Source organism: Spermophilus citellus (assembly GCF_964194105.1).
Source record: "Spermophilus citellus genome assembly, chromosome: 7".
In the NCBI taxonomy this organism is placed as follows: domain Eukaryota; kingdom Metazoa; phylum Chordata; class Mammalia; order Rodentia; family Sciuridae; genus Spermophilus; species Spermophilus citellus.
The window spans coordinates 104,742,363-104,886,541 of NC_138188.1; the positions used below are offsets into that span (position 1 = coordinate 104,742,363).

The 144,179-nt window shown below is 39.5% G+C and overlaps 1 protein-coding gene across 1 annotated transcript; it reads right to left on the bottom strand.

Annotated features, from left to right (window-relative positions):
- Nucleotides 1-12,635: 12,635 nt before the first annotated feature.
- Nucleotides 12,636-82,637, bottom strand: GPR156 (G protein-coupled receptor 156; the record flags this gene model as incomplete). Its single annotated transcript, XM_081302225.1, has 9 exons — nucleotides 12,636-14,131; nucleotides 18,326-18,484; nucleotides 24,466-24,702; nucleotides 27,889-27,984; nucleotides 28,826-28,951; nucleotides 33,773-33,883; nucleotides 34,142-34,271; nucleotides 82,229-82,365; nucleotides 82,542-82,637. 9 exons carry the CDS (start codon nucleotides 82,635-82,637, stop codon nucleotides 12,800-12,802), a joined length of 2,424 nt encoding a protein of 807 aa, XP_081158351.1. The 3' UTR covers nucleotides 12,636-12,799.
- Nucleotides 82,638-144,179: the final 61,542 nt, after the last annotated feature.

Below are 144,179 nucleotides of genomic sequence, written 5' to 3' on the forward strand. Positions count from 1 at the left end.
AAATCTGAATTAAAGGAACGTCTAATCTAAATCTTGTTAGAATTGGGAACAGCAAAATCCTTTCTTGTGATTATCTACAACACTTGCTGCTAATGATTTGCAGCAAGTTGGTACACACAGAGATAAGTGCCAAGCAATAGAATTGGAATACAAAATTAACAGCTATGGGCAAGCTCTCTTGAGTTCAGCATACTTAAAAAATGATAAAAAATACTTTTGATTCTTTTTTGCTATGAAACAAACTGTCCCAAAATGTAGTGGCTTCAAACTACAGTATTTGGCTTAAAAATCTAAGATTTGGGTAGGGCTTGATGGAGACCATGTGTCTCTGCTCCACTAGATTTTATCTGAGGTGGCTTAGACTGAGGACTAGAATCATCTAGTGTAAAAGTTGGGATTTTTTTTTCCTGCAAAGCACCAAATAATAAATTATCTCAACTTTTATCTGGCTCTATGGTCTCTGTTATGATTCAATGCTGCCATTGTAGTACAAAAGCGGTCATAGAAAAATGGACATGATTTGTGTTCCAATACAACTGTATTTATAAAAAGAGGCAATTGGCTAGATTTGGACACAAGTCAAAATCTGCCAAGCCCCAGTATGGAAGTTTGCTCACTGATACATCTGGCAGTTGATGCCAGCTGTTGGTTGGGGTCTTGTCTGGGTCTTTTGATCAGAACACCTTTCCTTGTGGCCTTCATGGTGCCTGAGCTGCCTCACAACACAGAGCTGTTCTCCAAAACAAGTGTTCACAATGAGCCAGGCAGAAGCTTTTTTATAACTTCACCTGAAAAGTCATGTGACATCACTCCTACCACATTATTTGTTGAGGCCATCACACAGACATCCAGGTTGAAGGGAAGGAAATATATGTAAGATTAAGGTTTTCTTCTCTGTCAAAGTTAAATCTATAGTCTGAGTTTCCTAATATGTAACAAAATGTGTTTGCTCTCATCTAAAACCTAAATTTCACAGCGTCTAGTTAGGTGGGGATATTTCTCAGTTACAAAACCATATGGTTAAAAAGTACTCATTTTGAGCCTCCCAGCATATCTCCCTTTGTCCTTAGTGTTCCAATCCTAATGCCTATGGTGTACTAGGTGATCCAATGGTAACTACAGCTCTTCCCCTTGCCCTCCTATCAGAGCAAGTCAATGCTGCATTAGGGATAAAACCTGGGCAGGCTTCCCATCCACTGTCCATGCTTGCTAGATTTGTTTTGTAAGCTTCCTCAGAAGTAGTTTGTATTGCCAAGAAACTTTTGAGCATGCGATTGATTTCTTGCAACACCAGATATTTCTAACATATAGATTCCTCCTCCTCCTCCTCCTCCTCCTCTTCTTTCTTTCTTTCTTTCTTTCTTTCTTTCTTTCTTTCTTTCTTTCTTTCTTTCTTTCTTTCTTTTAATGGACAGAATGCCTTTATTTCTTTATTTTTATGAGGTGCACACAACCAAACCCAGTGTGCCTCACACATGCTAGGTAAGCACTCTGCCACTGAGCTACAGCCCCGATTCTAGATGCCACTTCTTGATGGGATAGTGACAAGATTCCCTCAAAGACACTACTAAAAGTCCTGAATTGTTTTTAACTGTTTTCCAGATTCTTGGAAGTTCTTCAGTCACCTCTTCACAGCTGCTAGAAAAGTGAGGAAAAGATCCTCTTCTTCACTGTTGTCTGCATCTCTAGTTGATGTGCGTCAGATTCAAGGGTCATCTTCCAAAAGTCACCCTTAAGGTTTTGCTTGGTGCCCAATCTGGAGCACCTAATGCAGGTGCAGTTGGTACAAAAGAAGAATAGGAACCTTTTCCTGCTTAACCATGAGACTGACTCCTCATTCTTAGTTCTTAAAGAAATAATTCTCAAGAGTGCTGCCCACTCTGACAAAGCCTTTGATGACATCTTCTTTCAACAGGTGTAGTTTTTTAGAAGACAACATGGAAGCAAGTCTACAGCCGTCTCCATTCACACAACAATGATAGCTACGCTGAGATAACATATCTACAGTCTCTTGGGGACAATGCCAGCACACAGACTTCAATATGTGATTGAATGTCAGGCTGGGTGGTGGTGCTGGTCCACACCTCTCACATTCAAGGGTGACTTCTCTCTGGGTTGTTGGGTGTTGGGCTTCCCACATTTGATTCAGGGACTTCCATGCAGGCAAAGAGTCAAGTAGGCACTGGACCTTGGGTTCCTTTATTGAGTAGTGAGAAGGTAAGTATTGGTGTATCTCAAAGATGGGGAGACATGGTAGAAAGCTTTCATGTTTCTGTTGCACTTGGCAACCAGAGGCTGAGCCATGGGCCCTCCTTCTCTCCTGTGCATCCTGGATAGGGGTCTCTATTTAAAGATACTCTCCCTCTTTCTGGCTTTTCTTTCCCCTCCTGAGAGCCAAATCCTCTCTATATGACTCATGTAGTCAGTGTAGAGATAATTCTTATGTCAGAAGCAGCAGCCATTCATTTGCGAGGAGAGCAATGACTATTCAGAAAACAGGTCTCCTCTCATCATGCAAATACCCCTAATTAAGAAATCCAGAGTCAGATTCTGTGTCATGGAAACATAATTTCCTTTGACTCAGAGAGTTTCAGGAATTGCTGCAGGCTATGAACCTTTCTTAGTTTCCTGGGTTAAACAGCATAATTCTTTGCCCTGAATTTTCTTGGACAGAAGCGAATTCAATCTAATATTTTTTATAGCTTAAAAATGACCTTTAATTTGAAGTAAAAGCAATATTGTCTTAGTACAGTTAGATTAAAAGTGTACAGAGCTAATAATACCAGCTAATATTTAATGAACATTTACCATGCATAGTATTAGTTTGTTAGAGAATTCATTTTGCCACAGAAAAGTAGTACAACTGGGTAGGTTAAACAAAAGAAATCTATTTCCTAACAATTCCGGAAGCTAGAGGTCCAAGATCGAGGTGTTGACAGGATTGGTTCCTTTTGAGGGCTGAGAGAGAGTCATTAAAACACCATGTGGGAATGAAGGCAGAAATCAAAGTGATGCTTCTATAAGGCAAGGAATACCAAAGACTGCCAGCAAACCACCAAAAACAGGAGAGATATGAAAGAGACTCTCTCTCAGCCCTCAATCTAATATTGATGAAGTATCTTCCAGGTGCCAGGCTGGCCCGAGTGACTCAAGAAATAGGAGGGAACAATCACTGAGTTCCTGCCTTCAAGGAGCTTGCAAAGGAGTCAAAGGAGTCAAAATCTTTAAAAGGTAAACTCTGCTGTGTGGATCCTGATAGAAAGGTGGAAACTGGATTTGGACACTGTTATTGGTTGAGTTGTGTCCCTCCAAAATTTATATGTGTAAGCTGCCTAGTACCTCAGAATGTGACTTTATTTGGAAAGAGAGTCTTTTTAAAATCTTTTTTCCCACATTTAAAAAAATATATATTTTTTTTAATTGTAGATGGACACAATACCTTTATTTTATTTATTTTTATGTGGTGCTAAAGCTTGAACCCAGTGCCTCACAGGTGCTAGGCAAGCGCTGTACCACTGAGTTACAACCCCACTCTCCCATATTTTTTTTATTGGTGCAATATAGTTGTACATAATGATGGGACTTGTTGTTACATATTCATACATGCACACAATATAACAATATAATTTGGCCCATATCACTCCTCAGAGATTGCCCCTCCTTTCCAGCCTCCCACCCCCGATTCCTTTGATTTTCATGAGATTCGCTTCCACCTTTCTTTTCCTTTTTCTTCTCTAGCTTCCTCTTATGAGAGAAAAATATGCCTCTGACCTTTTGAGTTTTATTATTTTGCTGAACATGATGGTCTCTAGTTCCTTCCATTTTCTTGCAAGTGACATAATTTTATTTTTTATTTTTCTTTATGGCTGAGGATATATATATATATATATATATAATCACATTTTCTTTGTTCAGTCATCCATTGATAGACACCTAGGCTGATCCATAGTTTGGCTATTGTGAATTGTGCTTCTATAAAAATGATTATGTCTGTATCACTGTAATATGAAGACTTTAATTCTTCAGGATGAATATCAGGGAGTGATATACCTGGGCCATATGGTGGTTCCATACCTAGTCTTTTGAGAAAACTCTGTATAATTTATAATTCCACCAAGAGTGTAAAGTGTTCCATTTTCTGTACATCCTCTCTAGCAGTTATTATTATTTGTATTCTTGATGACTGGCATTCAGACTGGTGTGAGATGAAATCTCATTGTAGTTTTGATTTGCACTTCCTTAGTTGCTAATGATATTGAACCTTTTTCATACATGTGTTGGCCATTTGTATTTCTTCTTTTGAGAAGTATCTGCTTAATTAATTTGCCCATTTATTAATTATTTGATTTTTTTGGTGTAAAGTCTTTGAGTTCTTTGTATATTCTCATGTTAATCCTCTGTTAGAAAGTAGCTAGCAGAGATTTTATCCCATTCTATAGATCCTCTCTTCACATTCTTAATTGTTTCCTTTTGATGTGCAGAAGTTTTTCAGTTTGATTCCATCCCATTTATTAGCTCTTGGCATTATTTCCTAGGTTTTAGGAATCATATTGAGAAAGTTGTTACCTCTGCCCCATATGCTATATGACCCTATGCTTTCTTTGAAAAGGCTTGTGTAGTCTCTTATCTAACTCCTAGGTCTTTGGTCCATTTTGAGTTGATTTATGTGCAGGGTGAGAGATAAAAGTCTAATTTCATTCTTCTACATACAGATAACCAGTATTTCCAGGACCATTTGTTAAAAAGGCTATCTTTGAGATACTTTATAGAAGCAGTTAAGTTAAAGGGAAGTCATTAGGATGGGCCATAATCCAATATGGCTAGTATCCTTATAAAAGGGGGGAATTAGACCTCACAACAGTGGCTTCTGACCCCAGGCCCGGGTCATTCTGGCCAAAGCATGGGGTGCTGCAGCTCTGGAGTGACCAGGGTGACTGCTGGAAAGAAGACATCTGGCTGCATTCCACTGGTATGGCTTCTTTTCCCGAGGGTAAAAATCTTTGCTTGTGACATCAGAAGAATGTGTGGATGAATCTGCGTCCTATTTCCAGTTTTTTTACTCTATTTTGTGGAAGGAGCTGTAGCAATAACAGCAAGGTTAACCAGGTCTTTCTCTTTCTTGGTACCTTCACCTCTCTGTAACTGCTCATGGCTAGACACCATCCAGAGAAATGTTCATTGTTGTTGTTTGAGGATGTTGGGGAAATTAGGTCTAAGATTTTAGGGAGTGCTGTGGTTTGAAATGTATCCCCTCTCAAATTCAGTTGTTTCCCATGTGATGGAATTAAGAGATGGGGTCTTTAAGAGATGATTAGGCTATGAGGGCTCCTTCCTTGTGAAGGTAATTAGGACCCTTATAATAGAGGCTTCACACAGTGTTTGGCTCACTTGCCCTTCTGCCTTCTGCCATGTGAGGACACAGCTGTCCTCCTCTCCAGAGGAAGCAGCTCTCACCAAACTACTGAACCTGCCTGCACCTTTATCTTGGATCTGTCAGTCTGGAGAACTGTGAGAAGTACATTTCTATTCTTTATAAATCATCCAGCCTGTTAGCTTAATTTCTTCCAGCAGTACATGTAAGCCCCTGTCACAGTGCCTGGCACATAGTGAGCTCTCAGCAAATGTTTGCTTCCCTCTTTTCTAAAGAGACAGAAGAGATTCTCTGAAATGCTAAACTATCTGAGAGAAGGTACTATCTGAGAGAAGATAGTGAGACAGGGGTGAAGGACAGGTAGTCAGTGTAGATTGTAAATAATCAGGTTGGAAAGATAAGGGCTGATTATCAAAGAAAAGGAAATGGGTTGCTAACATCTCCATCTCAACCAGTTGCTAACACTTGGGAATCCACTTCCCAGCATAAGCAATTGCCCCAGGGCTGCTCCTTCCTGCCCAGAGGCACACAAGCTGAGGAAAACAGAGAAGGTGGGGGATTTGTAAAAAAGCAAGACACATCCTCTTCTGTGGGCACCCAGTTCTAGGCCCCCTTCTCTCTGGAGAAATCTCTGTCCCTCTCTTAAATAAAACTTGTTTTGTATGCTTGCCTTGGCATTTCTCAGGTCTTTCATCTTCATCACTGGGGAACTAGGACTCAATCTTGATTTCTAACACCCATATGAATAACCCCAAATTCCTTTTTATCTGCTCACGATACTTGGTGCAAACAGAAAGGTGAGAGCAAAAAGAGAGTTGGCCCATCTTCAAAATGAAGCCAGAAATCTTGATTGAGGTCTATTAGGAATCAGGTATTGTATAAGATAGTGTGGAGATGCAGTGAGAAATTAAAAGTGGTTTTTGTCATCCACACTATGATAATCTATTTGGAAGGACAAGCTATGAGCATGTCAAGAGTTAAAAATAAAGGGGATGTATCTATCAGGGGGGACATATGCCTAATAAGTCAAATGAGGACAGCTAGAACTGATCAGAGGAAGGGGAGGCCATTTCAGGCTGGTGGTTTGAATAAGGAGAGAGGGGCTCTGTGAGCAAAAGTGTAGAGCCTGAACTGGACCAGGGTATGGTCTGGAAACAAATAGCACACCCATTCGGCAGGAGCTAGGAGAGTTGTAGTTAAGTGGAACACGATGGAGGGCAGAGCTCCATATGCAGGGTCCTCAAACCTCAAGCCAGTGAGGTTAGACCCTGCAGGAAGAGGGGAGCAAGGAAGGTTTTTTTCAGCAAAGTAGGCGTGTGAATTGAACGTGCATTCTGTGGCTTTACCCCAGTCTCAGCAGACCTGAGATTTGCACTCCTTCTAGCTCTTTCTAGTTGTCGTGGGGTCTCCTGAGTCTCTTGTTTAACATTTCTTTTTGTGCCAATGCTTGAGGAAAAAAACATTTTCAGCTTGGGTGACTGGCTATGGTATTTTTAAACAAGTAGCTTGTTTGTTTTCCGTGTAATGCGTATTCAGCATTGAACTTCCTGAAGTGGGTGGAAAGGACCAGGTAGCTTCAGAAAGCTGCTTTCCAACCTCCAGGATGCTGATTCAATGACTCAGCACAGAACGTTTTGCAATAGATCTCCAGAACCAGCCCAGCTGGCTTCTCCCAGGAAGAACTTGGTGTCCAAAGAGAACCTTAGCCTCAGCCCCTGCCCCACCAGGTAGAAGTTCATTCTCGGCTCTAAGAGCACACCTGCAGCACGTGTTCTGGAACCAGCACTGGGGAATCCCAAAAGAGCTTAGGAATCAAGTTAGATTTCAGTGCAAACACTGGCTCAGCCTCTAACCAATTGTGTTTCTTTCTTCTTTACCCAACCTCTCCCAATTAAAAGTTTCCTCATCTGTGAAACAAGAGACAATGACTCCTTTGTAGTGTGGTTATGAGCCTTAAATGAGACAAGTGTTAAGTGGCACACAGCAGGTATTCTATATTTGGATCTTTTTCTATTGCAAAATGCACAATGTTTCTACAAAGGAAGCTATTTGTGTCTCTTGGCTCTACCTTTAAAAAAAAATCAGATTTCCTCATTTTCCAACCACACTCCCTTTGGCCCTGCCCTGATATCTGAGTCCTACAGGTGGATGTGCTCCCCCACAGAAAGTGCACTTGACTGGGAAGAAGAGTTCAGGAGAAAAGTTCTGTTGCCTAAAAAGAGGGCTGAGCCAAATTGCCATCCTCACTTGGCTAGAGCTGTTCCCCCAGAAATAAGTTGAAGACAATGACAGGGAATTCAGGTGTAAAGCAAGAAAACATAAAGAAGATTTTGGAATATAAATTTGTGTTTTCCAAATACCTTTCTAAGACATTTTATCAGCTTTTTATTATTACTTTTTGTTTTAATTGTATTTAATATGTGTATAAAATTTAATATGTGTATATCAGCACATATTAACTGTACAAATTAGTGGATTTCATTGTGCTATTTCATATATGCAAATGATATGCTTTTATCCTATCTACACTACTACCCTTTCATGTGTCTCCTCTCCCCTCTCCCATCTGATTTTTATTAAACAAACACTTTAATAATGCTTGCTGTGTGTCAGGCACAGTTCAAGCTATTTTACACATTAACTCTTTCAGCCGTCATAGCAACCTTATAGGGTAGGTGTTATTTTTCCAGTTAACAGTTGGTGAAACTGGGTCATAAAAATGTTAAACAACTTAAAAACCATGTTTGACAACTTGCTGAGACCACACAGACATGTGGGGGACTTTGAGCCAGGCATTGCAGTGGGAATAGAAAATTATTGCCCAAAATTTAATAGAGAATGAAACCCATATAAAATTCCTGCTTGACCAAAAGAAAAAAAAGTTTCAGATATCACAGAGAATTTGAACTTTGGTGAGTTGGCAACTTGCTGTCCTTCATGTGAGTAGATGAGAGAGACAGTCATGTATGGCTTCCCATGTGGCCATTTGAGAGCTGCCTCAAGACTATTCTGGCTACTCTTCCTTTCTTCCTGGATTTATTTGTTTCAGCAAAAATCTACTGAGCATCAATCATGTATGAGGTACAGCAGTGGGTGTGGGGGACATCAGGATGATTACAACATGTTCCAGGCTCGGGGAGCTCACAGTCTAGTGGGGACTGAAATGAGATGCAGAAATGAGCCCATAGCCATATATGTACTAAAGAAGGGCCTCTGCAAGGGTATCTCTGCCTCTCTTTGCAGGAGTGAGCCTCATTCTTTCTCACCTCGCAAGTGAAACCAGCACATTTTTTATTTACAAGGAGAGGCCACTGCTGCGAACTGCCTACTGACCAAACCAAGTAGAATCCCTGTGTTCTTTGCCTGGCTTCCTCCATCCCCAAATCTCCCTCTTGTCTTGTTCCATTCTTTGGGATGGTCTCCCTTTCCTTCTTTTTTCTATCCTTTTGCTTTTCTCTTAAGAACTGACAGACCTCTTTCTAGGCCTCTCCCAAGCCCATGCATCTTGGGAAACCCTGACCCAGATTCGCCAAGCTTGCAACAGGTTATTTGCCTTGTGACACCAGCATTTCCTGTCCTCGGTGGCCTCAATAGTGAACTGAACACCCAAGGCATTCCTTTTCAAATGGAGTTTGGTTGGGGATACTAAGATCAGGAACATTTTAGAGAGGAAGATATCACAGTGGGTACCAGAGGTGAAGGAGAGCAAAGTCTGAAGAGAAGATGGTCAGCCTCCTGAACATCACTGGTGCAGCAGATCCCCCTTAAGGAAGCCCAAACACTGTTCCTGGGTAAGGTGTAGCAGCCAGAGGTAATGGGGAAACCGCTGAGGAAGGCAAGACTGAGGAAGGTGAAGATGTCCTCCAGCTAATACTGCTTGTTACCCAGGAACAAGCCTGTGAAAGTGGCATCTTTAGGAGAAGCCCTCCTGCTAGGAGATTTGGAGTACTACCACTTTCAGAAGCCAGCTGCTTCAGAGTCTGAATGTTTCATGCTCTGAACTCTTTGGAAGGCAGAGAACCTAGATAGCTCTGCTCCCTTTGATGCTCAGCTCTAGTCCCAGAACAGGGTCTTTTCCCTCCTTTGTTTCCTTGCTTTCCTTTGCTTCACCTGTTTGTCTACACAGAAATCCCCCCACTGAATATTTGCTGGGCTTATAGTTTGGACAAAGCTCTCTGATGGTTGCTCTAGAGGAGAGACAACATGAAGACGCATGAAGACAAGGCTTTCAGGAACTTGCAATTCATGGAGGAGACCCATCTAAATATAATGTAATAAATACAGACACCGAAGAACTTTCATGGAATGTGCATTGACTTTTCCTTTTACCACTTTCAAAATGATATATTTATTTAAAAACATGCTTCCTGCATCTGATTCTGTTTTTCTTCCTTTGTGAACTGTATTTAAAAGGGATAAGTTGATCCTTTAAGGAAAGAGGGCTTGGGACAGGCCAGGAGATTGGGAGAGACTTTGTTATGAACCCCAAGATTTTCAATCAGCAGAGAACATCTTCTGGGGTCAGAATGAGACCTGGCTCCATGGTACACTTAGGACCAACAGACAAGCCTGGATGACGGCAGCAGAGGCAATGTTTACATCCCCAGGATTCCTTCACATAATTTACTGCCCTTTCTTCAAGAGCATAACCAAGAGTGTGCCAAAAGTCATGGCACACTCATCCCTTTAAGAATTTCATCATGGATTAGCCGGTCTTGGGCAAAAGCTTTAGAAAGGGAGCTGGAAAGGAGAAGAGGTGGTGGTGGTATATTTTGGGGCAGGTAGGCATGGTGGTTGGTACACGGCTTTTGAACCAAATGACAAATAAGGAATATGTGGGGTGGACTCCCCGCCTTTTCAATCAGATCTAGCACAGCTTACAAAGTCATTCTAGATGAAATAGGTGATACAAGTCTGTATACAGTTGAATCCAAAATATGAACCCTTAAACATCCCTCTCATTTCACCAGGGGATCAGTCAATTTTATTAGGGGATACTCAGGAAAGACCAAAGAGAGACGTATGCTCCATTTAGGTCTTAAAGGAGAACTAATTCACAAGGTACACAAAGTGAGGAAAAAATTTCTAGATGGAAGAAAGATGGAGATGTAGAAAGGCTGTGACGGTGGGACTGAGGGTCTAGAAGCAGAGTAAGGGGCTAAAAAGATGGCCAGGCTGAGACCGCAGGTTCCACATTAACCCCCAATAGGCCTCGAGTGGCGGCATACTGGGAGGAGGGGAGCTGAAGGAGGTGAAGCCAGCCACAGGCCCCCCAGGAGTCTAGGGTCGCCAACATTTCCTCTATTGGGAGGGGTGGGGGGCACTTCTGGGAGAGGGAGCTACACAGGGATACCACACAGAACCTGTTACACTGGACGTTTGGCAGAAGTAGCACTCCGGAACCATGGGGACCTAGCAGCAATTCTGATGGCTTCTCCATTTCCTCTTCCTTGGGTGGCTGAGTCTTACTCAGGTCCCTCCTCCCTGGCCCAAGACTGCAATTTCAGAGGAGACTTGCCTTGGGAGTCATTCCTTTTTGTTTGTTTTTATTAAGGCACCACTTGACAGCACACAAACAACACACACAGAAACTACAAACCCACACACAGAATAAATTATGAAATCTGTATTTAAAAGTAGGCAATAAAAGAAGCTGTGCTACCAGGAGGGCCTACAGGAAGTCCAGCATCAGAGGGGTCATGAGGTATCTGCAGGCCACTAGAGTCTGATAAATCTGTGAGAAATTTAGTGCCCAACATTCCTTTCTGAGGCCCAAACTCCTTCATGAAAACCTGTGCACACCCACAGATGCCTGCGTGGGCGCGCGAGCAGGGGACAGCCTGTAAACATCAACCAGTTCAGCATCAAGCAAAGTGGACCCAGCTGTGTTCTCCCTGTGGCTTTGGTGGTGGATGAGCTCCTGGCACTTGTCCTTTACCAATTCTCTGAGTCCCTCAGAGGTGCAGGTGTGCCCTGCAGCAGGGAGGAAGTGGAGGCCTGCTTCCAGAGGGAGAGAGAGACCCAGTTTTGTTATCCTGGACTGTGGGGTGAGCCCATCTCAGCTTCTCACACCACCCTTGCTTGATTGTCTGACGAGCCTCACCTGCCACTCCCAGAAGACTGAGTAAAGGACGTGTCCCTAGGGAAATCCACCAACGTGGAGTCTCAGGAGCTGTGTGTCAGTTCTTCAACAGCGTGATACTGGGGAAATCATCTCATTTATCTAAGCCTCATAGTCCCCATTTGTAAAAATAAGAGTGTCTACTTCACGGGATGATCGTAGGAATTACTGAAATTTGAGTCAGACTCAAGTGAAATTTTCACAACCTGTTTTCTTTCTAGCCTTCTTGTCATCCATTTCTCTCTCTCTCCATCCCCATTTTGTTTCCAGGTTTATATATCTTTGATGGTCATGTAAACCCAATAAGACTAAAGTACCTCTCGACCAGCAGGGCCTCCCTATCCCAACAGAAATTGCATGTGCTTCCCAGCACGTCACTGCAGCACTGGGAGAGTCAGGGGGTGGGCTTCAGGATCAGAAGACACTCCTGGTCTCTGGTACTACTTTAGTCCAGGAAAGAGAACTGGGTCACCTGTGGGCACATGGAGACCGGACTGTCTTGGGGATGATGGTGGGTGAGATGCCATTGATGGTGGATGGAAAGGAAAAGGAACAGTGGGGCTAGGTGGGACCTCTGGGGTGCGTCTGATTAGAAGCTGGAATCCATGGGTGGTGATGTTTACAACCTTCAGTAGAAAGAAATCCACCCTCCAGGTTTGAAAGGACCAAAGATGTAGAAGATTCATCTGTTTTTTGTTTGTTTGTTTGTTGATACTGGGCATTGAACCCAGGGGTGCTCCATGATCAAGCCATATCCCTTTTTATTTTTATTTTGAGACAGGATCTTACTAAGTTGCTGAAGTCTTCACTAAGTTGCTCAGGCTGGGCCTGAACTCGCAATCCTCCTGCCTTAGCCTCCTAAATAGCTGGGATGCCTGGCATAGGAGATTTATTCTCCTGGAAGATGTGTTCATCAAAAGATCAGTTTGATGGGTCACAGTCTACAACTTAAATTTTGCAGAAATCTCTCCATTTTCCTGTCCATCCGGTCATCCACCTGGTGGTATATTAAGAATTTTGTAGAATGCAGGCTGACCTGGACAGAAAATTCCATGTGCTCATTTAGCTCTTTTTATTCAAGGAGTTGGTATCTTCTAGTCACTCAACTGGAGTCATTGACAGTCATGCTGTGAGGTAGTAGCAAGACAGGTAATATCTCTTTGTATGATCAAGAAGTTCTTAAGGTAACAGAGAGCACAGCTCAAACACAGAGCTGCTCAGGTCTGTTCCCCAAACCAGGATCTGGCTTTCCTCCTGTAGGCTCCAGCTGGTCTGACCTTTATATCCAGACCAACCCCTGCTGATGTTTATACCAGCGTGGGTTTCAAGTCATCTTTGAAGTTCACAATGGGCTTGGAGCGGGCCCACAGTTTTTCCCAGGAGACCAGCCCCCCAGCAGGTTCAGGATCAGTGTCTGATGTGCCACTGTCACTGGAGTCAGAAGAACTCTGGAAACAGATCTCACAGTAGGGTCGGTGACAGTGGCAGAAGAACTCATCTGAGCTGCTGGACTCAGTGTCAAGGTAGTTGCACTGAGAAGATAGGAAGGGACAGCCAGGGTAACCTGGGGGCCGAAGCCGCTGCTGCTCAGGCAGGTCTGGTGAGCGGGGAAGGCGTGGGGCAGTGGGACTCTGTGCCTGAGCAGAGGCAGAAGGCTGGTGAGGAAAGGCTGCTTGGCTCTCTTCAGCCCCCTGGGGCTCTGTCCGGTGTTTGCTGCCCTCCAGGGGCCCTGGCCTCCCTTGAGGATCTGGGAGTAGTAAAGGCTTCCTGGAAGAAAGCCTTAGTACCTTAGAATCAGCAGTTTGGAGGTACAGCCTGCGGTTGTCCCCACTCTGCACATTCAGCCCACTGTGTGCCCCATAAACAGTCCTGTCTGCCTGATGCCACACATAGGAGGGTACAGAGCCAGAAAAGTGTGAGCGGGTCCGCTGAGCTGCCCGCCTCCTCCTCACTATGTATGGGCTGAAGCCCAGCTCCCTGGAAAGGGGCATCTTTTGGGGACTGTGGGCAGCACTGCTTTTCCAGAGCTGCAGAGGACGAGATGGGGAGGCAGAGAGGGGAGCCTCAGGGCCCAGGTCCAGCTCTTGTAAGACTTCCTGAAGCTTTTCCCTGACTGCTGAACTGACCCCAGGTACTCTCTCTGGGGAAGCCTCTGAGCCCTGCCTTTGTCTCTGGAGACCAGAGGCCCCTCCACTTAGTATGACACTCTGGCTGGGGGCCTCAGGTCCCTGGTCTTCTCTTTCTAGATTTTGTCTTTGCTCAGCCTGTGGCTTCTGGCTACAACCCAAGTCTGGATGATCAGAAAAGTCTTTCAAGTCAGGCATTTTCTGGCCTGGGGAGGAGCTGGTGTCCCTTGCAGGTGTCCTGAGGCTCTGCATGTGTGGGGAGGGCGCTGAGGTGCACTGGGAGTCTTGGGTAGCTTTGCCCACATCATCCTGAGAGGCAGAGGGGCATTCTGAAGGTCCCTGAGCTGCCAGGTCATGAGCAGAGGCTGCAGCTGGGGCATCCTGGCCCTGGAAAGAGGTGGGTGGGACAGCCCACTCTGGGGTGTCATAGGTGCACTCAGCAGACATCAGCCGCACCAGCTTCTCTTTGGCATTGTTTACTTGTTCCTGCAGGCTTTCAATCACAGCATTTTTCTGTAAAATAAAAGCAAATCATCAACCAAAGATGATGCTACAGGTTCTACACTGCCTCCTACGATGGAAAAAGTGTGGCATCCGAAGACCTTGGTTTAAATCCCAGTTTTTCCAATGTACTGGTTCCAAGAAAGTGCCTCCACCAGGAGAAATGAATCAAAGCGAGCAAAGTGCCTAGCACAATAACTGACAGAAGGTGTTCAATCAAGGCTGCTGTGATTTATTGTTGCTATGATCTTCATCTCCCCTTCCATCCCCCAGGCTATGGCACTGTGAGGAGAGAGGAGCCCCATCTGTCTGTTGCTGGCTGCTGCAGCATCTTCTCACTCTTTCCCAGAACCAAGAGGCTCAGCTTACTCTGCAGGACACTGGTCTCAAGGGGTTTGGGATGGTCTCACTCTGGATTTCTCACAATTTTGTCAACCACAGATGAATCTGAAACACATCTCCTAGGGAGGTACAAATAGGGAAATAAGTAGTTTGCCTCTTGCTAAGCAGCTTGGAAAATGGGAAGAACAGGGAGAAGAGAGGAGATTCCTGAGCCAAATCTGACTGGATCCAGGAGGAGCTAATGGGAAGAATCTCGGGTTTGTGTCACGACCACCTTCCCAGGCTGGACCTCTGGGGGTGAGAGGCGAAAGCTACCATGTGGCAAGGTCAACCATCAATATCTCCTAAAGGAATATGTGCATCACAATTATTGCAGAAGCTTTAAACAAATAAATAAACAAACAAAAAAATGATTATTGGGCCTAAGTCTCTGGTACTCGATTCAGTAACTATAGAATGGAGGGCAGAAGATGAATGAAATTGGGGAAAGGAAGTTCTGCAACTGAGCTGCCTGCCCATTGCGTGAATGGTAGTGGATAAACAGGCTTTGCCCAGGAGTGCTGGCAGGTGACAGCTGCAGAGGTGTACCCATTCTGTCTGTAAATTTGTGGGGCAGGAAGGAGGAGGAGGATCAGCAGTGGGTGTACCGGGTGTGACTGCACTCTGGACATCTGCCTGTGGGGCAACAGGGGATTGTCTTTCCATGTTTGGAAAATTCTGATGCTCCAAGGCAGAGAAGTAGGGATGAGATCCTAATGAATGGTCTTAGGGCAGATGATACAGGGTCAAGGGTTTGGGGAAGGCAGTAACGGAAGTGCTGTGTTCTAGGAAGGGCTTGTCTGAAGGCCCAAATACTGCCTCTTTGTTGCTGTCTCTTTAGAGGCTAAAGCTGAGCATTTGGACATCCATTTATTCAAGTTCTAGAAATAAAGGGTATTCCCTTTTTTTAGGATAACTAACAAGTTTCTCATGGACCCAGCCTGTGGTCATTTCTTGAATTTACATGAAAGAGTTGCTTAGAAATGATCTTTTCAGGGTAGTAACTGAAATAAAATAGACAAATAACCTGGTAGCAACCCCCCAGGCAGACCCATTGCAACCCCCTGTGCATAAACAGGAAAGAGGTTTTTTTTTTTTTTTTGACAGATTTTGTACTCCCAGTTTCATTCTGGTTTAGTCTACTTCGTTACCATCAGGAGAGAAGCCAGGCCCAGTGAGTGACTCGTGAATCAGGCAGAAGGGACTTCAGCTGAGCACCTGCCTGACAGTTCTCTCTCCCTCCCGGCAGCTGGGAAGGTCTGGGCGTAGCTGGGTGAGTGTGGATGACTCAAGGCTCAGCAGGAGCAGAGCAAATGAGTAACAGGAGAACGTTCAGGCTCTTCCTGATGTCTGGGATGTGCCAGATTTCCCTGAGGATCTCCTGGGAGGCTGGGGTGGCTGCACAGGAGACCCCAACCCTCTCCCTCCTCCACCAACCCCTCCTCCTAAAGCTCACCCTGTACATTGTCCTGCTGTCACCTGCCAGCACTCCTGGGCTTCAGGAGGCCTTGACTGCCTCACGGAGTCAGGAAATAGTCATCGGTTGATGACCATCACTCCAGCGGGTGAAAGCTGAGCACTACCTTTTTGTGCCTTATGCGAAAACTTCTCCGAGTGTAGGAAAATAGTCTAAACCTTGAGTCGGGAAGAATACTCTCCTCCCAGTTAAGCAAACATCTGAAGCTGGCTGGCGACAGATTTAGAAACATCAGGGTAAACAGTATATTTCCCTTCTTCCAGAAAAGGAAATGGGACTCTTTTTTCCACCATGGCTGCATTCTAATTAGAGGCTATCATGACGACAAAATCTGACCTCCAGTGACAGCTGTTTTTAAATGAGTGTATTAATTATTACTTTTGGTGCACTGAGGGAGCAAAAGGCCAACAGGTGTTTTCTCATAGGGTGAAGGTCATAAGGAGCAACAGAATCAACCTTTCATATCTCTGGGTCTAGGAAGAAAAAGGTTAGGCAGGTATCCTCTGTGGCAGAGTATGGAGGGGAGGCTCCTCAGCCTCTGGGAAGATTCTCTCTGCTGCCTTCACACAGGCTGGGTGGTCAGTGACAGATGTTAACCCTAACAGCCAGGGGATCCCTGGCCATCGGAACAAGAGGATGCAGGAAGGAGAAGATGGACTGCCTAGATCATGGGAAAGAACGAGAAAGGCACGAGGGCTGGACAGAAAGCTGTGTAAGGAGAAAACTGCTGGAGTCAGGGCTTGTGCCCACGTTGTGCTTCCAGAGGTATTTGTACTTATTCATCATGCACTGCTAGCTTCCGGGAGGCCCATGTGAGACCCTCTCTCTCTCTCACTTGCCATGGGCCCAAGGCAGACTGCTGGTGCTCAGGCCTGTTCTTGGAAAGACATAGCAGGTGCTGGGGAGGCCAGCTTTTTACTGCCTATGCATCTGCATCCATTCCAGCCCTTCCTCCACGGACTCAAGGCAACCTTTTGGAAGAGCAGATTCAGTTACTGTGTGGGAAATGGCAGCACGGCAGAGGTACAAAAAGCACGTCACAAATTACCATAAGGCTAAAGAGTCAGTCCACGCGGCCATCCCAGCATTAGCTGATCATAAATGAAAACTATCCAGATTGTTCTAGCCAAGTTTCTGGCCTTCTGTTTAGCTGGAGGGGAAAAAAATGCTTCTTTGAAGAATTCACAGAGCATCAAAGGCAATGTCACTCCCTTTCCAGGTGGGGGAAGTCTAGTTTTGAAATAATGTCCTGAGTGTTTAATAAATAGTAAGTAAATGTACTGTGATGGACAGAAAAGGCCCAGGGCTAAGGGTATGATGTGGGAGACCAGAGGGGCAGGCTCTGTGGGTGCCTGGGCAGGTTCAGCCCTCCTTCTCTGGGGCTTCTTAGGTCTCCAACATACCATCCTCTCACCAGGACTGTTAATAACAAAGGGCAGTCCTATTACAAAAAGTACAGTTTGCCAAATAGCACCTATCCAGGTATAATCTATACAGAAAAAGACATGGATTGTAATTTAGCTAGTGTCAAAATACTGACTAATTCCCCTGGGCCCCATGCCTTCTTCCTGAGGAATGTAGTCCTCAAGCTTTTCCACGTGCTTGCCTCAAGCCCACACTGTGTTTGTCTGGGAGAGGGGCCAACTCTGGCTCAAGAATAGAAGAAAGAAGGGCTGGGGCTGTCCAACCCCCCTTGGTGCTGTAGTGATATTCAGAGGCCCTTGTTTCAGTGCCCTTTCATATCTGTAGACAGGTCGGGTTTTCTAGGGTCACGGGATGATTGAGTTCTCCCATTAGTACCTGGCAGGGACAGTGAGGGCCCTGTGGGATCTTGGCTATGAGGGTAATAGTCTATATAAAGAAAGAATGTATCACACTGATGCTGAGGTCCACTATAACTTGGGGCCTTTACAATGCTGTTCCCTCTCTGTGGAATGCTTTTCCTGTACTCTTTGCCTGGTCAGTTTGTACTTCTGTTTACTTTCAGTGATAGGTCTCTTTGTCCCCACCACCCATTATTCTGACTTACTACCCCAATTTTTCCTTCATAATTCTTACCACAATTCATGACTACACGTTCATTTAATCAATATCCATTTCCTCTACTAGACTGTAAGCTCCATGAGGGTAGGAACTGTGTTTTGTTCTTCAGAGCTTAGTACAATGCCCGACACTAAAAATGACTAAATATACACCTGTTCATTGCCTGTACAAAGTCACTGGGACAATGTAGAGGTTTTGCTTGCTGTTTGGGAAAGTGGGGGAATGTTGGCCATGAAAGCCCATGGGGCCCACCAGTGCATGACTGGAGTTCTTTACAGGAATCTGCCAGGCAGGATGCAGCTTACTTCTGTGAGGAGCCTCTCCATGGAGCTCTTCTCTCCTCTCAGGTGGCAGGTCTGTTCGTCACCAAATTGGGTATGCAAGCTTTTGCTGGGAGTACTGAAATATTTGGCCATGTGTCTGATTGTTTGGTTTTCCCCTTCAAATGCCTTCCATTGCTTCAGCTGTTAGAAAAAAAAAGAACACATGTTATTTATTTAATTACACACCCAGAGACACATTCCCTCACTTCTCAGAAACACCAAGGAATGACACTGTCACCGATACACATAGGCACAGACCATTCTCTCCTCAAAATGTCCTTTGCTCTGGAGGGCTTGTAGACAGGAGTGATAGAAAGTATAATGTTAAACCTATAATAACAGTTTAAAAATGCCCAAGGAAGAAGATGACAAGGAATGAATAACTTTAGCTCTTCTACTGATTGCCAAACTGATCAAAGAGAACCAGAGTTGATGTGTATACTCCTAGAACCATATTTTAAAGCCAGAGTTTAGGAGGTTAAGCTTTCTAAACAGTGTATGTTTCAAATGAAACTGTTTCTAGTTGTGTGTAGCTGCTGTTCATCAGTTTTTATTTGCTGAGTAATAATGTGCTTCCTGATGTTGGGAACCCAGTTCTTGTGAGTGGTCTTCTAATCCTAATAAATGAGCAAGGCTCCAATAGATAGGAACCCACAGAAGTCAACAAAAATGATGGACATTAGGTCTGACACATGGCCATATCTTTCCCTTGACAGATGAGGAAAGATTCCAGTAGGAGTGTGACTTGTCTAAGCTCACACAGGAAGTCAGTGGCAGACCCACAGCTGTAACCAGGTCAATAAGCCACACTGCCTATCCCTCCACAAGTGATGAAGAGAAGACTGTTAGCTGTGAGGTCCTAGGGGAAATTCTTTGGCAAGACTGACCTTGAGGAACAATCTGTAGAAGCATGGGCTGGTTCCCTTTAATAGGGATGGAGCTGGTGCACATTCACAAATAGGGGTTTGCTCTGGAGCTTCTGGGACATGTGCCTACCTGTGAAAGCCCATAATGTGGATTGATGGGGCACAGTAGTGGAGGCTTTTCTCTTTCCTTAAGGAATCCCCAAAACTAAGTGTCCTAGTGATGGACATTGAGGACTCTGGCATATTATTTTGAGGAATGCTGTTGAAGTGTCTATGGATAGCCTCAAAAGGAGACCTTGGATTTCCTCGGTCACTCAACAAACATTTACTAAACTCTTGAATGTGGAGCATAACCTAAATTCCATAAATCTCAGATAGGATCCTGGATTTCACTCCTAATTTCAGTACCACCTCCTCACCCAAGTCCTCTTGGTCCTGTGTTGACTCAGCACATGTCTTCATGGTATCAGGAGTTTGTGTGGCCTGGGAAAGGCCAGGAACCTCCCTCTCGGAGCCCTTCCCAAAGGGCCAAGTGAGGGGTTCACTGCTGCACTAAGAAGCTACAGGAGCCCATGTCCCTCTTTGGTCCTATGTGGATGGAGCAGACCTCCTAAAGTCATTCTCTAAACAATGCCCTGGCAGTGCCACAGGCTGTCTGTTCCTCTCAGCATCCCCCTTTCCTTGGTAGTACAGCTCTTCCCTTTGCCCCCAGTACTCTGAGCCTGAGCCCTTTCTGCAGGGCTGCCAAAATAGGTAAATATGGGCATCAGGGCACTTCTGGGCTTTGGGTTGGTGTCTCCCTAAGTGGGATGGGTGCAGCCAAGCTTAATTCCTCACTTGTGAAGGTCCTGGCAATTAAAACTTGACCCTTCAGGGTTTCTGGATTATAGCTGTAAATAATTCTCAGGTTGTAAAGCGCTTCCTTCAGGACAGGCCCATTCTTGTTTTCTCAGCCTCTAGGCTATGTGGGTGTGGGAGCTGAGTAATGGCCCCTCAAAAGATGCTCATTTGTCTCTGAATCCATGGAACCTGTGCATATGTTGCCTTACATGGCAAAATGAACTTTGTAAATGTGATTAAGGATTTGGGGATAGGGAGATTATCCTGGATTATCCAGGTTGGTTCAATGTAATCACAGGAGTCCTTTTAAGAGGGAGGCAGAGGGATTAGAGTTGGAGAAAGAGATGGAAACAGGGAGATGGGGTGGGCAGAGAGAGAGATCAGAAGATGCCACACTGCTGGCTCAGGAAGTAGAAGAAGGGACTTGAGCCAAAGAATGTGTGTGGCCCTCAGAAGCTGGAAAAGACAAGGAAACAGATCATCCCTAAGAGTCTCCAGAAGGAGTCAGACCTACTGACACCTTGATTTTAGTTAAATAAGATCCACTTCAGATTTCTGACCTCCAGAACTGTACGATAATACATTTGTGTTGTTCTAAGCTGCTAAGCCTGTGGTAATTTGTTGCAGCCTTAACAGGAAACTACTATGGGGGCGGGGTGTGTGTTAAATGTGTAGTCTCCAGCAGGTTACTGCGCAGCTTTCAGAAGCTCACCAAATACACCTCTCTCACTTCCTGCCACTCTCCTATTGTTACCATTTGTGGGGCAAAACCAGCGAAGACTTAGGGTATTCCAAACATACATACATTACATCCTCTGACTCACACCTCGGATCAGTGTTATCCCATCTGAAAGGTCACCTACTGTCCCTCCCCCATCTGCTCAGAGAACTCTTACTGTTCCTTCAAGACTGACTGCAAACACCTCATTTGTTGAGATGTCATCACTGAGTTCTCCTTCCCCAGCTCTGTGTAAAGCTTTCCTCAAGATTTTAATTCCTTTCGTGTTTGCTCCCCATTACCTTGGAGGTGGGGCCATGCATTTCACGCAGGTTTCCAGCAGCTAAGAAATGGGTTGGACGGATACAAGAATAAGAGAAAGAAGCTTCCCTTTAAGAAGCTCTCCAGTCTAACAGGGGTGCTGGGACACAGACATAACCATAAGGCAGAGTAGAAAGTCCTAAATATGCTCACGGAGGAGCAGGTGAAACGCTTTGGGGGTTAGAGGAGAACACAGTGTCCCGTCTCTGACCGACTGCCTCACACAGGAAATGGAGGGTGGGGGATGGTTCATGTTCGGGTCACAAAAGCAAAGGTTGGCTGATTGCTGGTGATGACCTCAGTGCTTGGCACAAACACTTAGGCATTTCCTGAGTGCCCTTGTAGAAGGCTGCTGGGTCCCCTCGCCTCCTTGTCATCCATTTCACCGGCTCTCTAGCGCCGCCTAGAGGCCACTGGGGGCATCTGTGCCTTCGCTTTCACAAGCCCCACCCATCCCAGCGGAGCCTGGAGGCTGTCAGCCAGGAGGACACACCACACTGCGACCCGACCGCCGCCCCGCCCTCGGTAGAGCTCCCCTCGCACACTTTTCCCAGTTTACTCAGCTGTCCTACTATCCTGGGGAAACACAGTCCAAACCTCAGAGGGGGAGTCGTTTTTCTACCAAAGGACAGGGAGGGAAATCAGTTTGAGGACAGTCATTTTTACATTTTGAAAAAGAATGTATCTCCTAAACCTCAAATACGACAGACTTAAATAAAAATATTTTTTTAGTCTCACATCATGGTCAGCTCAAGAGAAGAAAGTGAGAAAGAAAACAGAAGAGAGATACAGGGAAAAGAAGCTCAAGCCAGCTAGGAGGAAAGGGGGTAGTGAGGCAGAAGGAAAGAGAAAGGCGACGGCCGTCGGTCCATCCACACAGTTCCTGTGCCCCACGATCCCATCTCCACTCCCTCTTCAAAAAACCAAGGGCTCTTTGCTTAATTAAGACGTGGAAGTCAGACGTCTGCTGTTTGTCATCCTGCTTTATGTGTTCATGGTAGGGGGAGTGCACCTGGAGTCACTACTGTCCTAGGTGCTGAGGATTCAACCAGAGGAAGCTGAAGCCGCTTGGCTAAGGCTTAGGATGCTAGAGTGTGGTGGTGAGAGGGCGGGGGAGGAAAGATGTAGGTGAGAGCCGCATACCTGAGGTTGCTGGTTTGCACAGATGGGGGTCTTGTTGAGATCAGGAAGGTTTTCCTTTGATAGTTCCTGGATAATTACTTCTGCCCCCAAATTATGTTGTCCTCTTTCAAAGATTCCCATTACCTCTACATTGTATCCTCAGACCTGATCATTATATTTTCTTATCTGGTCTCTCACTTTTATGTGTCTTCTTGTTTTCTGTTTCCCTCATTTACTAATTCAATATTTTGCACTGTCCAATTGCTTATTCAGTGCTTTGGTTGGGATTTAAAATTTTAACACCATATTTTCATCCCTATTTAATATTTCATTACTTAAGACTATGTTCTTTGCATGATGGTTTGCTTTTGTTGAAGATGGGCAATATCCTTTGAATCCTATTGATGAGAAAAATAATATAGTTTCTAAAAACTTTAGTTCTACTTCAGAGAAAGGCACCTTCTACAAATCTTCAGCTTTTGTGGTTCTCTTTTTTAAAAAAATATTAAATTTTAAGTTGTAGACAGACACAATACCTCTATTTTATTATTTATTTTTATGTGGTGCTGAGGATTGAATGCAGTGCTTCACACATGCTAGGCAAATGTTCTACCAACTGAGCTACAACCCCATCCTTTTTGTGATTCTCTTTTTGTGAATTGCAGGTTTCCTTCATAGGTCCTTCCCCTTGAATTTCTTGTGTTACTTAGAAAGAACTATATTTTTCCAGTAAAATAAATATATTTTCCTGGTCTTTCCATAATGTTTACAATACAGCTGCCATGGCTTCAGGTATCACATATATTCAAAACAGGAAGAAGAGAAAAGGGGTATGTTAACCATGCTTATTGCTTTTTTTTTTTTTTTTTAGGAAAACAAAAGCTCTCTCAGAAGTCTCCCAGAAAGCCTCTAGTGTTCCAAACAGTATCACAGAAATACCTCTGCCTGTCTAGGAGCCTAGCAAACAAATATTTAGCTCTTCCAGCCTAAGAAGTGGAGATAAGCAAGGAAGAAAGGTGTTGGCAAAGAGGTTACCAATCAATAAAGTTGGCCACAGGGCCCAAGGGGAGGCTTCCAAAAAGGCCCCTCCTTGTTGCCTTTACCCCATGTTCCAGGGAGGAACAGTCTTTGCTTTTCAGAGCCCATTTCTGCTACATCCTGGACAATTAAGTATCTGCTCTCAATGGCGTCTTCAATCCAGTTCTTACAACATGAAGATTCAGCAAAAATTCCTCCAATTTCTGACATAGATGTAACACCCATCCTTGGATTCTCATCCTGTTAATTTTTTCTTATTTGTTGATTTTGTTGAATATTTTAATGAGAATTTGTGAACAGGAAGAACAGTAACTGGCTCATGCTTGTGTCATGTCATCATGCCCCAAAGTATACTCTTTTCTTAGATAAATACACTGAAATCTGCCATTAGCTGATGCTGCAATGATGGGTTAGCTCTCTCATGAGGAAGTAGTTCAGTCACCTGGAAGCTGCAGTAGAACCAGAATGGGGACCTGAGGGAAGAGAGGGATGAGGGAGGCCTCAGGAAAAGGAAAGGAGGACCAGGAGGGAAATAGCAAAGTGCCTGCTGCTGCGTTTGTGAGCTTGGATAGATGTGTTCAGGGTTGCTAGTGCACTGTGGCAACAATTACCATCACTTTCCTTTCTAGCCTCTGTATGCCTTCTCCTGTCCTCTGACCCCCTTTCTTCCTCTTTGCTGTCTGAATAATTCTGCTTCTTAATCCCTATAATATAAATCATATTTTGATTTTTCCCTGTTGTAAAACGAAGAGGAACATTCTAGATTTTCCTCTAATAAAAAGAAAGAAAAAGCATTTTAAATCACAAAGTTCCAAATTAAATTTTCCCAGTGAATCTGTACTCTCAAGTAGAAAGAAAGAATTTTTTTCTCCCTCCAGGACTATTAAAAAAAAAAAAACTAGTGTTATCAAGATGAAGGGGGAATTAGGAATGAGTGAATCAGAGTGGGTGTAAAAGCAGGAACCAGGCAACCACCAAGGAACAGACCATGCGATTGCTCAGTCTCCTCTGGCCTGCCCTTCTAGCTGACCAGAAGCACAGCTGTCCTCCCCCAGGTCAGTAAGGAAGGACAGAGGGGGCCCTTGCCTTCTTTTTGACTCTCCAACAAATGGCATGGAAAGGTATCAGCAGAAAACAAAATAAACAATCTGTCACGCCCAGAGAAAACTCTGAGTGACTAAGAGAACAGGCCCTGCAAAGTCCTCCCTAGAGCATACCTGAGGAATGAAGATGAAGCAGTTGATTGTGGTTGTGCAAACAAAGATGCCTCCAGATGTGAGTCCAAAGACGAGGTTGGGCCAGGAGTGCAAGTATCTGGTGACTACAAAGAGCAGCCCTGCAGCCAGTACCAGGAGGTTGACCCCAACCATGATTGTTAGGGACTGATTCACAGGAGGAGAGCTGACGTGGTCTGTCAGGCCAGCCAGGTAGGCACCATACAGCAAGAACAGTCCCTGGAGGAGGAGAGGGAAACCAGAGACACAGAGAAGTGGAATGACATGTTAAAGAGCAGTAGGGTTAGGATGTCCCCATTAATGTCACCATCTATAAAACTGGGTAAATAATAGCTACCTCAAAGGGTTGATATGAGAATTTGTTAAGAAAACACATAGGAAAAGCTTGTGGCATCCTTTCTACTCAGTAGGTGCTTAATAAATGTTATTTTCCTCTCTTTTACTGAGAATTAGTTTATCAGAGACCAGAAAGTCAGCCATTAGACAAGAATTTTCTGGGATAAGGCAAAGAACAGGCTTATGTGGGTGGATTGGGGCGCTGCAGAAGGGGTGATGGGCACTAGAAGGGCTGCTGGTGGTGAGGGCTACTGCATCCATTGTGTGGTTTTTGCACTGTATGAAGCTGAGGGGACACGTGGAAGCTGAAATCGACCAGTGGTTTGCTTCTCAAGTCCTATGCCACAGCAGGGCACTGCCCGGAGGGAGGGGCTTTTTTTCTTCTTCTAATTTTCCCAAAGACACCATCTGCTTGCCAAGCTCTGCACCTGCAAGATTGCATCTGCCTAGAAGAGATGGCGTTTTCTAACTTACACAAAAGATCTCTATAGGCTAGTGGTGGCTCTGTGCCAGGGGGGGTTTATGGGAGATGAAGGGTGGAAAGAGAAGAACAAAGGCGGGCTGGGACTTAGGCAGGACTGTGGGGCAGGAACAGGCAACAGATGCTCCCCCTATACTTTTTGCTGCTTTGTGACATTCCCTGTCTCCACCACAAGGAACTATTTTTTTCCCCTCTTTCCGTGAATATGAACTTGCTTTCAGAGTGCTCACTTATACTAAAGACAAAATAACTCACAGCATCTTAAACTGCTGCTTTTCCCAGAAGGAACTTTATATATACAGAAATCATAGCTTCAATCCATAATCCACAGCACATAGATTCAACATATGCTTGCCTTTTCTGACTATATATAAAGTATGATACTACGTATTTGGTGGAAATTAGTGCTCTACAGAAAAGGTCATGGTCCTAGCTTTCAGAGCAATCAGTATGGTAGAGACATTTAAAGGAAGCATCAAGATGTCCCTGTTTTTAACACAGATGTGAGGATGCCATAGGGGACAAGGTGGGGCTGGGAATATGGGGAGTCAAAAGGAGAAGAATGATAGTAAGGTTAGTTATCTGCAGGACACTCCCGTGACCCAGAAATCAATCATCTGGGCAACCCCACCTGCAGGGACAGCCCTATGATAATTTCTGGAGCACTGGCTATGCCAGGAGGGACAGGATCAGCATGGCAGAGAAGCCTTTGGAGCTCTAATGCCCAGCATGCCAAATGGGGCTGAAGGCTAAACGTGGCCACCCTGAGCTCTTCAATGACTAGGGGACACAAAAGTTAGGGGGCCAGTGGGGCCTGGCTTTGGGTTTACTGATACCAGTTAGGTGATATCTGTCAGCATTGGGTATCAGAGGTGAATGAAATTAATTCTGTGATGTGAAATATTCAAATACAGCCAGGCATGGTGGGGCACACCAGTAATCCCAGCGACTGGGGAGGCTGAGGCAGGAGGATCGCATATTCCAGGCAGCCTTGGCAATTTGACGAGACCCTGTCTCAAAACAAAAAATGAGTGCTTATGTAGCATGTGCAAAAGCCCTGAGTTCAAGCCCCATTACCAAAAAAGAAAAAAAATAGGAATAAATGTTCAAATATATATTTCTTTTTTAAATTTATTTTTAAATTATTTTTTCAAATATACATTTTTAATAAAACATTTAATTTGGTTAAAATTCTTGCTAAAAAGGAATTAGGCATGAATAAAGCATCTATACATCCATGTTTCCTGTTGAGTGTGTCAGAACTGATCCTTTAAGTCATTTGCCTTCACTGCTAAGGATGGAGTAGGGGTAGCTGACAGGCTTAGATGGGGGATCCTGGAACCTAATGTGGGGATTGGCTCCTCACTGATTGGCCTCTGGGAGTCTGGCTCAGTCAGTTTCCTGATGCTCAGCACTCTTTCCTCCTTTCCTTCTTTGTCCTACAGAACAATAGCACAGTGAAATTAAATGGAAATGAGAATATATAAAGGACAATGCAGAAAAAAAAGTCAAGGTGGGTCACATAGTGTTGCTATGGGGAAGTGCTGGGTTTCCCTGCTGGAGAGGGTAGACTCTGTTACAAGGGCTTGAGGAAGTAGTAGAGGGCCTGTGTTTCTCAGAACTGTTGGTGAACAGTGGAAGAACAAAAACAATAATATCATCTTCTTTTATCAAATATTTCTATCAGAGTAGTATATGCACACAGTTAAAAAGCAACATTTCCCTACCCTAGTCCACCATGCCAAGGCCTGTTCCTAGTGGTAGAATGGGTCAAGTTCACCTTTAAAAGCCACCTATTGCTATAAAAACTCCCCCTCCAGTCTCCCAGGCCTCCTTGCCTGGATAGTTAATAGCAGGCTCATGTCTGGTAAGGCTGCCCAGTTCATGGGAAGCAGGTCTGCCCTTGGCCCTCAAAATTGAAAAGCAACTAAGGGTCTAATCTGTTCTGAGGACTGTCCTTAACTGCCCTGTACAGGTTTCCTGTACCCTCTGGAAAGAGTTTCCAACATTTCCTCATCTAACAGAGACACGTGAGTCTCAGAATGGGAGATTGGGGCAGTATGGGAGATACTTTGAGGCAGCTAGATCCCTCAATGGACACTGTGGATGCTGCTGTCTTAGAGCCACACCTGCACCCAACCAGAGCAAGAAAGTCAGGTGGGTGAAAGGCAGTGGGAGACCAAGACACAGATGTGAAGAAAGACACAAGACACACAGTAGAAGCCATTAGGATAGCAAACTAAGTTGAGTGGAATGTCTCGTATTTTTCTTACAGGGGAGCTACGGAGAAAATGGGTCTTGTCCAATTAACTTAAAAACCAGACCACAAAATGAGAGAAACAGCGGATAAATTCCAGATGATGTAGAGAAGACTGAATGTGGAAATCCAAAGAGTTAAAAAAAGTGACTCCTGAAAAAACAGAGAAATAAAAGGCTCATGGCTTTGAGATGTTTGCACCAACAGAGATCTTCTCTGAGTTCAAACTCTCTATAGACATCATTAGTTAATGGACCTCATTAATCCCTGTAATCCCCTCTTCATATCCATTTTGTTGGTGACAGACTTTCATTGAGACATAGTTACCAACCTTGCATCCCAAAACGAGAGCAATCCAGACATCAGAGTACCGTGAAGCACAGAAGTGTGTGTTGGTGAAAGAGCAGGACACATCTCTCCCTGTCACCTAGGAGGGACACAGGGTCAGTACTGAGGGTACTCACATTTAGGTTTCAATGGAATCACCTACATTTTTCCATTTTACTTACTGAGGGGGAGTTATGTGCTCTGGGGGAGTCCATTCTCCAGGATGTTCACAAAGATCTGTTGTGTGATGCTGGTAATTGTGAGTACCCTCAGTGGAAGGAAAGATGATAAAGTTGGGTGGATACTAGGTGCTTGGTGGTAGCAGGGTTTACCCTTCAATCATATGCTTTGCTACCCAATTATTTAATATGCTGCCTCATTGATACTACAGATTATTTCACATCATGGACCTTTACTTGTAAATGTTGGATTCTTACATTAGGTCTTGCAATGTCATGATTCTGCTATATTTCTCAGCCTCTTATGAGGCTGGAGGAAAAGAGACTTAGAGTGGTTAAATAACTTCCCCAAAGTCACATGGCTGGTGAGCTTGGCAGAACTGGGATTTGAACCAGGGAAACTCCAAAGACTACCTCCAAAACCACCACGTCCTCTCAACAGTTAGGGGAAGGCAACTACCCCTTAGCTGAAAGTTCTCATAATGGGCAATGTGGAAGCAGAGATGACTGCCAGGCAGATTCCAGTGTGCTGACATCTCACAGATGCCAGGAGAAGGCATCAGGGGCAGGAGGCATAGTGGAAGTGACACTGAAGCCTATGGAAAAGGGGCAGGGCACTCATGGCAGCCCCAACCCTACACTCTCCTTCCTCTACTTGTTTCAACTATGGCCACACAATGAATGCTTCTGGGAAAATAACCCCTGTGACCACAGAGGACAGCCCAGTCAGGAATTAGAATCCCCGGAGTTTGGGTCCCTCACCGTCATGCTGACACCGAGGATCTGGAGGCACTGAATGGGATCAGTCAGCACCCATGTCATGAGCAGGATCACATCAGCCATCACCAGGGCTGCCACCAACCCCAGCAACTGCAGGTCTTTGATAATCTGCAAGAGTCAAGATTGAAATGTTCTCTGTTTGTTGGCTACCTGACACAGGGGCTAGAATGTCCTACATGCTCTGAGCAGTAAGCTCCAGGGACAGGCCTCTCAAGGAGCTTCAAATGCAGACATCAAACATGAAACAGGCATCAAACATTTGCAATGACTTTAGCATCGTTGTCAAAATTGTTACATCAAACATTTCCATTTGTTTAACTTTTTCACACCCTATTTCTTCTGACAAAGAATTCAAAGGGTCTTATAAAATAAATACACTGTTGTTTCTAGATATGTTTATAGAGCACAGAGAGATCTGGAGGTTTTTAATATTAAACTGTTAGTAACTATTAATTCAGGGTGGAATTGAGAGATGGTCGTGGATACAGGAGGAATTACTAACATTTTCTTCATATACATATGAATTATGTGACCTAATATGAAGAAAATGTTACTTTTGTGACCAAAAAAATAAAATTAAGAAAAAATACACATGCATTCTAACAGGATAAAATATTGAAAAATATGAGGGAACAGAGAAGTCTGATGAAGGCCTAGGTGGGAATTACAGGCAGCATCGGAGACCTAAGCTTATTATTATTATATTTTTTGTACCAGGGATTGAACCCACTGAGCAACATCTCCACCCCTTTTTATTTTTGTATTTTGAGGCAGGTTCTTGCTAAATTGCTGAGGGTCTTGCTGAATTACTGAGGCTGGCTTTGAACTCATGATTCTCTTGCCTCAGTCTCCCAAGCCACTGAGTGGATCTAAGCTTTTGATAGCCAATGAAAAGAAAGAGGCACAACCAGGTACATGATTTAAGGTGAGATAAAATAAGTCAGTTGGCTAATCAAACTGTTCAAATCAGCAATAAATAGAAACTCTCCAAAGCAACCAGTGTGTGTGTAGGGATTGGGGGAGGCCATTATGTGTAGAGGAACAAAGAAAAGGAAGATATCAGACTCCTCATTAGATATATAAAGCCAAGTGAGCAGAGAGTGGAGGGGCATCTTCAAGATGAAAGAGAAAAATAAAACCCTGGTCTAGAATCTGTACCCAGAAATACATTTTGCAGGATCTGGGGATGTAGCTCAATGGGGGAGAACTTGCCTAGCATACACAAGGCCCTGGGTCCAACTCCCAGAACTGGGGAAAAAGTATAAGTGTGTATGTGTGTGTGTGTGTGTGTGTATATATATATATATATATATATATATATATATATATATATATATATGCATGTATGTATGTTTCAGAAAAAAAGGCAAAATAAAGACTTCTTTAGATATACAAAAACTGAAAGAATTCAAAACTAGTACACACACACTAAAAGGAAAGGAAAATGAAAATGATTCCAGATGGTGGATCTATACAGGAAATTAAGACCACTGGAATGATAACTATGTGGAAAAATATATGATTCATATTTATAATTTATATACCTCAAAAGATAATTGATTGTATAAACAAAAGTAACAACAATTGTATGGGCCTTATAACATATATTAAAGTAAAAACAATGACACAAAGGTGAGGATGGGGAGTGGATGCATATTGTTGTAAGGTGCCTACACAACACACGAGTGCAAATTACATGCATATGTACAAACTCTTATAGAAGCCAAAGAGGAGGGAACAGTTCCCAACTCATTCTATAAGGTCAGCATTTCCTTGATATCAAAGCTAGAAAATGATACTACAAGAAAACAAACTGATGGGCAACATCCACTAAAAGCACAAGTATACAAACTATAAACAATATTTTTACAAAAATGAATACAAATAAACAAAAAGGATAATACATATTAGAAAAAAATAAATTGTTTTCTCAATTTCTAAAAAAAAAAAAAAAAGAGGATAATACATCACGACCAATTGGAGTTTCTCAGGAATGTAAGGTTGATTTAACATCCCAAATCATTTAGTATAACCTACCATCTGAACAATCTAAAAAAGAAAAACCATATGACAAAACCCAACATTAATTCTTGGTAAAAATTCTCAGAAAAATAAGAATAGAAAAGAATTTTTCAACTGGATAAACAGCATCTACAATGAAACATTGATGCTTAGTTTTGAAAAGCTGAATACATTCCCCATAAGAATAACTAAAGAATATCTGCCCTCACCACCTCTGTTCAAGAATGTACTGTTGTTTCTATCCAGTGCCAGCAGAGAAGAGATGTTTATTCACAGATAATTTAATCATCTATGTAGAAAATCTGATGGAATCCATAAAAAAGCTGCTGAGGGCCATTGCCAAGTAGGAATGACGCATCGAAATTTCCTTGCTAGCGTACCCCATGTTAAATGGATTTCGCTGTTGACATTGCATGTAAGGTGACCTTGCTCAAGGACCAAGGCGGATCCGGGTTTAGAGCTGATCAGGTTTGAGGAAGTATCCCGGTCCTTGGGTTTAGGGCGTTCCCGGTTTAAGACAATAGGGGTTTTAGGGAAGTTGGAGGTTGAAGATTATTGCTGCCGGGATTAGGGTGTTCCTGCTGCTTGTTCCCGTTGAGTTTTGGGGAGATTCAGAAAGTATATTGGAAAAAAGCCTCGTGGAGTAGGGGAATTGTGCGGAGGAGAACTGGGATTTCCCCAGAACGTGTGTGTAGAGGCCGGTGTGAGTTCAGGAATAAAGAATTGCTGTTTGAATCTACAAGGTGTGTGGTGGCTCGTGATCTTGTGCCCAGCCAAGACATTGGCAAAAAGCTGCTACAAATAATATGTAGTTTAGTGAAGTTGCAGCAAAATAAATTCTATTTGTATGCTATACCTTATAGCAAAATCCAATCTGAGGGCTGGGGCTGTACCTCAGTGGCAGAGCACTTGCCTAGCGTGTGTGAGGCACTGGGTTTGATCCTCAGCACCACATAAAACCGAACAAATAAAATAAAGGCATTTTGTCTATCTACAACTACAAAAAAATAAAAATAAAAATAAACAATCTGAAAGTAAAATTTAAAAAAACAACAACATGTATAATAGCATATGAATATGAATACTTAGGAATAAATATGTTAAAATATATGAAAGATTTATTTTGAAAAGTACAAAAAAATTGCAGAGTTGAAATGAAAGAAAGCCTAAATAAATGGAGAAATATACTGCATTCAGGGGTCAGAAGACCCAACACTGTTAAGCAATCAATTCTCTACAATTTGATCTATAGATTCAATATAAATCAAGATTCCCTTAGGATTTTTGTAGAGGTTGAAAAACTGATTAAAAAATTCATATGAAATTCAAAGAACCTAGAGTAACAAAAACAACATTGAAAGAGAAGAACACAGTTGGAGAGTAAACATTCCCTGCTTTTAAGATTTAATAGGAAGGGCTGGGGATGTGGCTCAAGCGGTAGCGCGCTCGCCTGGCATGCGTGCGGCCCGGGTTCGATTCTCAGCACCACATACAAAGATGTTGTGTCCGCCAATAAATAAAAAATAAATATTAAAATTCTCTCTCTCTCATTCTCTCTTTTAAAAAAAAGATTTAATAGGAAGCCACAGAAATAAAGGTACTGTTGTCAAGATAAAAAAAAAAACCCACATACAACAATGAGACAAAAGAAAGAGTCTAGTAACAGATTGATACATCTCTGAGCAACTGATTTTTGAGAGAAATGCAAAGGTAAATCAGTGAAGAAAAACAGCCTTTTCAACAAACTGTATAGGAACAATAGTATATTCATGTGCAAAAAGGTGAACTTTGATTAATATATCACACCACATTACAAAATTTACTCAAAATGGATCATAGTTCTAGATGTAAAAACTAAAACGCTAAAATTTCTAGAAGTAAACACAGGAAAAATAATCTTTTAGTCCTTTAAGTTAGGCAAACATTTCTTAATATGATATTGAAAACTGATCCATAAAGAACAAATAAGTAAATTGGAATTCATCAAAATTAGCAATGTCTTCTGTTTGAATGACAAAATAAAGGGCACAAAGTATGAGAAAATCTTTGCAAATCATAATTTTTCTTGCCTCAAAAAAAAAAAAACCCACAAAAAAACAAAACCTATTTTTGAAAAAGGAGTCAGTGTTCTGGAGGGATAGACGCATTTTCTGTCCTTTTGGGCAATCTTCTTCATCTGTGTGGTTACTCACAGCTGAGCTTTTGATAAATATTCATCATGATTTGATAATGTTTGAAAAAAAATCACATTCCAGAGAAGTAGACTCCAGCTGAATTATATATTAGGTCTGGAAAGAGCCTCTAGCCAAAGAGGCTGATGGTCAGGCTTTGAGGTCTGGTGCTTAGGGGAAAATGGAGGAATGTTGGTTAGATTGATGCTGGACACCAGGGACACGTAGGTGATCTACTTTAACATAGTTCTGGGGTTGCTTCTATCGGCTGCATGGGTATCGTCTTGCTTGCTCACAGCTCTAGTCACATCTTTCTCAGTACAAAGAACTGCCTTCTTCATTGAAAAGAACTGGGATCCAGGGAGAGCAATAGTTCTGCTCATTTGCTATAGCTTCTCTGTAATCATATCTTCCCTCCACTTCTAACTCACACCTGTGCCAAGAAATAGTCTCTCTGGGCATCTTGTTCTCCCTCACACCTGTGCCTGGAATCTCCATAGGGCCTGGAATGGGTGTGCATGAAGCAGAGCCCGTGTTTAAAGACCTATCTCCCAATAGTATTAGCTCACAGCCTTCCAGACCTGGGGCTTTTTGAAACCACCTGACTCAAAGATTTTAAGTGAGGAACAAGAACTTCAAATCATCCTAAGAGGGGCGAGGTCCACTGACCCTCACATGTGGGTCCACGTGGAGCTGCTGCCTGCAATCCAGTGTTGTGTATTTGCTATCAACTCACCACTCTCTTGTCCGGGACTCTCTGGGTAAACACCTTGTAGAGTCGCCAGCTCTTCCCCAGAACAGGGCCAAACACAAGGGAGGTCCCAATGCACAGCAGAGACAGTCTTATCTATAGGTGGAAGGGGACAGAAGCAAGAGTCAGGACAGGAATCTTCATCGGTCTCCATGCATTCTGATCTGCAAAGCTTCAGGTCCATAGAGGGCATCAAATAGAAGATGGACCTAAGTGGCTGAGTATGTCAGGGATCACCTGTGAAAGTGCCCATGCCAGGGATATGAGGAACTGCTACTCTCGGGAGCAGCTGATGGAAAAATTTATCCAAGCTTTAGCATTATATTCAAAACAAAATTTCAAAATGTCACCTACCTGAATGAGATTTTCCATTGAACTCCCTGCAAAAACATCTTGAATCCCAAAGAGATAAGCACTACTGTAAGTCAGACAACTGCCCAGTAAGGTCACAATGTTCAGATTGGGACTGGACATCTTCACAATCCTAGATGGAATTAGGAAGAAAGATACTTAAAACTATGATCCTTTGCACTGGGGTCAAAGATCTCCAAGATCCAAGCTTCCTCTCCAGCATAATCTTCAATGCAGCCCCAGAGTGAAGGCTCCTGCTGGGAAGAAACCACTTCACTGCTCTGTGAAAACTTATGGCTTATTCAAATTTATTTTCAAAGAGAACTAAATTCTGGCACTTCTTGCAAAGAAGGCTGACTACCTACACTCAGGAGGCAGCAGACAGGAGTTAGGATGGTATCCATGAAGTTTAGGGTTGCTAAGGGACTGCTGTATACAGCTGAGTGAATAAATAACTAGCAGGTAGATACCCAGAGAGACAGTTTGGAGCTTTTAGAAATGAGCTGTAAGGTAAATTTCTATATGAAAAGAGGTTTGGAATTTTTTGCATACACTCTGTACTTTAATTGATATGTAAATTTTTCTTTTTCTATCTGAGGAAGAAAGAAAAAGCAGGGAGGAAAAAGGCAAGAAATTAGGGCAGGATCTTTTCTCCAAGTAGTTTTAAATGAGGGTATAGAGCAGTTAGATGATTAGAGTGAGATGTGGACAATCAGGGTCTCAGTCTCTGAGCACCAGCAGAGATTCAGGCTGGGAAACCAGGCTTCCTGAATAGTGACTGAAAACAAATACAATTAACAAGTAACAAGAAGGAATGTAATTGTATTTAAGCATTTTAGTCTAAATAGTGTATACTATATAAATGCAATATTACAACTAAGAATCATTTGATAATCACTGGATATGTGTGTGTGTGTGTGTGTGTGTGTGTGTGTGTGTGTGTATGGTTTTTTTATGTGTGGTACTGGGGATTGAACCCAGGACTTTGCACATGCTGGGCAGGTACTAAGTTATATTCCCAGCTCTTTATATTTTGTTTTGAGATAGTGTCTTGCTAAATTGCCATGGCTGCCCTCAAATTTGTGATCCTTCTGTCTCGGCCTCTTGATTAGCAGGAATTGTAGGCATGTGCCACCACACCCCACTTTATACTTGTATTTTATATAATAACTGGGGAGGAAGGCATTCTTCCCTGTCTCCAAGTTACCTGATTGAATGGCTTAAAGGCCAGGACAAGGTAAAACTATCCACTTAAGGTAGCCTATTTTATTTATTTTTTATTCTGTTTTATAATTATTTACATATTTTAATTGTACAAATTAATGGGGTTGACAGTGACATTTCTACATATGCATACATCATGCCTTGATCATATCTAACCTCTCTATTACCCTCCTTTGTCCCATACCCCCTTTCTCTTTTTCTTCCTTAATAGACTTTCTTCTACTTTCAGGTTTTTGTTTTGTTTTGTTTTTTAAGTTTCCACATTAAGAGAAAACAGGTGACACTTGTCTTTTCGTGCCTGGCTTAGTTTTTTTTTTTTTTGTTTAACATGATGATCCCCAGTTCCATCCAGCAATCAAACAATGAAATAATTTCATTCTTCTTTATCATTGAATAATTTTCCATTACACACACGCACACACACACACACACACACACACACACACAAACACACACACACATACCCGGTATTTACTTTATTCATTCATGCATTAGCTGATTCCATAACGTGGCTACTGCGAATAGTGCTTCAGCAATAAACGTGGGCATGCAGGTATCACTTTAGTATGCTGACTTCATTTCCTTTGCGGGTATACCCAGGAGTGGGAAAGCTGGATCATATGGTAGTGTGCTATTGTTAGTTTTCTTCTTTTTTCTCTCTTTCTCTCTCTCTTTCCCTCCCTCCCTCCCTCCCTTCCTTCCTTTCTTTCTGAAACTCCATACTGTTTTCTACAGTAGCTATACTAATTTACATTTCCTTTACATTCCCACCAACAGTGTGTAAGGATTCCTTTTATTCCCCCTCATCCTCACCAAACATTTGTTAATTTTTTTTCATAACAGCCATTCAGTGCAGCCTATTTTGATGACAGTATTTAGGAAGCATTCAACAAGCAGTCTGGCATGTTGCATTTGCCAGTGTCATAATCACTACGTGCCACATGGCTGGTGTCTTAATACATCCCCATACACAAGAACACCGTACCATCACCCTGAAATTCAGCCTGGTCACCACAGGCCTATATATATATATTTGAGCTTAACTTTGTCTTATAGTAAAAATGTTGATTTTTTCTCTCTCTAAAAATGAGAACAACTTTCATGTATTCCCTTGTAAAATGGGGATAATAATAATGATAATACTTTCTGAGAGTTTTGAGGCACTACTGCAAAGTGCTTGGCACAGAGCTTGGCACACAGTAGGCAGGTCACCAACATTAGGGACCAGTATTATATTCTCACCATTGTCCATGTTTCAGTAACCTAGGAATCATCCTTTTCTTCTTCTGTTTATCACCTTTGCTCAATCACCAAGTTCTCTTCCTTCTTATGTCACAGTCTTTCTTCTCATCTCATTCCTGTTATCACATTTATCCAAGTCATGTGAGAGTCAAGAGATAAAGTCAGGTGTGACAGGTGGGGATGATGGCTCTAGGCCTCTGTTTCCTCTTCCATGAAATGAAGATAACACCATCTTTCATACCCCCCAGGTCATTGTGGGGCCCAAAAGAAGTATGAGCCAAAACTTAATTCTAAGGTGATATAAAAATATTAAGTTTTAGATTTTTGGTGTAACTTTTCACTTTCTGCAACAGCATTTTTTCCTGTTATAGCACATCCTGTACCTTACTTTCAGACTTATTTTCCTAAAATACCACCTTTATCACTTAGCAAGAATGACATGTGATTGGGGATTAGCTCAATGGTACTGCATTCTCCTAGTATGGATGAGGCCCTGGGTTTGACCCCCAATACTGCCCCCCCCCCAAAAACTGTGATATCTAAAAGAATTTTTTTTCATTCTTCTGTCATTTATCTTAAGTTTCCTCTATCCAAATTTAAGACCTAGCCTATCCTACCTAGACACATTCTCAGGTCTGCCTCCTCTGCCTCCATGTTTTCCAATTGTGGACTTACTGTAGAGTGATCTTCCCTAGTTTCTTTGTCTCTCTAAGACAGAAGGGGGAAGATGTGGTAAATGTTAGCTACATAAATAGGAATGATGCTAACCAGCACTTTCACAAAGCATTCTTTAAGAAAAGTACTACTTTAGAAAGACTCACGTTGACACTGACTTAGAGCAGAGGTCACTGATGCCATGGGGTTGGCCACTTGGAAGCTTGAGCAGTGATTTTAACCAGTGGGGGGACTCGTGCAAGACCAATACTCAAGATCATGTTCCCCTGTCCCCCACACCCCCTAGTTGCTCAAATGCTCCTGCACATAAGCCATGGATATCTGATGGTGACTTCCTTATCAAGCACCTGCCTGGATCTCACAGCCACACATCTGTTGCGTCTAGATCACTAATAGATAGGTTTCTCACTTTATTCTTCTCTGCCCCCAGTTTATCTGAATACCATAATTCTGTCTCCTTTGAGAGATTCAGTCCTGCATGGAATCTTGATTTAGAATTCTTCCCTTTTCTGATCTAGTTAAGAGGAACTCGATTTAGTTAGTTTTGATGAAATAGATATTACATAGTATTCATATCTCAGACACTGTTGCAAATTCATTGTTCAAATGACATGGTTTAGACTTACATACATATTCTTTCATATTTTTTTTCTGAGGAAATTGTACTAAAAACTTGCCTCAGAAAAGGAAAAAAGTGAATAGAAGATGATTTTCCTATTTTGTTTGGCCTAGTGAACACCTGTGAAGCCACTTAAAGGTGAATCATCTCTAATTCACCAGGATAATTATGTCTGGGAATGACTTTGCCATACTGATAGGAATTCAATCATCAATGTTATTTATATTTTTCAGTCACAAACATACAATTTCCACAAAGTCATAAGATGTAAACAGTATATACTTAATTGTAAATAGTGCCATCTACATTACTGTGTTCCATTGTTTAAGAGTTAAAAGCCTGAACTCGGTGACTGGCAGTCTGAAACAAGGTGGGATTATTTTTTTTTAAAAAAAAGATGTTATAGCTATCTCATCATCTTTTTCTTTTCATTTATTGTCTCAAAGCATAAGGCAAGAGCTTTCTTGATTTTTACACGTTTAAGTAAGATTTCTGTATATGTAGAGAAATACTTTTAGATGTCTATAGAAAAATATCTATGTCTTGCAGAACTTGCATAATCCTGAAGTATCATTTCAATAATCTTTAATGAATTCTGATGCTTAATTGGCATCCACCAGCTCATGGTATGAAGTTAAAAAAATCTTTATCAAATATTGGTTTCAGAATTTGAAGACATTATATAGGGAGTTATCGGGTTTAGAAACATGGCCTAAGATTGAGGCAGAAGGTATTTCTTGATGTGCTGACTATTAGAAAATTTTCCTAAGATGTCATAGGATGTGCTTTTTAAAATGCTACATGAATTGATGTAAGTGGTGTCACTGAGCTTTAACATATCCAAAACCAAATATGAATGTCTTTCCAAAAGGCTTTTTAGTGAAATAATTAAGATTTAAATTATGATTCTTTTTCAACCCCCTGTTTTTGATCTGTGTTACAATGGGATGCTAAATTCATCTCATATAGAACTCCAAACACTCTTATCATATCTGATGTGTTATCTGATGTGTTCCTGCAAATCTGATCTTTTTGCTGTTGTGCCTATTTCTAATGTCTGATTCATTGTGATACTAATTCAGATTCTTTGCACCTCAAACTAATATTAGTGTGACCTCTAGCCATTTATATTTAAACTCTGTATCATAAAAGCTGGCCTGCTCCCTTCTCTCCTGCCTGGGCCACCATCTTAGGAGGCCATCCCAGGAGATTTCATTAACCTTTCAACCTTCAGTCTTGTAAATTCTCTATTATAATGACTTCACTTTATTCCACTCCTGACACCCACCCGTGGGGTTATAGCCTGCATCTTATGATCATTGGAAATGGTTCCACTTAAGGAATTTTAAACATCAGTATGCGGCTCTTTGACTACAATCTGTCTAAAATTGACTCCCAGTTTTCTCTCTCAACCTTCTCCTCCCACATTCTTCCCCAGTCCAACAGGAGTTCCATTTTTCCATTTGCTTGGACCAAAAACCTTGGAGTCTTCCTTGACTCTTGCTCACTTCCCACATCCAATCTGTCATGATATCTTGTTGGCTCTATTTTCAAAATACACCCGGCACCTAACCTCTTCTCACCACCTCTGCTGCCACCACCTGATCAAAGTCTTACTTGCAATAGCCTCCTAACTGGTCTTCTTGCTTCTACCCTGAAACTTCCCCAAAGGCTATTTTCAGCATGCACAGCAACTTGAGTGACATACTGAAGGTAAATTGGATCATGCCACTTCTCTGCACAAAACTCCCAATAGCTTTTTATTTCCCAGAGGAAAAGTTAGTCTCTATCAGGGTCTCCAAAGCTTACTCAGTTGGTTCCTATTACCTCTCTAATTTTATTTTTTCTTTTAATTTTTTTAATGTTTATTTATTTTTTTTTTAGTTTTAGGTGGACACAATATCCTTATTTTATTTTTATGGGTGCTGAGGATCGAACCCAGTGCCTCACCCATGCCAGGCGAGCGCGCTACCACTTGAGCCACATCCCAAGCCCCTCTCTCAATTTTCAAAATCTTCCCTGTGCCTATTCCCCTCCAGCCACAGAGCCCTCCCTCCTTGCTGCTTTTTGAAAACAGCAGGTACTCACACACTTCAAGGCTTTGAGTGGTATTCTCCTGCCTGGATGTTTCCATCCATATATTTACCTGGTTCATCTCCTTTCTGCCTTCATATCTTATTACCTTCTCAACCAGAGCTATAATGGCATCACCATTTAAAAGTATATTCTTGCTCCAGAATCCAAATCCTTTTTATCCTCTCTATTCCCTTCTTCCCACACTATCACAGTACTTACTACCTTTTAATACAGTACCTAATTTATTTAATTGTTATTTCTCCCAAACCAAGAGTCCCAATTATAATTGCTCATGATGAACTTCCAGCATTAGACCCAGATATTCAAAGCACTCACTAAATACTTGATGAATGAATGAATGAAAGTCTCCTATCCTCTAGCCCTCTCATATGCTCTTTTTTTTTTTTTTTTTTTGGTACCATGCATTGAACTTAGGAGCACTCAACCACTGAGTCTCATCCTTAGTCCTATTTGTGTGTGTGTGTGTGTCTGTGTGTGTGTATTTTCTTTAGAGACAGGAGGATCTCACTGAGTTGCTTAGCATGTTTCTTTTGCTGAGGCTGGCTTTGAACTCTCCATCTTCCTGTCTCAGCCTTCCAAGCGGCTGGGATTATAGGCTACACCATAGCATCTGGTTTATATGCTTACTCTTAATAACCCTTCCTCATTGACAGCCAGCCTACAGACCTCCATTTCCTTGGTTCTTTTACTTCCTCCAAATCTATCTCTTCCTTTATCTATTCAGTTTTAAATCTCTAGTTGGTCACCTGGACTCTTCTTTCAATAATATCCTAACGAGCTCTTTTGCTGCATGTTAAGGCTCAGATATGTGATGTCCTCTAAAAAGTTCATGTGGCAATATCCAGAGGTAAAATGATTCAATTATGAGAGCTGTATCCTCGTCAGTGGCTATTTCATTTGATGGATTAATAATTTGAATGGATTAATAGATGATAACTGTAGCAGGTGGGGCATAGCAGAAGGAACAAGGTCACTGGGGGGTGTGGCCTTGGGGATTTTATTTTGTCTCTGACTCTTCTTTTTTTCTCCTACTTCTTCCTGGCTTCCAAGAACTGAGCAGCTTTTGATGTTCTGCTTCGTCTCAGGCCTAGAGCAATGGAATTGGCTGACCATGGACTAAACCTCTGAAACCAAGAGTCCAAACTAAACTTTTCCTCCTCAAAATTGTTCTTGTTAGGTATTTTGGTCAAAGTGGTGGAAAGCTGACTAATACATTGCATCTACCCAATAAAACTCAGATAAGAATTATGACCCATTATCTGATTTTACATCAAGACAGCTGAGGCTGCAGGAGAAAAATTGTACAACTTTGCAGATTACTGTCACCAAAATCAGTCACCTCTAACATCAATCATCCAAGTTTACTGTTCCACCTATCTTTTTACTTGTTCTCTGAAGTATTCCTCTACATTTGCTTTATGAGTGACTTACCTTATTGGAGTCAAAGAAATAAAAGCACTATCTGTATGGATGATGTCCTCAAGTCTAGGTTTGGGGCCATTCCCCATGTTCTTATAACCCACTGGTGTACATATGCATCAGTAAATTGTCATATTATATAATACCACCATTCTGTTTCCATTCTCAAAAGTCAGGCTGTTTCCAATTCATCTATATCTCAGTCTCTAGCACAGTCTTTGTAAAATGCTAAGTTTCTATAACTTTGTAGTATGAATGTATAAATTTATTAATGGATGTGGAAGGCCTATCTTTTCTTCCTTCCTAATCATATTTTTGTCCTTTTTGCTAATCTCACTTTTTTTGCTAATCTTCTTTTTAGATGAAGGATAGGAAATAGGCACGTGAGTCCAGTGGCTCTAAAGTGCCAGAAATCTCTGAGAGTCATGGTCTGGCTCATGCCTGTGGGTTAAGACAAGAGGAGCACATGTTGGATAACAACAGCAGTTCCAAGGAGATACCTGTGGTCTCAGAATGGCTGAGAACTAGCTGGCATTATTGAATACAAAAAGGCCAGAAATATTTTTGAGACTCTGACTGCTATAGACTTCCACAAACATTGAGTTTTAAGAAAACTGATATACCACTTAGAAAACGGATATACCCTTTTCTCTCCCTTTCCCTCCCAACTCATGTCTCTGTTTAATGTTACTCTTTTCTTCCTACTCTTCCTCCCTACTCTGTTCATAGTTGCTCTCATTATATCAAAGAAGACATTTGGTATTTGTTTTTTAGGGATATTGCATGGAAATGAAGGGAGACCCTCATTGCTATACAAAATTACATATAAGAGGTTGTGAGGGGAATGGGAAAATAAACAAGGAGAGAAATGAATTACAGTAGATGGGGTAGAGAGAGAAGATGGGAGGGGAGGGGAGGGGGGATAGTAGGGGATAGGAAAGGTAGCAGAATACAACAATTACTAATAGGGCATTATGTAAAATTGTGGATGTGTAACCGACGTGATTCTGCAATCTGCATTTGGGGTAAAATTGGGGGTTCATAACCCACTTCAATCTAATGTATGAAATATGATATGTCAAGAGCTTTGTAATGTTGTGAACAACCAATAAAATAAATAAATAAAGAAAGAAAGAAAGAAAGAAAGAAAGAAAGAAAGAAAGAAAGAAAGAAAGAAAGAAAACGGAGATACCCCAAATTCTCACTGGAAAAACTTGTTGTCTGGGTGAACCCCTCTTTGGCTTCCCTTGGGGCTAAAAGGAGTCTAAAAATGAAAGAGAGAAAGGATCCTAGAAGGATGCTTGTGAAGCTTTTTGCTCTCCCAGTCTCTGTTTCCAGGAAAGGGCAGTATCTGAGGGAGTATTTATCCATAAAGGCACGTGCACATATATGTTCTCCTGTTTCCAATGAGATCAGCCTGCTTCCAAGATCCATTTCTATTGGCCAGATTCTTCCTGGAGAATTCTCCTAGGAAATGCTTTTTATAATGTCTTTTACATCATGTGCCACGGGCTCTGCAGGCCCAGAGATATGATAACAGCCTTTGCTGAGCTGGTGATGGATGAGACCTCATCTTCATGACCACACAGATTTCCAACTCTTTGCTGACATCAGAAGTTAATAATAAGCACCTCTCTCTCAAGTGTCTGAAAAACCTGCTGATTCTGGAATGATTTGATGCTTGTAGCTAGGCTAGGAAGCATGACTTCTTTTTACGTACTTGAAGCTAGCAAATGATGATTTGATATGAGCTAAAATAGTCAGCACTGCCTCTAGGTGGGCTTGGCTTCTCTAAATCATGCTTACATAGTTTTGTTTTACATTGAGAGAGCAAGCTTCCTAACCAGCAGGTGGACAGATACCAAAGCTGGAGAGAACCTGGAAGAACAAAGACATCCTGCCCATAGGACAGCTAAATGATTAGCCACAACTGAACCTGATGAAATATATAAGGTCCCTTGGGGTTCCTCTCTTCTCAAGATATTCCAGAGAGCCAAGTTCTTCCCCTTATTGCTGATTTATTAATAAGCCAGTCATGCTGCATTTCTGCCTTTCTTCCTTAACTAGGACAATAGGTTGGCCTGGTTAGCAGAGATGCAGTAAACAGTCAATCAGTCAACCAATCATCCAAATAAAATATATAAGTGCAAAAGAAAACTTGCTAAATATTTTGCCCAAATTTCTCCTTTAATTACTTCAGTGTGCCCATGGTTTACTATTTATTATCTTGTTGATGATCATAATCTGTCAAGCATTAATTTGAAAAATCCTAAATATCAACTTGTCAAGATAGTAAGAGCTGGAGCCAGACATGGTGGTGCACACCTGTAATCCCAGAGGTTTGGGAAGCTGAGTCAGGAGAATCACAAGTTCAAAACCAAAACCTCAGCAACTTAGCAAGACCCTAAGCAACTTAGTGAAACCCTGTCTCAAAATAATATATAGAAAAAGAGTTGGGGATGTGGCTCAATTCCTAGTACAAAAAATTTTTAAAAAGATATTAAGAGCTGGAGATAGGAGGGAAAAGGAAATGTAACTCTGCCCTCAGCTCATTAACATACCACTCCTGGGGGTGGGGATGGGAGGATTAGATGAACTCTAGATAGGGCAAAGGGGAGGGAGAGGAAGAGAGGGGACATGGGGGTAGGAAAGATGGAATGAGATAGTCATTATTACCCTAAGTACATGTATGAAGACATGAATGGTGTGACTCTACTTTGTGTACAACCAGAGACATGAAAAATTGTGCTCTGTATGTGTAATATTAATTGCAATGCATTCTGCTGTCACATATAACAAATTAAAATTTAAAAAAATTAGATATACTTCATAAAATAAAGTTCCTTTCCACTCTTTGCTAAAAAAGAAAAGCTACCACCTCCTTGGTTTCTAGCCTTCTCACTGCAAAGACAATTTTTTTTCATTTTTCTTTTCCTCTTTTAAAATAAAATAAAATTTCAATGTAATATGAATGTTATTTTTTCAATATCCATTGGGTCATTTAATAAGATCTTTGTATTTGAATATATGGATATTAATACATGAACATACATATAAATTTACAGTGCACATATTTCAGAGTTCAGAGCTCTCTTGGACTATCAACAGTGCTAAGGAGAAAAACAAAAATACATTCTTCAACTCTTATTTTAAAAGCTGAAATGTGGAAATTTAGAAACAAGACCAAATGCCCATTACCTCATTATAACGACTCAAATTGAGGGGCAGTAGAGAAAAAGCATGTTGATAAGTTCATGATATAAGCTGGTGAGAAGAAGGAAATAAAAGCCCTGAAGTGTACCCTTGGAACGGAAGCTTGTATGACTTTACTGAGAAATATTATGGCCACATGCCACATGCCACATTGATTTTTTAAAAATTCATTTCCAAATGCATTTTTCTACATGTAATTGTGAAATATTTCAAATCCCAGGGGAGAAAACAATAGAAACACAAATTTTCCTCTTTTCTTTGAAAACCTTAGACCCTAGAGTTACAATCCAGGCATGTGCTGTAATTTATGAGGCAGTGATTTCAACTTTTCCCCCTTTGCTGTGGGAAAAGGCCTTGAGCAAGTCTTAGCAGGCGACTTGCAGCACTTCCCAAAAGGCACACCAGATGCCCTGATTTTAAGTAGGGCATAAAGCACCAGCACAACTGGCCACAGGAAACACCCAATCACAGGAGTCTGCTTCCGGACCAGAGTGTCATTAGCTCCCAGGTGACTCACAAGTCAATCTCTTGGAGGCAGGAGGGAAGATCCACCTGCCATATGGGGAAGCTTCCTCTCCCTCTCCTCCTCTTTCTCCTCCTCAACTTTGCATCAGAGAACATTGGGCCTTGGGGGATCTTGAAACCTGAGGGGAATCCTGAAGCCTTACGCTGCTGGAGTGCTTCCCCACTGGCCACAAGCCATGAATTCATAATTCTGTGACTGGGTCTGACACAGCTTTGTCCCCATCAGCACCTTCTGTATGACTCTGAACCTAGATGTAGCTTACAGAGTTTTTGTTAAACTGCATAAACTATTAGAATTTGAGGGGTCTTCCAGGTTCAAGGCTCAGAAGAGATAAAAGGAAGAGTGCTGCTAGGCAGGACCTGGCTCCTCCCCACCATTCCACCCCCACCAGGTGTGTAGGGCAGAATAGGAGACCTGGGAGTCTGAGGCTCACAACTTGAAAACCAGTGATCTGCCTCGACTCCCTCACTGTAAGATGAAGGGACTTGCATGTGGTTTTAGAGCCAGTCAGGGACCACACTGGGACAGCTGATCCAAATGTCCTGACTGCTTCCTCCAGGGTTCTTTTGCTTCCTCCTGGTAACTCCGGCCGCCTGGCATCCCTGTTCTCATACTAATGATTAATGAAGCTCTGCCAGGGGCCTTCCTGACCCAGATTTCTAACATGCTGTAGTAGTGTTAGTAGGCCAAGGGTTTTCACCTGCCTCCTCAACTGAGGCTCCACAAAGGCCCCCATTCAGCTGTTGGTGTCACCAAGAGGACATAGAGAAGGAGTCTTGGGTGACCTGGGTTCACAGAGCCTCTGTAAGTTTCTGTGAGGTTTTTGTCTGCCTCTTCATATTCTGTCTGCTAGCTTGGATCTTGGGCCTTGGCAGACTTTCCATTTTGCCTACTGGATTCACACACTGGCTAGAACTTCAGAATGAATTCTTACTGAATTTCGGGTTCTTGGTTTGTGTATTTGTCTGGTGTCTCTCAATGTTGTCCCCAGCAGTGACAGGAGTTGTATATTTATTAATGCTAGAATCGATGTAAAAGGAACAACTAATAGATAATGTGCGTGTGTGTGTGCAGGCAAGTGCGTCTTTCATGGATTAATTCTGAGGTAGCCTGGTGTAGTGGAAATCAGACTGACTAAATTTACTAGCTGTGCATGTTCAGTGATTTGCCTAACTACTCTGAGGTAGACTCTTCATCTGAAAATGGGGAAAATAGTATTTCTCCTGTGTGCTATCAAGGTTAGGAGATAATATATCTAAAGTGCAAAGCACAGAAAAGATACGTAATAGAAAGTAGCAACTATTAATCTTAAATTATGTTTACACATATAGGAACTAAGATCTGATTTTATGAGTTTGAAGTGCTAAAGTGTCCTGTGGCACCTTTGAATGATCAGAAATTACACTATAGTCAAAATCATCTGAGCATGTCATTTCTATTTCTACAAATAGAGGTAGAATAATATTAAAAAGAGTTGGCAACGTAATCTATTTAATGTATACTAGGGAGTTGCTAAATGCTCGCTCTACATAGGCTAATGCAATCTTCAAAGCATTCTGAGATAAAAAGCATCATACTTCTGTTTTTAAATATGGAAAAGGGTCAACAACGTTCAATAAAGTGATCAATCCACATGCCTTGTAAGTGAGGAGATGGGATTTGAGATGGGATCTTATTCCATAGCTGAGTTTTTATGCCACTTAACCTTCACTGTTCACACACTCGTAACTGGTCGTGAACACTGTTAAGGAAGAACCCTCATCCTCTTGTCTCTGTTTTCCTAACCAGGTTCACTGAAGCAACACTTCCTTCCTTTGTGCCCATGTGTGAAGCTTCTGTAGAAGTCTCACACATACCCCTATACAGCCCAGCATTTGCTTCCCTGAAAGCAAGGAGTGGCCAGTGGGACAGCCCTGGGCTATTCTCTTCCAAATGGTCTTTAGGGAAAGAATCTCCACATCTCTTTCCTCCTTTTGCTCCTCCAACAGGCAGTGGGCTCTCTCTCACTTCTTGGACCCTGTTTCAGTATTACATAAAGTAGTAGTTTCTCATTTAACTTTCACCAGAAATCCCTGTGCTTTCTTTTTCTCAAAAATCTTTTAATTTTGAAATTATTTAGGACACAAGAAGTTGCAAAAGCAGTACAGAGAGTTCATATGTACCCTTTACCCAGCTTTCCCCAGGAACATGTTACACAATCAGCATATGTAACCAAAACCAGGAAACTGACACTGGTGCAATATTCTTATCTGAACTATAGTCCCTATTTGAATTTCACAGGATTTACATGATGTGTGTGTGTGTGTGTGTGTGTGTGTGTGTGTGCGTGCACATGTGTAGTTCTATGTGTAGACTAATGTAACAATCATCAGGTCAGGATACTGAACTGTTCCATCACACACACACACACACACACACACAACCTTCATGTTACTCCTTATAGTCACACCCTTTCTTCTACCCTAATTCTGATAACCATTTACTTGTTCTCTCATAACTACAAATTTGTCTTTTGAGAATGTTATGTAAATGGCATGCAATGTGTAAAACTTTGAAATTGTCTTGTTTTACTTAACATAACACCCCTGAGATCTATCCAAGTTGCTGCAGGTATCAAGATGTTCCATTTTTATTGCTAGGTAGTCTTCCATTTAAAAAAAAAATTTTTTTTTAGTTGTTAATGGACCATTTACTTTATTTTATGTATATGCAGTGCTGAGAATCAAACCCAGTGCCTCACATATACTAGGCAAGCACTCTACCACTGAGCCACAACCCCAGCCCGGTAGTCTTCCATTTTAGGATACCCCACAATTTTATATCCATTCACCTGTTGAAGGACATTGGAGTTGCTCCCAGTTTTTCCCCCTAGCTTTACATTTATAATTGGCAAATAACTATTATATATTTACCGTGTACAATATGCTACTTCAATAAATGCATATATTTTGAGAAATTGAATCAAGTTAAATTAACATATCTATCACCTCACAAATTTTTTTGTTCTGAGCACATGGAAGATACACTTTTATAGCAATCTTAAAGCATAAAATACCTTATTATTAACTACACTCACCATGCTATACAATTGCTATCCGGAATTTAATCATCCTAGCTGAAACTTTATAACCTCTGCCCTGACCAGCATCTCTCCATCTCCAATCTTCACTTCAACCTTAGTTCTTGACAACCATAATTCTACTCTCTGCATCTGAGTTTCAATTTTTAAAGTTCCACATATAAGACAATGCAACATTTGTTTTTATTGTGTCTTGCTTATCTCACTCAGTATAATGTCCTCTATATTTATCCATTTTGTCCCAAATGATAGGAAGCTCTTTTTAAAGGCTGAATAATATTCCTTTGTACCCATATGCCACTTTTCGTTATGCAGACACTGATTCCGTATCTTAGCTATAATGAATAATGCTACAATGAAGACAAGAGTGAAGATCTCTCTCCCACATACTGATTTCATTTCCTTAGACTATATAACCAGAAGTGGGATTGCTGCATCATATGTAGCTCTCTTTTTGTTTTTCTGAGGCAACTCCGTATTATTTTCCCTGATGTGCTTACTTACATTTCCACCAACATTGTACAATCTCCACATCCTCACCAACACTTACTTTGCATCTTTTTGATAAAACCATTCTAACAGGTCTATCTCACTGTGGTTTAAATTCACATTTCCTTAATGATTAATGATGTACCCACTGTCTATTTTGTTGTTGTTGTTGTTTTCTTTAAAGGAATGTCTATTTGTGTCCCCTGTCCATTTTTAGAATTGACTTATTTGTTTTCTTGCTATTGAGTTGAGTTCTTTGTATGTTTTAGATATTTACCAAATATTTTCTCTCAGAGATTACCTCTAAGAAAACTCTGCTTTTTTTGTTTTCTTTGCTGTTTAGTTTGTTATTTAGATTCTGTTTTTATGTAATCTCATTTGTCCATTTTTTGCTTTTGTTGTGCTTTTGGGGTCATATCCAAAAAAAAAAAATCATTGCCCAGACCAATGTCATGGAACTTCCCTGTTTCTTCTAGAAGTTTCATAGTGTCTTATATTTAAGTCTTTTATATATATATATAATATTTATTCCTAAGTTTTAAGTGGACACAATATCTTTATTTTACATTTATGTGGTGCTGAGGATCGAACCCAGTGTCTCGTGCATGCTAGGCCAGCACTCTACCACTGAGCCAGAACCCCAGCCCATGTCTTTAATATATTTTGAGTTGATTTTTATATGGTATGAGATAAGGATCTTATTTTATTCTTCTGCATGTGAACATTCAGTTTTCCCAACACCATTTACTAAATACAATGTTCTTTCTTTTTTCTGTATTCTTGGCACCTTTGTTGAAAAATCAATTGATTATAAACAAATAGACCCTTTGTCTGTCTGACTAGTTTATATCTCGTTTTTTGTTGTTGTTGTTGTTGTTGTTGTTGTTGTTGTTGTTTTTGTACTGGGGATTGAACTCAGGGGCACTCGACCACTGAGCCACATCCCCAGCCCTATTTTGTATTTTATTAGAGACAGGGTCTCACTGAGTTGCTTAGGGCCTTGCTAAGTTGCTGAGGCTGGCCTTGAACTTGCAATCCTCCTGTCTCAGCTTCCTGAGCAACTGGGATTACAGGCCTGCTCCACAGCACCCAGCTATGTCTGTTTTTATGTCAGTATTATGCTGTTTTGATTATTAGAGCTTTGTGGTAGATTTTGCAGTCAGGTATTGTGATACTAATAGCTTGATTCATTTTTTTAATCAAGGTTGCTTTGGCTATTTTAGGGCTTTTTGTGTTTCATAGCAATTTTTAGATTGTTTTTTTATTTATACAAAAAGTAACACCATGGGCTGGGGTGGTGGCTCAGCAGTAGAGTGCTCGAATAACATGTGTGAGGCCCTGGGTTTGATCTCAGTACCACATAAAAATAAATAAATAAATAAATAAATAAATATACACACACACACACACATATTAAAGTAACACTATTGAAATATTAGTAGGGGTTACAATGAATTTATATATTGCTTTGGGTAACATGGGTACTTAAACAATATTTATCTTCCAGTCCATGAACGTGGGATAGCTTTCCATTTATTTGTGTCTTCTTCAATTTATTTTATCAGAAAGATATCTTTCATCTTTTTGGTTAAATGTATTTATTATTTATTTATTTGTTTATGGTACCAGGGATTGAACTCAGGGGCACTTAACCACTGTGTTACATCCCCAACTCTTTTAATTCATATATGTTTAAGACAGGGTCTCACTAAAGTTACTTAAGGCCTCAGTTAAATGCTGAGGCTGACCTGAACTTGTGATCCTCTTGCCTCAGCCTTCTGAATCACTGGAATTACAGGCATTCACCACTACCCCTGACTCCATTTATTTTTTGCTGCTATTGTAAATGGGATTTGTTAGTATTTCCAATTTAAAATATATGTATACACACACACACACACATATATATATATACACATATATATGTATATACATATATATGTGTGTGTGTGTATATATATTTGAGTTGTAGTGGACACAATATTTTTATTTTTATTTATTTATTTATTTTAATATGTTCTAAGGATCAAGTCCAGGGCCTCATGTGTGCAAGGCAAGTGCTCTACCACTAAGCTACAACTCCAGCCCCAGTATTTCCATTTTTTTTTTACTATTGCAAATAAACCTTTGTACATAGGCTTTGTGTGAACATAAAGTTTCTTTTCTCTAGGGTAACTATACAGGATTGTAATGGTTGAATCATATAGTAAGTGTTTAACTTTCTAAGAAAATATCAAATTATTTTCCATAGTAGTGTATGGCAATGTATGAGAGATTCAAGTTTCTCTGCATCATGCTAACATTTGGTATATTAGTCTATATGCTTTGGGTTCATATATGTCAGCCTTTAAGAATAGAATCATTGGACACCATTTGATGGTCAGCCCTGTATTTGTATGTAATCTAACTGGAGTGAATCCTGGAGGGAAGAAAGTGTGTTTTAATGTGCTGAATTCTTATCAAGTACCTTCTATATGCCAGACACTGTGGCAGGGGTTAGAATACAAACTATTGTATTTTACCTTGAGGACTCAAAATTTAGCACAGGAGAGGGGTAAGGGAATAAGTAAATATGATTATGAAATAATGCAGTAAATAAAATAGGCATGTGCAAAATGCCATGGAAATCATGCCTTGGGGGCTGGGGTTGTGGCTCAGTGCCGGCCTAGTACACAAGAGGCACTGGGTTCGATCCTCAGCACCACATAAAAATAAATAAAATAAAATACATAAAAGTATTGTGTCCAACTACAATTTTAAAAAATAAATAAATATTTTTTTTTAAAAAAAGAAATAATGCCTTGGAATAGTGGTTGTTAAATTCTAGCACCAGAATCAGTTGGAGAGTTTATTAAACTATATATTGATGGTCCTAATCCCACAGAGGTTTGGATTAAGCAGGGTCTAGGGTAGTCCCAAGAAATTTCACTTCTAATAAGTTCTCAGGTGATACTGCTGGTGCTGGCCCAGCACCCTCATTTTAAGAGATAGGAGTTTAGGGCTGGGGTTGTGGCTCAGTAGTAGAGTGCTTGCCTAGCATACGTGAGGCACTGGGTTCAATCCCTGGCACCACATAAAAATAAAACAAAATAAAGGTATTGTGTCCATCTACAACTAAAAAATATATTTAAAAAAAGAGATAGGAGTTTATTTTAAATAATGGATGGGACTTTGTCAGGTGATAAGTGAGAAAAAACAATATCAAATTAAATGGGTAGGGCTGGCGTTGTGACCCAGTGGTAGAGTGTGTGGCTTATGTGAGGTCCTGGGTTTAATCCCCAGAACCCCAGCACCACCAAAAACAAAATTAAAAAAAATGCAAATAGGTAGGTAGGATTCTAGAGCCAATAAAAATAGCTAGTAAGAAGAATGGTAAAATCAGCACATTCAATATGGCAGAAATTAAGAAAAGAAAAGGTTTCAGAAAGAAAGAATAGATGATATGGTTAACAATGTCAATGTGTTTTGAAGGCTAAAAAGAATGGAATATAAAAGAAATATGTTGGTTTAAGGACCTTGGCAAGGAGTCAGATCCAGTAATCTTTCAGTAGAGTAAGAAGAATTGGTTGAGAGTGAATTGGAGATTAGAAAGTGGGGGTGATTAGTGAAATCTATTCCTTTAAGAGATTTGACAATAAGATGAGGAGAATTGGGGCAGCAGCTTCAGAGAGAGGCACAAACAAGAGAAGAATTTCTTCTGGAAGTCTTCTCAAGTCTCAGGAGAAACACCAACAGTTTCCATCTGTCTTTATCTGTCTACCTCACTGGAAACATGCAAAACACAGAAAATTATTTGATCAACTCCTACCAATCTATGCTCAGGAGGCAATTTGAGTTTGGTAATCACTCTGTGGTCTTTCTCAACAAATTCAGAGTCACATAATTAGTTTATTCCACTGTCTTTTTGTACCCGAGCACTCCCAGAGCTCCACTGTGAGAGCAGAAGATCCAGCGTCATCTAGTGTCTTCCTTTTGTAGATTTTAAGAAATCCCTTTATGTTTTGTACTGTCTTCAAAATGCTTCTCCAGGACTGGGGTTGTAGCTCAGTGGTGAAGCGATTGCCTAGCATGTGTGAGGTACTGGGTTCAATCCTCAGCACCATATAAAAATAAACAAATAAAGTAAAGGTATTGGGCCCAGTTATCATTTAAAAAAAGAGAGAGAGAAAGTGTTTTTCAAAGTCTTTTTTTCTTCTTTTTCCTATTTTGTAACTAACCTACCATACTTTCTGCTTCTCTCTGGAGAGCTTTTTACATTTTTTGAGATGTTACTTTCCCTCAACAATAACTAGTATGACTGCCATGTTTTTATATTTCTGTGTTTTTTTAAATAATCAGTTACTTTTTCCCTACGTCTCCAATGAAGTCTCTTAAAATAGTTTCCATCTTCTTATGAACACCTGCCTTTCAATTTTCTCCTAGCAAATGATCATATGTTTTCAACTTTCTTAATGAGAATTGAATAATTGAATTACATTTTCTGGGTTTATGTATTTACTTGTGTCTTGATCACTTACATCAGTTGAATCAGTCATGATTACCTCATAAAAGCGACTCTTAGTCACTAGGCGAGAGCCACAGCCAGGACATTTTCTATAGCTTTAGAGGGTCCGAAACTTCCTGTTTAAGAAAGTTCATTCCATTACAATTTTTACAAATTCTTATTAAAAAGTTCACCTCTACTTCTTAATCTGATTAAGCATTTTATAATTTTCATGTAGGCTAACTTTCCCACTTTTGAATGCCTGACACAATTTCTAAGATTCCAAATCTCTAATATTACTATATAGATATCATCAGCTGGTCACTCTAGTCTATATCAATGACTCTCAAACAATAGAAAAACTTGGAGAGTTTTTAAAAAAACCTGATGCTTGTATCCTACACTTAGATGTCTTGATTTAACTGGTCTTGGTGAAACCTGGGCATCAGGGTTTTTAAGAGCTCCAAAGCAGAGAAATTAGAACCTCATACATTGTTGGCTGGACTGTAAAATGCTGCAGCTACTTTGAAAAAGAGTCCTAAACATACCTTAAAAACAGTCACCATGTAACCCAGCAATTCTACTTGTAAGTTTACATCCAAGATAAGTAAAAACTTACACATAAAACCTTGGACATGAATGTTCAAAGCATCATATTATTCAGGTTAGCAAAAAGTGGAAATAACCAAATAAATCCATTAAGTGATGACTGGATAAACAAAATGTGTAGCATCCATACAATGGTATATTATTCAGACATGAAAAGAAGTGAAGTTCTGTTTAATGCTACAACATGGATGCACCTAGCAAACACACTAAAATGATGCTAAGTGAAAGAAGCCAGACACAAAGGGTCTCATTTTGCATGGTTCTATTTATATGGAATGTCCAGAATAGGCAAACAGAGACAGATTAATGGTTGCCAGAGGCTGGGAGAAGGGAGGAATGAGGAGAGACTGCTAAAAGGCACAGAGTTTCTTTTGGGGGTGATGAAAATGTTCTGGAATTAGTAATGATGGCTACTCAACCCTGTAATCATACTAAAAAACCACTGAACTGCAGACCTTAAAGAAGTGACTTTGACAGTATATGAAAAATATCTCAAAAGGAAAAATAGTATCTCTATTCCTATGGTCATCTTCTGTGTCGGAGACATTCTTATTTATGGATATTTGAGCAAGATTCTCCATTGTCAATAACATTTCTATTTTACTATTCTTGTTGTATATTTCATACAAAATTAGGCCACCTCCTCCCTTTTACTCTGAGAGCCGAAAACTCAGCATAAAATTAATTCCATAGTGTGGCAGAATGAAATATCTGGCTTCAGTCACCTTTAGATATGAGGGAAATAAATTCCAGAGAAAGAAAACTAGAATAATAGGGTCTCTATTAAATGGGAACAGACCATTCTGCAACCTGGGAAGGAGAAGACCAATGACATTGTGATCGAAACCTATTATATTACAACGAGATTGTGATAGTGTGGATCTGAATGCCACCCAAAGGCTCATGTGATGAAGGCTTGGTTCCCAGTGCAGCAATGTTCAGAGGTGGGAGTTTTGGGAACTGACTGAATATCATAAGACTCTGAGTCTCATTAACAGATTAATCCACTGTTGAACTGATTATTGGAAGGTGGTGGGAACTGTAGGGTGGCCAGGGAAGTTGGAGGAAATAGGCTACTGGGGAGTGCTATGGAAGGACATATCTTGTTCCAGGTCTGTCTCTCTCTCTCTCTTCCCCCCCTCCATCCTGGCTACCTTGAGATGAGCAGCTCTGCTGTGCCACACCCTTCCACCACGATGCTCACTGAAGGCTCAGAAACAGTCAACTGTGGACTGAAACTGTGAGCCGAAATAGATCTTTCTCCTTGTACATTGTTTTTTTAAAATTTTTAAATTTTTATTTATTTATTTTTTTAGTTTTTGGCAGACACAACATCTTTGTATGTGGTGCTGAGGATCGAACCCGGGCCACACGCATGCCAGGTGCACATGCTACCGCTTGAGCCACATCCCCAACCCTGTACATTGTTTTTCTTAGATATTTTGTCACAGCAACAAACAGCCAACTAACACAAAAATCTCAAGTGTGGCAAAATGAAATCCTAGAAGATTTGAAAGAGAAGATAACATTTAGACATGCAAATTTAGGATATGAAAAATAAAGTACCAACCTGCAAAACACATAGTAATTTAAGGGTGATTATTATCTCCCAAGAGATGGTACAGGCAATGAAATACAGTTTTAGGGAAATGGTTCCATAATAGATTATTTGCCAAAAGAAGTTGCTATTCGTCAGAGATTGTTTTTTCTTTTTGGGGAGATGGGCCTAACCATGAAGGTAAATCAGAGGATTTACCTGCCTTCTCCCATGAAGGTGCTTGGTATCACTATCAAAGATAGAAAAATGGTCAGAATTGAGACTCAAATGGTGGCTAAGAATTTAGTCCAGAAGAGTTTAGATTCAGGAGACTGGGAAGGCCCATAAGCCAGACACTGAGAACCTGAAAGTAAGAACAAGCAGTGGTGGAATACGCAATGATGTCTAGGACCAAGAGACACTGTGAAGAAGAGAAATACAGAAAGAGCCAACAAAAGAGAAAACTATGAATGAGTCCATCAATCAGGGCCAGGAAAGACAGAAAATTCTCAGAGCTCCCAGTCAGTGAGAGATGGTGCCAGAAAGGCCCAAGCTGGCATGGGTATCTATGCCAAGGTCCAGGATTGTGGGCAGGCACTGGGCCACTAGAAAAGAGTGTGAACAGACTTGGAACAGGCACTGGCTGCTCCCCTTTAGCCTCTGCCTTGGGCATGTTGACCTAATTTTGTAAGAGATGAGGCCCAGGAAGATTTTGCATTTCATCCTAACATCCAAAGGGTCTTAGCTGCTTTGATTGCCATCCAGGCCGGTGTCACTGTCACCATGGGCTGGATTTCATCAGCTATCCATGTAGAGGGTATGCTCGGGTTGCAGAAAGTGGTAGTTACAGTCTCAAGTTTATAATGGGCTTGCTATAAAATAAATTTACTGAGTAAACCCAGACTACTGATTTTTTTGTGCCCTGAGCCAAGGTATGTATGCCCAGGTCTGGGGAGGGACTAAGCGGTAGTTGGAAGTTAAAAAGACCAGCTGCATAAAGGAGGACATGAAGGCGGTTTGTTCTTTGCAGTCCTAGGCTGGATGGCCATGACACTAATCCAATGTGAAAATTCTCAGGATTGGAAATAACCGTTCAGATGTTACAGAAACAATATTACCAATTTGTTTGCCGTTTCTCTTTCCTTTCTTCTGTTTTCTTTTTTTAATGTTCAAAGTAGATAAGGCTCAGATTTGTAGAAAACAAAATCCATGTTTTGAGAAAACTATACTTACAGATAAGCTTTTTTAATTTGCCAGTTCTTTTGTGCTGAGCCATGTTTTCCAACAAACAAAACACACTAATAAATCTATCAGGGGCAGAAAGGCAGAGGGGGACAGCTGCAGCCGCATCATCCAGTAGTGACAATGATTAATTCCTACATCTGCTCAGTCGAACAGAAACAAAGGTCACCATGCATAGATTAGCATCGTGATCACCACCCCCTCCCAGCACACGCAAATGCACACATACATGCAGAGAGAGAGAGAGAGAGAGAGAGAGAGAGAGAGAGAGAGAGAATCTTTCACCTTTCACTACTGACAATGGCAACATTCAAAATGCCTGAAAAACATTCACTATCTTGTCAAAAGGAAAAAATGGGAAACAAGAAAAGAAAAAAACAAGATCAAGATCTTTAACAAGATGGTGAGGGAAAAAAAGCATAGAGAAGGATTGGGCACTGATTAATGTCAGATTACTGTCCAATCTTGAGCAAAATTTGGATGCTCAGATATATTTATGAAAACAAAGGGAACAGGAAATTAAGGAATAAATCCTAACACAGCAATCTGATCAAAGGAAGAGAGGATATTGTGGTGAATACAAATATTTGGTATATTAATCTTCTCAAGCTGCCATAACAAAATACCATAGGCTGTGTGGCTTAAACAACAGAAATTTATTTTCTTGCAGTTTGGGAGCTAGAAGTCCAAGATCAAGGTATCGTCATGGTTGGCTTCTAGGGAGATCTCTCTTCTTACTGGGTCCTCAAAGGTCTCTTCACTGTGCATGCACAGGGAGGGAACTCTTAATGACGTCATTGAATCCAAAATACTCTGTCTTAAAATACAGTCACACTGGGGGTTATGTGAAAAAAGTCATTCAATATATGAATTTTGGGGAAATACTTTCTGTCTATAATATTTAGAATTATGTAAAGATGGTGTTTGGAAGTTGACTCTGTCCTGAAGACATGCCCCCCTCCTATTTACGACCCCTACAATTATAGCTCCCTGATAGTTTGCTTTTAAAAAGATAATCTTAAGCTAGAAAAAGTATTTTTTATTGGTTCTTTCTAGTTATACATGATAATAGAATTAATTCTGACATAATTATAAAAGCATGGAATATAATTTATTTTAATTCAGTCCTTAGTATGTCTCCTTCCCTTCTCCTCCACTCTCCCACTGTTCCCTTCCTTCTACTTTACTAATCTTTCTTTTTTTTAATATTTTATTTTTTAGTTGTAGATGGTGGTGCTGAGGATGGAACCCAGGGCCTTGCACGTGCTAGACGAGCGTTCTACCGCTGAGCCACAATCCCAGCCCGCCAATTTTTCTATTACAGTTTTTTTTTAAGTTAGTGTCTTGTGGATGTACATGATGGTGAGATTCACTGTGGTATGTTCATATATGTACATAGAAAAGTTAGGTGAGATTCATTCCACTATCTTTCCCTATCCCATCCCTCCCCCTCTTCCCTTCATTCCCCTTTGTATACTCCACTGATCCTTCTTCTATTTTTTTTATAAATAAATTAATTATTTTTTATCCCCCTTTATTTTGGATTAGCTTCCACACATCAGAGAAAACATTCCAATGAAAGTTATTTTTAAAAAACACACAAATTACAAATACCTCAATGAATTATTAAAAACATCTATGTGACTATAACCCATGTCAAAATAGAATATTAAAAATATCTCAAAATTCTACTTCATAATTATTACCCTTTCCCTTTTCTCTAAAGGCAAAATACTATATTGACTATAAAATACTTTATTGACTATAATTTAATTATGCCTGAACTTTTTAAATAAAAGGGAACCCTAAAGCCCATGCTGCTTTGTGATTAGTTCTTTTAACCTGACATTGTGAGATTCATTCATGTTGCTGGGTATCACTGTAGCATGTTCACTTTTACTGCTATATAGTATTCCACACAGGATTATACCACAGCTTATTTATTCCTTCTACTGATGGACATTTGAAAATTATAAATAAAACTATCATTAATATTTTATTCATATTTTAAACATAGTTCTGTTGGATATAATTTACGTGTAAATTGAAAGGTAAATGGATTCCTAGTTTCAGATTTGTTAAATTATTTTTCCAAATGTTTGTACCAGTTTATATTCTCACCAAGAGGAGATGAGTTTATAAGCTTCACATCTCTACCTAACTTATCGTTAATTCATTAGTATGTATCTCATTATAGTTTCATTTTAATTTGTAATTCTGCAGTTATACACACCCACCAGTCTACTTTCTGTCTCTATAAATGTCTATTCTAGGTATTTCATATAAACGCAATTATACAATATGTGGTCTTTCATGATTTTTTTCATATAACATGTTTTTAAGTTTCATCCAGGTTGTAGCATGAATCAGTAACTCATTTTTATGGTTGAATCCTACTTTATTGAGTAGTTTGTGTCATTTCATTTATCTACTCATCAGTTGATGGACATTTGTTTTTCTCCACTTTGGGGCTATTATGAATAATGCTATGAACATTAATTTATGAGTTTTTATGTGGACATGTTTTCATCTTCTTGGGTTCATACCTAAGAACTGGATTGCTGGGTTATATGGTAACCATGTGTTTAACATTTTGGGGAAATGCCAAAGTATTTCCACAGCAGCAGCACCATTTTCCATCCCCACTAGCACTATATGAGTATCCTTATTTCTCCACATCCTCACAAAAACATGTTTTTTTTTTTATTACAGGCATCCTAGTGGGTATAAAGTGGTATCTCATTACAAATACCTCAATGAATTATTAAAAAGAAAACATCTATGTGACTATAACCCATGTCAAAAGGGAACATTACAAATATCTCAAAATTCTACCTGGTAATGATCTGCATTTCCCTCGTGGGTAACAATGTGCCTATTGGCTATTTGAATATCTTTCTTGGAGATATTCCTATTCAGATTCTTTGCCTGTTGAAACATTGTTATTTTTTATTATTGAACTATAAATATTATTGATATATCTAGACACAAGTCCCTTATCAGATAAATGATTTAAAACTTTTTTCATTCTGTAGGTTTTCACTTTTTAAAAAAGTGAGAATATTCTATTTATTTTTTGCAGTGCTGGAGATCAGACCCAGACCTTGTACATGCGAGGCAAGTGCTCTACTGCTAAGCTATACCTCCAGCCTTTTTTTCAGTTTCTTGACGGTGTTTTACTTCTGAAGCAGAGAAGTTTTTCATTTTGATGATGCTGAATGAATCTACTTTTCTCTTGTTCCTGTGCTTTTGGTGTCATTTAATTGTGTTTTAATAAATACGAGTTCTTATTTTTTTATTATTATCAATGGTTCCATGAACAGGTCCTATAAAATTCACTTCTGTATTTATAGTGAAACTACTCATTATATCATTCAATATCCACAATACACAGTTGTAAGAAGTTTTTTCGGAAAATAGTTACTTTTAAAAGTCTGAATTTACTCATAAAATGTGTTTATCCTTTTGGATGTTTTCTTTTTGACTTGTCAGGAAACCCAAAGATAACTTTTTAAACTTTTATTGAAGAAAACTATATATAAAGAAAAAAATACATAAATATAAAATTCACTGCCTTTTAATAAACAAACACACCTGTGCAAGCAGCATGTAGGTCACGAAACATAACCTATACTCAAGTAGGTTTTCTCTTGTATTCTTTTGGTCACTATTCCTTCTTTTTCCCTTCCTTCCTGACCTTAGGACAAGTTCTATCTTGTCTTCTGACATCTTAAGTTAGGCTGGCCTATTTTTGTGTTTCAGGTAAATAGAATCATATTGGATATAATTATTGTGTCTGACTTTTGCTCAACATTATTTTTATGAGTCGTACGTAATGTGCCATATAGTTATAGACTGTTTATTAGTTCATTCTCATTGTTGAGCAGTACCTAATCATCGAGTGTATCATGAGCTATTTAGACATTAAGTTGGTGATGGGCATTTGAGTAGCATCCAGTTGGGTTTTGCTGTGGTTTGAATACGATCTGTCCCCACCTGAACTCATGCTGACATGTGGTCCCCAAAATAAAAGTGTTGAGAGGTAGTGTGGATCTTCAGAGGTGTTTTGGGTCATGCAAGTACCACCACAGGAAAGGATTAATGTCCATCTCATGTGAATGAGTTCAGTCTCATGGGGCTAGCTTAGTTGCCATGAGTATGTTGTTTAAAAGCAAGGCCACCTCACATATTTGGTCTCTTTTGTATGCATCCACTTCCACTTCGGTTTCTCTGCCATGTTGTGATGCAGCCAGGGGGCCTTCACCAGATACTAGCACCATGCTATTGGCTTTTACAGCTACTAGAACTGTGAGCCAAATAGGATTACTACAAACTACAACTGTGGACTCAAATAGGATTAGTACAAACACTGCTGCTAAGAATATTCCAGTACATGAATTTTGGTGAACATATGTATGCAATTTTGCTGGAATTTCTGGGACCTAGAGTATTAACATGTTTAATAGATACAACTAAACAGTTTTCCAAAGTGATTACATCTTGTAGTTAAGCACTATATACACTGTTTATATATAATTTGTCTTTACAATGTTTACTGCATATATAATGATGGTACCATATAGCTTAGATTTGTAGTAGACCATACCATTTGGGTTTACTCCAAGATGTTAACACAATGATGAAATCACCTCACCATACATTTCTTAGAACAGAATCCCTGTCATTAAATGGTGTGTGACTGTACTTCCACATCAATGCATAAGAATTTCCCATTGCTCCCCATTCTTCTCAACATTTGGTTATGTCTGTTTTTTTCTTTTTTGATTGTAGATATTCAATCTCAGGTTAGCTTTGGTTTGTATTTCTCTTATGACTGATGAAATCGAGCCCTTTATTGGCTATCTGGATGTATTTTTTTTTTGTGAAGTGCTGTATTTTTGTCCATTTTTTAAAAAAAACTTGGTTCTCTGAGTTTTTCTTATTGATTTATAGTAGTGTTTATTCTGGATAAAAATCCTTTGATGATACTTCCTTTGTGAATACATTCCCTATCTACAACTTGCCTTTTTCCTGTCTTAGGAGTGCTTTAACAAACAGAAGTACTCAATTTTAATGAAAAGCAAAATAACAATCTTTTCTGTCATGAAAAATACTCTGTGTTTTTTTTGGACGCGTCTTTCTGCTTCAAGTTTGTGAAGATATTCCCTTATATTGTTTCCCTGAAGCTTTACATTTCGCCTGGAAGGGATTCTGTTGAGGCAGCGTTCAGGATGCCCCCCCCCCCCCCCCCCCCCCCCCGTGGATGGCCAACTGACTCTGCACCACCTATTGAAAAGTTTTAAACTCAATTTCTTATGGGTGCTTTCTATTCTGTTCTAGCAGACTATTTTTCTCTCTTTACCCCAACAGCATACTTAACATGTCTTCGTTGCTAGTTTTATAATAAATCTTGATATCCAGAAAAGGAAATCCTTTCACTTTGTCCTTTCCAGGCTATTTTTGGCCTTTTGAATTTCCATATAAACTTGAGAATCAGCTTTTTGATTTTCACCAAAAAAGAAAAAAATGTGATTCTGTTGTGATTGCATTAAAAACTTTATATATCAATCTAGGAAGAAAATTTGTCTTTACAATATTGAGTCTTCTAACTGATCTGGATGTCAAAGTGCCCCACCCAGGCTTTGAAATGTTTGGGGTTCTCTCTTCTTAGGATGGTTAGCTGTTTACTGCCCCTCCCTTATTTCTCCTACATAGATAAGAATAACAGCTCTTGTGGCTATTGGTGGTCTGTTCTCAGATGGTTTTATTTTGAAGTTCACGGGAATATTCTGTCATCTAGTTTTCTTATAAGTGGATTTTGTTTTGTTTCTTACAGAGTTTTTTGTTTTCTCTGTACCTTCTCTGTATGTTTTCATGTGGAGATTCAGGAAGATTTAAGATTTATGATTATGCTGCCAGGCATGGTGGCACATGCCGGTAATCCCAGCAGCTTGGGAGGCTAGGACAGGAGGATCTCAAGTTCAAAGCCAGCCTTACCAAAATGGAGGCACTAAGCAAGTCAGTGAGACCTTGTCTCTAAATAAAGTACAAAATAGAGCTGGGTACGTGGCTCAGTGTTTGAGTGCCCTTGAGTTCAATCCCTGGTACCCATCCAAACAAAAATCTATAATGCCCCGGTCTCTGTCACCTTCCCTAAATTCTTTGTCACTTGTTTGTTCTAATAATTTATATGAACATACATTTGAATTCTCTGTACATTCAATAATATTATCTGCAAATAATAAGGTTGTTTCTTCCTTTCCAATCTTTACTCAGTAATACCTGATAGTCCCTTTATTTTTCTGGCTCCAGTTTTTACTCTGTGGCTCATGTTCTCTCCAAGTATATACAAGAAGTTCCATTGCCAGCAATTACTTCCAGAACCAGATTCCCAAGATGCTGGGATTACGGGCATGTGCCACCACACCTGGCAGCATAATCATAAATCTTTCTGAATCTCCTTAGGTAAATTAGGATGCTGCTCCTTGAGGTAGCCCCTACTGTGTGCTGCCAACCTGATGGCATCCCTATAGCAAATACAGAGCACAGAAAGAGTCCATGTGCACTCTCCTCTGTTAGGGAACCTTAGCCTAGGAAGGGGTGGAGCTGATGCTCACCTATTAGACATGAGCAGTAGGGAACCAAAGATGACTCCTCCAAACATTTCCAGGGTTTCTTGAGTTCCACTTATAGCCATTCAAGTACTTGAATTAAGGTACCTCGAGGAGATGACTTTATTTAAGGTTAAATAAAGATGTTAAAGTTCAATTCACAAAGTAGTACCTAGATTTCCTGTTAAATGGGAGTCAAGTTATGTCAGTCCTTAGCTCCAGACCCTATAATGGCTTCCCATAATACTCAGGGTAAAAGCCAAAATCCTTATATTGACCTATGAGAGCCCTGTGATCTGGCCACCTTTATTTTTCTGATGTCACCCTCTACCCTCTGCCTCACTTAATCTGCACCAGCCACATTGGCTTCCTTGTATTTCTTTGAACACTAGGTATGTTCCTACTTCAGGGTCTTTGAATTTTATGTGTCCTCTGCCTGGAATGGCCCTTATCTAATAACCTATTTATTATATGTTTCAGGTCTATTCTCAAATGTTACCTTCTCAGTAAGGTCTTCCCTGGTCAAACATCTAACTACTGCCCTGATTTTCCTCATTCACATTCCCCATTTTATTTTTCTTTTCTGCCTTGATCATTAACATCCCATATATTTTATTTATTGACTGCTAACTCTTTAGGAAAGCAAGGTCTATGATAGAAGTGAAATTATTTTTTTTCCTATTTTGTTCTTCAATATAACCCCAGCACCTAGAACAATATCTGGTACACTGTTGACCAATTCAATAAATGTTTGTTGAAACAACAGGTACACTTGTAAGAACCAGATTATGAGAAGGCCATCTTAAAGTACAGACCTCTGTGGTTTTGTATCAAGAGCAGACAGGTTCCAATGGTGTGACAAGATTAAAAGATAGTTGAAATAAGGGGCCACAACCAAGAGGGCTGGTAATCTGAAATTCTAGATGTCATACTTTGGGGTCCTGGAAGTAGAAACCACCAGAAGAAAGAAAACTGTTTAGAGCCACAGCCAAAGGGGCCCCAGCAAACTTCCAGCTGCCAGCAAACTTCCAGCTGCCAGCTGATGATTGGCTCACAGCGGCCCCAGCAACATCTAGCTGATTGTCTCCTCTGCGGTGATGTTCATTGGGCTGTTTCCCTGCCCTTCAGACTGCCAGCTGATGATTGTCTCACAGCAGCCCCAGCAACATCTAGCTGATTGGCTCCTCTGCGGTGATGTTCATTGGGCTGTTTCCCTGCCCTTTCAGACCATGGAGCTGCTCACTGGGGGACTTCTTTGGCTCCGCCCACGCGACCCAGCCAATCGGCCTCAAGAGCAGGAGGATTGTGGGAGGTGGTGAGGCTTGTGTGGGTGAGAGGCTTGTGGGAAGCCGGTGGTGGCAGTTGGGCTCTGAGGGTTTTTTCCTGAGGAGCTGTTTTGTTTGGTGTTGGTAGTTCTAAAAATAAAATTTGTTTCTTTTGACAAGTGGCTCCTGAATTGTGCCCAGCCAGACTGCGGCATTTGGTGGCTCGCACGGGGAGCGACTGAGGGTAAGTAAACTGCTCGCCCCTGAGGGCAGGGCGAGAGGATGGGTAGCCATTCTAAGTTTCCTCTTTTGTTTTGCTTCATTTTTGTTTTAAGTTGCCTGTCCCTGGAGATGAGTGAGACGGAAGAAAAACCGCTCACATCTGAGGAAAAACTATTTGCGTCTGAGGAACAGATAGGGAGAAAGGACGGATGCACATTTCAGGAGGATAGAAAGGCTGATATAATGAATTTTTGTTCCAATTTTATTTCATTCTGTCTTGGTTTTGTTTGGTGTTATCTTGTTGGGTTGTATTATAGTAGAAATACGGATCAGCAATTAGTAAAAAACAAACCGAAAGACTGTTAAGTAAATTGTTAGAGGAAGGAGGCATCCCAGTAAAATTAAGAGCAGTCAGGGCATACGTTGATACAATACAAAAATGTAGCCCATGGCTTTTTAAGGAGGAGTTGTTAAATATATCACAGTGGGACCATCATGGTGAAGATTTAAAAACAATAGAAAAGAACAACCCAGGGACTCTGCCAGTTGGCACATTGCCATTGTGGACGTTCGTATCTGGTTTGCTTAGTCCAAAGCCTTCAATTCAGACAAAGGTAGAGGAAGGAGAAGACATATTGATTCAAGTAAAAGAGAAGGTCTCTCAAATTAGTCAGAAAGGGGAAAAGATTCAAGTAAAAGAGAAGGTCTTTTGAGCTAGTGAGAGGAAGGAAGTTTAGAGCAGAAAAAGCCATCAGGGGAAAAGTTACAACAGGAGACTGCTAATAACACCTTTCTATCAGAGAGCGTAAGTGTCCAACCAACAGCACCACCTCTACAGGAGACTGCTACTAACAGCATTCTATCACCAGAGGGCATAAGTGTCCAATCAACAGCACCACCTCCATATGCTAGGAGGCTCCCAATCCCCGCAGTTGATAGTTGGGATCCTGAGACAGGATCTCAAGTATTAACATGCCCTGTATTTGAGGTAGGAGGGCAGCGAATTTACCAGGGTTTAAATTTCAAAACAGTGAAGGAGCTAAAAGAGGCTGTAACAACCTATGGTCCCCAAGCACCCTTCACTGTAAGCTTGGTCGAATCCATTAACAACTTGAACATGACACCAGCAGATTGAGCTAAAATGTGTAAAGCTGTGCTAAATGGAGGTCAATACCTGTTATGGAAGGTTGCCAATGAGGAATTTTGCAAGGAGATGGCTAGGCGAAATGCAGCAGCTGGTTATCCTCAGAGAAATCTAGATATGTTGTTAGGAAAGGGACCTTATGAGGATCAGCAGCAACAAATTGCATATGATCCTGGCGTATACTCACAAATTGCTGCAGAGGCGATTAGGGCATGGAAGACTTTACAAGGACATGAAGGTTTACAAGGTCAATTATCTAAGGTAATACAAGGAGCTAATGAACCTTACGCTGAATTTGTAGATAGGCTTATTCAAACAGCTACCAGAATATTTGGGAATACAGAACAAGCAATGCCACTAATAAAACAACTGGCTTATGACCAAGCGAATCGTTGGTGCAGAGATATCATTAGACCATGGAAACAGGAAGATTTAAACACATATATTAAATTATGTAGAGACATTAATGAACAAGAGCAAGTCATGGCAGCTGCAGTAAAACAGGCTTTAGATGCCAGAGACATTAATGAACAAGGGCAAATTGTGGCAGCTGCAGTAAAACAGGCTTTATATACCAGGCCAAGAACATGCTACAATTGTCAAAAAACAGGACATTTTAAAAGGAATTGCCCCATAGGAGGAGGGTTTAACAAAACTACGTATCAAAGGAGTAGAATACCGGGTATTTGCCCACGATGCCGTAGAGGGAGACATTGGGCTAATGAATGCTGTTCTCAAACCACCATAGAGGGTACTCCATTACATTGGGCTAATGAATGCCGTTCTCAAACCACCATAGAGGGTACTCCATTATCAAAAAATGAACAAGGACAAGGTGTTTATCCACAATATCGTGGACAAAGGCATCGGGCTCCGCTGCCAAAAAATGGACAGGGGGCCCAATGCTCCGGGGCCCCAAACCACAAATATACGGAGCACTGGAGGAACCCAGCAACCCCATCAGGGTAGTGACCAGGACACATTGTCCATCAGATCCCTCATCAGACAAACCAGAGGGAGCGCAGGGTTAGACATATGCACCTCCGCCAGATCAGTACTAACTCCAGAGATGGGAGTTCAAATCATTCCCACAGGGGTAAAAGGACCTCTTCCCAAAGGAACAGTAGGCTTATTATTGGGATGCAGCTCTTCTACTCTAAAAGGACTTTTGATAAGTCCTGGGGTAATTGATCCCGATTATGAAGGTGAAATAAAAATTATAGCCAGTTCTCCAAAGGGTATATCAATAATTTCACCAGGAGATAGAATAGCACAGTTACTAATAATACCAAGCCTACAAGATAAATTTTACAGTCATGCTGTAGAAAGAGGTTCCAAGGGATTAGGCTCCACAGGTGTAGATTGGGCTATGCTTTCTTTAAATTTAGATTCTTGCCCGATGCTAAAACTAAATATTCAGGGTCATGAGTTTAATGGGCTGCTGGACACAGGTGCTGACCTTAGCATCATATCTCTTCAAGAATGGCCAAAACATTGGGCATTACAACAAGCCACTCAAACGCTTCGAGGCCTAGGAGTGGCGACTAATCCCCATAGAAGTGGAATGGTATTACATTGGAAGGATCCCGAAGGATGTGAAGGAACTATATAGCCATATGTATTGGATTATCTTCCCGTAAATTTATGGGGACGAGATGTCTTAGATCAATTAGGTTTGACATTAACAAATAACATCAATCAAAATGCACCCACTATTATGGCTAGACAAGGTTTTAGGAAAGGAAAAAGATTAGAAAAACAAGAACAAGGTATAGCAGCACCAATACAAATAGATCAAGGAACAGACAGACATGGGTTGGATTTTTACAAAGGGCCACTGAGACAATAAAAATTACATGGAAATCAGAAAGACCAGTATGGGTTCCTCAGTGGCCCCTGACTAAAGAAAAGATACAAGTAGCCCATGATCTGGTCAAACAACAATTAGCGGAAGGACATTTACAACCTTCCGTATCTCCCCATAATACTCCCATTTTTGTCATCAAAAAGAAATCGGGGAAATGGAGATTATTGCAAGATTTAAGAGCCATTAATAATGAGATGGTTATTATGGGACCTGCTCAATCAGGGATTCCTCAATTGTATGCTTTGCCAAAAACCTGGTATGTTTTAGCTATAGATATTAAAGATTTTTTTTTTCAATTCCAATTCATCCTGAGGATAGTCCACGTTTTGCATTTACTATCCCTGCGCTGAATCATGAAGATCCTGATCAGAGATATGAATGGAAAGTACTCCCTCAAGGGATGGCTAACAGCCCAACTATGTGTCAAATTTATGTTAACAAAGCAATCCAGCCACTTAGAAATCAAAATCCTGAACTACAAATATTTCACTATATGGATGATGTATTGTTAGCACACAAAGATAAAAACACATTGCTGGAATGTTATGCCACACTTACAAACTTATTAAAAAATTATAATCTAGAGATAGCAATAGATAAAGTACAATTAAATTTTCCAATTAATTATTTAGGAGTTCTATTATCCTCAACCATGGTCCGTCCACCAAAAATTCAAATACAAGTAGATCAACTCAAATCACTTAACGACTTTCAAAAGTTATTAGGAGACATAAATTGGATGAGGCCTTATCTAGGCATACCAACAGGAGAGTTGGGACCTTTATTTGATATCCTAAAAGGTCCACCAGATCCAAATTCACCCTGCATGTTAACACCTGAAGCAAGAAAGGCATTAAAAATCATTGAAATATATATGGAAAATATGCATTTGAATAGAATTGATATAAGTTTGCCTTTATTATTTATTATAATACCAACAAAAAATATTCCTACAGGAGTATTTTGGCAAGAAGATCCATTATTGTGGATACATTTATCTTATTCTCCTAACACTATTCTTACTAGGTATCCTGAGGCTGTAGGACAATTAATACTCAAAGGAATAAAAACAGCAAAGGGAGTATTTGGAATTTCTCCCAATAAAATTATTACTCCATATACTATGAATCAAATTGATGAATTAGCTAATGAGTTAAATACTTGGGCAATAATCATGTGCAAATCTAATGTTTCATTTGATAACCACTTACCATCTAATCCTTTATTGTCTTTTTGGTCATTGCATCCTGTAATTTTTCCAAAAATGACAAGAAAAACACCTATCATGAATGCTCCAAATATATTCACTGATGGGTCAAATAATGGTACAGCAGCAATAGTTACACCTGATCAAACTTTTACATTTTTAGTACCCAAACAATCAGCTCAAAAGGTAGAGCTTAATGCAGTATTACAAGCTTTTGTGATGTTTAAAGATTCTGTATTTAATTTATTTTCTGATAGTCAGTATATAGTTAATGCTATAGTATCCCTTGAAGATGCTGGTAGGATTTCCCCTTCCTCTACTGTTTTCTCTTTGTTTTTCACTATACAAAGTTTAATCTGGGACAGAAAAGATCCATTCTTTATAGGACATATCAGGGCACATACAGGATTGCCTGGAGCCCTTAGTTTGGGCAATGATTTAGCAGATAAAACTACACATGACGTACATATTTTCTCTACACTAGAAGAAGCTATAAATTTTCATAAAAGGTTCCATGTCAATGCTAATACTTTACAAAAGCGTTTTAAAATAACTAAGGAACAAGCTAGACAAATAATAAAACAATGTCAAAATTGTGTGGCCTTTTTACCACAAGTTAATCTTGGAGTAAATCCTAGAGGATTGATACCTAACCATATTTGGCAGATGGACGTCACACATTTGCCAGAATTTGGAAAATCAAAATATTTGCATGTTACAGTTGATACTTCTTCTGGATTTTTGATGGGCTCCCTTCATGCCGGAGAAAAAACTAAAGATGTTATAGCTCATTGCTTACAAAATTTTGCCACTGTGGGCATTCCAAAACAGTTAAAAACAGATAATGCCCCTGGTTATACTTCTATCTCTTTTAAACAATTTTGCTCATCATTTGGCATTACTCATATAACAGGAATCCCATACAATCCACAGGGACAAGGCATAGTTGAAAGAGCTCATCAAACTATTAAAATGTACTTATTAAAGCAAAAAGACGGAATTGGGAAGGGGTATATATTCCCCAAAGATAAACTTAAAATAACCCTTTTTACTCTAAACTTTTTAAATTTGGATTCATCAGGACTTAGTGCTGCAGAAAGGCATATGTGTCCAAAAAAATGTACATAAGCCCAAGGTACTTTGGAAAGATATTCTAACAGAACAATGGAAAGGTCCTGACCCAGTAATTGTCTGGAGTCGGGGGTCTGTTTGTGTGTTTCCACAGGAAGAACAGCAGCCGATTTGGATTCCAGAGAGATTAACCAAGGTCCTGACCCAGTGATTGTCTGGAGTCGGGGACCTGATTGTGTGTTTCCACAGGAAGAACAGCATCCGATTTGGATTCCGGAGAGATTAACTAAAGTTCTGACCCAGTGATTGTCTGGAGTCGGGGGCCTGTTTGTGTGTTTCCACAGGGAGAACAGCAGCCGATTTGGATTCCAGAGAGATTAACTAAAGCGATTTCTACAGACCAAAAAGAAGATGATTTGGCTCAAATCCATAACAGCTGATATCCAAAACTCCAGTTTGGCTATTCTTACATCTGCAACAGAACCAGGATGCTTTTTTCAATATCTATTTTATTATTGCCCTTTCCCATATCATGAAGTTCTAAGTTTGTTTTTTGAGCTCATACAGACCTAGGTTAATGTTTTGCTGATCAGTTCTATTTTTTGACTATAGAGTTTTTAAACATTGCAATGGAGATATTTCACCTGTAAAAAGTTATAAGGCCTTTACTATTATGTTATGTGTTGTATGTATTATATTATGTGTGCACCCTTGTGTTTTGTGTTATATGTTTGAATGTACGTATGTCCATATATCATATATGATGAGCGCTCATGAAAAAATGGATCCAAATATTTTTTTTTATTCACTTGATTTAAATGGTTCAAATTAAATTGGGTAAATAAGTGTTAAGGATTGTTTTAATATGTAAACAAAAAAGGAGGTTAACAGATCTGTTTGTTTACTTTCACCTTTCCTTTTCATTATATTTAATAATTCTCACCTTTCCTTTTCATTATATTTAATAATTCTCTTCAAGATAATGTGAATTGTTAAGAAAATTGTTTTCTTTTAGTGCCTTCTGGAATGTTACATAATTTTTTCTTTAGCCATTATTGTCAGAATTCCTATCTTCATCCCAGTGCCAGTGAAGACAAAGATAAAACTAATCTACAGTTTCTGCAATAGCCATCACTGAACTGCTTGCAGAACTTGCCTAAACTATGTGTCACTTGTATGCATTGTGAACTCACTTGTATGCATTGTGAACTATCTGTTGGTGCAGCGACTTGTGGTAGTGTTGGGGTATTTTTGCTGATGATGTCATCGGTGGTACAATTTTTCCAACAAGAGCCATCAATTGGCTTGGTGTATCTTCCTCCCTTCTGCTTGTCATGACAAAGACCTCTCCACAGGTGTGGCTGTATACTGGACTGGTAGTCAATGACGGGTAAGATCCAATTACAATGGTACCAACCTAAGACAGGAGGCTGACGCCCTGAGGTCAGCTCATCCGAAGACGGGTAAGGACCATATGTAGTATTGGACAACCTAAGGCAGGCACGGTCCCTAAGCCACATGCTTGTTGTTTAAACAGAGAGGGGGAGATGTTGAGAGCCACAGCCAAAGGGGCCCCAGCAAACTTCCAGCTGCCAGAAAACTTCTAGCTGCCAGAAAAGTTCCAGCTGCCAGAAAACTTCCAGCTGCCAGAAAACTTCCAGCTGCCAGCTGATGATTGTCTCACAGCGGCCCCAGCAACATCTAGCTGATTGGCTCCTCTGTGGTGATGTTCATTGGGCTGTTTCCCTGCCCTTCAGACTGCAAAGCTGATGATTGGCTCACAGCAGCCCCAGCAACATCTAGCTGATTGGCTCCTCTGCGGTGATGTTCATTGGGCTGTTTCCCTGCCCTTTCAGACCATGGAGCTGCTCATTGGGGGACTTCTTTGGCTCCGCCCACGCGACCCAGCCAATCGGCCTCAAGAGCAGGAGGATTGTGGGAGGTGGTGAGGCTTGTGTGGGTGAGAGGCTTGTGGGAAGCCGGTGGTGGCAGTTGGGCTCTGAGGGTTTTTTCCTGAGGAGCTGTTTTGTTTGGTGTTTGTAGTTCTAAAAATAAAATTCGTTTCTTTTGACAAGTGGCTCCTGAATTGTGCCCAGCCAGACTGCGGCAGAAAACAGTGGAAATCAACTGCTTAACTATGGCATGATTTCATGTAGAATGATACTATGTTAAACAAGTTAAAGAATAAACACATCTGTCTTCTAAGATCTACCTTTATCATCATAGTCTATTATATTCTAGGTCAGTTAATTTGTTCATTCAAGAAATAAAGTGAAATCCAGGCACAATAGAGACACAAAGATGAATAAATTCAAGGCGCTTATTATCTGGTGAGGGAGATAAGAGCCCCCTCCTCCAAATTCAGTAAGTGCCTTCAGCTGTGATGGGGTAATTGTTGTGTCTATCTATGATGTTAGGTAGGTAACAGAGGGTGTGGACATTTCATCTAGAGCTGATATTCATCTAGGTCTGTCTGCAGGATGAACAAACAGCATCAGAGCCCTATATTGAAACCACTCATACACATTAACCCTGACTCTGCCTCATTCACTTCTGCCAACTCACCCACATTCCACCCCATCACCAGTACCCAAGAAAGACCTCCTTCCTGCTCACAGTGCTACATCTTTCCACCCCATTTCTGCTTTGCACCTCTTTCCCTGCACCATTCCTGCATACCAATGGCTTCTGACCTCATGATACGCCACCTGTTCTTAGATCCCTGCCCAATTCTCTGAAATTGATGAGTACATTTTTTTTTCCTTTTTTGACCCTAGCTACCATTTTGGAGAAAGCCTTGCAGAAGTTGCTTCTGGCTACTCTATCTCATCAAGGCCTTGACCCTGCAACACCATTCCCAAATTGAGCTATATGCCTGGTATTTATTCTAGAACTGTGTAGTTCCTCTTCTTCCATCTTGGTCAATAGCCATCAAACCAGGGATAATAGAGAAAATCCCAGAAATCCTTGTAGGGCACAATAGAATGCACATTTTCTCTTAGCTAAGATATATCAGTACTGCTCTCCTTTCTTCCCAGTCACATTTCTTTCAGCTCCAATTACTAAAATCACAAAGACGACAGACCTGAAACAACATGAAAAGAGCATAGCTCCTATCCCTGCAGGAAAGCACTTTTTTAAAAAATCCAAATGCATTTTGATTTGTTCATGTTTTTCTACCCAGGGGATGCATTTAAAACTCCCAGAAAGCTCTAAATAACATTTTAAACAGGATCCTGAGAACATAGGAATTGAGCTCAGTAAATATTTACTATTGAAATTGATAGATAAATCTCACTCAAATAATAATATAAGGCTTTCAGGAATGGAAAGAATAAAGATGAATCTAACTCTTTTGAAAAGCGAGGAGATCTTGAGAATTTTGATAATAAAGGGCAATTATGCAAAACCTAGGAAGCCAGAGAGATTTGAAAAGGGTACAATAATAACGTGCTTGAGAACCATGACTCATGCAGTATGTTGGATTTTCCAAAGGCAAACACAGCAGGGTACACAAGAGTGTGAAACTCATCTCTGCCTGATGCAATAAAAGGCCTGTGAGAGGATCCTGAGGAAGAGGTTGTGGTAGACAAGGAGACTGCAGGGTTGGACACATTTTAGCCATTCACCAGCATCTGGTTCTTTGTCTATCACCTCCAGCCAGGGTACAGACAGAGGTAGCAGATGCCTATGTGCAGAACTCCCAGTGTTGAGGCAACCTATCATGAGCCCTGAGCAGCTCTGCAAAGTCTAGTTGGTATGCCCAGAAGCTAGGCTACTTTTTCAGGATTGTGCTTGCAGGGCACAAATTTGAGGGATCAGGTAACATCTCCAGCAGACAAAAAAGCAGGCTTGTTATAACTCATTATAAAGTGGTAAATCCTTCAGGCTCAGGGCTCCTCTCCTTGAATGGCAGTCCACTGTGTGTGCTAGCATCCATCATGGATCCTCTATTGTCCTCCTGACACTTGAGGACCCGAGAACCAGCACAAACCCAACATGAAGCTCTGAATACTGCTTCTGTCATGAGAAATGAAGTACTTTGTCTCTGACCCAGAGATCTTGTGTCTTTTGCTAACACCATGAGAGTTACAGGTTAGTTTGCAAAACTAAAGTTCATATCCTACACAACTCTTTGTTAACCAGACTTCTTAATTTCCCAGATAGTAATATCCCAGATTTAAGGAATTTGAAAATTTTATCTCTAATTCTGAGATGTAACAATATGTCAGGAACAATGACCATCAACAATCATTATCACAAATGATAGTGAAATAAGGTTTCAGAATAAAAGACCTTACTGAACAAGTTTAGTTAATGCAGGACTTACATTGCCCTTACTCTGTGCATTTCAGAGGAGGCACCAGGAGAGCTTCCCATTGTTCTTGAAATATCTGCACAGTTAGGATGACCTAAGCTGGGCATGGTGGTGAAGTCCTGTAATCCCAGCGTCAGGAGGATCATGAGTTGGAGGCCAGCCTCAGCAATTCAGAAAGTCCCTAGGCAATTTAGCAAGACCCTGTCTCAAAATAAAAATAAAAATATCTAGGGATGTAGCTCAGGGGTAAAGCCCCCATGTTCAACCCCAGTATACATGCCCCCCTAACAAAAAAGGATGACAGTTAAGTCATTATGGTCCTAATTCACCTGCGTGAAGAATCTAGGGAAAGAAAACACTCTCTCATATCAACTGTTAATATCTAGCAAAGTTACTAGATGGGTTTCAGGATACCTGATGTTGTATACATTTTTTCCCTTGAAAACTTTCCCAGAAAAATAAGAACATTTTAAACACATTTTAGTAGCTTTATTGAAATATATCTAATATACAACAAATTATACATATTTAAAATGCATGATCTAATAAGTTTTAAGAAATTTATATACTTGTGATTAATCAAGTCATAAACGTATTTATGACCTTGAAAAGTTTACACATGACTCTTTGAAATCTCTCCTTCCAATCTCTTTGCCAACTTCACCTACCTGCAGGCAACTGCCGATCTGCTTTCTCTCACTGCATATTAATTTAGTTTAATTTAATAGTTTAATTTTCTAGAACTTTATGTACTTAGAATTACATAGTATGTTATTTTTTTTTTGCCTTGCTTCTTTCACTCAGAATTATTTTGAAATTCATCCATGTTATTCCAAGTATTAATAATTCATTCTTTTATTGCAGAGTAGCATTCTCAGCAATATACAGCAATTTGCTTATCCATTAAGCTATTGATAAATATTTGTGCTATTTCCAGTTTTTAGTTATAGCAAATATGAACTGTAAACATTGGAGTACAAGTCTTTGTACAGACATACCTTCATAACTCTTTAACTTTTTTATTTTAATTATTATTGGGCTGGGGATGTGGCTCAAGTGGTAGCGCGCTCGCCTGGCGTGCGTGCGGCCCGGGTTCAATCCTCAGCACCACATACAAACAAAGATGTTGTGTCCGCAGATAAAATAAAAAAAAAAATATTAAAATTCTCTCTCTCTCCCTCTCTCACTCTCTCTTTTAAAAAAAATTATTATTATTTTCATGTGGTGCTGCTGAGGAGTGAACCCATTGCCTTACACGTGCTAGGCAAGTGCTCTGCCACTGAGCTACAGCCCACATAGTCCATTTCTTTATGGTAGATGTTCGTTGATTTTAAAAGACTCTCAGACTGCTTTCCAAAGTGGTTACACCATCTTACATTCTTACCAGAAGTATATGCTAACAATATTATGGATATCAGTATTTTAACAGATACATGATTTGCAAATACTTTATTTCAGTCTGTGGCTTTCTTTTCATTCTCTTAAGATTCTTTGGAAAACATGATTTTGATATTTATTGTCTAATTTATTAATGTTTTATTTTATGGATCATACTTTTGGTGGTGTATCTAAGAAATCTTTGATTATTCTAGGGTCACAAAATCTGCCTCCTATATTTACCTTTGTAAGTTTTGCAGTTTTAAGATTCGTAGTTAAGTCTATGATCCATTTTGAATTAATTTCTGAACATAATGCAAAATGTAGATCAAAGTTCATTTGTGCATATGAAAATTCAATTGTTCCAACATAATTTGTTGAAGATTTTCCTTTTTTGCATTGATTGCCTTTGCACTTTGGCTGAAAATCAGTTGATATATACATGAGTTTATTTCTGTAGTCTATTCTTTTTTGTTAATGTATAAGTCTACCTTTGTCCAACACCAAACTGCTTCATTACTTTAGTTTTGTGTAAGTCTTGCAATCAAGTGGTCCTAGTCCTTTATTCTTTTTTTAAAGTGTTTTAATATTCTAGGTCCCTCATAAATTCATGTGAATTTGGGAATCAGTTTGTCAATTTGTACAAAGAGGGGAATGGGACTGTGATTGGGTTGAGTCCACACATCAATTAGGAGAGAAGTGATGTTTTAACAGTATGGAGGCTTCCAACCATGGACACATTATCTCAATTCACTTAGGTTTCCTTTAATTCTCTCATCAAAGTTCTAAAGTTCTTAGATTTGTCCCTAAATATTTCATATTTTAAATTCTATTATAAATGCATTGCCTTTAATTTCATTTTTCAGTGGTCTGTTCCTAGTATATAGAATTACAGTTGAGTTTTGTACATTGATCTTGTATCCCACAACTTTGCTAAAGTTATTGTTCATTGTGACAGTTGTTTTTTGTTGTTTGGTTGGTTGGTTTTGTTTTGTTGTAAGTAGATTCCATTGGATTTTGTGTGTATGAGCACCAGGGATTGAACCCTGGCACAAGTGAGCCATATCTCTAGCCCTTTTAATTTATTATTGTGAGACAGGATCTCTTTAAGTTACCCAGGGCCTTGCTAAGTTGCCGAGGCTAGCTTTGAACTTGCAAGCCTCCTGCCTCAGCCTCCCAAACCGCTGGGATTACAGGCAAGTGCCACCGCAACTAAATCCGCTGGATTTTTTTTAATGTAGATAATCAGGTCACCTGAGGATAAAGATATTTTGGTTCTTCCTTTATAAAAATAGGAGCCTTACTCTTCTAAATTAATAAAAAGAAATAAAATGTTTAATAGCAACATTGAAAGTGAACATCTTGTCTTTCTGATCTTAACAGGAAAGTAGTCATCTTTTACTATTAAAAATGATGATAGTTGGAGATTTTTCCATAGACGCACCTTATCTTTATGGGAGAGGTTTAAGAAACTCTCTCCTATTCCTAATTTGTTGAGATCTTATCAGAATTGATGCTGAAATTTGTCAAATGCTTTTTCTGCATGTATTGAGACAACTATATAGTTTTCTTTTTTAGGTGGTAAATATGGTAAAATTATATTGATCAATATTTGGGTGGTAGACAAAATTTGGATTCCTGGAATAAAACTTCATTTGGTCATAATGCATTATCTTTTTAATATTTATCTATATTTAATTTGTTAGAATTTTGACTCTTTGTTCGCAAGGAATATCACCTGTGAGTTTTTTCCCCTCCTCATTCTTCTTTTAATGTTATTGTTAGATTTTAATATCAGCATATTGCTATCCTCATGGAATGAGGTAGGAAGTAGGAAGTTCTTCCTCATTTTCATTTTTTTAAAAGGGTGGGAGTCTAGCTCCTCCAGAGATTTTTCTGTTATTGCTTTTTAATTTAATTCCATATTATTATTTTTACAGGCACACATTAGCTGTGTGCCTCTGGCTTAGGGTCTCACACAGAATGCAGTCATAATCGCAGCCATGGCTGAACTCCTCTTAAGACTTGACTAGGGGAAAATCTGCTCCACACTTATTCACATTGCTGTTAGCAGGTTTTAGAAGCTCTATTTCCAAGTTCACTGATATGGATATTGGCAATCCGAGGTACTCACAGGCTACAGCCTGGAAACTTCAGTTCCTTGTTATGTGGCCCTCTCCACAGGCAGCTTACCATATGGCTGTGAGCAAGTGGAGGTATGAGAGAGATCCAAGGTGGAAGCCACAATCTTTTGTAACCTACTACTAGAAGTGACATCCCTTAATAAGCAAATCAGTAAATCCAGTACAAAATCTCCACTCAAAGAGATTGTTGTTCATAATATTACCTTATTACCCTTCTAATATCTGTAGAATCTATAGTGATGTCACTTCTCCCATTCCTTATTTGGGAAATTATATCTCCCTCTCTCCTCCTTCTCTCTGTTTCTTTCTCTGATTAGTTTGGCTAGAGGTGGTTGATGTTTTTGGTCTTCACAAAGATTCAACTTTTGGTTTCACTGATTTTTTTTCATGTTGTATTCCATTTCATCAATTTCCACTAATCTTTATCATTTCCTTTCTTCTATTCAGTTTAGGACTTATTTGCTCTAATTATTTTTTCTTTTTCTATGATGGAAGGTAAGGTCATTGACATGAGGCCTTTCTTCTTTCTATACTTCAGAATTTAGTGCTATAAATCTTCCCTATAGTACCCCTTTTAAAGTCACGCGACAAATTTTGATATATTGCCTTTTCATTTTCATTCAGTCCAGAATACTTCCTAATTTCCTTTTTGTTTTTTTCTTTGACCATGAGTTTTTTTTAAGTGTTCTACTTAGCTTCTGAATATTTTAAAATTTTCCGGAGATTCTTCTGTTATTGCTTTTTAATTTAATTCCATTGTATTCAGAGAACATACTTCGTATGACTTGAATCCTTTTCAATTTAGTGAAACATTTTTTATGGCCCAGAATATGCTCTATCTTGGTAAATGTTCCATGTGTACTTGAAAAGAAATTTATAGTCTGCTGTTGTTGGGTGAAGGCTTGCATAAATGCCAATTAGGTCAAGTTGATTGATAGGATTGTTCAAGTTTCTTATATTTTTACTGATTTTCTGTTGTAGATTACATTTTTAAATTTTTATCAAAAAATGCAGGATCTGCAACTGAATTTAAATATTATTGCATTATTTTTTTTGTCAAAAGGGTTTTTTCCTCTAGCATAGGCATGCCTGAGAAAGTCCACACGTACATACACACTACACACACACATAAATTTAGAGACCACAGAACTTAAATGACATTGAACATTGAACTGTGATGCTGCACCTTTGAACAAATTTTGTAGCTCAGTAAAGTACTTTTGAAAATGAGTTCTTTTATATTTCCTGTCTGACCTTGTAAGTTCCTTAATTACAAAATGTATTCTTATTCACAGTGACTCCTATTATTTTATTCTTTATGCCAAATCATGCTTCCACTGCAAAGAAAACAGGCAGCAAAATTTTAATAAAATGAAAGAAATATAGATATTTTTATGTTAATGCTATTTATAGCTGCTTTCTGTTTTAACAGGATATACAAATGCTTGACAAGCTTTGCATTCTGCAAAACTGTGTATAAAAATAATGGGTTAGAAGAAAAATATGATGGGGCTCTAATGCTTGACACACATTTAACTTTCTAGTGAGTATTAGTAAAATAATAAATATCCCAATTAAAATATTAGCACTCAGTAAATATCCACAACTATTTACAGCCAGAATGATAGCTGATTTTCTTTATATATATATATATATATATATATATATATATATATATATATTCTTTAATTGTAGATGGACACAATATCTTTTTTTATTTATTTATGTGGTGCTGAGAATCAATCCCAATGCCTCACATGTGCCAGGCAAGTACTCTACCACTGAGCTACAACCCCTGCCTTCAATCTCTCCCCTATCTTCTATAGCCTTCAATCTCAAGTATAGGTCCTAGAACATTTTTTTTTTTAAAGAGGTGGTTTCCAATTCAATTATTTTATTTATTTATTTATTTATTTATTTAAAGAGAGAGTGAGAGAGGGGAGAGAGAGAATTTTTAATATTTATTTTTCAGTTCTCGGTGGACACAACATCTTTGTTGGTATGTGGTGCTGAGGGTCGAACCCGGGCCGCAGCATGCCAGGCGAGCGCGCTACCGCTTGAGCCACATCCCCAGCCCCGGTCCTAGAACATTTATTGCCAATAGATAATATTGTCATTAAAATTAAAAATATGCTCTGATACGTGCTTTCTTCAACATTCAGTTGCAGTTTTTAAATATAAGGCAAATGTCTCTTCTGCTTATTCATCTATACAACTTCATGTGCAGCAAAGATTCAGTTTCTGAAGTCATTAAGCCACCTATTACTTGCACAACAGGAAGGCACTGACATGGTATTCTCAGTGTAGGTCTTCCTCTTTTACTGTGAGAGAGCTTGCCCCTGAGTGCTTTAAACTACCGGTTTGCTGGAAGAAAAATGATAGGTGGAATGATGATATCTTTTTCTTATTTGTCAGTCAGGTTTAAATTTCATTAATGAAATGTGCTGTAGTTCAAGAGACTGTTCCTCTATTGTTCTAACCTTGAAATTAATGATTTTCCTAGTCACTTTCTTGGTATCACTCAATATTAGGATTTAAATATCCTTATTTTCAAGATTGCTGAACACTGTTTACTTAGTACCTATTATGTTCCAGAATCTGTTCTAATTGCTGGAGGAAAAGTGGTGAGTATGATAGATAAGATCCCTGTATTCACAGGCTTTACATTCTAGAAAGGGATACTGACAAAACAGACAATTCAATCAACACAGTAATATCAGATAGTTACATAAAATAAAACATGGTGATGGTATTTGGAATGAGATGGGCTGGGTGGCCATTGGGTAGAGAGGCTCCTTTAGATAAGATGGTGTTATGGTTTGGATGTGAGATATCCCCCAAAAGCTCATGTGTGAGATAATGCAAGAAGGTTCAGAGAAGAAATGATTGGGTTACGAGAGCCTTAATTCAGACAGCGATGGGATTAAGTGAGTGGTAACTGAAGGCTGGTGGGGTGTGGCTGGAGGAGGTGGGGCACCAGGGGTGTAGATTTGAGGTATATGTTTGTATCTGGTGAATGGAGTCTCTCCCTGCTTCCTGATCATCATGTGAGCGGGTTCCCTCTGACACACTCTTCTGCCATGAGGTTCTGCCACACTCTTTCCCCATGATGTTCTGCCCCACTCATCCCCAAGGAATGGAGCCGGTCTTCTATGGACTCAGAGCCCTGTGATAAACTTTTCTCCCCTAAAATTGTTCTGGTCAGATATTTCAGTCACAGAAGCGAAAAAGCTGACTACAACAGCTGGTCAGAGAAGTTTTCTTTGAAGAGGTGACACTAGAGCCAAGACCTATAAGATGAGGAGGCATGGGCCACAGGAAGATCTGGAGAAGACTGTCAGACAGAGGGAACAATAAAGGGACAGAAAGGACAAAGGCCTTGAGATGGGAGTAACCTTAGTGTGTCTGAGAAACAGAATGAAAAGTGGCTGGGGCAGCTTGGGGGTGTACTCCAGTTTGAGTGCCACATGTCACATTCTAAGGCTGACCCAGCCAATCAGGTCAATGTTGCTTAGCAATTCCCTGTCTGTGGTGCCTAAAATGGCAAGTGGCACCCCAAAATGCTTGCTAGATAAATACAACCGACAGATCCTCATCTAAGTGCCAAATCTATCATAGGCAATGGAGTACAATACACTTGATCACTACCAGGTGTGAGACTCGAGTGGGACTGGATGAGTTTGGCCTCTGGGGAGGGGTTGAATTCTGATTATAGGCTCCAACCAGAAGTCAGCTGGATGGCAGGGAGAGAGGGCTGAAGCTGGGCTTCTCCAGAAGCAGACTGGAACAGTGGGGCCAGATGAAGGTGTAAGTGTTGAGGTGGGAGAGATGGGGTGGGCCCCAAAGGAAGGATTAAAGAGCTTAGTAAAGGCAAGAGTCTGTGTGTTCTTTCAGACAAGTCTCCAATTGCTCCTTTTGCCAGGCTTGGGAACCAGAGATGCTTACCCTGATGCACCAGTGATGTCTCAGCCCACCAGAACTGTCTAGCAGAATAGCCAGGTGGTAAAACTCCACTGTTCTATGAAAACCTTAACCCAGATTGATTCCATTGTGAAGTCTATACACTTTTATATTGTTTTGCACATTTTATCTACGGGGTCTCTGTTTTTCATACAAATACCTCATTTTCTTAGAAGGACTGTCCCTCCTATATGGAGAGAGATTTTTCATTCTCTTCTTTGGATACTCACTGTATAACTGGTACAATACTGGGCGGAGCTTTCTCTGCTCAGGAGGGAATTGTACTACCAGGTACAGTAGTATTTCAGAGGGAACTTCTCATGTGACTCACACAGTGGGAGACAAGCTTTGCTGATACTGGCTGGATGCTTGTAGTGCCAATATGATGTTAGCACTCTAGGTTTCACAGTTTGGGCCATAAGCGATGAACAAAGGCCCGGGGCTGCTTACCTGTTCTTCCTGCAGCGAATTGTGAAGGCAAGGAAGAAGAGTATCAAAAGTAGTCCACAGCTGAGAAAAGTCCAAATAACACCCAAGAGGGCAGGAGACAATGAAGGGACCGTCTTACTGCTATGCTGGGAAGAGGTCTGAAGACAGAGGAAAGAGAAGCTGTTAGGAATGAAGGATCTTCTGCAGATCAGCACCAACGCTGGGAAATACATGTTCTTGCTTAGGCATTTCTCCTCTCTCCTTCCTCCCCCACCTCACTGCCAACAACAACAATAATGTGAGCACCCCTGATGCCCCTTGACTGCTCACTTACAATTGTTGTCCTGCAGAGATCATGAAGGGGTCTCTGATCCAGCTCCTGGCCAGGAAAACTGTCACAAAATTCAGAGCAGTTTATTTCAGGCTCCATGTCACCACATGCCCTCTTGGTGTGTACTTATTCACAGTCTTAGTCATCCACTGGTAAGGGAGGCAGACCTTTGAAACACAAAAGCAACTCCAGTCTTTTCTTCAGAAGCCCCATTTTGGAGCTGGCTTCTGGCTGAAATCCGGAATAAATAACAAATTCAGATGGAAGCAAAGGCTTACTTCATTAGGCTCCTTCATCAGACATACTCCAACATCAGACATCCTTCAATGGGTCCCCTGCTGCTAGAGTGTACTATGTGTGCCAAAAGTGGACATTTTGGTAACCGTTAGGTCACAAAAAGTGATGATTCTGGCTCACCACCAGAGGGCGGTCACTGTTCCAAATACTCTCACGCTGGGCCTTGAAGAAAGGAAAGCAACTGTGTTAACAAGCACAAACACAAATTTTTAAAATATTTTTTATTTTATCATATGCAATTATATTTTACTGTATAATTATGTACTTATATACTACAAAGGTTAAAGATATACAGTACTTTGGTATAATTTTAAACCATTATTATAAATAATACTTTAAAAACAAAGATAAAGCACATCTAGCAATTTCTAGGTAAAAAGTTCTGCAGTCTGTCTTCAGATTCCTTTCATGGCCCATTACTGTAAAAACTTTACATTAGATGTGTAAGACACATTGTTTTTCCTTCCCTCCTAGGAAACCTCCTGCTCTTCTAAGATTTTCCCATGTAACTTCTGGTTTAATCTCTGTCTGATTCTCGGTGGTACTGGGCTTGGTGCCTATGCTGTCTCCATACATGATCTGTCACTCTACCTCTTGTTCTCTCAGAGTGTGGAAGAACATTCTATGTCCAGTGAATGGGGGTTTTTGAGAGGTCTTGTTTGCTTGTTTTTGTTTGTTTGTTCATTGGTGCCAGGAATTGAATCTAGTAGTTAAGCACTATTGGGTCATATCCCCAGCCCTTTTTATTTTTTATTTTAAGACAGAGTTTCACCAAGTTGCTTAGGGCCTTGCTAAATTACTGAGGCTGGCCTTGAACCTGCAATCCTCCTGCCTTGGCTTCCTGAGCCACGGGATTATAGGTATGTGCTACCATGCCCAGTTTGTTTGCTTGTTTTTAAAAATATATACTGATAGAGTTTAGGTTGGCTACTCGGGTAATAATAGGAAGAAGAACTTAGAAGTAGAAATTCCTTCTAAATGAATGGCCGAGGATGGTATCATATTTCTCAGAAGATGCCTTCAATATAAATAGTGTGATCTAAAAAGAAGCTCAACCTTGAACAGCAAAGGCAGAAAGGCCAAAAGGCCAAAAGGCCAAAATGCCAAAAGGCTCAAATAAATCTTTCAGTAGAAAAGCAATCTTTTCTACTAATTTTTAAAGCAACCTATTCCTTAATAGAGAAAATAGATTTGAAATTTGACTGAAGCAATTCAGAGGATGCCACTTCTGCTTTGTGTTTTTGAAACAGCATAGCACCATATTCTTTGTGGAGGAAAATGGGATAAAAATATTAACAACTATTATTTCTATGTCACTGAGCATAGGACCCATGTTTAAGCCAGAATAATAGTGACAGGTGTAGAATGCCATCTTAGATTCTGTGTGCTTAGGCATGAACAATATGGCACCAGGTGCTGCCCATCCATTGGCCTCTAATATGTTCCTGAATTATTTACCAGGTTCATTATAATGACATCCCAGGAGAATGAAAATCCACTATCTCTCGTCAAGACATTTAAGTTCTTGTGCAGCCTGGAGAGATTACTAAATGCAAAATTAACAATAAAATATAAAAATCTTACTCTTTGTATTCTAATTTAGTTATGACTTTAATTGCTAAAAGGGCACTCTTTTTCTTTTTTTATTTTTTATAGTCAGACATCCCCTATTAAGCCTTCTAGCAGAGAACAATATCACAAACCACAGGGGGGATTACACATTACATTACAAATTAGAAGATATATTTTTTCTATACTGCCATTTTAATTATACTGGCAAATTAAGTACACTTATCTATGAATCATTATTAAATCCATGCATATTGTATCCTTATATGGAAGAAGTATGTGTTTGTGTATAAGTATTCCTGTATATATAAAACCTCACTTTGTTCTCACTACAGCAGTGTTGTGTGGCATAAACAACACCATTCCTCATTTTCAAATAAGTAAATTGAGCAGAGAAGTGGAGAACCTTATTCCAAACCTACAGAGGCAGACTTGTATCTAGTAGTTTGCAATCCAAGGTCAATGTCTTCCCAGCGCACACTGTACACAGGGCAGACACTATAGACTGACCTGGGTTTCTCCAGCTTTAGTTCCCAAGCTGTACTTCTGTGGTGCCCTGGAGTGTGACACACCATGGTGCATCTATACCAGTGACTCTCAACTAGGGCAATTTTGTACCTCCAGGGGACATCTGGCAGTATCTGTAGACATCTGTGGTTGTCAAAATTGGGAGGAGAGTGCTACTGACATCCAGTGGGCAGAGGCCAAGGATGCTGCTAAACATTCATAGAATGGTCCAAACAACAAAGAATTATCCAGCCCTAGATGCTAACTGTACTAAGGCTGAGAAATCCTGATTGACATTGTGACTCTCAGAAGAGATAATAATCTTGAGCCAAAATCGTCTTTGAGAAACTTTGAGAACATGATGGGGTTGTCTATCTGGACATTAAGTTCTGAGAGATGCAATTCTTATTTGGGATAAATTTATGAGTAATTTTTTTTAGAAAAATGAAAAAGAAGGTTTACTGCTTTGCTAGCCAAGGAGAAACACAGAAGACTCCTGTCCTGGAGGCTGTGATTCTGCCCATCAGCAGGAACAGGGGGCTTTTAAGAGGGGATTCAAGGCTACATTGCACATGTTCTCTGTTGGAGTTGTAATTCACCTGTTAATTCGGGACATAGTCATTTCTGAGATCTTCTGGTACCATACCCAATGTCTTGATTACTTTGTTCCTATGATGGGTGTATACTCAAGGATACATAAATCTGACTAAAATGGGGAGGAAAGGTAATCCTATTTCCCCTGAGATTAGGGAGGGGGAGAGATTAAGGAGAGCAGGGAGAGAAGAAAAGAAAGAAACATCCATTTAAAAATAAGTTGTAGTGGCAGAGCAGCAAGGGTTATATATATTCAAAGCATAAAGTAGACCACTGTTATATTCTCCCACTATCAATTTCTACATTCCATTTCTATGGAAAAATTGGCAATGACATCTCCAAGCTGCCTCCTGCTGAAAGAAGGTGAAGTTTGGGGAAGTAATCCAAAGTCCTTGTTCTCTATCAGATGTGGTGTGGACAGTTAAGGGTATTCAGCATCAGAGAAGTCCAGAGGTCCACAGAAGCAGATGTCAGGCAACTTTGCAAAGCATACATAGGGCAAGGATCATGCTAAGACAATAATAAACAAGATAGCAAAGCATTACTTTTTTGTAACTAATTGGCACAAAAGCAATTAGCATTTCAGCCAGTCTCTGAAAACCATGAAACAGTAACTCATAATCATATCAGTGGGAAACAGATCAAGTTTATCAATGTAGGAGGTTAGGAATATTTGTAGGTCTATGAGATCAGGCTCAAATTAACTCAGGACAAACTTGCAACCTTAGAGTCCTTTATGATCATTATTATTGTGCACTCCCACACAAGAACCCTTCCTCTATAGCCTCCAGCTTTACTTACTTTAAGTAGGGCTGACACAAATGTACATTTAAGTTACATTTAAAAAAAAAAAAAAACATTGTTTTTCCTTTTAAATGTCCATGTAGGACTATGCTTAAACTGTAGTCTCCTGCCAGATATTTAGGACCACACTGATCAAAACTGACCCTGTTCCTATCTACTTGTAAGAGTCAGCCAAGATTCCTCAAAGATCACTTTTAGGGACATATGTAAAGCCTCTAAGCTCTTTTAGCTTTCCTCTACCAGTGGCGCCATCTGCCAGGATAGGTCAGGATCTGCCTGACCATACTTGGCTTCTCTTGGAAATATCAGGGACATTTCCTTCTCCAATGACCCTCCTCTTTGCATAATGTGCACTGGTTGGCTTCCTGATCTTTAGGGTCCTCTATAAATATGTTCCTAATGTCTCCTTGGACAGATTAAATTCATTAGAATAGAATTTTGAAACGTGAGGCCCCCTTCAGCCTATGGGTATCCAGTGAAGGAACTTTATATACAATGATATTAGGCTCTCTCCTGTATGGGGCAGACATACCATTCCAAATTTGAACACACAGAAGTCTACATACAAGGAGCTGGTGAAATAGTGAAAGGCTCAGTCATTAAAAAGAGAGAGTAAATGGCTTCACAAAGTGTGTGTGATTGGGAAAGTGTGTGGGGAATAATCAGAGTCAAAGTTAGGGAGTAAAGGTGAGACATCAGACCATAAGATAGATACAGAATCCAAGGCTCAAGGAGAAAGATCTGCCAGCTTCCTTGTAAAGCAACCTTCCCCCTACTTCTCTACACAAAAAGCCTCTAGGGTGAACATTCTACAGACAGTAGCAGATCCAAGCCCATAGATAGTAGTACTTGCAATTATTTCATGGAAATTATAGATTCTTTCCCAGTGATTAGGATTAGAAAAGTAGATGCTGCATCATCTACACTGTTCCAAATGCAAGATGGTAGTTTACAAGTTCACAGCTCTCAACAGCCCCATATCTTTCCACAAAATCCCCTCAATTCTTCTACACATTACTTCTGACCATTGAAAAATGAATCATACTACCACTATCTTTAACGAGTTGTTTTGCCGTTGGTAGGACTTCTGCTTATGAAGAATTAACTGCTAAATGAATTGCTTTCCTCCTATAAACAACTTCAAAACTAGACAAAACATATGAAACAACTCTTTTCAGGCACTGGACAATAGAGATGATAGGACTATGGTTTCCAACTAATGCTGCCTGAAGTCAGTTTCTGGGCTATAGCACATGGAGGGAAAACCAAACGAAAGTAGTAAAGTCTTGTTGATTTAAGAATAGATTGGAGTTTGGGAATGCTGGGGTGACTAGAATTTGGCAGGCAGTGTAATAGATAAGAGGAAGTTGAGTTCTTTGATTATTCTCAGGCTTTTAAAATGCATTATTAGGGCAGATCCAAATGGCCTCTAAGGTTTTAACCCTGCTGGGTTAATTTAGTTCTACTACAAAGGCATGACTTTTTGAGGATTCTTCTAAACTACTATACATTATGGTGTCTCTCTATTCTGGCTCCTAGGTATATGGAGGATTCTCAGTTCCAGGGATTGCTCAGCTACTGCCCACCAGTGGTGATTTCTTTACCTTTATGTAGTTTTCCTCAGTCATGCTGAAACCAATATTCAGAAAAAAAAGTGAGGCTTCCCTGCAGATTTCCAAAGTGCTCCCTCTATCTCTAAAATACAAAATATGGCTGGGAATGTGGCTCAGTGGTTGAGTGCTCCTGAGTTCAATCCCCAGTACCAAAATAAAAATAAAAAATAAAAAAATGATGATCAAATTTTTTCACAATGGATTAAGAGTATAAAACTATATAGACTCTAAGTTCAACAAGCCCCAAGCAGAATAAACTAAACAAACAAACAAAGCTATGCTGAGGGCCATTGCCAAGTAGGAATGATGCATCGAAATTTCCTTGCCAGCGTACCCCATGTTAAATGGACTTGCCTTGGAAATTCGCTGTGACATTGCATGTGTGTTTGAGAAAGGTGACCCTGCTCAAGGACGAGGGTGGATCCAGGTTTAGGGTGTATCCTGCAGGTTTTAGGAATTATCCCAGTTTAGGATAATTTGGGTTTAAGGCGTTCCCGGTTTAAGACTTGGGTTTAGGGAAGTTCCAGGTTTAAGGTGTACCCTGCAGGGGGAATAGGGCGTATCCTGCTGCCTCAGGCACGCCCAATCCTTGAGTTCCCGTTGAGTTCTCGTGAGATTCAGAAAGTATTGGAAAAGAAAGCCTCGTAGAGTAGGTGAATTGGGCGGCAGTAGAACTTGGATTTCCCCAGAACGTGTGTAGAGGCCGGTGTGAGTTTGGGAATAAAGAATTGCTCTTTGAATCTACAAGGTGTATGGTGGCTTGTGATTCTGTGCCCAGCCAAGACATTGGCATTTGGTGGTCCGTACGCGGAACGTCTAAAGCTTGGAGGTAAGTGAAATTGCTCGCCCCTGAGGGAAGGCGAGAGAATGGGTGACCATTTCAAAAAACAATGTGTTCTTGTTTTGATTTATTTTGTTTTTATTTCAAGCTGCCTATCCCTAGAAATTTTTCAGGCAAACTGGGAAAAATGGTTGGCTCAAGGTTTGAAGTTTGTCAGCCCCAAGGAAGAGAAAATTGGTACAGCGAATTTTTATTCCGTTTTTGTTTCACTCAGTTGAGGTTTTGTTTTGTGTTATCTTATTGGGTTGCGTTATCTTTATAGTAGATTAGAAATTAGTAAAAAACAAACCGAAAAGGTGTTAAGTAAACTGTTAGAGGTTCAGACCATGGAGAAAGACATTTTAGATCAAGCAAAAGAGAAGGTCTCTCGAGCTAGTCAGACAGAGGAAGAAAATTTAAAGGAAAAGGGGTTATTAGGAAAAAGGCCACAACAAGAGGCTGTTACTAACTCCGTTTTATTACCAGAGGGTGTAATTCAACCAACAGCCCCACAGATGGAGACAGCTGAGTGGCCCTCAAACCCCGTAGTCGATAAGTGGGACCCTGAGACAGGACCTCAAAGATTAGCATGCCCTGTACTTGAACAGGTAGAAGGGCAGCGAATTCACCGTGCTTTACATGTTAAAACAGTGAAGCAGTTAAAGGAGGCTGTAACAACCTATGGTCCTCAAGCTCCCTTCACGGTAAGCATGGTCGAGTCCATTACTAATTTGGACATGACGCCAGCAGATTGGGCTAGCATGTGAAAATCTGTGCTCAATGGAGGACATTATTTGTTATGGAAGGTTGCCAATGAGGAATTTTGCACGGAGACAGCTAGGCGAAATGCAGCAGCCGGTTACCCTCAAAGAAATCTAGATATGTTGTTAGGAAAAGGACCTTATGAGGGTTAACGGCAACAAATTGAATATGTTCCTGCTATATATGCACAAATTGCTGCAGACGCAGTTAGGGCATGGAAGACTTTACAAGGACATGGAGATTTACAAGGTCAGCTATCTAAGGTAACACAGAGAGCTAATGAACCTTACACTGACTTTGTAGATAGGCTTATTCAAACAGCTGCCAAAATTTTGGGGGATACAGATCAAGCAATGCCATTAATAAAACAACTGGCTTATGACCAAGCAAATAGTTGCTGCAGAGAGGTTATTAGACCGTGGTGACATGAAGATTTAAACACATATATTAAATTATGTAGAGATATTAATGAACAAGGGCAAGTCTTAGCAGCAGTAAAATAGGCTTTAGATGCCAGGCCAAAAACATGCTATAATTGTGAACAAACAGGACATTTTAAAAGGAGTTGCCCCGTAGGAGGGGGGTTTAACAAAACTAGAAATCAAAGGAATAGAATACCGGGTATTTGCCCACGATGCCGTTCTCAAACCACCATAGAAGGTACTCCCTTATCAAAAAACGGACAAGGATCAGGTATTTACCCACGATATCATGGAGAAAGGCATCAGGCTTCATTGCCAAAAAACGGACTGGGGGGCCCAATGCTCCGGGGCCCACAACCATAAATATACGGGGCAGTGGAGGAACCCAGCAACACCATCCGGGTGGTGCCCAGGACACATTGTCCATTAAATCCCTCATCAGACAAACCCAAGGGAGCGCAGGGTTGGACATCTGCGCCTCTGCCAGAGCAGTACTAACTCCAGAGATGGGAGTTCAAATCATTCCTACAGGAGTAAAAGGACCTCTTCCCCAAGGAACAGTAGGCTTATTATTGGGACGTAGTTCATCTACATTAAAAGGACTTATGATAAGTCCTGGGGTAATTGATCCCGATTATGTAGGTGAAATAAAAATTATAGCTAGTTCTCCAAGAGGTATATCAGTAATTTCACCTGGAGATAGAATAGCACAGTTGTTAATAATACCCAGCCTACATAATAAGTTCTCTAGTCGTAATGTAGAAAGAGGTTCTAAGGGATTAGGCTCCACAGGTGTAGATTGGGCTATGTTGTCTTTAAATTTAGATTCTTGCCCAATGCTAAAACTAAATATTCAGGGTCATGAGTTTAATGGGCTGCTGGACACAGGTGCTGACCTTAGCATCATATCTCTTCAAGAATGGCCAAAACATTGGCCATTACAACAAGCACTCAAATGCTTCGAGGCCTAGGAGTGGCAACAAATCCCCATAGAAGTGCTATGGTATTAGATTGGAAGGATCCTGAAGGATATGAAGGAACTATACAGCCATATGTATTAGATCATCTTTCCATAAATTTATGGGGATGAGATGTCCTAGATCAACTAGGTTTGATGTTAACAAATAACATCAATCCTAATGCGCCCACTACTAGGGCTAGACAAGGTGTTAGGAAAGAAAAAAGATTAGGAAAACAAGAACAAGGTATAGCAGCACCAATTCAATTAGATCAAGGAACAGACAGACATGGGTCATATGTTCAGAAAGGGCCAATGAGACAATCAAAATTACATGGAAATCAGAAAGACCAGTGTGGGTTCCTCAGTGGCCCCTGACTAAAGAAAAGATACAAGTAGCCCATGATCTGGTCAAACAACAATTAGCGGAAGGACATTTACGACCTTCCGTATCTCCCCATAATACTCCCATTTTTGTCATCAAAAAGAAATCGGGGAAATGGAGATTATTGCAAGATTTAAGAGCCATTAATAATGAGATGGTTATTATGGGACCTGCTCAATCAGGGATTCCTCAATTGTCTGCTTTACCAAAAACCTGGCATGTTTTAGCTATAAATATTAAAGATTATTTTTTTTTCGATTCCAATTCATCCAGAGGATAGTCCACGTTTTGCATTTACTATCCCTGCATTAAATCATGAAGGTCCTGATCAAAGATATGAATGGAAAGTATTCCCTCAAGGGATGGCTAACAGTCCAACTATGTGTCAAATCTATGTTAATAAAGCAATCCAGCCACTTAGAAATCAAAATCCTGAACTACAAATATTTCACTATATGGATGATGTATTATTAGCACATAAAGATAAAAACACATTGCTGGAATGTTATGCCACACTTACAAACCAGTTAAAAAATTATAATCTAGAGATAGCAATAGATAAAGTACAATTAAATTTTCCAATTAATTATTTAGGAGTTCTATTATCCTCAACCATGGTCCGTCCACCAAAAATTCAAATACGAGTAGATCAATTCAAATCACTTAACGACTTTCAAAAGTTACTGGGAGACATAAATTGGATAAGGCCTTATCTAGGCATACCAACAGGAGAGTTGGGACCTTTATTTGATATTCTAAAAGGTCCATCAGATCCAAATTCACCCCGAATGTTAACTCCTAAAGCTAGAAAGGCATTAAAAATTATTGAAACATATATGGAAAATATGCATCTAGATAGAATTGATATAAGTTTGCCTTTATTATTTATTGTAATACCAACAAAAAATATTCCTACAGGAGTATTTTGGCAAGAAGGTCCATTATTGTGGATACATTTATCTTATTCTCCTAACACTATTCTTACTAGGTATCCTGAGGCTGTAGGACAATTAATACTCAAAGGAATAAAAACAGCAAAGGGAGTATTTGGAATTTCTCCCAATAAAATTATTACTCCATATACTATGGATCAAATTGATGAGTTAGCTAATGAGTTAAATACTTGGGCAATAATCATGTGTAAATCTAATGTTTCATTTGATAATCATTTACCATCGAATCCTTTGTTGTCTTTTTGGTCTAAGCATCCTATAGTTTTTCCTAAAATGACAAGAAAAACACCTATCATGAATGCTCCAAATATATTCACTGATGGGTCAAATAATGGTACAGCAGCAGTAGTTACCCCTGATCAAACTTTTACATTTTTAGTACCCAAACAATCAGCTCAAAAGGTAGAGCTTAATGCAATTTACTTTGGGAAGAAATGGACATATTGATAGACTCTTCCACTTTGAACTGCCTGCAGAACTTGCCTGGACTATATATCAGTTGTATGCATTGTGAACTATCATTTGGTACAGCGAATTGTGGTAGTGGTGGCATATCTTTCCTGATGGTGTCACCAGTGATGCAATTTCCTTGCCAACGCACCCCATGTTAATTGTGGTAATGCTGGCATATCTTTGCTGATGGTGTCACCAGTGACACAATTTTTCAAAAGGAGCCGTCAATTGGCTTGGTGTCGTGGCATTTCTGTATCCTCCTCCCTTCTACTAGTGATGGTCTAAAATTTGGGGGCCAACAGAGGTGAGGCAAAGAACCTCACCCCCCCACTGGCACCAAGGCTAAATTTGGGGGCCAACAGAGGTGAGGCAAGAACCTCACCCCCCCACTGGTGCATAGGCCTATCCACAAATATGGCTGAAGGCTGGACCGGTAGTCAGTGACGGGTTGATCTGATTGCAGTGGTATCAACCTAAGACAGGAGGCTGACGCCTAGAGGTCAGTTTTCCCATGACAGGTAAGAACCATATGTTGAATTGGACAACCTACCAGGCATGGTCCTTAAGCCATATTGCTTGTTGTTTAATTAATCAGAAGGGGGGAGATGCTGAGGGCCATTGCCAAGTAGGAATGACGCATCGAAATTTCCTTGCCAGCGTACCCCATGTTAAATGGACTTGCCTTGGAAATTCGCTGTGACATTGCATGTGTGTTTGAGAAAGGTGACCCTGCTCAAGGACGAGGGTGGATCCAGGTTTAGGGTGTATGCTGCAGGTTTTAGGAATTATCCCAGTTTAGGATAATTTGGGTTTAAGGCGTTCCCGGTTTAAGACTTGGGTTTAGGGAAGTTCCAAGTTTAAGGTGTACCCTGCGGGGGGGGGGGGGGAATAGGGCGTATCCTGCTGCCTCAGGCACGCCGGATCATTGAGTTCTCGTGAGACTCAGAAAGTATTGGAAAAGAAAGCCTCGTAGAGTAGGTGAATTGGGCGGCAGTAGAACTTGGATTTCCCCAGAACGTGTGTAGAGGCCGGTGTGAGTTCGGGAATAAAGAATTGCTGTTTGAATCTACAAGGTGTGTGGTGGCTCGTGATTCTGTGCCCAGCCAAGACATTGGCAAAGCCAAAAACAGAAAAACAAGGCATATCATAATAAAATTGCTAAAAATCAGTGATGAAGATAAAATTTTTAGGAGTGCCCAGATTATGTACAGAGGAACACTGTTAAGGCTTACAACAGATTTTTTCATGAAAAACTATGCAAACCAGAAAGGAATGGAATGATCTTTAAAGTGCTGCTGTACCTCCAAAAGGCTATCCATAATACAATACCCACTGAAAATGTCTTTCAGAAATGAAGGTAAAATTCAGAAATGATTATTAAGTAAATGTTTAGATATTTTTAATAGAGCATCATAATTCTGTAATTAGATAAAGTTTGTACAATAAAAAGTTAAAAATTCAATCTCCCAATTATTAACTGAGTTAACTTTATAATACACTTGATTCTTCCAAACATATTTGATTGATGGGGAACAAAAGAAGACAAAATGTGGGCATTTTCAGACAATATCTGAGAGTCACAAACTACAAAAAAATGATAGAGGAAAATTTTCAGGCAGAAGTAAAATGATAACAGATGCAAATATGAATGAATGCAAAAGAATTAAGAGTTCTGGAAATGGTAAATGTTAAGTAAATGTAAAACAACTGTTTTTGCTCTTTTATAAAACTATGCTCATAAGCACGTACCTATTGGGAAAATATACATATATTGAATTTCCTTTACATCCCTATCATTTATATCCTTTCACTGGTTTATAGTCTCATTGTCAGTTGAGTTTGAGCCTGCATTACTAACAATAAAACTGAATCCTGACAGAGTTCTGGTGTAGAAAGTGATGAGATGAATGTATAAGGGAATCATGTATGTATATTAATGCAGAACTCCATGGTAACACATTCACTCTATTGCCACTAGTATTCACCCAATGAATTTTTTAAAGCACCAACAGAATCCATTCCTGGCAACTGGAATGTAGTGTTGAACAAAATTAAGACTGTTACTTTTCTAGAATTTGTGTTACAATGTGGGATTCAATCATCCATGGGCACAATATATAAATAAATGAAATAATTTGTTTAAAGGTATTGAGACAATGAAGGAAAAGAAAGGAAAGAGCATTTGAGAATTCTAGAGGACATACAAAAGGATATTAAGTGAGGTTTTCATATTTGACCTCAAAAATTAAAATATTATAGGCTGATTCTATAAGGAAAATTGTTATCGCCTTCCACAACAATCTGTCTTGCTATTGCAGGGAACAAGAACAGCAATGATAACAAAGAGTAGGGCTGGGGATGTGGCTCAGTGGTAAAGAGCTTGCCTAGCATGCGTGAGGCCCTGGTTCAATCTCCAACACCACCCCAAATAAAAAAAAAAAAAAGCAACCGTACTCAGAGTCAAATGACAATTATTGACTAAGTCAACCAAATTTGGGGAGGATTTGGTTTTTTTCCTTTCTTCAGCAATTTCTGATAGCCTTTCTTCATGGAGTATTTAGGGTTCTCTCTTTATATCCAGTTTCACCTTCAACAAAGCCTTCCCTTGTGCATCCTCACCTGAAATTTCCCTCTTTAACCCATCTCATATCAAATATGATATTCATATTTCAGTGATCCCAAAGAGTTCTCCTTCATTGTCTTAGTGTGCAATTATGTTTAGAATTTCTAAAATTCTTAGATATCCTCAAAACTCAGCAAAGTATAGGGAAGAGAATAATAAGCACTCAAAATTAATCATTAATACCCTGGCAGGCATTCCAGGCCACCCACTCCCACTTACTGCCCTGTCTCCATCCCTGAAAAAGATCATTCTTTTGATTTTTAAAAAAAAAAAATTTAAAAATATTTTTTATTTGTCAATGGATATTTATTTATTTATATGCAGTGCTGAGGATTGAACCCAGGGCCTCACACATGCCAGGCAAGCACTTTTGCTCCAGACCCTCATTCGTTTTTTAAATATAAATGATTTGTGATTTTTTAAAAAAGAAAAATACCTTAATTTTTTTAAAAAATGAGATATCTATACAGTGCTATGATTTCTAAGATATGTTGTTAATAAAATGACACAAAAAAGTAAGATGCAGCAAAATGTTCATAGTATGCTACCTGTTGTGTAAAAGAGGAGATGTGATACACACAAGCCATCAACTTGTTTTCAAAAATAAATAATGGAAGGATAAGAGCATTGCCCCTAAGAGGAGTAAAATAACAAGAGGGAGGCCACACAGGGAGGCAAAATAGACTTCTCAATGTTTGTAGTTTTGACTCTGAAGTTAACAAAATATTTTACATAATTTAAAGACAAAATTAAATCAAAAAGGAGAGAAGCAGTTCTTAAAGTAAAAATGAGAAATTAATTAGCCTATTTGTATATAAAGTTGATAGCATAAACACATAGAGAAGAATTATTTTAAGAAATAGTAATTTTATCAAATGTTCTATGAGCAAAAAAATATCCACAGAGAAGTCTTAAACTACATTTAGTAGGTATTTTCTGCTGTTTTATGTACATACACACATATATACACATATATGTATCTATTAGAGAAAAGCAAAGAAATAATTATGTTGATGTCATTGGAAAACAATACTTCAAAGTAAGAGAAAATTGTTATACATAAAAAATTATTTGAGGTGGGCTGGGGTTGTGGCTCAGTTGCAGAGCATTCGTCTAACACATGTGAGGCACTGGGATCTATCCTCAGCACCACATAAAAATAAACAAAATAAAGTTATTGTGTTCATCTACAACTAAAAAATAAGTTGAGTAAAAGCCTTTAAAACTTTTATTTAAATATTAAGTATCAATATGAACTTAAGATTTATATTTCTCTAAGATATTAATATTTCTCAATCTGTTCACTGAATCTTGAAAGTAATGACAACCCAGAAACAATGAACATTCCAACTTGCCCAGATTGTGTTCTTTTTTTTAATATTTATTTTTTTAGTTGTAGTTGGACATAATACCTTTATTTTACTTATTCATTTTTATGTGGTGCTGAGGATCGAACGAACCCAGGGTCCTGCACATTCGAGGCTAGCGCTCTACCACTGAGCCATAACCCCAGCCCCCAGATTGTGTTCTTTAAGACCACTTTTCACGAAAAAAAAATCAATTTTCAAAAGAGCCACTTTGAGTTATGAGCAGATATACACAAGATGAGCCTGGAGTATTTTGTCACTAGGGAAAAAAAAGCCATCAGAAACTGCAGAATCACATCAAAAGGATACAGGAGTCCATTTAATTGGTCCCCAATGGCCAACAATAGGATAGTTTGAGCATCAAAAAAACATTACTGCAAGGCACTGAAACATACATACATAGTAAGCACTCACTAAATGCTTATTTTGAATTTAGCATTGTAGGAATTAATAGGATATTGTTAAGAGTGGAGGCTACAGTATTAACTTAGTGATTCCTTCATGAGAACTCATGGTATAAATTTTTCTTCCTCTCAAATACACAGGTATCCAAATACATTTTTATGTTAGGAATAGTATTATATTTTCCCTCCCCAACCCCCTGCTCAGAATAAAATATGTGGCTCACTTATAAAAGCTGCACAATCTTAGGTATCTCGGACTCATTTTATTATCCTATGACTATTTTTTCTTTTGTCCTGATTTACTTACCTCTCGTTCATCCCACTTCTCTCTTTTTCTTTTGGAGATTGAATCCAGGGCCTTGCACATGCTAGGCAAGTGCTCTATCATGGAGCTATACCCCTGGCCCTTTTCATTTCATTTTGAGACAGAGTTGCCCAGGCTGGTCTTTTTTTTTTTTTTTTTTTTTTTAGAGAGAGAGAGAATTTTTTTTTAACATTTATTTTTTAATTCTCGGCGGACACAACATCTTTGTTTGTATGTGGTGCTGAGGATCCAACCGGGCTGCACGCATGCCAGGCGAGCACGCCACCACTTGAGCCACATCAGGCTAGTCTTGAACTTGCAATCGCATGCCAGGCGAGCATGCCACATCAGCCCCCCAGGCTGGTCTTGAACTTGCAATCCTTCAGCCTCTTTCTTTGGGGTAGCTGGGATTATAGACAGGAGTTACCATGCTCAGCTACACTGAATGTTTAATATTTAAAACAGAAGAAGGGGCAATTGGAGTAATAGGGATTTTTATGCCCAGTGGGAACAAATAGATATATTATTTGATTTTTTTTTGGTACTGGGGTTGAACCCAGGGGTGCTTAACCACTTAGCCACATCCCCAACCCTTTTTGAGACAGGGTCTCACTGAGTTGCTTAGGGCCTTACTAAGTTGCTGAGCCTGGCTTTGAACTCAAGATCCTCTTGCCTCAGGCTCCTAAGCTGCTGGAATCACAGGCATGTACCACGGCGCCCAGCTGGATATATTATTTGAAATCTCTCAATCTTAGGTTACTCTTAAGAGAGGTAATACAGACCTCCATGCAAATTTATGCCAAAATGCATACATTCAAACCAACAATGATGGTATTACACTAGATGTTCAATAAATTTTCTCTGGCACCAGTAATTTTTAAGATTGTAGTTATTAGCACATATTGATTATAAATTAAAGAATTCCCTAGGACATGCATATATCCTGCTTGGATCTTATCCACACTCCCTCTACCCTCACCTGCCCTCCTTTGTCTCCATCTCCCCATAACCCCCTTCCCCTACTCAAACAATTCTTCTTCTATTTTCAGGTCATTTCCCTCATCCAATTTCTTCATATAAGAGAAAAGATACCATACTTGGCTTATTTTGTTTAACATGATGTAGTCCCATTCCATCCATTTTCCTGAAAATGACATGATTTCATTTTTTTTATCATGAAGAATACTCCACTGTGTATATAAATCATATTTTCTTTATAGATTCATCTGTTGATAGGCACTGGATGATTCCAAGTCTTACCTATTGTGAATAGTTCTGCAGTAAACATGGATAGGCATGCAGCATGCGCTGACTTCATTTCTATTTCAGATATGTACACACAAATGGTGTGGCTGGATCATATGGTAGTTCTATTTTTGGCATTTCAGGGGCCCCAGGGCCAATTCACCCCCACCCCACTCCCATTCTATATTCTAGAATCACCTAACATAATAAGAACTACTATCATATAGTAGTTCTATTTCTGTTCTTAATATTTGAGGAACCTCCATACTGTTTTCCATAGTGGTTGTACTAACTTACATTCCACCATCAGTGTATAAGGGTCCCTTTTTCTCCAAATTCTTATTCCGGCACCAATATATTCTGAAATATTAGCACTTAATTCACTATGTTAGTGTAGGCAGCAATTACATGGATAACTATAAATAGTGGGAAATGTAAAAATGCATTTTAATTGCATTTTAATGCATTGTGTTATATTTCGGTAGTAGATTTATAAAAATCCTAAATATTGGTCAATCATACTAATAGTAAATTTCATTTCTGTTCCCTGAGCATACATATTGCTTCTCATGGGGACAGCCAGTAAGTGTGAGTAGGGTAGAGGGGGTTTAAACTTCCCCCCAAAATCTGCCACAGAATCTGCCACACAGATTCTCAACACAGAACATAGCCCACAGTTGCAAACGCTTTCTAAGAAGAAATGAGCATGAAATGAAGATGGGAAAGTCTTGCATATATAAGAACAAAAAGTTTGTTCAGGGAAAGTAAATGAAGAAGCACATAATGTTGGAGCTAGAGGTGATTTTGGACATCACAAAGAGATTTTGGATATCACAAAGTCCAATCTCTTCATTTTGCTGGTGAAGAAACTGAGTCCCACAGAGGTTAAGAGAGAGGCTCAGAGTCACATGATTGCAGGAACAGAGTCCAGATCTTCAAAGTTCAGTGTTCTTTTTACACTATTTTAAAGGACCTTTAAAGGAGAAGATGCATGTTTGGGATAGCAGGGTTTAGAGGTCTGGACTTGGGGAAGGGAAGATGGAAACTCTGTGTGTGTGTGTGTGTGTGTGTGTGTGTGTGTGTGTGTGGTGTGTGTGTGTGTTTAGAGGGTAGCTGGGTCAGGGTGGTAACCAGAAGGAAGGAAAGTGGGTCTAGGACCAATGGGGGCCACTGAAGCAGGCAGGTGAGAGGGGTAACAATTCTAGGACTGTGTTTAGAAGTTTGTGGAGCAGGCCCAAGGGAGAAGATACACAGTGGACAATAAAACAAAATTTCTTAGGAGCATATAAATGTTGTAACTTGTATGTTTCCCCCAACAATATAAAGTGAACTGAATTAATCTGTTCCTCAAAAACTCAAATTTAACCAGTCACACCTGCAATGGCAGCTCCTTGGGAGGCCGAGAAAGGAGGATGGCAAGCTCGTGGTCAGCATGGGAAACTCAGTGAGACCCTGTATCAAAATAAAATAAAAAGGGCTGGAGGTGTAGCTCAGTGGTAGAGAACCCCAGGGTTCAATCTCCAGTACCACAAAACCAAGACAACAAAACAAAAACAAACAAAACCCCACCTCAGATTGCCTCGTCAAAGAGGGTAACGGGCTGGGGCTGTAGCTCAGTGGCAGAGTGCTTGCCTCGTACTTGTGAGGCACTGGGTTTGATCCCCAGCACCATGTACAAATAAATAAACAAAATAAAGACACTGTGTCCATATATAACTAAAAAATTATTTAAAAAAAAAGAAAGAGGGAAACATAACAGTTCTACACATGCTTTCCTGATGTCTGAATAGTTATCCCAAGGGGCTAGGGGTATAGCTCAGTCGGTAGAGTGTTTGCCTCATATGAACCAGAACCCTGGAACAGGGTTTGTACAGGGAATTCTGACTCATCTCTGAGGAAAAAGCAGGGAAGGTGAGATGGCTACTCCCAACACACACCCTTCTGAGGGATTTTACAAGCTGCAGGGAGTCACTGTGTGGCCCCAGGCAGGGGCGGGTGAGGGGAGTGGACCTGATTCACTCTTTCAGTCTGCTGTGGTCTCAGAGAAAGCTTGGGGACTCTGGGGCTTTGGATGAATTCTGGACCTCCACACCATCCTCCTTCCCAGCTCACAGCCATCTTGCCACAATCTGGAGGATGTTTTTGCTCCACACTGTAGAATGCTATACTCAACCTTTTAGTTTCACTCCACTTGTAACTTTTCTTTTGCTAAATCTTGATTTATCCCTTTGCTCTACAGTTATTTAACTCTTCTGGTCAGAATTAAAGTGATCCAGTTGGTTATAGATTGGGTTTCCACAGGACCTAGGAAAGTGTTGTAATAGCAGGTTTTCTATAAATAGTTGGTCAACTGAATGCAGGGCACACCTTGGGGGCCCCAGGGCCAATTTACCCCCCAACTCCAGTTCTTTACTTCATATATTCTTTAATCACCTAACATAATAAGAGACACATTAGTAGACAAAGCCTAGGATAAATTTAAGTCTCCATGGTTTTCTAACTGTGGTACCTTAGGTAAGTCACTTCCATAAGTCTTAGTTGTCTGCTCATTAAAACAGGGATAACACTCTCTATACCTTATAGGTTTTGTTGATGATTAAATCATATGATATAAAGGATGCATATAAAAATAACTGATACATATTGAATTGTCAATAAATAGTGGCTTCTCTCATTCCCACAATTTACAGGGCTCATTTACACAGGAGATTTGGAACACATAACCAAAGTTATTCCTAACATAATATCAAGTTCTGAATAATTAATGTTTCTTCTAACATAAAGTACAACCATCTTTATGTTGCATTTAAAATCAGGTTTTGTAAGAATAACAAGTCATAGATTATTCATTAATCCAAAAAACATTGATTGATAACTGTTAACTGGTAGTAATAGAGTTAACAGCCAAGATTATAGCCAGCAACAAGCTGGCATGGTCTTGCTCTAGCACCTGGCATGAGGCCTCATGCATAGTAGGTGATAAATATGTTTTGTTGACATGACCCAGATGTTAAGTAAAAATTATATATTATAAAGTTCTAGGAACAATCCTCAAGACTAACTGAATGCTACTCTAACCTAGGAGAAGAAGGAAAGTTGACTCATGAGGGTAAAGTGAGGGCTGGAACATTTCCCTGTCTACTTGTGGGTACATCTCCTGCTTTCAGAGACTTGCCCTGATGCATTTTTCTGACTCTCTGATAGAAACTGGCACAACCACATAAACTGGGCCATGAGTCCCTACTGCCTTATATTTGCATCCCAGGGACTTGTTAATATCCTACATTATTCCAGGATGCTAGGTTTGAGAATTGAAAAAAAAAAAAAAAAAGAAAAGAAAAGCAGCACCATAGACAAACCACCACTAACTTTTCAGAGTTACCTAAAAGCACTTAGGTACTATTATGCAAATTGTACATGCACGATTTCCATAAAAACCAGTCACAAATGTCAATTAGTGCTCATTAATATGCAATAAAATTCTCATTTGAAAACTATTAAGAGCCAAGAATGAATTCCACTTGGCTGCCCTCTTTTAATGAGAACTGCTGTGAAGTACCCTATGCTATTTCTCATCAGCCCAACAAATCAAGTGTCCTAACAAATCAAGCTACAGGCAACAGTAGGACCAGAGAGAAGGATCACTTGAAGGTTTCAAAGGCTAGTTATGGACAGCTCAAGTTTTCCACTACTGTAGCTGAGATCCTACTCTGCTGGGTGCACAGAACATAGGAGAGTGAATTCATTAAGGTACTTTGTGAATTGAGCTGGGTGATACTGAGCACTCAATTATGTTTATGATGGTGCCACAGAGCTGGAAAAAAAATAAGACCTCATTCCTAAAGGTCTGTCTGTTCATGAGACTGAATGTGCTACCCCACCTTGAGAGCTGGGAACCAAGCCCTTAGAATTACTGGTGTTCACCCCTGAATAGTCTTCTGGTCAGAATTTTTATGAGTGAACTCACATGCTGGGTCTCTAAATTCCAGTTTCAGCAGGACATTGGATTTCTCTAAACTGTTGTTCAGCGTTGCTGTGCAACCCAAGACGCCTGCGTGACAGTGGTTTGGGCCCTTTGAAGAGAAAGAGGTGGAATATATAGACTATCAACATTAGACTAGTCATTTTGAGGCACTTCCTTTACAAAGTGTTCTAGCCTGGACGCAGGGTGGAGAACAGAATTTCCTAAGTAGTCTAATGCAGTGATTATCAAACTTCAGTGCACATTAAAATCAGCTAAAGAACTACTTTAAAAATACTTATTGTTGGTCCCCACTTTCAGAGTTTGTGTCCAGTGGGTCTGGACTGGAGCCTGAGAATTTACATTTCTAACAAATCCTGGAGGGCTGCAGCTGCTGCTGGTCTGGAAACCATACCATGAGAAACTCAGTCCAGCATAAGAAATAGAGAGATTTCATTGAAGTTTGAATCACAAAGACCCTTGGAATAATATTTGGCTGTTACTCCAGGCTACTTTGATGAGGGTCATGCACACATATGTAGATTAAGTGAGCTGAATAATTCTCTAGAAATTAAATTCAAGGAAGTACTGTTGTGAAATTAGATATTTAGAACAGCACTTAATTCTCCTATTCTTGAAGCCATGAGTCTTAATTTTTTTTGGTCAAAAGATACTGATGAAATGTACGGACTCTCTCCTGAAAAAGTCTACAAAACACAACATTGCACATACAAGATGAGTAAGGATCACAGGCCATCCACCAATCCCATCACCCCAAGTAAAGAGCCTCATTTCAAACTACAATTCAGCTGAAACCAGGGATAAAATATTTTTTAATTAACATTTTCTTTATAGTATTCTCATAAATGTGAATATTTCTTTGTGGCTACCCACAAATAAAGCATGATGCACTGAGATGACAAAGGCTGTGACTAACTTTCACCAATCAAAACAATTTAGCAATGATTTGGAATATGTTTATAATTTAGTCTCTCAATATGTCTTTTAATTGAAGTAATCTATTTATACTTAAGATAATTATGTGTTTAAAATCTATTATATGACTATTTGTGTTATTAGTGCAATCCATTCTATTTTCCTGCCTTGTAATTTTTTACCATTCAGTTTTCCATTGATTAGCTTTTAAAAATACGAGGTATAAATGACATAAACTGCACACATTTAAAGTGTTAATTTTATAAGTTTTGACACATACACACACCTTTGTGAAATCATTCTTTCCTTCAAAACAATGACCAGGTACTAATTCTCCAATAATATTCTTTATTTTTTAAAAGTTATTTTGGCTATTCTTGGTACTAAACATTTTCATATCAATTTTTCAGGTAATCAATTCCTATAATAAGGCAATTTGGAATTCTCCTGGGACTGCATTGAATCTATAGATTAAAATTTACTTGAGGTTTTTGACCCATGAACGAGATATATCTGCTCAATTACTTAGGTCTTCTTTAATATTTCTCAGAATTTTTTTTGCTTTTAATGTATAGGTTTTGTACATTTTTGTTATATTTATCTCTGTTTTGTATATTTTACTTTCAATGTTATCCTTTTTTTTTTACTTCAATACAAAATTGTTCAACATTTGCAATCAAGACATACAACTGATGTATGATATTGATACTGTATTTTGAAACCAAGTTAAATTCACATAATTAGCTCTAGTAACTCTTTTGTAGATTTGGTTCAATATTCTATAAAGTCAGGTCTATATTGGAAAAATAAAAGCAGTTTTATTACTTCCTTTCCCGACACCTTCCATTTCTTTTTCTTAATCTTATTGTGGTAACTAGGATCTCCAGGACTATGTTGAACAGAAGTGTAGGAGTGAATATCCATGTCTTATTCCTGATGTTAGGGAGGAAAGTATTGAGTCTTTTACCATTAAATATGAGGTTGGGTACAGATTATGCACAGATTTCCTAGTTCATTGAGACTTTGTGTCTAATAGATCAGCCTTTCACATTCTCTAATACTCCTTGAATGAACTTTAGTAGTTTGTGTCTTTCAAGAAAATTTTCCATTTCCTCAAAGTAGATGAAATTATTGGAATAAATAATAATTATTTATTTATAAATAAATAATTCCAATAAATAATTATTGTAATAAAGCATTTATGATGTTCTCTTATCCTTAAATATCTATAGAATTTGTAGTAATGTCACTTCTCTCATTCCTGATATTGGCAAATTATATATGCTCTCTTTTTTCCTGATCAGTCTATCGGTTTATCAATTTTATTGATTTGTTCCAATGAGCCAGAATTTGCCCTCCTTGATTTTCTCTATTTCATAAATCTATTTTATTTATTTTTGCTCTGACATTTATTATTATCTTTCTTCTTCTTACTTTGAATCTCACAGCATTTAATTACTTAAAATGAAAGCTGAACATATTAAAGACTTTTCTGTAATCTTGTAAATTTCCACCTAAGTACTGCTTTTAATATACAATTTTTCACTTTCACTCAGTCCAAACTGATTTCTCATTTCCCTTTTGATTTCTTCTTTGATGCATGAGTTAATGTGAAGGATGTAATTACCAAATATTTGAGGAATTCTGTTATTGATTCAATTCCATTGTGGTTAAGAACATATGTTGCATGACTTGAATCTTTTTAAATTTATCAAGTCTTGTTTGATGGTCCATAATATGGTCTACCTTGTTAAATGTTCCATGTGTTCTTGAAAGGAATGTATGTTTTCCTGTTGTTGTGCGAAGTGTCCTATAAAGATCAACAAAGTCTGGTTGATTCATTGTTATCTTATATATCCTTAATTAAGTTGGTATTGTTATCTTATATATCCTTAATTATTTCTGTCTTCTTTTTATCAATTACTGAGAGGAAACTAATAAAATTCTGGGCTATGCTTACAGATTTTTCTATTCTTGAAGTTCTATCAATGTCTACTTTGCATATTTTGAGGTTTTGTTATTAGAAGCATAAATGTTTAATATTATTACATCTTCCTGATGAAATAACTTTTTTATTTTTTTAAAGTGATTTTACCTGGTAATATTCTTTGCTCTGCAATATACTTTATCTGGTGCTAATACTGCTACCTCAAAGAACTCAAAGTATTCTTGAGCTTTGTCCTAAGAATCTGCATTGGGAACAACTTGGTCCTCTCAAATTATTTTTCTTTTTTGATTCGTTAGACAGGATAAGAGCACTGCTTAATCAGGGTTCAGTATTTCCCACTTCTAAGGAAGGGCCTTTTCTAGCTGGTGGAAACAGGTGTTATTCCTAGTACTGTGTGAGCAAGAGTATTGCTCCTTTTAATCCTTCTGTGTGGTCCTTTCTCTATCCCGAGGTGATTTTTCTCACAAGCATATGCCGATCAGTAGCCAGTTTTAAACTTGAGTTGTGTCCTGTGAAAATCTCTGGAATTTTATTTGTTGTTTTCTTTTCTCCATTACTCTGTCCTGTTAATTCTAGTGGCCCTGGTCTCTCTAGACTTGAAGCTCTGTTTTCTCAGCTCAGAGAATCTGAGTTCTCCCTCTTGTATCATCTTCTGGAAATTGTATTTTGGTATGCCTATTTTTGTTGTGTTTTGTTTCACTGAAAATCATAAACCGTGTATGAAAAATATAGAGGGCCCAGACCATTTTCTTTTCTCCAAGAATATGGAGAACACTTCTGCTACAGTATCAAAATCAAAACCGATTACCTTAATCTAAGCAGTGACTGTGCTGATTGGGAATTGGATTTCAGTGTTGAATAAAACTAGGTCTATTTTTGTTTTCCCCTAACTACTTAGGCATAATCCTTCAGGATACTTTTCAGGCCCCTCCATTCTGGAAGGTCCTACACTCCAATTTTTATCTTCCCAGCACAATAAGACTTCAAGTAGCTCTGATTAGCTTTCATCTTTTTAGCACCTGTTTAGATTTTTATCTCTTTGTCTGTGCTACTTATAAATTAGTAACTTAAAAGAAAAAATGCTCTGACTACTATGCCTCTGTTCTTCCCATGATCATGATTCTTGTGTCATAGCTCATTTGGTATCCTTGAGTTCCAATTATTTATTTTCTCCCCAGCCCTACCAAACTGGAGAATATTCTGCTCAGTTTCTCCAACTCTTAGCAGTTGCTTATTGTTTGGATTCTTAGATTCTCCTCACATGCTACTTAATAAATCATAAATATCTCAAGGGGAAAAGCAGTCTAGAATGTGGTGCACTCAATGTGTTTCTCTTCTTTCTGAGTTCTGAGCACTCAAATCCTAATTGCCTTAGTATGTCTTCCATACCTTAAAATAAATGCTTTAAATCCAGCTTTTCTATGTGTTCTCTATGGAAGCAAGTCCGCTACCAACTAGTCCATTACTGCTAGAAGCAGATGTCCAATGTCCTGAAGTATCTTTAATCTTATTTTTTTATTGACAAGTTCAATTTTTTAAAAATATACTTAATCTACAAACACAAATGGCAGTGCAAACAGTACAAGATGCGACTATCCTTACTTTTAACTACAAGATCAATTAAGATACATTATAGAATCCCTAAGTTATGAAAGACAAATCTATTATAGGAACTAGTTTTATTGTCTTTATTAGTACATACATGAAAATTGAAAGTTCATAACAAAGTATATATTAACAAAGGGTGATGCTTACTCCGCAACGTGTGCAAATTAAACTCTTATGCTTAGAATTCAATTGCAATAACTTCTATTCTGTGTTTCTCTTACATTCTCTTACTTTTGAAAGCTACTAAGCAAAAGCTGCAGCATGCAGAAGTCAATAGCAAACTATTTGCTAAGAGAACTTGATAATTTCTTTCCTCTACTTAGCTAATATTTGCATTCTAAACAAGACTCACCCTGGTGTTTTGGATATGTAATAGAGACCACAGATTTCCATAAAGTATCTACTAGCTCAGAGACCCACTCATCACACCACAGTCTTCACTAAGGATTTTAAAATTATCTACTTGTGGCTATTTGTCCATTAATTGTACCTCTCTTGATCGTACTCACCAATTTCCCTTAATGCTTCTCTGATATTTCCTCCAGCTCTGGTGTGGTGGGTGAGTCCCATTCCTCATTAGTCTGGGGGACTAAAGTTTTACAGCCCAACAAGAGCAAAACTAAAAATGAAAGCCAAGGACTCCTGGGACACTCATTCCTACTACCAAGTTGTTTAAAATCATTTGTTTAAAAGCTTCACATCTGTTGCTTGGCACTGATCCTTAAGCTCCAAGACCCCTACCATCTTAACTAATTATCCTCATGTCAAATAATCAGTTACAGCTGATTAACTATATGCTTATAAAACTTCACAAATCCCAGATCCTCAAAATGGAGGGAGTACACTGAGACGGGAATCAAATGACCTTCCTCAATCCAACTGTTAAAAAAAAAAGGGCATGACAAAAACCACCTACCAGACACAGCTCTATGAGAAAATTCTGTAACCGAGCCCGTTCTCTCTGAAAGCACATCCCTCCCCAACACGCTACTCCTCAGATGCGGTTGCCACAGATGAAGACCATGTATAATTCCACAGCATGGAATAAATGAGCAAGGGGAGTTGTAAACAGTCTGGCCAACCAAAAGCAAGGGAGACACAATGCAAGCAAGATACTGCAGGCCCCATCCCCACTGGGCTGATATAATCCACACTTGGCACAGAGGAGCTCTCTCTGCAGGCCCTCCTGCCTATGCACACTGGCCCTCCCACAGGAAGGTGGCAGGAGAAGGGGAGAAAGACCAAATGAGGGAGGGAAACTACGGCTGTAGAGGAGACCCATGGTGAAGATTAAAATTTGTGTATTCCCTTTGGCCCAGAAATGCCAGTTTGGGAATCTCTCCCATGAAATAAAAACCAAAGCGTATAGTGGGTAGAGATGTTGCTCAGTGGTAGAGTGCTTGCCTAGCATGCATAAAGCCCTGGGTTCAATCCTTAGCACTTCAAAACAACAACAAAACCCCAAAGTTCATGAATAAATGGAGAATGTTTATTGTGGAATAATTTGCTCTGCTAAAAAACAAAGCAAGGGCTGGGGATGTGGCTCAAGCGGTAGCACGCTTGCCTGGCATGTGTGGGGCGCTGGGTTCAATCCTCAGCACCACATAAAAATAAAATACAGATGTTGTGTCCACCGAAAACTAAAAAAAAAAAATAAATATTAAAAAAAGTTCTCTCTCTCTCTCTAAAACAAAAAAAAAAAAAAAAACAAAGCAAGGGGAAAACATGAATATTTATCAATGGGGAAATAATGGGAAAAACCATGAAACTTTCTACAATGAAATACTAGGTAACTGTTAAAAACAATAAATTGGATCCTTTATTATTATCTAGAATAATGTACATAATCTAATAAATAACACATAATAAATTATGACTGCAGTGATTGGGAACTGGATTTCAATACTGTATAAAACTAGGTCTATTTTTGTTTTCCCCTAACTACTTAGGTATAATCCTTCAGGATATTTTTCAGGCCCCTCCATCCTGGTAGGTCCCACACTCCAATTTTTATCTTCCTAGCACAATAAAACAACAGATTAACTAGTAGTATGGCTGGGGATGTGGCTCAAGCGGTAGCGCGCTCGCCTGGCATGCGTGCGGCCCGGGTTCGATCCTCAGCACCACATACAAACAAAGATGTTGTGTCCGCCGAGAACTAAAAAATAAATATTAAAAAAATTCTCTTTCTGTGTCTCTCTTAAAAAAATAAAAATCATTTAAAAAAAACTAGTAGTACATAATCCCATTCACACAAAAAATAGAAAATAGTTCTACATTTGCTTGTTTGAATATAGAAAGGAATTGACAGTGAACTTCTGACAGTGGTTTTCTCAGAAACATAGGGGTGGGGAAAGAAAGTAAAGATTTAGAAAATTTTTCTTATATACTGCTTTCTTAAGACTTAAATGGGTGGGCATTACATAAATGATTTAAAAATGCAGTTAAAAGTTTAAAAGGACTTTTTGAGACTTTATAATTGCAAGTAATGCCAGGCCCTAGAGTTCAGTGCAGTGTGTGGTTCTCTGGCATTTGGTTTTAATTGATCCTGGTGGACAAAGACAACAACTTCTGGTCCTGGAGAGAGGGCTCACCTGTGTCACTCAACAGAAGCCAATTAAAGCAAAAAATCGACAGTGCCCTTGGAAAAAGCCAGTGGTTATGAAATGAAAACCACATCTACTTCTCCAAAGCCTCAGCCACAGAGCTTCCCAGAGGGCTGACTGAGCCGGAGAGCAGCCAGCAAAGGCGTCGACGAGAATAGCACAGGCTTTTGTTTGAGAAAAATCCCACTACTCCCAACTATTGACAGCCTTTGTTGGCTCCTATTCCATACTTCAGAGGCAAGGAGCACAAAGATGGCCTGGCCTCCCCAGGAATAAATATAAAACTGTGGGAGAGCTGCTGCTGGCCAGGTTTGAAGTGGTCTGTGTTAGCACTTTGGCAGAAGATACTTTGAGCACCACTGGAAGCCACCTGTGGGCTTTCCAACTGTCACCCACAGAATGGCATTGGCCAAGGCAATGGCCACGGGGGTGTGATACTTTGTTCAGTTTTAACAATTTGGTTTCATACTAAGAGACACTTTCAAATCTTCCGGGGGGACCACAGACATGGAACATTCAAAAATAAAGAAAAATATGCAAAAGTTAGCAGTCTTGAAGACTTAACTTTTAAATTATTCACTCACCTTCCCATATCTTTTTTTTTCCTATGATGCTACTCTCCCTCACCCAGACCTCTCATTCTATTTCTCTACTTAACCTCTTAATAAGTTTTCCTTAGTTATCATTAAAAAATCCATGCTTATTATAGCAAATATGGAAAATACAGATAAGCTGAAAAGAAAAATGATCATGTATAATCTCACTACTAATATTTTGGAATAATTTACCCTTTTAAGTAACCTGCATGTGTGTGTGTGTGTGTGTGTGTGTGTGTGTGTGTGTGTTTGCAAGTATAGATGAATGTCTCACATATGTAACTAATATTATGAAGAAATATAAGAGAATGGAAGAGTGAAAGAGGGGTCTGGATGGAGCACTGCTGCTGGGACCTGAACTGCTGTGATATGGTCACGTGCTTTTGTGCACGGAGCCTGTATTAATATTCCTCAGAATGACTGTGACAGCAGCCTTTGTGTCTCCTCCCCTCCTTTCTCCTCACAGCTGCTTTGGAAGTCAGCAATATTTGCATGTGAAGAGTCCCATGCGTGATTATTTGATCTTCTTTCATTCCAGTTTCTCACTTGCAGATAATTGTGTATCTGCAACCCCACTCTTCTCTTCCTTTTCCTATCTCCTGCTATTAGCTTTTCCTCTCTCTCTCTTTATTGTGATCTTCTGGGTTTATCCTACAGCATCTAAAAAGCATCTGGCAGCCATCACAGACTCAAGCACAATCACAGGACCATCAAAATGTCTGTTCAGAAAAGGCACACAGCAAGGCTTGCACCCTGTTCATCAGCTCAGAGGAAATACCACAATTAAAGTGGCCCTAACAATGAGAGATGCCACCTCATAAAGAGAATAAGGAATAGTCAAGATCAGGGCCAAGAAAACTTTTGTTGACCTGGGGTTTTGCCAGACTAGCACTTCCAGGTCCTTAGCACACCTTCAGCCCAGACCACACTGTCAGGGCCTTTGCATTTCCCTAGTTAAGATTCTCTGCCTTCTCTCTCAAGATCTTCCCAATGACTCTTGCAAAATCAAGATTAGTACTGGAAGTGCCCACTGATGGTCTGATATTCCAGCAGGGACAGATGGCAGTGGGAAGGCTCAGAGCATACTTACCTGGGTGTTCCCAAAGGAACACTGGAATCCATACTGCCCACAGTAGCAAGAGAGCAATTCCAACCAGCAAGACTCTGGGGGAGTTGTGAAGCTTCTCTTTGAGGCTTTCCCATGCCATTTTCTCTCCTGGACACCAAAATTCCCTTCTCCCCATCAGAACCCCAGAGCTTTCTAGCTAATCTATATCCAGTCATATCTGCAGGTTCTGCATCTGTGGATTCAACCAACTATAGATTGAAAATACAGAAGAAAGAAAAGCTCTGCTGAATAGATGAGTTTTCTTGTCATGCTTCCTGAAACAACACAGTATAACAAGCATTTATATAATGTTTGCATTGTATTAGATATTATAAGTAATCTAGAGATGATTCAAAGTATATGAGAGGATATGTGTATGTTATAAGCAAATACTACACAATTTTATGTGAGAGATTTAAGCATCTGCAGATTCAGGGACCTGTAGGGGTTGCTGGGATCAATCCCCCAGGGATACTGAATGACAGACTTATAGGCAAAGCTCCTCACTACAGCACTTAAGACTGACTTCCCCAAGACCATTACTTGTGAAATTATCTCTTCCTAGTCATAGGCATCAGGTATAAATAAATGATAGATTTAACACCCTTCTACTTATTTTCTGGGGTTAAAAATAAACATCCTGGCCAGATGTGGTGGAATATGCCTGTAATCCCAGCTGCTCAGGAGGCTGAGGCAGGAGGATTGCAAGTTCAAGGCCAGCCTCAGCAACTTAGCAAGACCCTAAGCAAATTAGCAAGATTCTGTCTCAAAATAAAAAATAAAAAAAGATGTGGCCCAGTGGTTGAGCACCTCTGGGTTCAATCCCTGGTACCAAAATAAATAAATAAATAAATAAATAAATAAATAAATAAATAAACACTCTGGTTTATGAAAAAATGTGAGTCCTTTTGAATACGAACTGGCAGCCTCAAGGGAGAACACACATGGAAGGTGACTGTCTATCAAAGTGCATGACCTCAACCCTCTACTGCCAGTTGCCTCTCTAATCCCAGCCCAGTGGCTAGGCAAAGCGGGTCTGGGTTTGGTAGATACTCTCTGCCAACCTCCTTGTTAAATATTCTGCTGCCTGGCAACTCACATCTGAAGTATACTGACACAGATTTGGGTTCAATTGATAATGCTGTACTCAGACTTCAATTTTCCTCACTGAGGCAAAGAGGTCGTGATGGACACTGGAGGGTGCAACATGCAGCTAATGGATTCTGTGTGACTCAGCATTCTGAGTATGTTTGTTGCAGGGCAGGAAGGTGGTTAATGAGATCACCAACCTGGTCAGTCTGGTCAGTCCTGGAGCTATACTGAATGAATATAAACTTGTCCTGCTTGCCTCACATAGACTAGACTGCACAGAGTCTCTAGACTGGACTGCACATAGTAAAATATTCTGGAAGTGCCTTGGATACAAACATACCTCAAGGCCTTGCCTAGGCTGGATGTACTTCCTAAGAAGGGCTCAAGATCTGACACAATCTCTGGTCAAAATTTATATGGCTCCCTAGGACAAGCAGATCTGTACTTCTGAGCCATCCATAAGGTGGCCTTTGGCTCTCTGGCTTTCTCTCTTACTATAACCTTGCTTTGACCTTCCCCTTACCCCCTTCCCACCATATTCAAACCACAATGGCACTTTGGTCCTAATTCAAACTTCTGCTGAAGTTATGCTGTTCCTCTGGAAATGTTCTTCCACACCACAACTACCACAGAGGCACACTTCCTTCAGAACCCAGGTCAAATTCAGCTTCTTCCAGGGAGGAAAATGTCTACTCCTGGAGCCGTTCTCCACCTGGAAATCCTGGCCAGCCTCCACCCAGCCCCAGTCTCTCGTGGCAGGATGTAATAACTTAATTACAGCACTTTGCATAGTTGTTTTGTATAGGCTTTTCCACGTCAATGTCAAAGGAACTGTGCCTTTTACAAGGCTGACTCCTCCATTCTTTCCTTTGGATGAAGGCATTCCACCATAATTAATTCTTCCTTATTTGAACAAGTTCTTTTCACTATCCCCTCTGGATTTGCACCTTTGAGGGTACTACATTAACAGATCCTTCTTTTGTCAAGCCATTTTTAATATTACATTGCTTGATCTAGACACGATTAATGCTCATTTTTTTTTCCGGGTGCTCATTCTCCCCTATCCCCAGAAAGCAAGGTGCTTTGCAATGTGGGGTTTTCAATAACATGGATGTTCTCAGGCTGTATCATCTGTCTCTGAGAACCTCACGTTTATGACAAGCGTCTCAGAAAAACGCCTTGAGAAATCTACATGTAAACCAATGCCCCATGGAAACACATAAATATTTTATCAGGCTCTGAATAAGACTCTTGCTTATAAATGTTTAAACACTGGGTAGCATAATGCTCAGAGGCTGATTAGAGCCAACTTGTAGTGGGATGGGGAAGCTGATAGAGGAGGGGAATGCTACAACAGTGGCAGGAGGCATTATGTCTCTCCTAAGGACCTAGGAACATTTCATGTGCACCTGAAAGCTCCTGCAATTTGCATAGGCTCTCATTTTCCAATTGCTATTCCCTGGAATAGAGGTCAGGCAGCTCCCAGTGGGGCTGAATAGGGAGGTTACTGGTCGGGCTGCCAGCAGGCTGCCACATCAGTCACAGACCCCGTCAACTTGCCATACTTCTATCAGCACCGGTGGCACAAGGAAGATTTTCAAATAAAGTATTTAGCATTCAAATTGAAGGATGTTCATGGCAGTTTTATTCAAAATCGGCCCAAACAGTAAACAACCCAAGTGTCCATCAGTAAGAGCACAAAGAACCACATGGTAGATACTCAGACAATGAGTAGTACCTTGGTATAAGAAAAGAAAAAAAAAAACTACTAAAATACTCAACAACATAGATGGATCTTACAAATATTATGCAGAGCCAAAAGAAGCCAGACACAAGAGTGCATGCATGTAATTGCACATGTACCAAGTTTAGGAAGCCACAAAATTCTATTTAAAGAAATCAGAACAAAGATTTCATTCCGACTTCTAGATGGTGCAGGGGGCTAGAAAGAGGCATGAGGGAAATTTCTGGAATTGAAATTTGTTATATCTTGTTTGGAATGAGTTGTTCAAACTGGCCCAACCTCTAACACAGGATTCAGCTTAGAAGCTTTGTGAGGATAAAAGAGGCCACTGATCTCCAAGATCATTTACCTATAAAATATTGATTAACTGAGTCATCTAAAAGAACTTCTAGTATTTTATCAAGGGTTTCACAGTCCTTATGGGACACAATGCCATGTCTGTGTCATTTAATTATTTAACTTATTCAATAATATTTATTGTTTATAATATGCTAAATAGGGGCACAACCATAAACAAAATTAAAAACTCTTTTGTCCTTATGGAGTTCACATTTGAGTGGGGATATGCTCAATTAACAATGAAACAAATATATAATATCAGGTAGTAATAAGTGCTGTGTAGAAAGTAAAAGCAGGGTCAGATGATAGTTTTGACAGTTTTAGATCAGGTGGCCTAGGAAGTCTCACTGAGGAGGCCACATTTTGAAAAGACCTGAAAGAGCTGAGAAATTGAATTAGTGAAGTATCTGAGGGAAGAGTGTTCAGACACTGGGAACAGAAAGGAGGACAGTGAGTAAGAGGACATGATACAATTAGGCCACATGGGCCAGATCACATAGGGCCTTAGCCAGGAGAGCTGGAATTTATTTGAAGTGTGAGAGTAGGCCCTTGGAGAGTGTTACAAAGCAAAGTGATATAATCCAACAGATTTTGGGTTTTTTTGTTTTTTGTTTTTTTTTCACAGTGTTGGGGATTGAACCCCGAGTGGTCTACCATTGACTGAGCTACCTCTTCAGCCCCTGCCCTTCTTATTTTGAGATATGGTCTCACTAAATTACCCAGGCTGTCCTTGAACACACCATTCTCCTGCTTTGTTCATCCTCCTGCCTCAACCTCCCGATTAGGTGAAATTACAGGAGTAATATAAAATATCAGTTGAAGCCACAGTGTCTGTCTTCAACTGATATTTTAAGGAGGAAAAAAAAAGCACTTAAGAGATTTTCCCAGAATTTTTGTGGAAAAGTCAGAAGAATAAGATCTATTTTTTTCCTCAAAATGCTAACATCCTTCATACATCTATTTCTTAATCACCTTCTGATTCAAACTCTGTCCAAGGCCATATCACCTATTTTTGGAGTTTTAACTCTGAGTTTTATAAACAAGTTTATGTTTTAAGATAATTATAAATTTATAAAAAGAGAGGCAGGTAACTTTTCTGTATATCTAAAAACTGTCATTATAAAACATTGGAGGAAAAAGGAGACTTAGGGCTTTGCATCCTTTATCAAGCAAATCCATCAGCAACTAAAACATGAATATTTTGGTTCTCAACTCTTTCTGTAAAATACAGGCTCTGAATTTTTACTGAATGTAGGTCATCAATTTGAACTCTCAAATCAAACTTTTCTGCCTAAATAAGTCCATGCTTCATCATTTCTATGGCATAACAGAGTCTGGACCCTCTTTCCCTCTCCAGGGCCCTAAACGACTAAAAACCTAGAAGGAATGGGATAAAATTTGTGGATAGAGGAGGTTGTTCTCAGAGAAGACTTCATCTTCTTCCAATCCCATCTGAAATGCCCTTATGGCCAAACAGGAAAAAAATAAAAATAAAAAGGGTAAATATTGGAATCCTCAACAGGAAACAAACTGTTACGTGCCTCTTTTCCAAATGCTCTTTCCTTCAATCGTTACTCTTTCCCTCTCTGGAGAACCTTCTAGGCTGGAAGTTGCTTAATCCCACCCTCCCCAGGGGTCTCCTTTTTGCCTTCTCTAGCTTTAAGGTCCTCTATCTCCAGCCTGCCATTATTCTACCTCTGATGGGGCCAACTCTAGACTTGGGAAACAGAGAGGAGCTAAAAGCTGGAGGTAAGAGAAGAGGGAAACAAAGGGCAGACCCCAGAGACTGTGGCGGCCCTGAAGTGCAATTAAGCTGGCAAAATATGGGGACCAGGGAGCCACCTCCACTCTCTCCTGAGAGATCCCTAACTCAAGCAAAGTTTATCCAAGTACTTTATTCTTCAGAAGCAAATTGCCTTAACTGTAGACAAGAGCTTTCTTAGTCACTTATCTGCACACCCATTTGCTCTACCTATGGATGAAAGAATCTAGTGTTTTTACAAGCGACTGCTGTCCAGACTGCTGGGAGACTCCCTGTACAGAACTTAGCCACTGTTGGTAGAGAAAAATGAATTTTTCTTTGCAGGCCTTGCTGCCTACTACATCAAATTTTTTTTCCAGTTTTTAACCTCTATTTAAAAATCTTTCCCTTTCACCTAGGGATGCAAAAATGTATTGTTATCCAGTATATCCTTGTTTAAAGTCTACACTAGGAAAGACATTTTATTATAGGGTAGAACATAATTTGCCTATTACTCATGCATGCTTGTACCTAGAAAACCAACAAAAGGGTAAGAGTAACCACACCATGACTTCCCTCCCCAGATTTCTATTTTGAAATATTAAGAACATAACTCGATTTTAAAGACAACCTTAAGGATCCTGTTCTGCAGCAGCACCTGTATACCGAGAGACTTCTAACAAGAAACCTGCGGTTTATGATTGAGCTAACTTGGAAAGGATACGAATACAAGGATGCTGCTGTGTCCAGACGTCTCTCTGTGCCCAGAAGCAAGGCAGTATGACTGCCCATAGCGCAATAAAAATTTCTCTTTTCAGACTTCACAGTCTACGTGGGGGAACTCAGATGCGTCCCATCCTGTCCTCTGGGAGTGAACGCACCTCTACGAGATAGATTTGGGGATACGTTCTGCGAGGAGGCGCTGGGAAATCTTGGGGCGGTGGGAAAGTGGTTTTGGATCTCTCGTTTTCAACAGTCAGTCGTCCATTCAACACATCCGACCAGCCCAAACCCTCTTCACACCAAATTCCGGCGCTCTTCCCCTCTCCTTCCGATGTCCGCTCGCATCCCGGAGGAGCGACCCCGCGCTCACATCAAATTTTTAAGAAAGTTTCTTAACTGTTTCCAAAAAAAATTGCCCTGAATCTAGAGAGGAGACAAAACCCCTCCCCACTTCCCACTTTTTATTTTGTAACTATACGACGTTTTGTGGAAGTATAGTGTCTACAGAGAGGTCCTACAAAATCCCGAAAATGGGCTCCGAGCTCACCTCACCGGGTCACGGACCGCCGAGAAGCGCCCAGAGCGGTTGTCCGCGGGCCGCCCGAGGTCCTCGGGTCTCTCGTGTGTTCGCAGCGCTCGGAGGGACCCGGAGGGACAGGGCGGACAGGAACACGCTCCCATCGCCCCCACCGGGAGCCGGCGTGGAGGTGGCGGGACCGCGACGCCCGCCTCTGCGGGGTGCTCGGCGCGCGCTGCCCTGCGGGGCCGCCCCTGGCCGGGTCCTGGCTGGCCCGCCCCGCCCGTGCTCCCTGGCGCCGCCCCGCGCCCGGCGTCCCAACTCGGCGCTGGGCTCTGCCGACGGGACCCAGCGCAGCTCTTCCAACTGCCCTGAGTCCCCCGGGGCAGCCCCGCCTTCGGCCGCCTCGCACCAAGCACCTCTCGGTGGGCGTCTTCCGTTCCGCACCCCTGCCCAGGCTTTGCGCCAGCCGCTGCCTAGGAGCTGGCCCTGGGCCGTGGTGCCTTAAGCTCCGGTCCCACAGGTGCCCCAGTAATGAGACTAGAGGGATCCCACCCCAATATTCATTTTTATTTCTGGAGTTACCCATTTTTTGGTTTTGTGTGAATATGTGTTTACACGTGCGCGTACACAAATATGTATATGAATTAAATATAAATCGATACATAAATGTATATATGTGAATGAAAATACATGAATTAAATAAATATACACACGTATATATGTATATATATAAATTATATACACACATAAAAGTATATGTAAGTATATATATTGTGTGTCTGTGTGGGTATATGGGCGCGTGCGTATGACATACATGTTCTGAGGGTTCTGGATTCTTTACATTGAGTTTGTGTTTATTTTATAATCAGAAAGGCAAGACCTTTACTTTTTCCAGTTGTGTAGAAAGGAGGCCACAAATAAGATTCACACGCAAGTCACTGTCCACCCCTTAAAAATGTGTGTGTGACTGTATTCAGTTAGGACACCCTTAAGGAGAAGTCATAGCGTGAGACAGCTGAAAAGGGTCCTGGGGATCCATTTTGTTTCTATATTCTCGTTTATTTTATTTAAAAATCTTAGGTTATGTGTGCTAGTTGAGAAATACTGCATTTTAATGACTATTGAGGGGACCACAGCCTGGGCAGCGGGAGTTAAGGCCTCCAGACTTCCACCACACTATAGCGACATTCTTAGATGTTTGTACACACTGTTACTCAAAGGCTTCTTTTTACAGAAAAGGCTATACTGAGGAGGAAAACATGAAGAAGAAAGGATGGCCAAGGTTTTCATCATGACAGTGAGTAAAACAATACCGTTTTTTAGGCAGGAGATGTAACTTAGAGGGAGAGAGTTTGCCTTGCACCCCCAAGACCCCAGGTTCAGCACTGCAAACAAACAAAGCAACAACACTGGTTCCCAAGCTAGATCTGGCAAAGGCCTGTAATCCCAGCTACTTGGGAGGCTGAAGCAGTAGGATCACAGTTTCCTGGCCAATTGCTGCAATTGTGCCATACCTGTCTCAAAATTAAAAAGGCAGGGGATGTAGTTCAATGTAGAGCACCCCTGGGTTCAATCCCCAGCACAGAAGGGAAAGGGCAGGGAATGGGGGATGGTTTCCCAGGTACATGAATTATGTCTGAGATTTTACCTTGGGTGGTTTCCAGATCTCACATTGTATGGGGCCAGATCCTTTCACTTAAGGTCTCTAGAAGCCTCCGCCTTGGGGGTTGCTCCAATTGAGAAGGCTTCTGGGTTCTTCTTTCTCAGTCACTTCAGAGTTCAGAACCAGAGCTTTGGTTCTGTGATTCAAGATTAAGAATTTGCTTTTCTGATGTCTGTAGAGCTTTGATTTATCTCAGAATTCCTCCAGGCTCTTAGCCTGGTACTCTCATTGCACCCTCTGTGTTCTGTAAGATATTAGAATCTTCTCATTCCAGATTGCAGTATTCCCCAACAGCTCTGTTGTCAGGCACTGAATATTTTCATCTTCCACCTATATATACCTCAAAAATGTGTCTGGAAAGAGAAACTAGAAAAAACACCCCATTTACAATAGCCTCAAAAAAAAAAAAAAACAACACACTTGGGAATAAATGAAAGAGATGAAAGACCTCTACCATGAAAACTACTTAAAGAAGACCTCAGAATATGGAAAGATCTACCTTGTTCTTGGATAGGCAATATTAATATTATAAAAGGACCATACTACTAAAAGCATTATACAGATTCAATGCAATCTCAATCAAAATCCCAATGACATTCCTCATAGAAATAGAAAAAGCAATCATGAAATTCATCTGGAAAAATAAGAGGCCCAGAATAGCCAAAGCAATCCTTAGTAAGAAGAGTGAAGCTTGTGGCATTATATTCCAGACTCATATTATATTACAGAGCAACAGTATCAAAAACAGCATGGTATTGACACCAAAATAGACCTGTAGACTAATGGTACAGAATAGAGGACACAGAGACTAACCCACATGACTACAGTTATCTTATATTAGACAAAAGCGCCAAAAATGTACATTGGAGAAAAGATAGCCTCTTCAACAAATGGTGCTTGCAAAACTGGAAATCCACATATAACAAAATGAAATTAAACCTCTCTTTCACCATGCACAAAACTCAACTCAAAGTGGATCAAGGATCTAGGAATTAAACCAGAGATCTTGCGCCTAATGGAAGAAAAAGTAAACCCAAATCTCCATCATGTCAGATTAGGCCCCAACTTCCTTAATAAGACTCCTATATCACAAGAATTAAAACAAGAATCAATAAATTGGATGGATTCAAACTAAAAAGCTTCTTCTCAGCAGAGAAACAATCAGTGAGGTGAACAGAGAGGCTACAGAATGGGAGCAAATCTTTACCACAAGCACATCAGATAGAGCACTAATCTCTAGGATTATAAAGCAATCAAAAACCTTAACACCAAAAACCAAATAACCCAACCAATAAATGGGTCAAGGAACTAAATAGACACTTCTCAGAAGAGGAAATACAATCAATCAACAAATGTATGAAAAATGTCCAACATCTCTAGCAGTTAGAGAAATGCAAATCAAAACTACTCTAAGATTTCATCTCATTCCAGTCAGAATGGCAGCTATCAAAAATACAAACAATAAATGTTGGCGAGGATGTGGGGGAAAATGCACACTCATACATTGCTGGTAGGACTGCAAATTGGTGCAGTCATTATGGAAAGCAGTATGGTGATTCCTTGGAAAACTTGGAATGGAACCACCACTTGACCCAGCTATCCCACTCCTCCTTTATACCCAAAGGACTTAAAAACAGCATCCTACAGGGACACAGTCATATCAATGTTTATAGTAGCACAATTCACAATAGCTAAACTGTGGAACCAACCTAGATGCCCTTCAATAGATGAATGGATAGGAAACGTTGGTATATATACACAATGGAACATTACTCATCCTTAAAAGAGGATAAAATCATGGCATTTGCAGGTAAATAGATGGAGCTGGAGAATATAACCTCATGAACATCATGGTGAACATCATGGTGGGGTGTGTGGCAGAGGGAAGCCCCTCATATCATGGTGATCAAGAAGCAGAGAAAGACTCCACTGGACGGATACAAATATAAAGACCAAAGCCACACCACAATTCCCACCTCCTCTGGCCACACCCAACCACTCAGTTAACCCCTATCAGGGGATTAAATCACTGATTGAGTGAAGGCTCTCAAAACCCAAACATTTCTTCTCTGAACTTTCTTGCATTGTCTCACATGTGAGCTTTTGGGAGACACCACATCGAAACCATAACAAGTCTAAACTTTCACAGTTGGGAACCAGCCCATCTTTGTGATCTTTTGTCTACTCGATAGATATCTTTGGTCTGGTTATTCCAAACTGAGCCAATTGTCATTGTTTGAGTATAACCTGGGCTTTTAATATCTCTTTATTTTGCTCATTCTGTTACCTTATCCTGGATTTCTCATACCCATATCTCATCCCAGCCTTCAAGGTTCAAATACATGCTTTCTCCTTTAATAGTGTTCTTCCAGATTTGTCCAGTCTGTGAAATCAATTATTGTCTCTTTCCTAGCATTCTGTACCTTTTATAGCCCCTGCTACATGCAGCTGTATGTTATAGGCTGCTGTATCTTCCTGTCTTCCAAATAACTTGCAGGGCCCGCAAGCAGTGTATGTTTCTGACTCATCTTCATCGCCCAAGGCAATTAGGCCACACAGATTTTTTTAGATAAATAACCATTCTTTGTACATAAACTGCGTGCTTATCACAAAAATACATAAAATAATAAGAAAGGGAATAAACTTCCCTATATTGAAAGGGTGACTGTTAATGTTTTGGTGATGGCATTTCATGCATTTCATTATGTACACATGCATGCATATATGGAATTATTTCACACATGCTGTTTTCTTTTTTTATTATTTAGTTGTCAATGGATCTTTTTTAATTTTTATTTTTATGTATTTATGTATTTATTTATATGCAGTGTTGAGGATTGAACCCAGGGCGTCACACATGCCAGGCAAGAGTTCTATCACTGGGCCACAAATCCATCCTCATGCTGTTTTCTTTTAGGTGCCTTTTGTTCTAGTCCTTTCTTCTATGACTTTATCACTCAGTGCTCTGCCCTTTACTCCCAACTAATTATGTGGTTTTCCTTAATATTTTCATGTCAATTTCTTTCTTGTATCTACATCTATACCTGTGGAATACCATAATAAATATACCCCCTTAACCACAGGGCTACCATCTGGATTTGAAGTATGTCTTCTGATCAGCACACCTGGAGAATAGCACTTATATTCCTTTTTTCAAAGCCCTCTCTTCCCCCTGGCAGGTAGAGTTGTAGCCTATGAGACCTGAGTTCATTGTGTTATCTCATTTTCTAGCAAATAAATAAAACATTTTTCCTTTTTCTCAGAACCTCATTCCCATTGTTAGATCAGCATGAAGACAAGGACCAAACTTTTGATATCAATGCAACAATATTAAAAGATGTGGCCTTTGGGAAGTGATTAAACCAAGCAGGCTCTACCATCAAGAATGAGATTAACCTCCTTATAAAAGAACTCAAGGTTGAAGGAAAAGCCTTCTTGCCCTTTCTCTTTCTACCATGTAAGTATACAGTGTTCATTGCCCCTGGAAGAGGCAGCAACAGAGAAGAGAAGACTGGGTTCTTAGCAGACACTGAACCTTGGACTTCCAGCCTCCAGAACTGTGAGCAATAAATTTCTATTACTTGTAAATTATCTAGTCTCTGGTATTTATTATAGCAGCACAAACAGACTAAAGTTTGGCTCTTTTTGTATGTATTATACTTAGAGTTTATTGAGTTTCTTGGATTTTTTTAAAACAAAATTTGATAAGCCATTATTTCTTGAAATATTGTTTCATCCTTTCCTCCCTTCCTCCCCACCTCCCTCTCCTGTTTCTATTATTAGATCTCTATTATACTTATAATGGTGTCATACAAGCCTTTGAGTTTTCATCTTTCTGTATTATTTCTTTCTGTTTTTTTTAGACTGAATTATCTCAGTTGACTTCCTTCAAATTTTGCTGATTATTTCTTCAATCTTTTAAATCTGATGTTAAGCCCCTCTGATGTATTTGTCATTTCAGTTACTGTAGTTTTCAATTCCAGAATTTCTGTTTGGTCCTTTAAAAAATGATTTAAAACTATTATTTTTTTTTTTATTTTGTGAAATATTATTCTCATTATTTTTTTAAATCTTTACACATAGTTTCCTTTAGTTCTTTAAACATAGTTTTTAATAGCTGACTTAAAAGCTTTGCCTAGGGCTGGGGATGTGGCTCAAGCGGTAGCGCGCTCGCCTGGCATGCGTGCGGCCTGGGTTCGATCCTCAGCACCACATATAAACAAAGATGTGTCCACTGAAACAACTAAAAAAAATAAATGTTAAAATTCTCTCTGTCTCTCTCTTAAAAAAAAAAGCTTTGCCTAATAAATAAAAAATATGACTTCCTTGAGAAATGGTTTCTTTTTGACTCCTTCTCCCCTCTTTAAGCCATATATGGGACATATTTTTCTGTTTCTTTGTGTGTTTCACCACGCTTTGTTGAAAAATAGGACATTTTAAATTATGTAATGTGTCAACTGTGAAAATTCGATTCCTCTCCACCAGCCCCAGTGTTTGCTATTATTTCTTTTTTGTTATTTTGTTGTAATTCCTGCTGTTGTTTGTAAGTTTGTTTAGTGACCTTGAACTAATTTTGTGATGTCTTTGTCCCCTATAGCCACTAAAGCTTCTGCTTCATTAGCTTAGTAGTTAGCTAATGATTTAGCCAATAACGTCTCCAAACTTTACTAAAGATGTGTGTATGTGTGCGCCCCTACACCAGTGCAGCACGTGCGTACACACACACACATACACACACACACACACACACACACACACACACACACGCAGGCACTCAGTGGGGCACACATTTGGTGCTCCAGCAATTTACAACTTTGTCTTCTTAGTCTTTGCCTCCTGCTGTTCAAAGCTTCCACATCAGCTATTGTGAGAGTCAGGCCTCCTTGGGTCTTTTCTGCTTATGAACACAATCTTGCACTTGCACTTGCCCTTCTGCATTCCCAGGAACATGACATAGCTTTTCATATTCTCCTAATGACATCTCATCCTCTAGATTTTTCTTTTAAAGTTTTTGGCCAGCACTTTATTTGTCCCAACTGGTATGTTGCCTCAGGGAGCTGTGATGTTAAACAATTGTCACAGATGATTTTTGACAATTACCCAGGGATAGAACTTTTCTCAGTAGACAACCACTGAATCATGCCAGATAAAGACAAGCCCTATGAATGGAGCTTTTCCAGGAAGCTGCCAAACAGGTCAAATGGTGACAGTTCTCTGTGGATGTTGCTTTTAGAGGAGCTCCAAATCCATTATGCTCTCTCTAGTGGCTGCAAGGCTGCTTATCTGCAGCTATCACGATTTTGAGACTTGAGTTTGTTTTGTTGTTGTTGTTGTTGTTTTGTCTTTTTCTCTTTTTAGTTGTAGATGGACACAGTACCTTCATTTTCTTTATTTGTTTTTATGTGATGCTAAGGATTGAACCCAGTGCTCAGTGCCTCACACATGCTAAGCAAGTGTTCTACATTGTGCCACAACTCCAGCCCCAAGGCTTGGTTTTTAAGGGTCCTAGAGAACTAGGGAGAAGGAAATGGGAATAGAACTAGTTATAACTTAACTTTGACATGGAGTCTGCTCTTCTGATCAAGATTTAGGTATTATATTTGAAGAAGAACTCCTTAAGATTGTCACAGGTCTTTGATTAATTTTTACATGACAAAAAAAGTTAATTTTTACTTTTTTTGTCAGTATTCTTATTTTATTTATGAAGATGTAGTTTTTGTTGATTCTTATTCTGCTCTTTTGGAAGTGCTTCTACCTCTCTAGTTAAATTGTTACTAAATATTTTATGGGTTCTGTCCCTCTTTTTGAGGATACATATATACATATACACATACATATTCCAATCAGATTTTAAAGTTTATTTTATATATAGTCACCTTCTGCAATTTGTTATTAACTGTATAATTTTTAAAGAAATATTTTGAAAATTCTAGATAAATGACATATCTACAGAAAATAAATGTTAATATATTCCTGGTACCTAAAATAATTAAAATATTTTTCTCATTGTATTGCAAGAATATATAAAGCCATAATGAACAACAAAATTGTAGGGACTTCTTTGCTTCATGTCTGATTTTTTTTAATACCTTTATTTTATTTATTTTTATGTAGTGCTGAGGATCGAACACAGGGCCTTGCATATGCTAGGTGAGTGTTCCACCACTGAGCCATAACTCCAGCCCTCATGCCTGATTTTAATGGAAATAGTGTAATAGTTTCCATGCTTAGAATAATTTTATTGCTTTTTATTGAATAATTTGTTTGCATTAAAATTTTTTTTCCAATAATGAATGTTGAATTTAATTTAGATCTTTATTCACAGAGGTTGGGAGAGTTTTTAAATTTAGGTCTTAACACACTCTTTGGACCATTGCTTGATGCTAACTTATAAAGTGTTTCATAACCTGGAATTACTCACACAGACAGCAGAATTATGAATTGTGAGATCTAAAATGGTAGCTGTAAGAAAACTGGAGAATACACCTGTCCACATTTTAACAGAAATTTACCAAAGATAAAATTCTTGCCTGAGTTTTTGTGCCATTAGAGGCTTTATTTAAGTGGACTGGGAGAATTCAAGGTAGATCAGAAGGAAAGGCACTTCGGTGTCAGACTGGCAGAAGAGATGTTTTGGTATAGACAGAGCATTTTTTTTTTTTAATTTAGACTTCTTACATGCTATTACCTGAGGCCCAGAACACTGAATCAATAGACAAGATTAGACCATTAGCAGTTATACCCTGACCAGGGTCAGTCTTACAGGTCTCGCTTCTTGTCACCCATGATATCCCTTCTCATCATCCACCCTCTTGGATTCTTATCCTGATTTCCTTTCCATTTTGTTCCACTTGAAATTGAAAGCAAGTTTCCAGAATTTTTACTTTGAAATTGACCCCATGAAAGAACAAGAGCAAGGGCACAGAGGTAGGAATGCCCAAAGTAAGAACCTATTTTAATGGAACTGAAGGGACTTTGTAGGGAAGTAAGAGGAGATAACTGGACAGGTACGTTGGAACCAGTGTGAAATTTCTTGCCTGCTGTCTTAAGTTGAGGCAGTCAAGCCTAATGGCTAAGTGTCAGTGACTCTGAGTAGAAAAAAGGAGTTGTTCCAACAGAGGCTAAACGGTTTAGAGAAGGAAAAGTGTCTCCAAAATAAAGGACTTCCTCTACAATTTACCCAATATTCAATCACAGAATATTAAAACTGACGAAGATCCTAGAGATATTCTAGTTCAACCTCATTTTAAAAATGAAGAAGAAGCTCAGAAAGATGAAGTGAATATGCATATGAACACTAGGTACATACCTAAAAAATAAGAGATGTTGTCTATATGAGAAATCTATCTCCCAAAACAAAAGCATCAACAATATCACCTTTAAAAAAGAAGGGAGACACCCTCTAGGATTCCAATAACATAATCGGTGAGAACTGTTTCAAGCACAAGTCAAATAATTTCCTATAAAGTGAGTGGGAAGATTCTGGTCCTTACATGTGTGAGTACCAGTCTTGTGTGAAAGGAACTGAGTCACAGTAATTAGCAGATTATTGTTAGGTTGTTTTTTCATGTTACAGTAATGCACCTATATGACTCTTAGGTTAACTTTTCAACCCCTAGAAAGCCTTTTAAAAAAGGAAGAGACATCTTTTGTAGGTGCTTGCTTGCATGCACGGGAAACCATAAGAAAGGGTTGCCATTATGAGTCTTAGCAGGGCCCTGTCTCCCAGGCCTCACTTGTCAGACTTTGAGCACCATGGGACAGGCAGGAACAAGATACAGAGGAGAACACCTGTGGGAAACAGAAGTAAACACTATATTAAGAATAATTAAATTAATAAAATGAACATTATCCAACCCACTTTCGTCACCAAGTATTTTAAGCACTGTGGCCCCATGCAGCCAGAGGGAGAGTTTTAACAAGAGCACCAGAATTCCCAAAACTAGACATCCAGAATCCAACACAGCTGATGCAAACTGACAGTTCTTTGAGGCTAGGAAGCCCTCTTTAGGGATAGAAATCAAAGAAGGATTCAGCCTTAGTGCTCTTGAGCATGTATCTTTTTGTTTTTTAAAAAGAATAGCTGTATTTATTCATTCATATAGCATACAATTTACCTCCTTAAGGTTTATAATTCTATGATTTTTTTATTATGTTCATGGACATGAGTAATCATCACCATAGTCAATCTCAGAATAATTTTATTTTCTCAAAAAGAAGCCTAAGCTGGTGACAATGTAAAAATGATAGTCCTCTGTGGAAAATAGTATGGTTCCTCCAAAAAGAACATAGTGTTGCCATATCAGTCTATCAGTGTTAATTTGAAAGCAGAGAATTGATGAGAGGCTGCATGCTGGTATTCATAGTACCATTATTTACAACAGTGAAAATTGGAAGTAACCCAGCTATTCATTAATGGATAAACAGATAAATGAAAGGAGATATATGTGTACAAAGAAATATTATTCAGCCTTTAAAAGAAGGAACATTCTAACATATATTACACGTTGGGCAAACTTTGAAGACAGTATGCTAGGTAAAATAAGCCAGTCACAAAAAAAATAAATACTATATTAATTCACTTTTGTGAGGTACCTAGAGTAGTCAAGTCATGAACACAAAAAGGAGTATGTTGGTTACCAGGGGCTGGAAGGAGAAGAAAATGGGCACAGAGCTTCAGTTAGGGGAGATGAAAACATTCTGCTGGAAGATGGTCATAATGGATAAACAAGTGTATGGCACTTGTATACTTCATGGCACTGAAGTATACACTTGAAATGACTAGTTTTATTATTTACATATTTATCATAATTTCTTTAAAAGCCATCATAGGCTGTTGAGAAGAAAGACTGTGACTGTCTCCAGCATCATCAAAGGTCCCAGGAGCAGTGCAAAATGGGTGTGGAGAGCAGGGGCAGACAGTTTTCTTGCCTCTACTTGCAAGTCATGTGACCAACAGGCTGTCTACTTGTTCTCTTTGATTTCTTTCTGTTTCCTCATCCAGAAAATGAGAATCATAAAGCAGCAGATTTCTGAATGTGTGGAGCTTTCCTGAAACCTAAAATTCTGTTACACCTTTATAGCATTTACTCTCCAACATAAAATGCCATAAAACATAAAAGAAAATAAGTGAGGGGAAGAGCAAATCTCATACCCTTTAGCTATCATCTTCTAGTCTCTTTCCCAGCCCCAGCCCCACCTGGCCCTAGAACTAAATAGTCATCAATCTACATTCTGTCTCTATAGATTTCCCTATTTAGGGCTTCCATATGAATGAAATCACAAAATATGTGGTCTTTTGTCACTGTGTGTCTCTGTCTCTCTTTTTTAACTTTTAAGTCAGTTGCTTCTTTCTGCCTTTCCTAGGACCTGTGGACAAGGTCTAGCCAGGGAGGGCATTTGAGATCATTAGGAATGAAAACAAAGTGACAGATTTACAATTGAAAGCTGTTTAAATTTTTATTTTAGAAATAATTTACTTACTATGAAAATCTCAACAAATATAGAATAGCAAATAATAAGAAAAAATCAAGTAGGGTGTGGTGGCACATGCCTCTAATCCTAGTAATTTAGGAGACTGAGGCAGTAGGCGCAAAAAAGATAAATACTGTATGATTCCACTACTCTGAGGTGCCTAGAGTAGTCAGTCATGAAAACACAAAGGAGAACGTTGGTATATAGCTTAGTGGTAAAACCATGGGTTCAATCCCCAGTACCAAATAAATAAATAAATGATCTAAAAATTTTAAAGAATCAGTTCTAATTCCATCACCCAGGAATAACCAATCCCAACATTTTGATTTGAGAGTATTTGCTATGCATATTATATCCACAGGCACATACAGGCACAATATATGTACAAATGTCATATTATATAACATTTATAATTTTTTTCTGATTACAAAACTTATACACGTTTGTGGTAAAGCAACTGAAAAGCTATAGCAATGTAAGATTTAGGTTTAAAATGTTCTTCATAATTCTTTCACACAGTATACGTTTACTTAAAAATATATTATGAGCTGAGGGAGGTGGCACATGCCCATAATCCCAGTAACTCAGAAGTCTGAGGCAAGAGGATGGCAAGTTCAAAGCCAATCTTAGCAATTTAGTGAAGCCCTAAGCAATTTAGCGAAACCCTGTCTCACAATAAAAAAGACTGGGATGTAGCTTAGTGGTAAAGCACCCCTGCACTCAATCCGCAGTCTACCCACAAAAACAAAACAAAACAAAACCCCACATATTACACACACACACACACACACACACACACACACACACATATTCAATATTATATAACATGGCATGGGGGGGAGGCGGTAAAGCACTTACCTAGCATTCTGGAAGTCCTGGGTTCAATCCCCAGCACTGGATTAACCAAGTAAGAAAAGAAGAAAAGAACATTATGACCTTTTATATGTTTGCTCATACAAATTCATTTCATTCTACCTCTCTCTTTTTTTTTTCTCCTTGAGGTACTGGGGATTGAATCAGAACCTAGCACATGCCACATCCCTAGCCCTTTTATTTTTATTTTGAGACGGGGTCTCAATGAATTGCCAACCCTCAAATTTGCAGTGCTCCTGCCTCAGTGTCCTGAGAGCTGGGATTATAGTCTTGCATCACCATGCCAAACTATTTCATTCTTTTTAACAGTTGTTAGTAGTCCATTAAAAAAATATGCAATTATTTGTTTTAGCATTCTCCATTGATAAAATTTGGGTAGTTCCTAATTTTTCACTAAAATGGGCACAATCAATGTTTATACTTGTTTCTTTGTGCTAGCATTTCCTAGAAGTGGAATTGCAGGCCAAAGACTATGTTGTGTAACTTGATTTTTCTTAACCTATTACTATATTACAAAATGTTTTCCAGATCACTAAATATTTAGTTTAACTGCTTATTATTATAATCTATGTATACATCAAAATTTATTTTCCCAATCTCTTAACACTACAAATTATGTATAAAATTTCACTATTATAAACAGCTTTGTAATAAACATTACTATAGATAAATCTTTGCATGCATGCATGCTCAAAAGTATATCTTTAAGAAGATTCCTATATATGTGATTGCTTGCTCAAATAGGATGCATATTAAAAATATGAACGGCTATGGTTTTTCTCCTTATAGAAATAATATATAGTCATCCTAGATTAGGAAATACAGATAGGTAAGAAAATGAAAGGTGCATAACCTTAGCATCCAGAGGTAATCCTTGGTAATATTATAGAGGTAAGCACCGGTAACTATTCTGTTTGCATTTTTTTTTGCATGTGTGCAAATATAGAGTACATGCTACTTTGAACCACTTATAATAAACATTTTTTCATTTATGTCCATTATCATTTTTAATATCTGCAGAATATTTTATCTCAGGCATGCACCAAATTTTAGTTGCATAGTCCTTATTGCTAGCCATTTATGTTGTTAATGCATCTATTTTGAAAAATTTTTAGGTGAGTGTAGTGCAAGTAGAGGGAATCTGTTACTGGCAAGACGCCTAGAACAAAAGTACATAAAGTGTTTCAGCACTTACAGTAAGGATGCCTTAGAGGAAGAGTCTTAGAAATGCACCAGCCAATACAGAGACCTCTGAGTGGAGGCACCTGTGCTAGGAATGTGACGATGTGAATATGGCTGGTTAGGGTAGGGAGAAGAAGGTCCTTGACTGAAACAACTTCCAGAAAGCTGCAGCGCACTGGTAGTGCACAAATGTGGTGTGGCGAAGTTAGCATCCCCTCCATGAGGCCTGCCAGGAAAAGCCTTGTAATTGCCTATGGTCGGGCTAGAGGATCACACTTAAGATTTTGGCCTGGAGCTCTTCAATAAATAATTATAGATTGTCAAGACTTGTAGGTATCCTGTCCTACCAAAGTAAGCAAAGGTGCCAGTAGAAATCAAAGTTTGTCAGGGTCAGGACCTCAGGGACCCAAATGATTTCCTTTGGGGTGTGTAAACTGACATTTCAGGGCAGATCAAAGAGTTGCAGCATGATTGAGCAACTGAATGAGCGTCATAGAACTTTAAGCAGGCAGATCCGGGTCTGATGAAATTAAGTCCCCTCTTTTTAGGAGTTGAGACTGAGGCGTCATTCATCTCAGTGAGGGGCTCTACTTCTGGAGAGAATCCTAAGCACATGGTAGATGAACGCTTGGCTCTGCTCCGTGGCTTTCTAAAGTTATCATAAATTACCTGAATTTTATTTTTTCCTTAAGAAATAATTTTATTTTGGTGTGTCTCTCTTGAGTTTCCTCTTGTCATCATTTGGCTATGAGGTAGCCCCCCAAAGCTCCTGTTAATGCAGGAATACAGAGGTAAAATGATATTAGAGCTGTAACCTAATCAGTCTATTCTAGTTTGAATGGACTTACTGGGAGATAACTGCAGGCAGTAGGGCATGGCTGGGGGAGATTGGTCACTGGGGGCCTGCCCTGGAAGAGTGCATCTTCTTTCCTCTCCGCCCCGACTTCCGGCTTCCTGACCCCACCATGAGCTGAGCAGCTTCCTTTCCTGGGTCTCTTCTCTATTATGGGCTTCTTCACCTTGAGCCCAGAGCAAAGGAGTCAATCTGTGGACTGAGACCTCTGAAACTGTGAGCCCAAATAAACTTTTCTTTCTCTAAATTGTTCTTCTTTGGTATTTTGGTGACAGAGATGCAAAAGCTGACTCAAACACTTCTAAAGCTTTTTGATATTTTCAGCTTGCACTCTTTCATTGAGAAATGGATTTTCTCATTGTATATATTGCTTATGTTAAATTTTCCTGCTCTAAGATTTAAATACTTTGAAATTTAATGGAGAGTAAGTGCTCTCTGGTTACCTCATCCACATCTTCCCGATTTCATAACTTTTTATTATATCTCCTTTTGGTCTTCATTGCTTTGGCTTGTTCTATATTCTTTTTCAAACTAAAAGATAGATAATTTTTAAGCTGAATGGCTACGATATGTGGACCTTCCTGAGTTCTATTGAATTAGTATGATAGTATTTATTATTTTGAATATCTATCTATAGGGAAGCATTGCTATAGGTTCACAGAGAAGGACACAAATTTGAATATATTTTAGCCCCTGATGAATCTACTTGTATCTTCTCTTCTGCTGTAGAAGTAGTCTGTTGGACCCAAGTTTTAGAATAGAGACAGGTAAGGATATTCCAGGTGGATAAGAATATTTGTTAAGCCACAAAGTTGTTCAACTCTTCAATAATAAGCCTAGCTGGAAATTAATTTTCTTAACTCTTTGTGTTATGGAAGTAGACTCTCCATGAGGGTAGGGGCAGCTGCATTTCACAGTTATAACTTCAGCCTAGAAAGTCTAACTCTCTATAACAAGTTCTGACACCAACTACCTAGAGTTTAGCCAAAACTTCACAGGTTAAGGGCACAGACCTCTATAAGACTGTCCTCACTGATATACCAAGTTCAAGTGGTTCCCAGACCACACTTACTCTGACCAGGTGGCTATAAACTTAGGGGTCCCCACTGTCCTCTCTAGTTCAACTGTTTACTAGAACAACTCATAGAACTCAAAGGAAAACACTAGATTTACAGTTTTATTATGGCAAAAGAATACAAATCAGAACCAGCGAAAGGGAGAGATGCACAGAGCAAGGTTAGAGAGGATCCCAAATGTAAATCTCCTATTATCCTGAAAGATGCATTATCTACCCAGCACATTGATGTGTGACAATATGTAGAGTATTGCCAATCCAACCATGGAATCACACCCAAGAGTGGAGTCCAGAGTTCTTATTTGGGCTATATCCATAGGCATGATTGATGGAATCATTGTCCATGTGGTTGAACTCAGTCTAACCTCCTTCCCTGTTCTGAAAATGGGGCTGACATCACATTGTTTTAAACCTCAACCCCTAAGCATATAGTAATCTTTCTGGCATGGCTTATCATTTCATTAGCACACCTATCTAGGGTCCCCCTATAACTCACCTTATTAGTGTAAACCATCAGATGGAAGTTGGGAATCCACCATGAATAACAAAGACACTCCTATCACTCTGGACTTGGAGGTTATCTCCCAGGAAACAGGCACAAAAACCAGACAAATTTTTATTACTCACCCTCCCTGAGTTTTCTCTCTAGGTAATTCACCGTTGGTTTCAAGGAGTGCTGGTTTCCCTTAAACCACTATGGACCTAGCATTCACAATACATCTATTGCTTCTGTAGTAGCTATTCTTGACTGGCAGAGGCAAGATACTACTCTGTAAATAATTATAAGGGGTCAAGCATACCCACACATAGTCCAACATCTACAAGGGAAATACTCATTGATAGCTGGGGAATTAATGCTTTGTGTTCCTAGTCTAGTTTCTTCTTCTTCTAGAAGACTAAGAAAACTGAGAAGTTTGGTTCTTCCAGAAAAATTTAGTCTTCAGAAATGTGGAGGGGAATGTTAGAAAGGGTTTGGGCAAACAGGCATTCCCAAATGTGCTGATGGTAATGTACATTGGTACAACTCTTTGGAGAGCAATTTGTAAATCGATAAATGCATGTAAAAAGAAATTAAGAGGAGTTTCTTCTGTTCCTCATTTGCATTTTAAATCCAAATCTGATGCCACAGAACAATAGATTTTTTAAAAACTGAGGGTATACATTTTAAGGAGAGCTTGAATTGATCTAGAGGTGGGGTTGAACAACTCCCAAGGGTCTCTAGAAGGAAGCAAATTGGCACTACTGGCATGCCTGTAATCCCAGCAGCTCAGGAGGCTGAGACAGGAGGATCACAAGTTTGAGGCTAGCCTCAGCAATTTAGTAAGGCTCTAAGCAACTCAGTGAGTTGCTATCTCAAAATAAAAATAAATAAATAAATAAATAAATAAATAAAAAGGGCTGGGGATATAACTCAGTGGTAAAACACTCCTAGGTTAAATCCCTAGTACCAAAAAAAAAAAAAAAAAAAAAAAAAGAAAGAAAGAAAGAAAGAATGGGAGGAATGGGAGGATTGACCAGTGGGGGTCTTACAAGAAAAGACTAGTTATCATGGTAAAAGACTTTTTCTTAATTTTTAGGGAGAGACAAGGAAGAATGATTTACCCTCCTTGAATCTAAGTGAACAGAGAACCATTAATAAAGAGCAGGGGTGCCAACCAGAAAGGGAGATAGATGTGTCATTTCCTAACAGAGATCTGGTCAGGCATAGACAGGCCTATCTTCCCCTGTGCCACCTAAAATGGGAAAAAGAGTTGGGAAAAGGGAAAACATTAGTCAAGTCGAGGACAGTCAACTGTTGAAAGAGTGGAGAGGATTCTGCAGGTGGCCTCTGGGCTGGATTTACTTGCACTCTCTATTCAAGAAGGTCACCCATGTGGGCAGCAATAGTTGTCAAGTGGCCCCCAGTGATCCAGTGGGGGAAAAGATAGGGTAAAAGGGACTGAGCTGGAGCCAGATCAGGTGACTATGCAATACAGAGTATCCCTAACCAGACCCTTCCAAAGAATTCAAAATCTTGATGCCTGCCACACAAATCACTTCATCACCTCTTTGCATTGGCCTGAGAAGCAGCATAGCCAACAAAAGGTATTTAAGTTCAAGAGGTGTTTGTTTTCCCTCCACCTCCATTCCCTGTTTTTGTCATCTCTAAGGGAAGGGAATAGCTTTAAGGCTGCTTTGAAGTTTTTTTGTTGTTGTTGTTGTTATTTTTTTTATTGGTTGTTCAAAACATTACATAGTTCTTGATATATCATATTTCAACAGACATGAGTATGTCAATATGTAAATCAGTGGAAGTGTAACTGATGTGACTCTGCAATCTGTATACGGGGTAAAAATGGGAGTTCATAACCCACTTGAATCAAAGTGTGAAATATGCTTTGAAGTTTTTAATGCACTCGAAAGTTATGGAATTTGCTCAAGATTCCCTTAAGAGCCTGAAGGGTGTTCACTATAACATAGTTGAAAGCAATGATTACAAAAGCAAAACCACATCACATTTATGCTCCACCAAGAAGAGAGTCTTTAAAATAAACCAGTTATGTGCACATACCCTTTAATTCTGCAGTTCTGCAGTTAGGAATTGAGACTACAGGTAGAGTAGCTAATGTGTGACAAATTAGATGGAAAAGAATGGGATTTGTAATAACAAAAGCCTAAGTAAAAACAGTAAGAAATAAAAAAAAACTGGAAACAATGTAATTACATCACGAGGATAGTGGTTAAATCAATTGTTTCATAATCACATATTTAAAAACAATAAAGATAATGAGGTAGAACTGTGTGTGTTGACAGCTCCAAGATTTTTTATTAAATGAAAAAAGGTACAGGGTAACACAATTCACACAAATCTTTAAAAATAGAAACTGCTCATACAACATAAATATTAAAGAGTACACATATATATTAATATATAAATTTAGAACATTGCTGGAAGGATCCCTAAGAAACTTGAGAGTAGTTTTCATTAGAAAGCATGACAGTAAGACTTTCACTTTGCACTTACACCTTAGGTGCTGTTTAAATTTGTTACTAAGGGAAGGTGTTTTTTTTAATATTTATTTTTTTAGGTGTAGTTGGACACAATGCCTTTATTTTATTTACTTATTTTTATGTGGTGCTGAGGATCCAACTCAGGGTTTCGCATGTGGTAGGTGAGCCCTCTACTGCTGAGCTATAACCCCAACACCGGAAAGTGGGTTTTTTATAAAAATAAAAAGAAAGTAAATAGGTTGCATATATTAATTAATGTTACTGAATCCTCTGTTTAAAAATGATTAAAATGGTAAGTGTTATGTGTGCCTATCCATAATAAGAAAGTAAATAAATATATGCACACATATTTTATTTTTTTAAAGATTTTTTTTAGGGGCTGGGATTGTGGCTCAGACATACAGCACTGGTCTGGCATGCATGAGGCACTGGGTTCGATCCTCAGCACCACATAAATATAAAATAAAGACATTGTGTCCACCTAAAACTAAAAAATAAATATTAAAAAAAAGATTTTTTTTTTAGTTGTAGATGGACCTTTATTTTATTTATTTATTTTTATGTGGTGCTGAGGATCCAATCCAATGCCTCACACATGCTAGGCAAATGCTCTATCACTGAGCTACAGCCCCAGGCCCTATACATGTATTCTAAATAGAAGAAATGTCAAAAGGAGAAGAAATTGCAGGAAGAGTGAGTGGCTCAGCTCCTCAATGGCAGTAAAAACATGCTCATCACGTTGTCCTGTGACTCTCACCAAAGGCTCCTGCAGAGGAGGACTACCTAGGCTTTTATGGGGGATCCAGAAAAGAGCCAGGACATGCATATTTGTCTGGAATAAGTTAGGAAGGGAAACCTGACAATTATTTATTTCCATCTGAGTTGGGATTAGACTCTGCACTGTTTTTGAAATTAAAGAGCAGGAAGATTTATTGGGCAGTGTGACCAGTTTTCTTCCTGAGTAACCAAGGATTTGATTTGTACAAGATCCTAGGTAAAACCTGGGCTGGATTATTGGTGGTTGAGAAACTGTCCCAGACTCATGAACTTCTAGAATACAAGCGCTGAAAATGACCTGGAGTATGTCCTTCTTTTACTTGGAGATACTAGAACCAGGGAATTACTTGGATTGATCCACATCACATGAATGCTAAGTGACTAAACCAGGATTACAATTGAGGTATTCAGGTCCTTGGAAAAAACACTGTTTTTCTTTTAAAAACAGATGTTAAGCACTCATAGCTTAACTATCTTCATGCATTTTTTTCCTCTATGTTAGTGGCCTGCCTGTTCTTCAGAAGTGAGGGTCTGGTTATGGGTCAGTATTTTTTAAACATTGTACAATTTTGATTGGTGATATGGTATCTAGAATATTCATGCCTGTATTGCATTTGTGAGATTAACCTAAGCAAGATTTTGTACTACCATATTTCACCAACTCCATGACACATATTTTTTCATGTTTCAACATCTCTAAACACAGGGTGTAGCTGACAGTTGCTGCTGGCCTGGCTGAGGTCACAGCACACTCGTCAGTGCCTGTACCTATGTGAACCCATCTGAAACTGTCCGTTGACACCTGCTGGCAACAGAAAGAAAGTACGGTATCAAAACTTGCCAAGGCGATATCATCAGTTTTGGAAAAAAAAAAAAATCTCAGAGACAATAATGAAACTTTCTTTTAGAAAAGGTCATATTACCAGTGCTTTTGATGGTACAGAGAGCAATATTGTATGGAAAAACACTGACATTACCGGCTTTGACCCGAAAAGTGATTCAGGAGAGATTGTCTCTGAGTATAAAGATATTTTCTTTCATTAGTTTAAAAAAGGAATGCATGAGAATGATAGATGATTGGAACAAATTTTTTAAAATAAACCCAAAATAGTGCCTTCAATAAATTTAGAATAAAAATAAAATCTAACTGCTAGCTGGGTGCAGTGGCACACACCTGTAATCCCAGCAGTTTGGGAGGCTGAGGCAAGAGGATTGGGAGTTCCAAGCCAGCCTCAGCAATTCAGCAAGGCCCTAAGCAACTTGGCAAGACCCTGTCTGTAAATAACATATAAAAAGGGTCAAGGATATGGCTTAGTGGTCAAGCGCCCTTGGTTCAATACCCCATACCAAAAAAAAAAAAAAAAAAAAAAAAAAAAATCTAACTGCTAGAAAGTTACTTTAGTAATAGTACATTTTAAAAAATAAAATAAAATAAAGTTTTCATGTTAAATCACAAAGGGGAGATTACAGAGAGTCCCACTTTTTTTCTTGTCCTTGACCATTTGAAATAACATCAAGAGTTTATTAAAGGTCATCTAACATTCATCTGTGAACCCATGTAGTTCTGGGATCTTTTCCAATGCAAGATTTTAAAGAACCATTCCACATTTTTTCTATGGCAATAGATTTATTTTTATTTTCTTTACTCCAGGGTCCATTTTAATAGTTTGTATTTTTACTAGGAAATTACCATTTTTCTTTAGGATTCCAGTTTGTTGACAGGTTTCTCTTATACTTTTAATCACTCCTCTGTTGTAGTCTTCTAAAGAATTCTTCATTTTTATCTATTTTTTCTTATTTTTTTTTCCTTCATCCTGCCAGATCTCATACTCTTTTGCAAAGGGCTTTTGTATTTACTCGTGCTTTTTCCCTTAGAGTTTCAGAATCTTATCAGGATATTGCTAGGGGTCTGAGTGTTCATTGATCTGGCCTCACAACTTGGCAAGCCCTTTTCAGTATAGACTCACGTATTTCTTCGTACAAGAAAATTTCTCCTTTTACATGTTTAATTTTTGCCTTTCCTTCATATATGCTTTTTCTCCACCCAAATGTCTTAATATAGTATGCTAAGCCTATTGCATCTACCCTTGAGTCTCCTGTCTTTTCTCTTATTATCTTTGCTTTTGTGCTTTGAAATATTTTCTCCATTTGATCTTTTAGCCTACTGATTTGGGTCTCAACAGTGATTATCCTCTCCTTTCATTCATATACAAAATTAAGTGGCAAAATCTTTTCCTTTCCTTTTCTCTTGCTCTCCCTTAAGAAATATTGTTATTTCCTTTGTCGGCTTGGTTGGGCTGGGGGCTGGTTGTGGATCCCAGCACTCATGCATGTGGAGGATGGCAGCATAATCTCCGCTCCTCAGTCCATTGTGTGGAGATAAGCTGCCCACAAGTCTTATGAAGCAGCGAGGAAGCCACCTGCTCACTGGTCTTTTTAATTTCTCAGCTTCAGAGGAAGGGAGGACACCTTGCCCCATTCAGTTCCTTCTTGTCCTTTTGTGACCCATAGAGAAGCCACATATTCATGTGGGGACTGAAATTGACTTTTACCCTTAGGATTCACAAGATCTCTGAGAGCCCAGTTTTTCCTGGGTTTAGTGGCTTGTTCTTGCTGTGTAGGGGTGTGGTGGGGGGAGGGTGCAGGGGATTTCCTGTCATCCTTTCTCTCCTCTGTGACTCATAGAGAGCCCACAGACTCATTTGCTTTCACACATCCATAGGCCTGAGCTACCATTTGACTACAGATTGGAGTCACTATTTGTAGGGAAACCAATTTTACTCAAATTGTCATCTTGGTATTTAAGTTCTCAACTACTTGCTAACCATTGGAAGACAGGACTACCTCTGTGCCCTCCATATCCAATTCTGTGACCCATACATCATTATCATAACAAAGAAGGAAGAGAAGAAGTGGAAGAGGTGGGAGAATAGAATGAGAAAGAAAAGAAGGCAAGCAAGATAACAGTGCTAACAATCTACCAAGCCGACAAAGGAAATAACAATATTTCTTAAGGGAGAGAAAGAGAAAAGGAAAGGAAAAGATTTTGCCACTTAATTTTGTATATGAATGAAAGGAGAGGATAATCACTGTTGAGACCCAAATCAGTGGATCTGATCTTTTTTTTTTCGTGTTTTATTTATTTTTTAATAATTGATTAGTTTTTAAATACATGACGGCGGAATGCATTACAATTCTTATTACACATATAGAGCACAATTTTTCATATCTCTGGTTGTATACAAAGTATGTTCACACCAATTCATGTCTTCATACATGTACTTGGGTAATAATGTCTATCACATTCCACCATCATTGCTAACCCCCTGCGCCCTCCCTTCCCTTCCCACCCCTCTTCCCTATCTAGAGATGTTGCTGTCTTTTGAGGATGGGTTTCAGTATCAAGGGATTTCCTGAAATCAGCATCTTCATCTAGCATGACCTTCTCACCTTCTTCCCTGTTCAATTTTATGAGGGTGTTACTTATGAGGCCTGTACTTATGGATCTGTTGGTACATGAATTATTGCCTAATCCTGTCTCAGGAGAGAGGGAGAGAGAGAAGGAGGGAGGGAGGGAGAGAGAGAGAGAGGGGAGAGGGAGAAGGAGGGAGGGAAATGCTTTTAGATGCTTGGCTACCCGGAACTAAAGGGTACATACAGGAAAAATCACTCTTATCAGGGTGATAAGCTCATTAATGACAAGCAGATACCTTCAAACCTTGATGTAAGAGACATCTGCTTATGTCAGATCAACGACATGGCTTTTGTTCTGAGATGGCTTTGTCCCGTTATCTCTTTTTTTTTTAAATTATTTTATTGTTGGTTGTTCAAAACATTACATAGTTCTTAATATACCATATTTCACAGATTGATTCAAGTGGGTTATGAACTCCCATTTTTACCCCGTATACAGATTGCTGTCACATCAGTTACATTTCCATTGATTTACAAATTGCCTTTCTAGTGACTGATGTATTCTGCTGTCTATCCCATTCTCCACTGTCCCCCCTCCCCTCCCCTCCCCTCTCCTTCTCTCTCTCCATCCCCTCTACTATAAATCGTTTCTTCCACTTATATAATTTTTCTCCTACTCCTCCTTTCCTCTTATATGTAATTGTGTATAACCCTGAGGCTCACCTTCCAATTCCATGCAATTTCCCTTAACTCTCCCTTTCCCTCCCGCCAATCATCCCTGTTTAATGTTAATCTTCTTCTCCAGCTCTTCGTCTCTACCCTGTCCTTGGTTACTCCGAGAAAAAAAGCAATCCTACAACACAGTGGGCCCAGTGTCACCATTTACTCTTTTATGAGTCATGTGGTCAGATGAAAGTGCATTCTGCTTTCTGTGTCCAATGACTGAACTTCAGTCTTAGTTGTGCATATGTGTATATTTATTTACAAGCATATGTGAGACCACATAAGGGTTTTTGTTTATTTGAATGTAAGTATTGATTTGCCCCAATCAATTCCTCTCTTTAATATAACCTTGAAGATATTATATTGAGAGTTCCTATATTTGAGAAGATGAGTAAGAGAGTTGAATCTTCTCTTTGGGATACATTTATAATTAATGTATACATTTATATGGCAATTGACATGTCAGATGCATACAAAAACCTCACTGTGGCTCAGGTATTAATCAGCAATCTTCCTCACTGAGGCAATTAGAAAGAATTTAGCCAACAGTGTCTGAAAAGTAGTTTATCCTTCTTCTTTCCTCCTGAATATGTCAAGTTCTTTGTCTACACTAGTCTGGCTGCTTCTTAGTGTCAAGGTTTAAAGCTTCAGTCAAGAACTCTCTTTTTTCAATTTTTCACAGTTTGATGTCCAATCCTTGTATTATTGGATATGTGTCTCAATGGCATAGAGCTATGATTCTGTTTTCCCTTCCTAATAGGTGTTGCACAAACACTTAAAAGATGGGAAGTGTGACTCCTGGGCGCATTAATTTTGTAGATGGGGAAGAGTTTTGGATTGGGAAGAAATAAGGAAAGGAAGGGAGAATAAACATTCTGGAGCCAGACAAAGGTAGAAAAACAATATAATAGGTGGCACAAATATACATGTGTGCACATGGACATTTACATACATACTCACAGGACAATATACTTTCTCTTATTAGTTCCTTTGTGCCTCAGTGCTGGCATAAATAATTTAAAAGTTGCCAGCCTATCTTATCTGGCTGGCATAAATGACAAGAACACTGGGGAATGCTTCCTCCAGTGACAACTGTTAAACTTCAGATTTGCAAGAGAAATAAAATCTTCTCTGGAGTATTTAAATACAGATGCAAACTCTGATGGGTGGGTTTCATGAAGTGGTGTGATGATGTCTTCCCAAAATTTCACAGCTAAACCTTTGATTTTGTGATTACTTGAAACTAGAGAAATTACTATAACATCCCAGGGTCAAAACTGTAATTATAATTATGCCACATCTTTAAGCCATAGGCATCTAGTAATCATCTGATTCATTCTTATCCATTGGTCAGCTACTCACATGCCTTTCTTTTATGAGATGCTGCCCTCAGCAGAAATGAAAAACTAAGATTATTTGTTTCAAAGCTGCTCATTGACATCTGTCATCCATTACACCAACCCCTTGGAAGTGATATAAAGGGTAGAATTTTAATTGCGGATCAGGGGGAAAGTTCTCATTATCCCACTAACTGCCCCTGGCTGTGTGTGTATTAGTTTAGCAGGAAAGATTAAAAGACCTAAAAAGAGATGACTAAAAAGGGTGTGATGAGTGATACAAGAGTTTACAGATATTTGAGAGTTACAAAAATAGAAAGGAGATACTGAGCATAGACAATTGTAGACTAGTAAAATTTGAAAGAACTTTGGAGATCATTTTTCAAGGTTGCAAAGAGGTTAAAATTAACAACAAATCCTAACATTGCAAAAGCTATCCAACTGTAAAATAAGTTTAAGTTCCAAAAAGTTAAACTTATTTCACATACCTTTATTTAGTTTAAAACTTCCAAAGCAACATTTTAAACTCAGTCTTTATTTGAAGGGAAAATATGTCCATAATCACATTTTAAGAATATTTTATTTTCCATAGAGTCCCCTTGATGGCAGAACCAATTTTCTTTTCCACTTAACCTTTCTCATATTTATAAAGATCTCAAGATTGCATTATTATTCAGTTTTCAATAGAAAAAGAATTATAGTCTCATAGTGTTATGGATTGGATATGAGATGTCTTCCAAAAATTCCTGTGCTAATGAAGGAATATTCAGAATAAAAATGATTAGATTATGAGAGCTGTAACCTAATCAGTCCATCCTAGCTTGAGTGGACTAAAATGGTGGTAACTGTAGGCGGGTGGGGTGAGGCTGGAGGAGGTAGGTCACTGGGGGAATTCCCTGGAAGGGTTTAACTATCCTGGGGCCCCCTCTTCTCTGTCTCTATTTCCTGGCCTTCATGAACAGGGTGGCACACTTCTATCATGTTCTTTCCCCATCATAGCCCTTGAATAATGGAGTCTTCCAACAGTGAACTAAACCTCTGAAACCATAGCCAAATAAAATTTTCCTCCTCTAAGTTGTTCTTGTTAGATAATTTGGTCGCAGTGATGAAAAGCTAACTAACACAGAAATTGGTACTGAGAGTAGGTTTGTTGCTGTGACTAATCTGACCATGTGCTTCAGAAACCTCTGGAACTAGATTCCAAGAGGAGTTTTGTAAAAGTGTGAAGATTCAAGGTGAAGACTTAGAATGTTGTAAGCAGAGTTTAATATGTAATTCTGGTGGGAGCTCAGAGAATCAGAATGCCCACAGGAATGTGGAGAGTAAAGACTCATGATGTTTCAGAGGGAAATGAAGACTCTATTGGGGATTGAACAGAGAACACATGTGTTACACATTGCAAAAAAAACCAAAACAACAACAACAAAAAAAACTTGTCTACATTTGCCCATGCCCTGAGACTTTGTGTGAAGCTGAATTTAAAAGTGATATACTAATTTATCTGGAGGAGGAAATTTCAAGACAGCACAGCATTCAGGAGGTAGCATGGATATTGTTATCAGCATTTAGCTAGGTTTACTGTGGAGCAGAAAAGAGAAAGATTTTCAATTTTAGTTTGTTTAAATTTTAATAAAACTAAAAGAAGACCTAAGGAAAGAATTAAGAGAAAAAATATAGGAAATGAAAAAACATTTCAATAAAGAGAGATTCTGAAGAACCAAATAGAAGCACTACAAATGAAAGACACAATAAACTAAATTAAAAATTCAGTTGAAAGTATCACTAATAGATTAGAACACATAGAAGAGATGTTTTGTTTTGGGGTTTAAAAGACAAAGTATATAATCTTTAAAAGAAAGTTAACTTTAAAGGAAAGATGATAAGAGACTATGACCAGAATATACAAGAATTTCGGATAACAGTAAGAGACCAAATATAAGAATCATAGGCATAAAAGAAGGCATTGAAATGCTTAAAGGAATGCTCAAACTTTTTGATGAAATAAGATAGGAGAATACCTTAGGAACAAGACAGAAATATAAATAAATTTGCATTTAGACCTCCAAATAGGAAAAATAAAAAAAATCCTTACCAAAATACATCATAACTAAAATCTCTAAGATACAGAATGAGGATAGAATTTTAAAAGCTGTAAGAGAAAAACAGTAGGTCACATTTACAGGTAAGCAATTAGAATTTCTCTGATCTCTCATCCCAGACTCTAAAGGCTAGGAGGACTTGGAATAATATTTATCAAGACCTGAAAGATAACAGATG